General features: G+C 40.6%; 1 protein-coding gene and 4 long non-coding RNA genes across 5 annotated transcripts in view; 2 read left to right on the forward strand and 3 right to left on the reverse strand.

The window, feature by feature from the left end:
* Positions 1-11,467, reverse strand: part of LOC117509144 — a 14,327-nt gene extending 2,860 nt beyond the window's left edge. Inside the window, exon 1 of the long non-coding RNA XR_004560267.1 lies at positions 11,457-11,467. This is a non-coding gene — a long non-coding RNA (uncharacterized LOC117509144). The remainder of the gene's footprint in view (positions 1-11,456) is intronic.
* Positions 11,468-18,588: 7,121 nt separating this feature from the next.
* On the reverse strand, positions 18,589-67,779 carry si:ch211-136a13.1 (HHIP-like protein 1). Its single transcript, XM_034169392.1, has 14 exons — positions 66,591-67,779; positions 48,888-49,152; positions 44,912-45,191; positions 43,418-43,543; positions 40,019-40,162; positions 36,951-37,063; positions 36,690-36,830; positions 33,583-33,657; positions 33,202-33,328; positions 30,449-30,594; positions 28,003-28,084; positions 26,495-26,577; positions 22,505-22,768; positions 18,589-19,692 (listed from the first exon to the last, which is right to left on the reverse strand). Exons 1-14 carry the CDS (start codon positions 66,900-66,902, stop codon positions 18,935-18,937), a joined length of 2,916 nt encoding a protein of 971 aa, XP_034025283.1. The 5' UTR covers positions 66,903-67,779; the 3' UTR covers positions 18,589-18,934.
* A 21,392-nt stretch (positions 67,780-89,171) lies between these two features.
* Positions 89,172-102,515, forward strand: LOC117509649. Its single transcript, XR_004560462.1, has 3 exons — positions 89,172-89,182; positions 90,494-90,504; positions 102,350-102,515. It is a non-coding gene; the product is annotated as an uncharacterized LOC117509649 (long non-coding RNA).
* On the reverse strand, positions 99,080-103,128 carry LOC117509647. The gene is made up of 2 exons (XR_004560460.1): positions 102,567-103,128; positions 99,080-99,231 (listed from the first exon to the last, which is right to left on the reverse strand). It is a non-coding gene; the product is annotated as an uncharacterized LOC117509647 (long non-coding RNA).
* On the forward strand, positions 102,736-116,968 carry LOC117509648. Its single transcript, XR_004560461.1, has 3 exons — positions 102,736-102,866; positions 110,658-110,668; positions 116,958-116,968. It is a non-coding gene; the product is annotated as an uncharacterized LOC117509648 (long non-coding RNA).
* Positions 116,969-121,935: the final 4,967 nt, after the last annotated feature.

Consider the following 121,935-nt stretch of genomic DNA (forward strand, 5'->3'; position numbering starts at 1 on the left):
CACACACACACACACACACACACACACACACACACACACACACACACACACACACACACACACACACACACACATTCTCTCTCTCACACACACACATTTTCTCTCTCTTCTCTCTCTCTCTCTCTCTCTCTGAAGGTGGTGTGAACATTGTTGTATGTACATAATGTTCTTTTGTCAATTGAAGAATTTTTCCACATTTTTAAAGAGTGTAAATTTGGTGATATTTTCTATTCTGTTAAGGTCGGTGTCACTGTGAACCCCAGGATCTGTTTGTCTGAAGATAATGACAGTTCAGTATAGTTTGGTGTACTATGTGTGTAATTGGTGTCAAATGGTGAAATGTTCTTTGCTCAAGAACTTGAGTGTTGTATTTGATACTGTTCCTTTCCAAAGTAGAAATGGGGCCTAATATAGCTGTAAATGGTTAACTTGATCTGTAAAACTGCTGATTTTGAGAAGGACATGAAATGATTATTGTGGAATTGTAGTAATTTTCCAACTGTTCACTTGAATGCCTGTACTGGACAAGGCAAGGAAATCTATTGGCACAGCAGCCCCACCAAGACTGTTTTTCACCAGCCGCCACTGGCGTCAGCACAAGACTGAAAACATTAAAATTAACATCTGTGTGCAGTTTTTGTCCCTTTAAATACATGCACGGACACAGCTGCAGTTGTTCTTTTCCAGTATGAGTCTGGCCTATGGAGCTTCAGTCAGACCTGATGGCTCCCTCTTGTGTTGATGTTTGAGTCTGCAGCATGCTACAGCAAAAACAGATTGTAATTAACAAATTCACATTAATGTTCACATGTTTAATTTTGACCTTGGAAGTTGGACTGTGGGACTTCAGGCCTTTTCAGTTTAAACTGATGGCACAAAGATGACAAATACATTTTACATTTTTTAGTAAAATTCATCTGAGGCATGTGCTTAACTTGATGCATTTTTTTAATAGTGCAAGGTTTGTATCCCAAAAGAAATGAAATAAGTGGGTTAGTGCATTACAGGCAACTTGTGTAGGCAGTAACTCAAAAACAATAAATAGCAGCATCCTGCAACTCAGCACATGAAAAGAGTACATAATAAGGAATGGTGATCAAACCTACAGTGCCCTCCAAAAAAAGTGCAACACTTGATATGTCACACATTTGAAGTTGTTTATGCCATTAAAAAAATACAAAAATAAATAAATAAATAAATAAATTAAAATGATCTTCCTTAAACTCAAACTCAACGCAAATCTCGACAACTTGATATAAATTAATTAAAAACATAAAAGCCAAGATGATGGGTTGCATAAGTAATGGAACACTTTGGTATAATACCTGTAAATAATTAGTTTTATTGCCAGTTTTCTTCAGACATATTCAGTGACTTGGAAATGTTCATGTATCCTTCTCCTGACTTGTCTGAATAACATTTATATCAAGTTGCAGGGCCGTATATAGGAATGTGAAAGGGGGGGTTCAAATCCTTGAGTTGGGGGTCCAGTGGACTGCAGGGCCCCCGGTGGGGTCGAGGGGTAACGCCCTCGTGGGGGGCTCAGGGGGGCGAAGCCCCCCGAAGCAGAAGCTTTTTGAGGATTTCGAGGGGTAAAAAGCTACATAAATGTCATTTGAAACCCAAAATGTATCATTTTAGGAAATACATTTTTATATACAAATAGTCCTTGCTTCGGATTGGATCAGTTGCCATAAGAGCCACCCAGGAAGAACCAAGATAACATTAATGCAAACTTTATACCTGCCTGTCGGTATAAAACTCACGCATGGGCATGAAGGTTCAAGTTTAGCTGATGCAAGCGCACATGATTCAAATCCATATAGTTTTTGCAAAAAATAAAAAGGTCGGATAGTTTTCTAACAGACCTCATATTTAGCAGTATTAATATTCGTGTTTACATTATGAATATGTACGTATATGTACGTTATGTATTAAAATAGCAGTATTTAATTTGGTGACCTTGTTTAACTTGCGAAATTCGCATAATAAATCCCACGCGAATATTAGCACCTTTACAGTATTTGCAACAGGAAGGAGACGCTCCCTTTATTTCTCAGCTTATACATACAAACAAGTTTTTACAAACCAGACAAGTGTAATTGTGTGTCTACATGGGTATTTACAAGCCTACTAATCTGTTTGATATCAGACGAGGATAGGGACCACGGAGCAAAAATTCTCAACCCCCATGGGAAAAGTTTATCTAGCAGTTTCCCCTTTCATCACTTAAGGGATTACTCTGGCAGAGGAAATTGAAACTTGAGGGTGTGTGATAATAGCTGTGTAACAGTTAGTGCTTGTTGCTTATTATCAATGAAAAGAAAATACATAACGTTGATATCCAGATCAGAAAAAAATCAGCAGAATTCTCGGGGAGGGGGTTCGGTTGAACCCCCTGAACCCCCTCTATATACAGGCATGAGTTGTAGAGATTTGCTTTCAGTTTAAGGAAGATCATTTTAGATTTCTTTTCTTTTTTTTTGTATTTTTTTTGTTGTTTGTTTGTTTTGTAGTTGAAATGGCATAAACAAATTAAAATGTGTGAAATGCCAAGTTTTCCAATATTTTTTGAGGGAACTGTAATAAGGAAGACGTGATTAGATCATGGTTAATTGCACCAGATCAACTGTAAAAGCCACTTTGTTTTGCCTGTGTAATGGCCCAGAGATGTGACTGCCACCTGCTGGATGGTTGATGGATGCTGGATAGATTTAGCTGGTGTGTTTTTTTTTGTTTTTTTTTATGCCACCAGCTGAATACTAAGCAGCAAGCTGTGTGCCCACAGACACTAGTCTTCACATGAGAGTCATCTTAAGCCAGCAACCGCAGCGTGAAATTATACAATGCAACAGAAGAGTAACACTGGAATTAAACAATGGTTAAAGCATGTGGTTGGCAGCTGCACCACAATTTTCAATCACTATTTCAAATTACTGATGTCATACTCAAAGCACTGTTTGAGAAAGTTTCGAAACCTTTTCAGCACAAGTACTTCAGCACATTGTTCCATGCTGTTGCATATCAGGGCCTAATTAAGGTTACCAACCGTTTTAAAACAAACATTTAGAAAAAGGTCTCCTTGATTTGCCTCCTCTGGTGCTTAAAAACATCTAATAAAAAGCCTTCCAGGATTTCCAGGAAGCGCCATCATTGAATTTCAGAGCTGTTTTTGACAACTGTTTCTGTAAAAAGATTATTAAAATACAACGACCTGGGATCGCAGTGTTTGGATTTGGAAAACAATACTTAAGTAACAATGAAAAACACAAGTAAAAATTGCTTTATTTAAAGCTTCCTTGTTCATCTTCTTTTGAACCTCTGCAGTTTTGCTGAATTTGTTTTTGGTGATGGTGATTACCTTAAATGCAGCAGGTGAATTGGAAAAGTCTGCCACCCACTGAACACTGCCACTTGCTGGACAGTTCAGGAATGTGCACCCATTTCAAATTTTGAATTTCATATTTAAAGACTCCATTTAGCACAGACTCTCCACATGCACTATAGCATGTGTGGTTGTCACCCAGGACTCAAGGCAGTTAGTTCTGTGATATGGTGAACTGTGATGCGCAGCGCCAAGCGCATGCTCCCAGATTTGACTTGATATGCTGATTAAATAAGAAGTTTTTTGTAAAATGAAGCTGAACCAAAAATGCTGATGAACTGAGCTCATTGCATAATATTTTTTGTTTTAAGTGAAAACTGTAATCTTTAATGACCGTGGTTTTTATAACGGCTGTGAAACATCAGCTGACGTCGGTTTAATCAAATCGTGGTGAGTGGAACAAACGATAAACCATCTTAAACATAATTAATTAAAACTACAGTGGGTTGGATTTTGTGTAAACAGCAACAAATATACAGGTGGGCTGATAATAATTGCTGATATGAGCCTTTCAGCAACGTACTAGTAGTGGTATCATTTTCGATTAAATGAAAATTTTTATTTTATCAAATGCAGAAAAAGACTTTGGCTGTTGGAAGTCAATCAATCAATCAATTTTATTTATATAGCGCCAAATCACAACAAACAGTTGCCCCAAGGCGCTTTATATTGTAAGGCAAGGCCATACAATAATTATGTAAAAACCCCAACGGTCAAAACGACCCCCTGTGAGCAAGCACTTGGCGACAGTGGGAAGGAAAAACTCCCTTTTAACAGGAAGAAACTTCCAGCAGAACCAGGCTCAGGGAGGGGCAGTCTTCTGCTGGGACTGGTTGGGGCTGAGGGAGAGAACCAGGAAAAGACATGCTGTGGAGGGGAGCAGAGATCGATCACTAATGATTAAATGCAGAGTGGTGCATACAGAGCAAAAAGAGAAAGAAACACTCAGTGCATCATGGGAACCCCCAGCAGTCTAAGTCTATAGCAGCATAACTAAGGGATGGTTCAGGGTCACCTGATCCAGCCCTAACTATAAGCTTTAGCAAAAAGGAAAGTTTTAAGCCTAATCTTAAAAGTAGAGAGGGTGTCTGTCTCCCTGATCTGAATTGGGAGCTGGTTCCACAGGAGAGGAGCCTGAAAGCTGAAGGCTCTGCCTCCCATTCTACTCTTACAAACCCTAGGAACTACAAGTAAGCCTACAGTCAGAGAGCGAAGCACTCTATTGGGGTGATATGGCACTATGAGGTCCCTAAGATAAGATGGGACCTGATTATTCAAAACCTTATAAGTAAGAAGAAGAATTTTAAATTCTATTCTAGAATTAACAGGAAGCCAATGAAGAGAGGCCAATATGGGTGAGATATGCTCTCTCCTTCTAGTCCCCGTTAGTACTCTAGCTGCAACATTTTGAATTAACTGAAGGCTTTTCAGGGAACTTTTAAGATAACCTGATAATAATGAATTACAATAGTCCAGCCTAGAGGAAATAAATGCATGAATTAGTTTTTCAGCATCACTCTGAGACAAGACCTTTCTGATTTTAGAGATATTGCGTAAATGCAAAAAAGCAGTCCTACATATTTGTTTAATATGCGCATTGAATGACATATCCTGATCAAAAATGACTCCAAGATTTCTCACAGTATTACTAGAGGTCAGGGTAATGCCATCCAGAGTAAGGATCTGGTTAGACACCATGTTTCTAAGATTTGTGGGGCCAAGTACAATAACTTCAGTTTTATCTGAGTTTAAAAGCAGGAAATTAGAGGTCATCCATGTCTTTATGTCTGTAAGACAATCCTGCAGTTTAGCTAATTGGTGTGTGTCCTCTGGCTTCATGGATAGATAAAGCTGGGTATCATCTGCGTAACAATGAAAATTTAAGCAATGCCGTCTAATAATTCTGCCTAATGGAAGCATGTATAAAGTGAATAAAATTGGTCCTAGCACAGAACCTTGTGGAACTCCATAATTAACCTTAGTCTGTGATGAAGATTCCCCATTTACATGAACAAATTGTAATCTATTAGATAAATATGATTCAAACCACTGCAGCGCAGTGCCTTTAATACCTATGGCATGCTCTAATCTCTGTAATAAAATTTTATGGTCAACAGTATCAAAAGCAGCACTGAGGTCCAACAGAACAAGCACAGAGATGAGTCCACTGTCTGAGGCCATAAGAAGATCATTTGTAACCTTCACTAATGCTGTTTCTGTACTATGATGAATTCTAAAACCTGACTGAAACTCTTCAAATAGACCATTCCTCTGCAGATGATCAGTTAGCTGTTTTACAACTACCCTTTCAAGAATTTTTGAGAGAAAAGGAAGGTTGGAGATTGGCCTATAATTAGCTAAGATAGCTGGGTCAAGTGATGGCTTTTTAAGTAATGGTTTAATTACTGCCACCTTAAAAGCCTGTGGTACATAGCCAACTAATAAAGATAGATTGATCATATTTAAGATCGAAGCATTAAATAATGGTAGGGCTTCCTTGAGCAGCCTGGTAGGAATGGGGTCTAATAGACATGTTGATGGTTTGGATGAAGTAACTAATGAAAATAACTCAGAACAATCTGAGAGAAAGAGTCTAACCAAATACCGGCATCACTGAAAGCAGCCAAAGATAATGATATGTCTTTGGGATGGTTATGAGTAATTTTTTCTCTAATAGTTAAAATTTTATTAGCAAAGAAAGTCATGAAGTCATTACTAGTTAAAGTTAAAGGAATACTTGGCTCAATAGAGCTCTGACTCTTTGTCAGCCTGGCTACAGTGCTGAAAAGAAACCTGGGGTTGTTCTTATTTTCTTCAATTAGTGATGAGTAGAAAGATGTCCTAGCTTTACGGAGGGCTTTTTTATAGAGCAACAGACTCTTTTTCCAGGCTAAGTGAAGATCTTCTAAATTAGTGAGACGCCATTTCCTCTCCAGCTTACGGGTTATCTACTTTAAGCTGCGAGTTTGTGAGTTATACCACAGAGTCAGGCACTTCTGATTTAAAGCTCTCTTTTTCAGAGGAGCTACAGCATCCAAAGTTGTCTTCAATGAGGATGTAAAACTACTGACGAGATACTCTATCTCACTTACAGAGTTTAGGTAGCTACTCTGCACTGTGTTGGTATATGGCATTAGAGAACATAAAGAAGGAATCATATCCTTAAACCTAGTTACAGCGCTTTCTGAAAGACTTCTAGTGTAATGAAACTTATTCCCCACTGCTGGGTAGTCCATCAGAGTAAATGTAAATGTTATTAAGAAATGATCAGACAGAAGGGAGTTTTCAGGGAATACTGTTAAGTCTTCAATTTCCATACCATAAGTCAGAACAAGATCTAAGATATGATTAAAGTGGTGGGTGGACTCATTTACATTTTGAGCAAAGCCAATTGAGTCTAATAATAGATTAAATGCAGTGTTGAGGCTGTCATTCTCAGCATCTGTGTGGATGTTAAAATCGCCCACTATAATTATCTTATCTGAGCTAAGCACTAAGTCAGACAAAAGGTCTGAAAATTCACAGAGAAACTCACAGTAACGACCAGGTGGACGATAGATAATAACAAATAAAACTGGTTTTTGGGACTTCCAATTTGGATGGACAAGACTAAGAGTCAAGCTTTCAAATGAATTAAAGCTCTGTCTGGGTTTTTGATTAAGTAATAAGCTGGAATGGAAGATTGCTGCTAATCCTCCGCCTCGGCCCGTGCTACGAGCATTCTGACAGTTAGTGTGACTCGGGGGTGTTGACTCATTTAAACTAACATATTCATCCTGCTGTAACCAGGTTTCTGTAAGGCAGAATAAATCAATATGTTGATCAATTATTATATCATTTACTAACAGGGACTTAGAGGAGAGAGACCTAATGTTTAATAGACCACATTTAACTGTTTTAGTCTGTGGTGCAGTTGAAGGTGCTATATTATTTTTTCTTTTTGAATTTTTATGCTTAAATAGATTTTTACTGGTTGTTGGTGGTCTGGGAGCAGGCACCGCCTCTACGGGGATGGGGTAATGAGGGGATGGCAGGGGGAGAGAAGCTGCAGAGAGGTGTGTAAGACTACAACTCTGCTTCCTGGTCCCAACCCTGGATAGTCACGGTTTGGAGGATTTAAGAAAATTGGCCAGATTTCTAGAAATGAGAGCTGCTCCATCCAAAGTGGGATGGATGCTGTCTCTCCTAACAAGACCAGATTTTCCCCAGAAGCTTTGCCAATTATCTATGAAGCCCACCTCATTTTTTGGACACCACTCAGACAGCCAGCAATTCAAGGAGAACATGCGGCTAAACATGTCACTCCCGGTCCAATTGGGGAGGGGCCCAGAGAAAACTACAGAGTCCAACATTGTTTTTGCAAAGTTATACACCGATTCAATGTTAATTTTAGTGACCTCCGATTGGCATAACCGGGTGTCATTACTGCCGACGTGAATTACAATCTTACCAAATTTACGCTTAGCCTTAGCCAGCAGTTTCAAATTTCCTTCAATGTCGCCTGCTCTGGCCCCCGGAAGACAATTGACTATGGTTGCTGGTGTCGCTAACTTCACATTTCTCAAAACAGAGTTGCCAATAACCAGAGTTTGATCCTCGGCGGGTGTGTCGTCGAGTGGGGAAAAAACGGTTAGAAATGTGAACGGGTTGGCGGTGTACACGGGGCTTCTGTTTAGGACTATGCTTCCTCCTCACAGTCACCCAGTCGGCCTGCTTTCCCGGCTGCTCGGGATCTGCCAGAGGGAAACTAACGTCGGCTAAGCTACCTTGGTCCGCACCGACTACAGGGGCCTGGCTAGCTGTAGAATTTTCCACGGTGCGGAACCGAGTCTCGAATTTCGCCCAGTCTGGCCTCCAAAGCTACGAATAAGCTACACTTATTACAAGTACCGTTACTGCTAAAGGAGGCCGAGGAATAACTAAACATTTCACACCCAGAGCAGAAAAGTGCGGGAGAGACAGGAGAAGCCGCCATGCTAAATCGGCTAAGAGCTAGTAGCTGCGTTAAGCTAGCGGATTCCTAAAAACACACAAAGTGAATAATGTGTAAATAATTTAGAGGTGATTCAGCAGAGGGAGTGCTTTAGTTAAGGCATGTGAAGATTACACTGTGAAACAAATCGTTATCTAGTTAACTAGATCAATTTGTGCAGATTAAACAGCTAACAGATACAGCAAAACACCGCTGTGCTCCGGAACAGGAAGTGATACAATACCACAGTGAGAGCCAACCACCAGTAGAGGCAAGCAAGAAAGCAAAGAGTACTCGAGGGGTGTTGTTTATAGTGTAGTCAATTATGGCTGAGGCCCTCATCATCCCTTGGTCACATTATAATGATTGGTTGCCATTCATTTTCAGTCAGAGACAAGAAACAAGGGACCAGCTAGGCAGGCCAATATACAGTAGTGTTCAGAATAATAGTAGTGCTATATGACTAAAAAGATTAATCCATGTTTTGAGTATATTTCTTATTGTTACATGGGAAACAAGGTGCCAGTAGGTTCAGTAGATTCTCTAGTAGAGAAGCTTGAATCTTCGACTGGATTGGGTTGCTCAGTAGATTCTCACAAATCCAAGAAGACCAAGCATTCATGATATGCACACTCTTAAGGCTATGAAATTAGGCTATTAGTAAAAAAAAAGTAGAAAAGGGGGTAACAATAAGAAATATACTCAAAATCTTGATTAATCTTTTTAGTCACATAGCACTACTGTTATTCTGAACACTACTGTAGGTACTTTGGTTGGTTATTGGTTATATTTCTACTTGTTTATAATAAAGTTCCTGTTTAAAATTAAACCATCAAGCCTCAACTTTTGTCATAAGAGTTTGATCATGAAACGTTAGGAATCACTGCCATTTTTTATGTATATATATCTCCAGATATGTCTGCATCGTAATTTGTTATTTCCTAATATCGATATCGTATTGGCCCACAAAAAAATCCAGATGGCTCAGGCTCTAACCTAGCATCATTTGCTGTAGTGAAGCTACAGGTTAAGGCCTCGCCGGTCACGACGTAAAAACAGTAAACAGTTTTTATTTAATTTTAATTTATTTTCATTTATATAGCACCAAATCACAACAAAGTTGCCTCAAGGCGCGTCACACAAGTAAGGTCTAACCTTACCAACCCCCAGAGCAAGCACACAGCCAATCAGAGGTAAGGAAAAACTCCCTGTGATGATATTGAGGAAGAAATCTCAAGCAGACCAGACTCAAAGGGGTGGCCCTCTGCTTGGGCCATGCTAGTGACACAATTGACAAAACAATTTACAAAATGAATATACAGGAAATTTTGCTGGTGCACAGGACTGGAGGGTTGCAGAAGTAGACACCACACCTATCTCTGGGTGGAGTTGCACCTCAAACAGAGGGAGAGAAAAAAAAAAAAGCAGAATCAGGCATCAGAAAGACAACAAATGGGTTATTCTTAGACTACGGGCACTTATTATGTCCTTTGATCATATTGTATGAAAAACAGAAAAAAGGGGAAATTTCACACTTTTATAGTTATCTTTACAATAAAAGTGTGTTAAGAAATTTGTTCTAGTAGTCTATGATGACTTTTTCACCTTTTTTCAGCATCATTATATGCAAATATTGCCGTTTTGTACTTGTCCCACACCCAGACTTTTGATCTTCAATAATAAAAATGAATGGTAAAAAAAACCTTTTTTTTCTAATGTTTTAAAATATCTCTGAATAAAATATCAGTAAAATAATCAAAACATAATTGGGGTATTCAATGTCATACAACTGTTGTGATTTTTTTAAACAAAATGTAGTTGTCCCACACTATTGCCATAATTTCCACCACAACACTGTAATGTCCCTTTAAACAGTTTGTATGAAAGATTGTTTGGGTAGTTTCTATGGAGATAAACAGTGACATCAGAGCACATGTATATAGCACCAAATCATAACAAACAGTTGGCCCAAGTCGCTTTATATTGTAAGGCAATGGTGTGGTGGAAATTACATTTACAAGGCCAATAGTGCCCGTAGTTAAAGAATCACCCAAATACAGTATAATTTTTCAGCATTAAGCAACAAGAAAAATAGAAGAAATACTAAGGTGATTGCCGGCCACTAGCCCTAAGTTTCACTAAAAGACCCAGAATTTAGATAAAGTTGAGGCTGTGGCCCGCTCCGTTTTCTAATAAAATGAATTAAAAGAGTAAAAAGCATAGTAACATACTATGCCAGTATGCTAATCATATGAAAGGGAAAATAAGTGCATCTTTAGTCAGGACTTGAAAGTCTCTACAGAATCTGACTGTTTTATTGAAACAGGGAGATCATTCCACAGAACAGGGGCACTATAAGAGAAAGCTCTGTGACCCACAGACTTTTTATTCACTGACACAAAGTAGTCCTGCACTCTGAGAACGCGAATCCCGGGCCGGTACGTAGGGTTTAATTAGGTCAGCTTAAGTATGGAGGTGCCAGTCCATGAATCATTTTATAGGTTAGTAACAGAACCTTAAAATCTGATCAAATCTGATCTCATGGAGACAGGAAGCCAGTAAAGGGATGCCAAAATGGGTGTAATGTGGTCAAAATTTCTGCTTCCTGTCAAAAGTGTAAACAGTGTAGAGGAAAGCAACCTCTGATTCCCCTTCTTTTTTCTTCAGTCTTCATCCTCGCAAAATGCAAAAGACAGAATACGTATGTCCCTTTTGGGTCCTTGTATCAACACAGCGGTGCCTCCTCCACGATGGGGGCTTGTAGATATGAAGGTCTCATTTTGAGGTTATTAAAACATATTGATTCATTGTTGCAGGTACACAACACCACAATACACTAATGAACAGGTGGTTAGAAATGCTGTATTCCTTTTCTGGAATTCAGCCCTAAATCCAACACACTGTAGCTTTAAATATAATGCAAAGCTAAAATACCCTATAAGCATGTAATGTAATGTAATGTAATGTAATCCCATCTTTGAACATGTCAAAGGTCTGTGTCTCAACTTCCAAGAATGCTTCCTGTGAATTTTGAATACCCTGGCAGTAACAGGACTGACGGTAACGGACAGACAGACAGATGCAAAGTCTCCACAATACAATGGCCATATTTTGGCCTCGGGTAAAAATGTGATAACTTCCATGATGACTGATGTTGTATTACAGTGGATGTTGTTTGCACACAACATTGTCCGTTATGAGTTTCACACTGAGAAAAATCGACATGGATCAATATGAGATGTCCTTCTTCAGCTCGTAACAAATGCAGTGAGACTGAGGCTCAATTCATGATTCAGCAGTAGAGTTTATTCATGTCAAAGGCACGCTGTGCTCTCAAAACGCCTTATATACAGCACAAGACATTTGTTTTAGCGGTATACAAAATGTCCAGCATTTTCTTGCCACAAAATGGAAATAAAACATATTTCTATTAGATGTGCTAAAATTCTAAAAGAGAACATGGTGATCACTGAAGTACATTTGTGTTGCTCTGACAATTTCAATAGTACAACAATCTGAATGTTTTCACCAGAATTGAGTTCCACTCTTTAAAAAAAAGACACTATATATATTTACTGAATTATGTCATCCAGTTACACAAATGGGAAACACAATATACAGTTCACTGTAACAATTTGACACAATTTCCTTTTCCCATTTCATTTGAACAGAAATGTTTTGTAGTTGACATAACTAGATTAAATAAATGTGGTGTTTAATTTCTTATAGTGGCCTATACTGAAAAAAACAACAATCCATTGAATTAATTTAATCCAATTTTGGGTAATGATTTGCATCCCTTAGATTTGAATAGCTCCAAATTATTCATTCACTTTTTCTTTCTTTCAATTTCAGAATCTTTTATTTAAGGGTTCCAAACAAATTAAAAAAAAAAAAGTATTGTGTGGATATACTTTGTTTGAGTTGGGGCTACATATATTTATTGGATCCCACCAACAATTGAACTGAATTCATCAAATGGGTCAATTTTTTGACTGTTGGAATTTGTTACTTCTGCAACTCGGGAAATTTTTTTTAACACATGCTTCTTTTTGCTTACAATTTTAAAGGCTGCAACAGGATGTTCTCTAGAATTGTTTTCCATCAAATGTTTAACACTCACACTGCACATAATAACAGTGGAGATTTAATCTATTTTGAACAGTTTGCTTTAATTTGATATGCAGTGAGGTTATTACATGCTTGCATTTTGGTCACCGTGGACAATAATCTCCATAAAGTACTGTCTCTGTGTGCAGTAACCTATGCAGTAATGTGATTAGTATTATCTATATATAATACTCAAAGCAAATGCCAAAGAAGTAGAAGTTACATTCAAGTAAAGATCTGAATATTTTGTACAGACTGGAGAGTCTCACAGTTACCAAACAGCTACATACAAATGTACTTTATGTACATAATACTGATGTAACTATTAAGTTGTTACTATTAAGCTCTTTTTAAAATAAGAAAAATGGCATTTTAAATGTTGTGACTGATTTCATTTCTATGTAACTATGTTTGTATGTATGTTTGTATATTAGTGAGATATTGTAAAATCTTAATCTGATTACAATCAAATTTGACAGCTACATCGGGTGTGTAGATGGGAAAATGTAAGTTATTTGGATTAGGAACAGCCAACAATAAAAGTCAGCGGTCAAGGTCAAATTTCTTTTTTCATTATAATTTATAGGAAAATAGCTAAAGAAATAAAATAAAATAAAATATTTTATTGATAGTGAACTTGACTGTTTTAAAACCCTTGTAACATCTTCTCAAAATGCCTGATACTCTGAATTATGGATGCTGTTGCAGATGTAGTTTGATGCAGTTGGATACGTTGTTTGGTTTGATTTTGGGTAACTGAACAGTCTACAGTATTTAAATCAGGTTTTCAATTAAACAGGTATGTTTTTAAGTCAATGCACTTTTTGTTTTTTAAAGTGTCTGGAACATTTGAGAAACAAACATTCATTCTGCTGTGTCTATATTTTATGGTGAAATTACATTGAAATGACACTGGGCTATGTTCACATAACCGGCTGAAGTGTTCTATTTTTTTTTCCTATTCACATTTACGTGTGTACGTGTACACTCATTGGGACATTATGTACTTTGGCCACGTACATGAACCACAACTGGTTCACCAGCACATCCACATTCTTGTGAAGTTAAAAAAAACAACAACAACAACAACAAAAACACAGCCGTTAGAAGTTACTTTTAATGATAACCTATTATACAAGGAGCAATTTTGGGAATAAGGATTTTTCTCAAGGGCATCTTTGGGAACTTCCTGTCTGGTGGGGGATGGAACTGTGACTCTCTCCTCCCTGCCTCTCTAACCACCAGGCCACCACAGTCACTCACAGTTTGTACTGTTTCAACTTAACCTCTTAACTACCAGGAATGTAGTCAGGAGGTTATGACTGTGACTTGCAAAGATATAAAACCATATAAATGTGGCTCAAATCTGTTCATAATGTTAATAATGACAATTCTGCATGTTCACATTACTCAGAAATAAATTATATCTGCTTTATGCACGCATGTAAAAAAAAAAAAAAAAAAAAAAATTGTCATAACTGTCTTCCGGTCACATGAGACAGTAATGTGAATGTATATTCATCCTCCACCTAAATCATTTGGGCCCATATCCATGAAGCAGCTTAAGGCTAAAAATACTGTAGCTCCTAGTGACGATATGCTAAGAAAATCTTAGAAATGCTTGAATTCTTTGAATTTACCTTGGAAAAATGAAAGTTGTCCGCAAAACACCTTAGGCCTTAAGAGAACTCCTACGGTGCCAAACTGGTAAGAGGAGTGAGAAGGACTTGTAAGAAGCCTAAGAGTGTCTTAAACAGAGAAGATGGCGAAAAGACAGAGAAGAAGCAGAGATATTCAACGTAGGTAGGATGACAGTGAGTCAGTAACACGCTACCTGCTTGATCTACATAATTATTTTATGTTAATTTACTGTCTTAGTGTATTCATAAATTGTTAGGTTCATGTTATATACATACTATTAATATGAACATTATTTTTATTATTATCAGTAGTAGTTGTAGTAGTAGTAGTATCTTTATTATTAATATTATTTTCTTTTATTATTACATCTATTTTGTCATTTGATTTTTAAATGGACCACAACAAAAATGTGTTTTCACTTTCTTGTGTCATGTATGTATTTTTAATGTATTTACAATTACACTCAACAAAAATATAAACGCAACACTTTTGGTTTTGCTCCCATTTTGTATGAGATGAACTCAAAGATCTAAAACTTTTTCCACATACACAATATCACCATTTCCCTCAAATATTGTTCACAAACCAGTCTAAATCTCAGACAGTGGACTCATCTCTGTGCTTGACCAATTTTATTCACTTTATACATGCTTCCCTTAGGCAGTATTATTAGACAGCATTGCTTAAATTTTCATTGTTATGCAGATGATACCCAGCTTTATCTATCCATGAAGCCAGAGGACACACACCAATTAGCTAAACTGCAGGATTGTCTTACAGACATAAAGACATGGATGACCTCTAATTTCCTGCTTTTAAACTCAGATAAAACTGAAGTTATTGTACTTGGCCCCACAAATCTTAGAAACATGGTGTCTAACCAGATCCTTACTCTGGATGGCATTACCCTGACCTCTAGTAATACTGTGAGAAATCTTGGAGTCATTTTGATCAGGATATGTCATTCAATGTGCATATTAAACAAATATGTAGGACTGCTTTTTTGCATTTGCGCAATATCTCTAAAATCAGAAAGGTCTTGTCTCAGAGTGATGCTGAAAAACTAATTCATGCATTTATTTCCTCTAGGCTGGACTATTGTAATTCATTATTATCAGGTTGTCCTAAAAGTTCCCTGAAAAGCCTTCAGTTAATTCAAAATGCTGCAGCTAGAGTACTAACGGACTAGAAGGAGAGAGCATATCTCACCCATATTGGCCTCTCTTCATTGGCGTCCTGTTAATTCTAGAATAGAATTTAAAATTCTTCTTCTTACTTATAAGGTTTTGAATAATCAGGTCCCATCTTATCTTAAGGACCTCATAGTAGAACCATCCCTTAGTTATGCTGCTATAGACGTAGACTGCTGGGGGGTTCCCATGATGCACTGTTTCTTTCTCTTTTTGCTCTGTATGCACCACTCTGCATTTAATCATTAGTGATTGATCTCTGCTCCCCTCCACAGCATGTCTTTTTCCTGGTTATCTCCCTCAGCCCCAACCAGTCCCAGCAGAAGACTGCCCCTCCCTGAGCCTGGTTCTGCTGGAGGTTTCTTCCTGTTAAAATGGAGTTTTTCCTTCCCACTGTTGCCAAGTGCTTGCTCACAGGGGGTCGTTTTGACCATTGGGGTTTTTCCGTAATTATTGTATGGCCTTGCCTTACAATATAAAGCGCCTTGGGGCAACTGTTTGTTGTGATTTGGCGCTATATAAAAAAATTGATTTGATTTGATTTGATTTCTCCTTTGCTGAGATAATCCATCCCACCTCACAGGTGTGCCATACCAAGATGCTGATTAGACACCATGATTAGTGCACAGGTGTGCCTTAGACTGCCCACAATAAAAGGCCACTCTGAAAGGTGCAGTTTTATCACACAGCACAATGCCACAGATGTTGCAAGATTTGAGGGAGCGTGAAATTGGCATGCTGACAGCAGGAATGTCAACCAGAGCTGTTGCTCGTGTATTGAATGTTCATTTCTCTACCATAAGCCGTCTCCAAAGGCGTTTCAGAGAATTTGGCAGTACATCCAACCAGCCTCACAACCGCAGACCACGTGTAACCACACCAGCCCAGGACCTCCACATCCAGCATGTTCACCTCCAAGATCGTCTGAGACCAGCCACTCTGACAGCTGCTGAAACAATCGGTTTGCATAACCAAAGAATTTCTGCACAAACTGTCAGAAACCGTCTCAGGGAAGCTCATCTGCATGCTCGTCGTCCTCATCGGGGTCTCGACCTGACTCCAGTTCGTCATCGTAACCGACTTGAGTGGGCAAATGCTCACATTCGCTGGTGTTTGGCACGTTGGAGAGGTGTTCTCTTCACGGATGAATCCCGGTTCACACTGTTCAGGGCAGATGGCAGACAGCGTGTGTGGTGTCGTGTGGGTGAGCGGTTTTCTGATGTCAATGTTGTGGATCGAGTGGCCCATGGTGGCGGTGGGGTTATGGTATGGGCAGGCATCTGTTATGGACGAAGAACACAGGTGCATTTTATTGATGGCATTTTGAATGCACAGAGATACCGTGACGAGATCCTGAGGCCCATTGTTGTGCCAGTCAAAGAACATCACCTCATGTTGCAGCAGGATAATGCACGGCCCCATGTTGCAAGGATCTGTACACAATTCTTGGAAGCTGAAAATGTCCCAGTTCTTGCATGGTCGGCATACTCACCGGACATGTCACCCATTGAGCATGTTTGGGATGCTCTGGACCGGCGTATACGACAGCGTGTACCAGTTCCTGCCAATATCCAGCAACTTCGCACAGCCATTGAAGAGGAGTGGACCAACATTCCACAGGCCACAGTTGACAACCTGATCAACTCTATGTGAAGGCGATGTGTTGCACTGCATGAGGCAAATGGTGGTCACACCAGATACTGACTGGTATCCCCCCCAATAAAACAAAACTGCACCTTTCAGAGTGGCCTTTTATTGTGGGCAGTCTAAGGCACACCTGTGCACTAATCATGGTGTCTAATCAGCATCTTGGTATGGCACACCTGTGAGGTGGGATGGATTATCTCAGCAAAGGAGAAGTGCTCACTATCACAGATTTAGACTGGTTTGTGAACAATATTTGAGGGAAATGGTGATATTGTGTATGTGGAAAAAAGTTTTAGATCTTTGAGTTCATCTCATACAAAATGGGAGCAAAACCAAAAGTGTTGCATTTATATTTTTGTTGAGTGTATATTATGATCTCACAAAGAACGTACTAAATAAACTCACGCACGCTTTTAATATGTAGATATTCGGCATGTGAATGAGGTACGTTCAAACATTTTCAAGTTGTATAACAATTCATTTAATTTTGCTGAGTTTCATCATCATAACATTACGTTATCCTCACGATTACACGTCTTAATGAAGTTCAGGTTATATGATCGGTTGATTTCACTGTCCATTCATGACTAGGAGGGCTGAGCGCATTTGTTTTTATTTCTCCTCCCCTTTCTGTGACAACCAATCACAGCTCTTAGAGGACTTCGTCATACCTAGCAACCGGGTCAACCCTGCCTACTCACAAAGAGAGGAGTTTCTGTCCCCTCCTTGCTCAGACTTGCTCTTAGACACCTTCTGGCTCACTCGTAGGTTATGATTCCTTGCCAGGAAATTTTAGGCTAAGTTAGGAGCTCATTGAGAGCACTTTGAGTTGCTTTGTGGATACGAGCCCAGGACTATTATTTCAAATAACACCTACACAGCATTTTACTTTGTGGCAGTTGTACAATTTCATGTTTAGCCCTGAATGGGAATTTGAAGAATGAAACAAAAATATCCAGAACCCCAAGCATGGATTTGAAACTTCTAACAATTCTAATGTAGTGGAGGAAGAAGCTAATCCTCTTCTTCCTCCAGTAGCTGGTCTCCCATTGCCAATTTGTGGATCCAAATGCCATCCTGATTCCAAAAATTTTTTATTAAACCGCAACTCAATTTCATGTCTCACTGTTATACACTGATGATGGCAGTTAGTGCAGAAAACCCCCAAATACAGACGCAGCCCATGACATGCGATGGAACAAAATGCACACAAGTACTATACAGCCTCTGCACTAAACTGGTGGTTACTACCACGCTATTACGCAAAAATAAAATGTTAACACACTGTTTTCTGTTGAAGAGCACAACGTGTATTGTGTAGGATTTATGTTGCAGAGGAGAATCAAAAGTAGGTTTTGCTCAGAGAATGGTTGGCCCCTATCACTGCATGTTCTACCCACAATCCACCGTCAGCTACTTCTGCCACACGACAGTGCAATAAGCAGAGCTGTGAGAATTGCAGAGAGCTACTGTGTGCCTCACAGAGCTGTGCTAAGCTCCCCTCACTCCCACGTGCACAGCCACTGCACACTGCTACACATGATCGCTCCCTTTTCTGGTCAATGAAATCACTCATCGCTTGCTACAATCTGCACTGTATTTTAATTTTGGTCTTTAATTACAGCCTGGCATCAAAACAACTGAGCAGTCAAATCCATATTTAAGCAGCAATGATTTATTTCAAGATGCACTAATGAAATAAAAACCAAACCCTTCAGAAAAAAATATAGTAAAATATGCATAGTACCTCCTATCTGCACAAATTAAATTATTTTGTGGATCATCATGTGTTCTGACATCACAAAGTTTTTGAACATGTTCAAAACTTTCACAATTGGTTACAACATTCTATAATGCCATGATTACCACAGAATACGCCTGTTTTCATATGCTAGTTGGGTATCCAGTTGTTTTTGTGCCAAAAGAAGTACACAATCAGTTGTCAAAAATCAGCAATGGGAGACCGGCTTTACTCACATCACCTCACTGTTAACCGCAGATCACCCCTACATCCTCTTTGTGTGTGCAGTTGTGTTTCCCAACCTTGGCTCGCTTACACTGTAGCAGCGATCTCTCCCCACCCTCACACTGCACATCATCCAACAGGATCCGGGTGCTGCTATCTGCCTCCCCCAGCGCTGCCCTTTTCATCACCTCCACCACTGTGGTGAAGCCAAGCTGTCGACACACAACAGTACCTGCTTTACTGGTGAAAAGGTCATCGCACACCGTCCCCCACTCCCCAAGAATGAAGATCTCAACTCTTCCTCGATCTGGTAAACCATCAGCGCTCACCAGCCGCACCAAGCCAGCCCGCAACCTTCTACCTCCTCTTCCCCACTTGGAAGCTTGACCTCGTCCTCTGGGCCGCTTGTGTATTTGGTTAATTTCTCTGGTGTTTTCCAGTTTCTCACCAAGCCGCAGCTTCTCTTCCTGGGTTTTTGGCAGTGTGGTGTTGAATGTGGGTCTGTGGGGTTTGTAGGATGATACCGGTGGCTTCTGACTCCAATATGGCTGCCAGGTTGTGGTCAGCACTCCATGAAACTGGGGGTATCGCACAGAGGTCATCGGGAGCTCTTTCAGGGGTGCTGTCGTAGTAGAAACAGGGCGCTGTGGTGAGGTTAAGGGTTGGGAGGTGGTACTTATTGGATATTGTGCAGGTTTTCTCTGTTGGAGGATTGGGGTCGGACGATGGCTTTCGTGGGTAATTCGAGAGGAAGCTGTAGTCATGGCAATGGAGCGGTAACCTGAGGGAGACACAGAACCACCCTAAATATACATATAGTTCATTAAGTTACCTACAGTATTGTGGAAAATGTTTAAACAGCCAACAAAGGACAACAAAGCAAGACAGACACAAAGACGAATGTCCAAACTGAGACTGAAGCACAGGAGTTTATTCCAAATAAATAAAGCCAATGGACCTGATTTTAAATAAACACATAGTGCAAAGCGCCAACACATAAATAAGCACCATTTATCCTGCTTGAAACTCTTGTACCAGCCAAAGAATTACACATTTGCAGGTAATAAATAGCACCTGACCTGATTCCACCACACCTGAGTTTGACAGTCTTGTGTATATGTGTCATCTCCAATTTCTCCCCTATGCTGCCAAACCTTTCCCTTTTTTAATTTGTCATTAATCGCAGCACTACTATGTTTTGCAATATATTATATTTCCAGCAAGTGAATTGTATGTACGGGTTTGTCATTTAAAGCTACAGTATATAGGATTTATGGGTGTGTATTTGCAATTTTCTCTTTATTTATCCTTAAAAAGAAAATTTAGAGTGCAGCAGGATGTCGAAACACAAGTACCGCAGCGCACCATCACCAGACACCCACAGCAACTGTACACACAACAAAAGGCACTCAATAAAACACTCCTTCCCCCAAAAAACAATGACAAAAGCCAATGAACAATACACAACTAAAAACTGTCATCATAAACATGGACAGAAATTAAAAAAATAAATAGTTCAATATTTAAAAGTCCTGTAAAAAATTTTAAAAAGTCAGTTTAATGCATTCAAATTTCTAATGGCCACAGGAATAAACAAATCCCTGGCACGACTAGTCCCTCAGCTTAGGTAGCTTAGAACGGCGACCAGAGGGGGGAGCAAATTAAACTCCCCAAAGAATGGGTGCTCAGGGCACTTCAAAATTTGGTTCATCTTTCCTCTGACCCGTTTATCATAAATACGTTGTAGATGTGGTGGCGGTACCCCAACCGCTTTAGATGCCACGTTTACCAGCTTTATTAGCTTACGCTTGCTGATCATTGGAAGACCACCGTACCACACCACCATACAAAATGTCACAACAGATTCAATAAAACACTGATAGAACAAAGTCATCAGAGTCCTGTACACTATGACTGATTTCATCTTCCTCAAAAAAGAAAAGTCTCTGTTGGGCCTTTTTGCAAACAGCATCTGTGTTGCTCTCAAAGGACAATTTGCTGTCAATGATGGATCCTAAATATTTGTACTAGTCCACCAACTCAACTTTACTGTTCTGAGTAACAGTTTGTGAGACATTTTGTTTTGATCTACGGAATCTACCATCCCTGGTTCTCAAGACCAGGCACCTAAGTGGCTCTACTCTACTCTTTTCTACTCTCCTATTTTACTCTTCCTTTTTAGATATTTAGATATACCTTTGTATACTGACATAGTTCCACCTTAGAATTGGAATATAATATATAAGATATACCTTACTGAATTTTCACGTTCTTTGTCTTACAAATAATTTGCAAAAAATGGACTATAACATTCATAACCATCTGTTCATTAGTGTATAAATTACCTGTAACAATTAATCGACGTGTTTTCATAAGCGTAGAATTATTTTGCAGGGTGGTTGGAAGACTTAAGAAAAAGAAGAGGAAAGAGTGAACAACAACAACTTCTAACAACTCTAATGTAGTGTTTTTCAGACTGGGGATGGTATTACGCAACCTCACCAGGAGATGACATGAGTTCCTAGACATTGTAGCTTTAAAGTGAGGAATGGTATATAATCTGTTATTTCTTCAAAGATTTAGCACTTTTTCAGATAGATTTTTTTTTTTTAAATGCAAAAATAACAGTATGGTAAACTTTGTATGTGCAAAGCAAAAAGAACTACTGAAAAGGGTAAAAGCACAGGGTTTTAAAAAGTTGCTAAACAGTTTGTGTTGCAGAAGTGACAAATGCCTGACCAATCAGTGAGTTTTGACTGCAGCACTCTAAAAAAAAAAAAATCACTGTATGACCTTTGACGCAAAGCAGCGAGAGGAAATGTTGCATTTGCATTAAGATGTGTTTTAACAAACAGGTTGTAAATCTTATATTGCGTAGGGAATAATAACAGCACCAGTTACTATGTAAAGGAAAACGGAAATGAATTTATTAGATACTGAAAACAAGTGTTCCAATAGAAGAAAAAATACACAGAATTACAGCATTTCTTAATTTTTTCATTAAACTGAAAATTAGGCTGTCAATTTGCATAAAATCATATTACATCTAAATTTCTATTTAAATGTGGTTTGGATTTCATGTTCAACATGATCAAAGTCCCAGGATTTTCTATGTGTGTGGAGAAACTACAAACTCCAGCCTTGAAACAGCTTGCTTGACATTTTTCTAACGTATGTCACAGACATCCGTATTTCCAGATTGATATCCCTGTGCTCTGTGCGACGTGCTCACACTTTGTGTGGTGAAAAACACTTTCTGTTATTGGTCCTGTTCTGTTTAACTCTTGATTACTGACTGTGATTAATATTTTTCTTAAATAGAAGTTTTGGAAAATCTGAAAAGGTACACTGACCATTTTCATGACAGACAGACACAGACAATTGACATATTTGAAAAATATGTCTGGAAGGTTAAAAATGGCAACAGAAAGATAAAACGGGAAGCAAAAACAGAGTGTAGAAGAAGAAAGAAGCTGGTATGATGTTGGTGGCTCGTCCTGGTACCCGACCGTGTGCTGGTCTACTGGTGGGTTTAACGTTAGGTCTAACAGTGGATTTAAAGGTGGGGTAAGCTGGAGCACCAGTAAGCCTACCAGCGGGTGTGGTCGCGGCAGGAGTTGTCTTGGCCATGGGCACAGTTGTTGCCATTGCTGCTTTTATTTTTGTGGTTGTTTTCGTTGTTGGTGTTTTTTCTGTTGGTGCGGTTCTTGATGACTTTCTTGTGGTCGCTGGTATTACTGACTTTCTTCGTGGTGGCGCGTTCGTTGTTGTTGTTGGCAGTGGTGTCTTTCGAGTTGTTGTTTTTCGTGTTGTTGTTGGAACGGGTGTGGTGGTTGGTTTCTTGTTGATCACAAACTCTGCAAAAAATTAACACAAGCAGTAAAGGTAACTAGCATAAATTGCTTTCTGAGTATATGGAAGAAATTATACACAACATCATCACAAAACATCATTTAACCATCCAGATTTTGATATGTATGTGACACTACGACGGAGCTGAAGTGTTATAGCACCAAAATTCTAATGGCAGCTGAAACTGTGTTCCGTTTTAAGAAAGCACTTGATGTAGCTACAGTACACAATGGGTTCTGTTCATTTAGCACACGGCTTAAGATCTTGGGCTCCATGCTGAAGATCTGTGGTGCAAACTCTGAATCACACAGTGCAAATTTGTATTGGGCGTGCCATACGCCACATGTAGTTGCACATAACATAATCTGACTGCAAAGCTGGATGCAGGGTGCATTTAATTAGTCCCTTAATTTGTGTCTGTGGTCATAACATGAAATAAACCAGTCAGGTTCTCATTGGTTAGTCCCTTTAAGATGCAAGTGCACCAGGAACAGATACATTGCTATTCAGATAGCAAACTCAGAAATGAGAGGTTTTCTGGCAAGGAAAGGATTTTGCATGTAGTGGCAAAGCATGTGAGCAGATCATTTACAGAAGCAGCAGTCATCCACCACAGCTCACTGAGGGAACCATTTAAGTGTCTTGTTCTCCAACCACACAATCTTCTCCATATCTCATTACACGTATGCAGAACCCCACTGTACCTGTGAACTGTGGCTAACCACATGATGGTTGTTGTCATGGGAGAAAGAAAAGCACAGTAAATTTTGCTACAATTCAAATTTCTTCAAGCTTTGAAGGGTCCATTAATTTTTATGTACTTTTTTCTTTGATTTTTTTTTTCAGTTTAGTTTCACAGTAGTATGATGCGCTAATGTGCATCCCTGTGTGTACCAGCAGAGTGTCTGTGTATGTTGAACCTGCTTATGTGAGGCATATTTTCCAGACTATAAGTTGCTCTTTTTTCCTGTTTTGTTTTATTTATTTCTTTATTTATTTTACTTGTTTGGCTGGTCCAGAAACTTAGATATGAAAGTAACTTATATGTCAAAAATATGGCATTATCAACTATGACCACATGATGGCAATGTTTCCACATGTGACAAGCTACTCCTGTATATTGATCAAAGTGAGGAAGTATTTGTGCCACACTCTGAAGCAGAAGATGATGATAATGCACCATTAACATGGTTACCAACTACCATAAAACAAAACAAAAAAAAAGAAAAAAGAAGAAGCAGTAGAAGTAAAAGAAGTGCAAAATAAGAAGAAGATCTACATGAGGAACATGTCTTGCTCTCAAACTGAAAGACCACACTCTTTAATAAAGAAAGGGAATAACCTTGACACTATTCAGAACTTGTTCGCACTTGATTGCACTTTGTGGGACAGCTGGACCTACAGTGAGGAGGATGGCTAGGCTAACATAAGGCTAACTGTATAAAAGTTTTAAAATGCAGTCATTTTTAAAAATGAGCATTTTGTGAGGTAAACGTGCACACTTTTAGCTCTAAACAAGTCTCATCTGTTCAGTGGTGAAAAGAAGCAAGTCTTCACTTCTTTGTGCCTCATACAGTAGCATTAATTAGTCCGTTAGCTTCTGTTTGGGAATGTGGTGTTTGTGTTGCAAATAAATAATGTGCCAATTAAAAAAATGTTATTGTTGTTGCATAAAACAGTAGCACCATGTTTCAAAAATAACTTGGACTGATAGACTAAGGCAACTTACATACATTTTTTCCTATTCACAATGGATTTTCAGATAGATGCAACCATATATATATATATATACGAGGTCTGTCCATAAAGTATCGTACCTTTTTATTTTTTTTAAAAACTATATGGATTTCATTCATATGTTTTTACGTCAGACATGCTTGAACCCTCGTGCGCATGCGTGAGTTTTTCCACGCCTGTCGGTGACGTCATTCGCCTGTGAGCACGCCTTGTGGAAGGAGTGGTCCCGCCCCCTCGTCGGATTTTCATTGTCTGGAAATGGCGGAATGAAAAGGACTTTTTTTCCATCAGAATTTTTTCAGAAGCTGTTAGAGACTGGCACCTAGAAACCATTCGAAAAATTTATCTGGCTTTTAGTGAAAATTTTACAGGCTTCACAGAGAATAAGGACTTTAACTACAGGTTTAAGGACCCCTTTAAGGACGGTCGGTGCGCCGCGCTGCGAGCTGCGACGATGCGGCACAAACCACTGGATCATTTCTAAGCTGATGGCTCTGTGGATACGAGACCGTCGTGTGCTCTTTCTCTGGTTATCACAAGACCTGGACATCAGCCATTTTCCGGCAGATTTCACTTTTAACAAGAGATTTTGTCATGGAAAGCCACGCGGAGGCTTCGCGCCTCACGACCGATTCGCTGATGAAGCGAGACAAAGGAACACCTCCGTTTCGGAGTGTTAGAGGACAAGTTGGGACATGTCCAGCTCTCCACAAGTTCTTTTATACTCACTCGACTGGTAAGCACTGAAAGCCGAGATAGACATGTCCCAACTTGTCCTCTAACACTCCGAAACGGAGGTGTTCCTTTGTCTCGCTTCATCAGCGAATCGGTCGTGACGCGCGAAGCCTCCGCGCGGCTTTCCATGACAAAATCTCTTGTTAAAAGTGAAATCTGCCGGAAAATGGCTGATGTCCAGGTCTTGTGATAACCAGAGAAAGAGCACACGACGGTCTCGTATCCACAGAGCCATCAGCTTAGAAATGATCCAGTGGTTTGTGCCGCATCGTCGCAGCTCGCAGCGCGGCGCACCGACCGTCCTTAAAGGGGTCCTTAAACCTGTAGTTAAAGTCCTTATTCTCTGTGAAGCCCGTAAAATTTTCACTAAAAGCCAGATAAATTTTTCGAATGGTTTCTAGGTGCCAGTCTCTAACAGCTTCTGGAAAAAATTCTGATGGAAAAAAAGTCCTTTTCATTCCGCCATTTCCAGACAATGAAAATCCGACGAGGGGGCGGGACCACTCCTTCCACAAGGCGTGCTCACAGGCGAATGACGTCACCGACAGGCGTGGAAAAACTCATGCATGCGCACGAGGGTTCAAGCATGTCTGACGTAAAAACATATGAATGAAATCCATATAGTTTTTAAAAAAAATAAAAAGGACCATTAATTTATGGACAGACCACGTATATATATATATATATATATATATATATATATATATATATATATATATATATATATATATATATATATATATATATATATACACTCGTATATATGGTAAAGGGACTGCATTTATATAGCGCTTTTTCATTTGCATGAGTTGCTCAAAATGCTTTACAAAGAATGCCTCGCATTCACCCCGATGTGAGGGTGCTGCTCACTACACACCGGGAGCAATTTGCACAAGCACTCTGTGCAAACGTTGAAGGGGAATAAACCTCAGTGTGTATATATGTGGAATATGACAGCTCATCCCATCGGATGAAACTATAACTGTCACATTTGCTGAGATTTGCATGGTTGACCCAAGTGATCAATAAAAAGTGTTTATCTATCATTGCTTCCATGACTACATGAAACCTATTGATTTTGTATGTCCACAAATGACCATCTTTCTGGGACATCTAATCTCACTGACACTACTAAGACTTTTTGTTGTTGTTGTTGTTGTTTTTGTTGTTGTTGTTTACCAAAATGGCAACAGCATCACACTAAACATTGGCTCCAGAGAAAACAAAACAGAAAAATAATTTAAAAAAATTTTTCTTACCTTGTTTAGGGTAGAAGTGAATCAACTTTCCTTTTATCTGAACTGGAGAAGGCTTGACGGTGCATTTTCCTGGTGGTGCTCTCCTGTGAAGTCAAGGGACACAAAGTTGTCCACAATGTATTTAGGGAAATAAATACATTGCACATCTGGAAAGTCCACAGTTTTGAATCCCAGTTTTAATGGATATCAGAATGGATTTTGTTCAGGATTTTATTTTGTGTTTCCATCCAGTGCAAAACACTGAATGGAAATACATCAAATTTGACAGATTCCTTACTTGTATAACAGCTTCAAATGAATGTGAAGAAGAGCTTTATGCGCACATTATGTTTAAGGGCATTATGACACTTTGAAGCTTTGTTTTACAGTCTTCAGCCATATGACAGATGCTAAATATACCTTCAGACACTGCCATGAGAAATTATTATCAGACGAACGCACTCATGTTGTATTTTACAGGACCCCCTGGCCCGTTCTCCAAAATTGTAGATAAATTTAGCGACTATGATCCCTGTGGTGCAGATGCTTTGGGAGCGTGTCTGCCTGCAAATTGCTGAAACTCCTCTGTAAATTTTATATAACATTTATGACATACAGGGTTGTCTGTTTAAAAAAAAAAAAAAAAAAAAAAAAAAAAAAGATTAATTCCACTCCCATGAGTGTGCATTGAGATATACACTGAAATAAAACCCTTGTTTTTATGGAAAAATTCTGGCAGCTGTGGTTACCAGGAGAGTTCTGTACAAATTACAGTGAATATGTAAATGATTTCACATAAAATATGTACATTTTACAGTGTAAACCTGTTGTAATTTTATTGTCTATTTAGAAGATAAAATCTCTGGAAAATGGTCACCTTCATCTGTAAAATCTAACTGTATTGTACAGTTTTTGGTATTGTTTTTTTTTTTTTTTTTCTGTGTTTAAACTACATTTATTTGTAAATTCCACAATGGTATATGATTATTTTAAGATATTTGTACTGTTAAATTCACAGTTCAGTTTCATTCCACATTTTACACATTATTTCTGTAAATTAAGCATTACTCCATTGTTTTTCTTTTTACAGTTTTTTATGCCATGATTACACAGGATTTCACCATTAATTTCACAGACTTTTTTACAGTGTAAAAATGCTGAAAAACACAGAACTTCATGTTTTAACTGACTTGAGCGCCATCTATAGTCTCACGCCTTAATTATCCCACATTTTATTGGGCTTGTTGATGGAACTGTATTGTGCACACTGCTGATTGTCATCAATGAAGATGAAGCTGGGACACTGAAAAAAAAACATATTTGGTTTAATAATGTAGAAATTTAGGATTTTTCTATCTACACTTGAGCCTATTAATACAAATAATGTACAGTATAAAATAATAAAATAAAATTCAGGCAAATCTAAGGGCCCACATATCACTCTCTAACAGGAATCTGCCTATATATAATATAGGCAGATTGAACCCTGGTCTACATATTGATATTTCCAATGTGTAATAATTTGATACCTCGAAGGATCTACAATCTTGTAGATGACTCCTGCTCTGGCAGTCGCACTTGGAGCCCCGGTGGAGAGGAAATACAACTCACCTAGAAAAAGAGATGGACAGAGGAAGAAAGACAAAGTGAAACAAAGATTGTGATGAATGTGTGATCAACAAATTCCCAAATTGAGGGGGGGTATAATGATTGTGAAAAGGACAGAAATTAAAGTTGGGAAATGGAGGGAGTGAGAATGAGCAGACAACATAGAAGAAAAATACCAACTGAGTGATGTAACTCACCACATTAAAAGAACATATAAGGAGCACAAATCATATCACATCTGGAGAACTTTTGTTCACCAGACTGATTGAAAGCTGTTTTGTTTTGCCTGTCTAATATCCCATAGCTGTGTCTGCCACCTGCTGGATGGTTAGTAGAGGCTCTTGCCTTCATGACTGTCACTTAACAAATTATGGATGACTACTGGATGCTGCTATAATTTCCCAGCTCACAACCCAGCAACTGCAGGAAGATACATGATGCCCGCCTACATGAGCAAGTTCTACAATAGATAGAAAGTGTGACTAGGGATAGTGCCAAAACCTTTCGTTAGTTCTACAAATTAGTGACACCAATTCAAAACAGCGCTGCCTCAAGGCACTTCACCCATGTAAGGTTTGAACATTGTTGTACAGTCCATATCAAAAGGAAGACATAACTACATAAGAAAATACTAAATTAAAAAATCAACCGCATAGAAAGCTAAAACTGGACTGCACTTGAGCACCTGTAAAAGAAAAGCTGTTAGGATGTCAGGGCTGCAAAATACCATGGGACCCATAGAGATATGTATTATTATACATGTGCAATTTCAGACTCATACAATAACTGGAAGTTGGACAGGGGGCATCTTTAATGAACAGCATTCGTAAGTCAAACTGAAGTACAAGTCGTACCATTTTTCTTTGTCAGCTCTTTAATATAGGGGTTTTGTATATTGTTGAAATATACTTTTGATTAGTGGCATTTATTCTTTTATTTTGTTTTGTGTTTTTTTTTTTTCCTGAGAAAGGCGCATATAAATAGTCCTTATAATTATTATTAATAACGAATGTGTGATTTTTCTGTATATATGCCCCTCCCTGAGCCTTGTTCTGCTGGAGGTTTCTTCCTGTTAAAAGGGAGTTTTTCCTTCCCACTGTAGCCAAGTGCTTGCTCACAGGGGGTCGTTTTGACCGTTGGGGTTTTACATAATTATTGTATGGCCTTGCCTTACAATATAAAGCGCCTTGGGGCAACTGTTTGTTGTGATTTGGCGCTATATAAAAAAAAAATTGATTGATTGATGTCAAACAAGAGTGTAAGTCGCAGGGCCCCCCCCAAACTAATAAAAAAAGAAACAAAAGAAAAACTGTGATTATATTTCAGAAAATATATGTTTGATATTTCACACAATTTTCAACTCAATCAGACTAAAGCCCCCGTCACACATAGCAAGAATGTGGAGGAACCATTCCAACACGGCAAATACTGCCATAATCCGACGCAGTCGGGAGGTAAAGAGGCGTGGTCAGGCGTGGTCAGTCGTGATCTGAATGCATCCGGACTGCATCATGCACACCTGCAGGATGCCGTCCAAACATATTTCAGACAACAGTCAGATGACACAGACTGCTGTCAGACGGCACCAACATTGGAGCTGTCACTCACCCACTCACCCACCCACGCAATCAAATCTCTACTTGTCCTCACATTCCCAGCACTAAACTGACCTCTCATCAGTGTGTGTCTCACATGATGGAGTGTGCATGTGTACGTGCGTAAACAGGTGATCCGAGTGATGAGTGATGAGCAATTCGGCCTCAATCGGCGTATGTGTGATGGGGTATAAGGCTATTATCTCACGGAGCAGTGAATGCTGACGAACGTTGCGACTTTTGGATTCAACAATTTTGTTGACAAAAATGAAGACTATATCTCTTGCTTTTTCTGGCTGCTGCTGCAGCTATCTTGCTGCAGAAGAGAGGGAAAGAATAGGAAGAAAAACAAAAAAATGAAGACGAAAAGGTACACTGTTTTTGGGTCATAGAGTGGTTTACGAACCAAAAACAACTTTAGCGACAAACATTACAGCCATTTACAAATGCTTAAAACTGTTTTATAAACATTTGCAGCTGTTTGTGGAAAAATAAATTTGCTAAAAAATTTTGAACATGTTCAAAATTTATTTGCGACAAGAAATACTGTTTGCGACCCTAAAAACCCTGAAGAAACTCGAAATTCATTACGTTTGTCAACATTTGCCACTCAGTGAGATATGTTAATAATGTAATAGTTTGAGACAAATTTGACAATAAAACATAACATTTTAATATAACCTACACCAGCCTATATATAAATCAAATTAAATAGCATCAGTAAAGAAAACATATATGAACAGCCTCTCACACACACACATCCAAGTTTTACCTGCTTCATCCTCAGCAAAGGAGATGATGTATCTGTAGTAACTGTTGATGAGTTTAGGGAATCTGCAGGTTTGGTCTCCGCCCATACAGATCTCATTGTACTTCCACCGACCTGTAGTGACATTCTCCTTCAAAGACATCAGACGCCTAAACAGAAGAACATATTTATTTATGTTGTTTATTTTTGTGTTAAATTGATTGGCTGAGGATTTATAACCAAACTATTTGGAGTTTTGACATTCCACAAGTATGTTGTTACAATTATTTTGGTCCATAAAAAGAACAATCCAAAGAAAACATGGATTATGATTTTTGTCACAATATTCATGACCAGTGTATGTAAATATTCACAGCTGCAATCATAATTAAACCAGTTGGAAAGTCCAACTGCACCGATCACAATATAGTATCATATCCATACCAATTTATCATCCCATCAGCAGGAAGTACAAAAACAATGTTCTGGCAGGAGAGTCTGCACAAAGAACAACAACCGCGACAACAACAACAACAACAAAAATATGAATCATGGCAAATTAAACTGTATTCAATATTTAAATATTACTCTTCCTATGAGGTAATGTTTTCATCATCCTTTGCTTGACTATTAGCAGGATAACTCAAAAAGTTATGGCAGGATTTCACTGGAATTTGGTGAGCATGTTCCAGGAAATAAGGGATTCCATTTCAGAGGTTATCCAAAAAATACATTCTGGAACTAAAGTGTTTGGAACATAGCAACATACACCTCAAAAGGTTGTGAGAGCATGTAGATGAAATTTGTTGATCTGATGGATAATGACATAGAAAACAAGAGCAATCCTAGATTTCTGACAGCTGCCAATACGGATCCGGATCACCTCCAAAATTCAGTGGCATCTTCCATGCCCCAGTATCTATCTGTGGTGCAAATTTAGTAAGAATTTCAATTTCAGTTTATTTTCATTTATATAACACCAAATCACAACAAAGTTGCCTCAAGGTGCTTCACACAAGTAAGGTCTAACTTTACCAGCCCCCAGAGCAATCCGTGAAATAGGTCTGTTGATGATTCATTACGTCCTTGGCGGACGTAATGAGGGATTTTATTTTCAGTTTGATCTGGTACATATTTTGGGTCCAGGATCCAGAAGACCTTTTAAGCATTAAGGAACATTTAATTCAAAAATGGATTATTAGTAATAATGAACTTCGACATTTTGTCAGCAGATAAATAATATCCTACAAAGTAATTTATGCAGTTCCTGAGTCAATCCACAATATATTCTGGTTCTGCGATCCAAAAGAATGTTAGAGATAAGGCAACGTTGAACTCAAAAACACATCAGTTGATCTTGATGAAATTTTATGAGCACACTGATAAGCTATAAGGAAACGAGGCTTGATGATTGATGCAAAATGCCAGTGAAAGTGGATATTTTGGCAGTGGGGAACATGTAGTCCGGCGGCTAAGGGACAAATTTTAGGGGAATCATGCACTTTTATACAAAAGCGCCAAAACGTTATCAGAGGTACTTTATAGTGTCCTGAAGTATATAAGATTGGGAGACAATGAATCCATAAACGTCTACATTCTAAAAACTTGGGTTTAAGAGAATAACCATTTTCAGCCTTCTACAGCATATAATTCATGACAAACTCTTATCCAAATGTCTTTTTAAGTTCATAATATAAACTTGAAGGTTATGAAAAATGTATTAAGGCTACGTAGGGATGTTTCAAATGTACTTCAGTGTGCTTACAATCTTAGAAAAAGTGTTAATCTAGGGAAAGTGACTAAATATTGTCTAACTCATTGTGAATATCAATATACCTATGCAATATAGCTGTTTGCGAGCATAGGGCAAAGGAAAGATGCTACTCATGCACTCTAACATATTTACACTCTAAAATAACAACAGTGTTTGAACAGAAAGAAATGCTTTTTTATTAATTACAAGAAATCAGTTTTGTTTTTATGGCCATAACCATTATTATTATTATTATTATTATTATTGTTGTTGTTGTTATCATTATTATTTTATGTTATTGGTATTAAGACGATTATCACCATATTTTTTAACTGAAAACATTGTAAATACCTGGTTGGCAAACTTCCTAGATATGCACAAATGTTTCATAAATATTTTTAATGAACTTCTCTCTACAGCTTTCATGCTAGGAGGATCACAGTGACCTAATTTTATGTCTCAGAGGTAGAGGCCTGTTAAAGATCCCTACAGGCCTGAAATGAGTCCTGTACCTCTTTCCATTTGGAAACATACCACCCTGCTAATGTATAAGGATGTACGACGACGTATGACGCCGCACGACGGATGATACATGATCACATAAGCTCAGTATAGCTTTGCACTAGTTGCAGTAGCCATTCTCTAGCTCAGGTTAACAATGTCCAATCTTTATCACTGGCCCCCTACATAATAACCATATGATCGTATTGTCATATGAATAGCAAAATATACACTGTATTATAACCATGCAAACACCCTTTTAGAAAAAGCAGGATACAGGGCTAAAATCACATGATAATATAACCTAAAACGTCCCTGGACAAAGTTTGGCGCTTTTGTAAAAAAGTGCACGATTCTATCCCTTAACTGCTGGACTAATGTGGCCCCATGGTGAGTTGCAAATTTAGGTTTACTGTCAGGAATATATCACCAGCTATCTCTGGTGTATTAAGAGAATTTAACTTTTGTGTCAGAACAGAAGACATGTATGTTGATAAGTTTGTAATAATGGAAAAACACCAACCCACTCATGAAGTCCCCAAAAATGTAGAGTCCATTAAGGTTGGGCATCTGACAGCCTCTGTAGATGTATCCTCCCGTCACTGACTTACCCAACTTGTGGGGGTACGCATAAATTGGCGAAATATCATCTGGAGAGACACAGTCACAGATCACCAAAAAGTTTACACAATCCATCAATGACAAGATGACAACAGCGTAGTGCAATGCAACTGTGTAGGATGTGGTCATGGATCACATTTGAATTTCTGTAGGTAACAGTAATTGTTAAAGTCAAAATCCCAATTTGTCGATGATCACATCTGTAATATTTTGTTTACATTTGTGTAAATGTCATATTTGTTTCATGAATCATAAAGACTGAAAACAGCCGACGTCGACTCACCGAGAGAAGAGTTTTGACAGAGTTTGCGATCGTAGCAGCTGAAGCCTTCTTTGGCTCTCCAGCCATAGTTTCCCCCTTTAAACATGGAGTCATATGATCAGTATAACAGCTCACACACACACACAAGGAAAAAAAACCCAAACCAGTCATTTTGTATAGAATCATAGTGTGGTGTGGACAGGGGCACTGTTTGGTCTGAAAGCGAAACATCATGGATAAGCTGCAATTTGATGCTCATTAAACCTTTTTTGTCTTTCCACACAACCAAACCCCAGCCCCTATAAACGGAGACTTATGGTAACTTGCGGAGTGAGTAGAAGATGACAGACATGAATTTTGGAATGAACGATTTCTGTAGGAGTTGTGAAAAACAAAAAAAAATCTTTCTTACGGTTGGTGAGAGCAATAAAAATTGACTTCTGCTTAGATTTCATAAAAGAAAAAAACATATTTTTTGGAGTAAAAGTCACACCTGCTAAAAAAATGCATTGTGAAGTGGAAAAAATACATATAAAGGTTTTCTATATGTAAAACTCACTTTGTAAGGGCCCTGTCCCACTGGGGAGAGGATTAATTGTGCATGAATTGAGTATACAAATCGTGGGCGTTTGTTGTCGTCCGCAGCAAAAATGGCTAAAAATGACAAATGTCCCAATATGAATTATGGATATATTAATAATATATAGCGAATATATGATGAACAATCACGGTTATATAACGCATGTAGTGAAGAAACGGATCCGACACATTGCGATTATCACGGCAGTATTACGGGTGTATTATGAATGCATCGCGCACGTGTTGCACGTGCACGGCATCTGCATTGTGGTCATAAAAGAAGCGCACTCGCTCCTTTCAGCATCACTATTCACACCAACAATACAGCCTCTGGAGCATTTGCTGGACTTGGACAAGTTGACTGGAGTAAAGAAGCAATGAACAGGGCGAGTGGTGACGTCAGCGGATCGCACCAGAGTGCAGCTCGTCTGAACGATTATAACAAGAAGTTAAATCTGTTATGAACATAGGATTGAATACTGTAACAGCAGCAGACAAGAAGGAAAAAACACGCAACTGTTTTATCAAGCCTTGACAACATGAACAAGTCAATTAATTACCTTTTTAGACCTGCAGCTGGACCGTTGCACGTGTGAACGGCCCAGCTGCAGCTTTGATTCAGGAGGTGATTAGAGCCGTTTTCACCAGGACATTTGCAGAATAAAATGATTAATCCACCACAAAATAATTATTTTATATACGCAGCATCCAGCGCAGAGCACGTGGCAGCTGGTAGAACAAAGAACGGCATCCAGCTGTGAACACAGCGCATCTGATTTGCATCCGCCGCAAATCAGACGTAATAAAAATGCTTTATTCGTGGCCAATCTGTATGCAGTCTCTACAACTTATTTTAGTCCGTGATGTGGACATGATGGGCACGCAAAATATCCGTTTTACACACTGTCCCAGTCCGCTGCCAAGCCGCAAATCCCTGTCAGTTGCGGATATCAGCAGATGACGGCGAATATACAGCGCATAGATTGAGTATGTATATGTATGTATGGAGTATGTAAGGCGGATGTCATCCGCAGCCAAAATTTTGTGCAGCTCAAAAATCCTGGTAACGGGAAAACGTGCCTCTGCAGATCATTGCGGATGTGTGCGGGTGTCGGCCGACTCATACAAGCATGTTTCATGCATATTGCGGATGTTAAGCGAATATGAGCCAATTTTGTGCGCAATCCATACGCAAATCCTCCTAAATGTCAGTGGGACAGGGCCCTAACACAGAATTTCCCTGAGAACAAGTTTAACAAAGTCAGTGCAGAACATGTGCACACCACAGCCTGTGCTGCTACTTAATATAAGGACTTCGAAATTCCAAAAATAAGCAAGATGGAGAAATAAACGTGTTGGTCAATATATTCGATCTTATTTGACGCAGCTTGGACAAAAGAAATCATCAGATGGACACGGACTGCTGGTGAAGTGAACAAGTGTTCTGTGCATTTATTTTGGAAATAGAAGGTTCCTAGTTCCCATTCCTACCAGGTTGCTCAAGGAAGCCCTACCATTATTTAATGCTTCGATCTTAAATATGATCAATCTATCTTTATTAGTTGGCTATGTACCACAGGCTTTTAAGGTGGCAGTAATTAAACCATTACTTAAAAAGCCATCACTTGACCCAGCTATCTTAGCTAATTATAGGCCAATCTCCAACCTTCCTTTTCTCTCAAAAATTCTTGAAAGGGTAGTTGTAAAACAGCTAACTGATCATCTGCAGAGGAATGGTCTATTTGAAGAGTTTCAGTCAGGTTTTAGAATTCATCATAGTACAGAAACAGCATTAGTGAAGGTTACAAATGATCTTCTTATGGCCTCAGACAGTGGACTCATCTCTGTGCTTGTTCTGTTAGACCTCAGTGCTGCTTTTGATACTGTTGACCATAAAATTTTATTACAGAGATTAGAGCATGGTGACCCTGAACCATCCCTTAGTTATGCTGCTATAGACTTAGACTGCTGGGGGGTTCCCATGATGCACTGAGTGTTTCTTTCTCTTTTTGCTCTGTATGCACCACTCTGCATTTAATCATTAGTGATTGATCTCTGCTCCCCTCCACAGCATGTCTTTTTCCTGATTCTCTCCCCTCAGCCCCAACCAGTCCCAGCAGAAGACTGCCCCTCCCTGAGCCTGGTTCTGCTGGAGGTTTCTTCCTGTTATAAGGGAGTTTTTCCTTCCCACTGTCGCCAAGTGCTTGCTCACAGGGGGTCGTTTTGACCATTGGGGTTTTTACGTAATTATTGTATGGCCTTGCCTTACAATATAAAGCGCCTTGGGGCAACTGTTTGTTGTGATTTGGCGCTACATAAATAAAATTGATTGATTGATTGATAGTTCAATACCACCTGTGACCAATTCTCTGTCTATGTCTGAGGTTGCATCACGAATGGTATCCAGTATAAAACTTGTGCCAAATCAACATCCAGATCCATCAGTTCCACTTCAACAACTACGACCACAAACAAATCAGCCAGAAGAAGTTATTTGATTTTGTCGTGCTAAAAACAAACGAAACGAGGTTCCAAACTAAATATTGTACCTTTAACAATAAGGTCCACCTCTTCATATTTGTTCTGACCCACGTCCCCACAGAACATCCGCCCACGACCCTGGCTTGTGAAAGCATCACCACGGTCGATGGAACAACGCCACATGTTGCGGACTCCGTAGGTGTAGATCTCTGAAAGAAAAGAAGACCCAGTGATGTGAAAACCACTAAAATAATGTCTCAGTCTTCAATGTCACCTGACATAATTAAATAACAGGATGTGATAAAGGCACGAAGTTATTAGAGCCTTACCTGGTCGAGCATCCTTCTCCCACAGAAATGGGTTGTCTGATGGAATGCTGTAGGGGGCGCCATCATCATTGTTGTCAACATCAATGCGCAGCACCTTTCCAAGAAGGGTTGATCTGCAAAATATACAATAAAGGGGGGTGGGGGCACAACCCCCATAACACCCATAGATTAAAGTTCCACTTTTGAAGACATTTTGTTCATACTGCTCAGTACTACTAATCTAACCTTCTTGGTTGTTGACTTATTTTTTTTAAAAAAAAGGTGATTTTCAAACCATGTAAATGGTAAAGGGACTGCATTTATATAGCAATTTTTCATCTTTACATTGACGCCTCACATACACCCATGCACCCATGCCAGAGAGTGTCCAAGTGACCCTGCCCGAGTGCACTCAGTGATTTTTACAGTCTGGCGGGGTTTGAATCGATGATCCTCTGGTCAGAAGCTCATTGCTTAACCACAAGACCATCACCTCCCCATGTGTTTCCTGACCTTTGCCCAACCTACTCCAAAACCTGCATATATGAAAGCTCAAGGCAAAATTCTACTGTACCTGCATTAATGGTAAATATCCACCAGGTGGCGATATTGCTTTATTTAAAGAACCTTGAGTGTAGGCTGCTGTGAGACACAATATGAACCTGTTGCTTTGGTCAATTCCTACTATGACGTGAAGTGGCTGATGCTAGCCAACATAGCAGATTCAAAAAAATCTCTGTGAAACGCTGGCAAAGGTGCATTCCAGGGGCCAACACAGACTGATGCAGTCCAGCAGAGGGCATCGCTGTACTGGCGGAACTCTTTGTTGAATGAACATCCACACAGTAAAATCGCCAGTCATCCACAACTCTCTTTTTCTCTGAAGTTTCTCATTTGCCTTAACTTCAATCACATTCCTTTACCATTACACATTCACACCTCTCTCCCAAATGTCACCCACACTCTCTGCATATCTCTCTCTCTCTCTCTCTCTCCCCAACTCTCCGTCCTTTCCTCTGAATTATTTCACTCCTTTCCACAGACCAGCGTGTGGCGGTCGGCAATGTGTCGTGTCAATATTGGACTTGGCAGAGTAGCAGAGTGCGTCATACCCAGAAAAGCTACTACAACACATCAACAAAAGCCTCCAGAAAGATCCAAACTGCTCGACCATAACAGGTTTAAGAAAACGTCTCAACATGCAAACTCATGTGATCTTTGATAAAAGATTTGTAAGCAAATCTTTTTGCTCTTATACAGTCTAATGTAACAGGGTCAATTATACAGCAGCAATGTGTGTATGTAAAATATGTTTTACATTAGTTATTGGTATAATTACACAAAATCTGTGTAACCTCTATTTTATTTTTATTCATTTATTTTCGTTAATACCTGACAGTTTAGGCCTCCAGGTCAGTATGTGGAACTTTAATGTGTGCCTGTCGCCTTATGTTCACATTTTAATGTGACACTGCCGTCTATAAGTAGCGTTTTCGCACCTTTCCTCTCCCCTTTTGTTACTGATCTCCGTGGGAGAGTCAGGAGGGAATTTCTGTTTTAGTCTTGGCTAATTGCATTTTTAAGTTTATTGGCTAGTTTAGGCTTCTACGATATGCTGAAACGTGTTTGTGTCATTTAATTTGGGTAGGGGCATGTCGTGTAGAAGCCACTGACCGGAGGATTTTTATATTAATTTTATTGTTTCGTCATAAAATAAATGGAGACGACCTCCAAAGAGACCCACGTCAGAGACTGTTCTTCTACAACGCAATGCAGAGTCAGTCACAACTGGTTACACTAATGCTGCCTTCATGTACCATTGGAATTATGTTAAATACAAATTGCTGCACATCAAACACCCCTCAAGTTGTAATTTCCAGTAGGAAACTCTGACATAATTCTCAAACATGACCTTCAACTTTTCAACTTGGCAGAGAAGAAGACAGTTTGTTATAGAACGTATGTAATTCGTTATGTTTAACAGTATAACTATTGTTAATTGCTGCTTGTGTACAGGATTTTACTTAACCTGCACACTTCTATTTCTCTCTACATTTACAGTAAATTCAAGGAATCAAAGCAAGATTTGCTCATAACACAGGTGAGAACCACAGACTGTACAGATTGTGGACAAACCCGCTCAGAATGGGTTTGAAATGGGGCAGCTCCAAATGTCACCACTTTGGCAATCAATGCCTGAGTCTGCCTACATCCTGGCAAACCCATAAATGAGTAAAGATATAGAGTGTGACTACGACCGGCATGTCGAATGAAGCCTGAACCTGCCACCCATCTCCGAGTTAGCTAACAAGCTAAATCTGACAGACTAAGATCCGTCCTGCTGTTTGATTAACACATATTTTTTAAGGTCTGGACAATGGTTTTCATAACAGGTGGCTTGGGTGCGAATATTAAAAATTATGACATATTTCCTCAGTGACCGTGGAGTAACAGTCACCAAGTTCTTGATACCTGCTTATTGATGCTAACAGTGCTAATATAAAAATTAAACAATACTAAAATTCCATTTAATGGAAGGGAACACAGACTTCTTACATGATCCATTTGTACACTTAGTCACACAGCAAGCTACAATATGATCTCAGATATTTGTAATAAAATGCTTAGAAAGGACAAACACCTTCAAGTCAATAGCAGCTGGCACTAGCAGCCACTGCCAGCGTATTCCACAAACCGCTTGCACATTAGCCACTTTACCCTTAATTATTACTAACTTTATGCTTTAAAAAAGCCTAAACTGATTAATTATACAAAATCTCACATACAGTTGTCATGAACAAAGACACTAATTATAGAGACCAAACTGTTTTGTTTTTGTTTTGTTTTTTGTTTTTTTTGTACCAGGTGGTCATCACATTTATTTGTGGTGTAACGTTTGAGATTTTAACATAGGATTCGAAGGGGAGTGACTCACTTGTTGAGCCAGCCTCAAGTGGACACTCAAGGAACTGCAAGATTTGGTAATTTTGCATTAGCTTTATTTTTCCTAAAGGCTTTTACATAAAGGCTTTTATAAGTCAAAATACCAACTCCAAAAAATGCCAAAGTGTTTATTTAATTATACTGACTTGTTCTGTGCATTTCCAAACTCTCCAAAGGGGTCGCCAGCACGTCCGCCATCACCAATAAAGATGTATAGATAACCGTCAAGGCCAAACAAAAGCTGTCCACCATTATGATTGGACGCTGGCTCCACCACCTCTAAAATGGTTCTAAAGTGTGTGTGTGAGAGAGAGAGAGAGAGAGACAGAAATGGATGAATATTAATGTCACCAACTACATACAAAATACTTACTTTGATTAAATATACAGTACAATGTTAACAGTGATGCCGGTAACGCGTTTCTCTAATCTTTTTCAGTAACAAGTAATCTAACTGACAGCGTTTTTTTTATATATATTATCAATATTATTATCAAATATTAATGTCTTTACTTTGATTGTTAATGTCTTCACTTTGATGTACTTTCTGTGATCTTGTCTTTGATTCTGTTCTCTATTTTTCATATATACATATATGCATGTGTGAGAGTTCTTGTACCATTATTCTTTTAAATAATTCCTCATTGTCAAAGCAATCATATACACTGAACTGTTCAAGTAATCATTAAAACTGTCACATGAGAAAGTGAGCAGATGACCTTTGGCTTAGTAGAATGTGCAGACTGTTTTGCTAGAGTTATGTTTTTGCTAAGCGCAGATGTGCATCTTTAATTAACGGTTCAGCCTTGAGGGAAGAGCAGTGTGACCAGCACACTGGTTCGGGGCTGGACATTATTATGGGAAGCCTAGGAGACTGAGGGCTCAAAGCCATAACATATATAATATATAATAAAGCAGACGACAGTTCTTGACGAAGGGACTCACTCGTTTGTTCTCTCCTGATCAGGAAAAGAAATTCAGTCTCTTGCGTGATCATTCTTTTGTGCTAACTGAGTTGCTCAACTCTGAGTTGATTTCAACTCTGACACTAACGCGTGATAATTTCCAAGTCAGTAATCAGATTAAAGTGACTTCACCAAGTCTGTGCGTTACTGTTATTTTTGTATATTTATACAGTATAAATTAGAGGTGCCCAATACATTAATCCTGATCATCCGGTCGATCACAGAGATAGTGTGTCTCGATCGGGGTTCGGCTGAAATGAAAAACAGTTTCTACCCAACTGCTGTTAGAGTTTTGAATGCCACACTTGAAATGAGTGCAATTTGTTTATGCGCAATATCCACTGCCACTGAAATATCCACAGTTTTGTACATACTTTTTTCTCTCTCTTTTTATATATGTAATCTCTTTTTGGTTACTTCGTTCTTATTTTTTTTTCTTCTTGACATACCTTTTTCCTTCTGTTAAATTTTAGGTTTTTTTGTTTTCTTCCCTTGAGCTTTCAAGTCTGCGTGTGGTTTACTCAGGTTTATATCTGCACTGAAAGGCTTCTACCTTACCTTTCATTGTACTTGTTACAATGACAATAAAGAATCTGTATTTGCAAAAAAAAAAAAAAAGGGAGTAAAAGTTTAAAAGTGTTTTTATTACAAATTTGTCCATACACACTAAAATCACCAGTGTTAAATTGCGGGTCACAGAGCTCTCTCTTATCGTGCCCCTGTTCTGTGGAATGATCTCCCTGTGTCAATAAAACAGTCAGATTCTGTAGAGAATTTCAACTCCAGACTTAATACTTATTTTCTCTTTCGTATGGCTAGCATACTGGCATAGTATAGTTCTACGCTTTTTACTCTTTTAATTCATTTTATTAGTAAACGGAGCGTGCCGCTGCCTCAACTTTACCTAAATTCTGTGTCTTTTAGTGAAGCTTAGGGCTAGTGGCCGGCGATCACCTTAGTATTTCTTCTGTTTTTCTTGTTGTTTAATGCTGACAAATTATACTGTATTTCTTGTCTTTCTGATGCAGAGAAGGTGCAGCTCCATCCAGAGATGGGTGTGGTATTTGTGCTGGAGACCCTCCTGTCCTGTGCACCAACAGCATTTCCTGTATATCCATTTTGTGAATTGTTCTGTAATTTATGTCTGTAGCATGGCCCAAGCAGAGGGTCACCCCTTTGAGTCTGGTCTGCTTGAGGTTTCTTCCTCAGAGGGAGTTTTTCCTTACCACTGCTGCTCTGGGGGTTAGTAAAGTTAGACTTTACTTGTGTGAAGCGCCTTGAGGCAACTCTGTTGTGATTTGGCGCTATACTGTATAAATGAAAATAAATTGAAATTGAAGTTAAATTAACACTGACAGTGAACATATGGTCCCACTCTGACTAGAGTAGGACTATATGTACACTGGCAGTGTTAATGTAACACTGTCAGTGTTAGTTTTAAACTGATGAATTTAATCAATCAATCAATTTTATTTATATAGCGCCAAATCACAACAGTTGCCCCAAGGCGCTTTATATTGTAAGGCAAGGCCATACAATAATTACGTAAAAACCCCAACGGTCAAACCGTCAGACCCCCTGTGAGCAAGCACTTGGCGACAGTGGGAAGGAAAAACTCCCTTTTAACAGGAAGAAACCTCCAGCAGAACCAGGCTCAGGGAGGGGCAGTCTTCTGCTGGGACTGGTTGGGGCTGATTTACTGTGTAATTTTTTTTTTGTGAAACTTCATGAAATAGGCTATTTTATTTTCATTCATCACTCAACTTCAATTGCTTACTCCAGTTAAGGGTCATGGGGGCCTGGAGCCTATCTCAGCAGCCATAGGGTGTGAGGAGGGTTACACCCTGGGCAGGACGCCAGTCTGTTGCAGGGCTATTTGTTGTATTTATTTATTTACTTATTTTTATCCAATTACTCATTTGAGTGGTGCTTATCCCAGTGATCATTGGATGAGGGGCAGGGTACACTCCTTGACAGCCCACCAGTCTATTGCATGGCCTTATTTTTAATTTTAAGGATTTGTATGAATGGCCAGAGGTAGGTCACTTTCAAAAAATATTTTTTTTTTTTTTTTTTACATTGCAAGATACACCATTTTATTTAAAAAACCATTTTCCTCTATTTAATTATTATTCATGAGAATGTTGGATCTTGCCTGTAAAATATAGATTTTCATGCAGTGGTGGAATGTTAGAATAATTTATTTTATAAACTGCTAAAGACTGAACTTTTACTAATGATCTGATTTTAAGTTCAATTTCTTCCAAACCATCATATTGAATGAGATCATAAATTTTATATGCAAAAATTTAATGCACAAATTAGCTGTAATAAAAACTGTACTGACTGAAGGTAAAGTGCTTCATGAAATGTACTTTGTGTCTGAGCTTATTCAGACATTAATGAACATAATGCAAGCACTTGCGCAATGTGAGTGTAGTGCATGCATGCACACACACACACACACACACACACACACACACACACACACACACACACACACACACACACACACACACAACTTCATGTAATATGAAATATAACAATTTCCAGGTGTTTCTGTGACCCTAAACGTCTCACCTCTCAGAGGAATGGTTGAGCTGGTTATCATCATAGGCTGACAGTGTGAACTCACTGATACGTATCCTCTCCTCCTTCTTCACAGAGACTGAGTAGTAAACATAGGCTTTTCTCACCATAGAGAACCTAAAAAAATTACAGAATTAGAACTACTATATACGCGCCCAGTGTATATAAATTTTTTTAATGAGGATTGTTAAATCATGACGTCAACTACTGCATGAAAAAACAAAAAATGATCTCTTGCAGAAGAATCATAAATGATTTATAAAATATACAAATAGGAAACAGACAATTTATACTTCAGAATGATGTTTCTTTAAAGTTAAACGTTCACCACAGATTATTTTGTATGAAGTAAATTTGAACAGTGATGAAATTCTGTATTCTCTTATGTATGTTTGTATGTATGGATGCATTATGTACTCTTCTGTTTGTAAAGAAAGTCTTGTAAAATTAAAAAAAAAAAAAACTTTTAACTGTTAGAATGGCCAAAGCAGTGGGTCACCCCTCTGAGTCTGGTCTGCTTGAGGTTGTTTCCTCATTATCACCAGATGGAGTTTTTCCTTACCACTGTCACCTGTGTGCTTGCTCAGGGTGGTGGTTAGGTTAGACCATACTTGCTATATGTGAAATGCCTTGTGATTTGGTGCTATATAAATAAAATAAATTACAGTGGATCAAGAAAGTATTCACAGTACTTCACTTTTTCCACATTTTGCAATGTTACAGCCTTATTCCAAAATGGTCAAAATTCTTTTGTTTTCTTAAAAATTTGACACACAATACCCCATAATAACAATATGAAAAAGGTTTTTTTGTCCCCAGTGTTTTGCAAATTTATTAAAAATGAAAAAAAACTAACAAATCACCTGTATACAAGTATTCACAGCCTTTGCCCTGAAACTCAAACTTTTATTTATGTTTTTAAATATTTAGGAGTACCTTAGTATACACTAGTAGCGTTCCACCTTAGATTTGGAATGTATAATAGAAGATATACCTTACTGAATTTTCATGATCAACGATCAATTTAAAATCAACAATTATTTGTACAGCCAAAACATGACCAATGTGCTTTACAGTAATCATATGATAGAATAAAAAAGGCAAATAATAGCAATTTATGTATCCTGGCTTGTGTATTGTTCCACCACTACTTAACAATGTGTAAGTAAAAAATGACACACTTTTATGAGAGTCACTGTAGCCTCCATCTTCTTTATCACAAGCCACGGTTCGGGTCCTGGTACTAACCAGGTCTGATTTGATGAAAGAGGAAACTGTAGGCAATAGATCAGTTCTGGTACTGAATGTTGACGAATGTGGGTTTTCAAAACTGGACTTGTGCAGGACTCTGGACCCTCTATCATTCAAGTTTAGTCCAAAGTCGATCAGAACTCTGAGATCATTTGTTCACACGTGGACAGGACCAAAAACAATACCCCCAAATGCACTACAGTGTGAAGCTGTACAAATGAAAAGACCATGAACCTTGGGTGCAGGGCAATGCACAGGAAACCCCTCTCATCTCCAGCCCACGGTGATGTGAGAACTGCCTGCGTGAGGTTTAGGAAAGGACGGTCCACTCTGGAGCCATTGGCCAGATACACCCACACATAACCCAACTGCTCTGCGACAAAGGACCGATGAGTTCCATCATTCGCATGGACCATAGCAACAGGGTTACGGAGCCCATTGGCGACCTCTTGTAAGCATATCTCTAGGCAGCCTTTGGGATCCGCACGTACCAAACCCAAGTTAGCATTTAGCTCTGGAGACAGAAAAGAATATGAGAAAGGTTAAAATATTATGGAATGAAAACAGAATTTGACCACTACACTTTATCTATATACATAAATGGCTACTTTTGTCTTTCTGTCTGTCCGGAATAGGCTCTAAAACTACAAAAGGTGAACTCCCCAAAGTTACATATTCTGAACCACCATGACATGGGCTACAACCCAGTACTATTTTCAAACAAAAAAAAAATTAATATTAAGACAACGATATTAACAATGATCTGATACATACAGTTGAACCCCAAAGTTACATATTCTGAACCACCATGACATAGGCTACAACCCAGTACTATTTTCAAACAAAAAAAAAATTAATATTAAGACAACAATATTAACAATAATCTGATACATACAGTTGAACCATATGTACCTCAGTGGCAGTCGTACTCCAGCACAAATGTCTCAGCTTTAATAGCTGGCCGCTGGCCTTATGCATATATGCAGGAGCTCAGTAGCCTGCCTACTGCTATAAACAGAGCCCAGACTCCTGGGCTATCTGCTGCTGGCTGCTGGCTAGCACACATAGCGTGGGTGTGCATGCCACCTTGGTTGTATAACCAAGCAGATTCAAATATCCCCCTTGATATGAATGCATCCTTTCTCTGCACATGCTGCACGTGGGTGCTACAAACCTGTTTGACTCTCCTTGAAAAGATTTGAACAACTCTACAAACTTTAGTGTTTTCAGACCTGTTTATAGCAAAAACAAATGTGAGTATTCTGTCATTTACTGACTAATCATATACTGAACATTTTGATTGTAAGAATATAAATACACAATTCAATACAAAGTAACGTTCTTCCATGTGCTTTGTTATCCCCATACTTCCCTCTACCAATATTACACCCATGATATTTGACACCATGTTGAATGAGTAGATATGCCATCCTACGTAAAAATAGTCCTTAAATCTGGTTTAATCATTATGGCAATATGAACCCTCAAATTGAGATTTTTCTGTACCTAATGGCCAATACCGCGTTATGTTTATCAACTTCAAAATAAATACAGGGTAAACTCTTCATAATGCTGTCCCCAGGAACAAGGATTTAGACCTGCAGATAAGGTGCCAGCTCAGAGATGCAGATGGGTTCTCCCCATGCCAGGCATTGGTGGCTGAGAGGGGGGAGTTCAATCCACATGAATTTTGATAAAACATACACAATCACTATGATATAATACTTATCAGAATACAGCCTATTCCTTCTTGGAATGAAGGTTTTCACTCTTAGCAGAGAGCTTTCAACCTCTGGCTGTAAATTAAACTTTAAAAGTTTACTGGATAAAATATCAAGCATTGTCTTTTCTTGCAATTTCTACATGTATTTCTAAACATTTGCACATTTTCTAAAAATAAAGGTGTCGAGTGTACATGATGTGTATCACTTGCCTAGCGTTGATCATAATGTATCAGGCAAACGCATGTTTTCTGTATCACAATGGCACTCTGCAGATCATCTGAAAAAGTGATGTAGTTCTAACTGCTGATGGGGCAGCACCCTTTCAATCAGCCAGTAAGCGGGCATAGAGCCTGTGTTCTCCAATGGCGCGTTGTATATAGGCTGCTCATTATGATGTAAATATCATAAATTAAATTTTGTTATTTATCAACTCTTCACAACCTGCTGTCCTGTTATAATAGTGCACTAGCTTTGGGGTTGATCTAATAGTTTTGGTATTTCATGGCTCAAACTGTTTTTAGTGGTCAAACCTCTTTTTTTTTTACAATTTAAAAGATTGTTCTCTAAATATACCAATGAATGCATAACTTTAAGAAATATGCAAGGCAACATTTACACCATTTAAAGATGGAATGCCTCACAGTGTGCAAAAAGAAACCACTACTTTTGCTGATAATGTGGCTGGCCTGAATATGGCAGAACCTGCGATCTTCCACAGTTAGTCAGATGCTCCAGAGTTGGTAACTCCAATCAGCTGTATATCCACTTTCCTGACAGAAGGACAGGGAACATCTTCAGAATTAATGGTCAGTAAAAGCTACATTTAAATATATATTCAACATCTCAAATCCAAAATTAACATTTGCTTAAAAGCCATTTTATTTTTGTAGCATTCTTATAAACTAGATTTGCAATGTATCAACAATTATAACGGTCATAACATCAATTCTGATTAATGATTATGAGCATACTTGATCTGCAATATAAAGTCTGAAGAACTTCATTGTTGTTTCTTGCATGCGGCAAAATTCAGTTTTCTCTCTTGGTTTGGGGATTCCACCTATTTTGGGTTTTTAGTTCAAACCTTTGCCTATTCGGACTACATATATACTTATAAGATATCTACAATTATGACAAAATATAAACTTTGGAATATTTTGTAGATTATATCTTAAACAGGTTAACCTGGGCAATGCCGGGTACCCCAGCTGGAAAGTGCTTCATACACTTTATCGCCACATTATCCTGTTCTAAGTTTTCTAATTTCTTAGCATTTAAAAATACTCACTGTGTGTAAGATATTGCTGCTGCAGTCGCAACCAAAACATAAAAAAATTACTATACCGTATCTTTGCTGTTTTGCTGAAAATGGCTTATAATTCATAGAAAATAATTTATTAACAAAACTTGTATATGGTCATGTTTAGCACCACTGATGTATCAGTTCTATTTATGTGATAAATCCTCAAACTTTGTTGTGATTTGGAGCTATATAAATGAAAATAAATTGAAATTGAAATATCAACAATTGCACTTTATTTTTGATGTTGCTTTGATTTCCTGTTTTCTGTTTCTTCACCTTTGTAAATTTTTTGCAAAAACCTTGTAATTGTTAGAATGGCCTAAGCAGAGGGTCGCCCCTTTGAGTCTGGTCTGCTTGAGGTTTCTCCCTCAATATGATCAGAGGGAGTTTTTTCTTACCACTGTCGCCTGTGTGCTTGCTGTAGTTGTTGGTAAGGTTAGACCTTACTCGTGCGAAATGCCTTGTGGCACCTTTGTTGTGATTTGACCTCCTCCCCTCTCACTCAGGGGGTGAAGAAGTAACAGGAAGAGGGAAGTTGGGAATGAGAGGAACAGTAGTAGCCAGTACCCAGTTGCAATCAGTATGTCTGGTATCTATATTGTGTATTCATATTTATTTGCAAACTGTTTTTCTTTTTTTACTTTCACTTTTAGTACTCTGTGTGCTTCTTACCCTGCATGCTGCTATACAGTGCTGCTGGAACCTCAATTTTTCTGAGGGAGTCTTCCCAAGGGATCAATAAAGTTCTATCTAATTTAATCTAATCTAATCTAATAAATGAAATAAATTGAATTCTCTGTTAAAAAACAACTCCAAAGTCTAATAGATCATAATATACTGATGGAGTAGTCCTATTGTTGTAGGATATTTAAGGAGTTAGATGGTCTGCAAGATCTTTTTTTTTTTTTTTTTTTTTTTTTGCTTAAGAAGTCCTTGGTCTGAGAAACACTGGTGTGAAAAAACCAACAGTCTTGAAGGAATTTAAAATGTGTAATCTTTAAGGCTGAATTACAGAATTACACCTCCGACATCAACGTTTTTGCTTTACTTGAGCTAAAGTCACCACTAACATGTATTACAACTGAAAAGCCTCCTTCTATGTCTGAAATCTAACTTTGCCAATCCCAAAACAATAAGGGTATGTGTGGTGTTGAAGCATCCGTTTAAGTGTGTGTGACTATACCTGCATCTGTCAGTACATTAGGATAGCAGTACTGTTTGTCGTTCAGCACCAGGAAGTCACAAAACCGCCTACGATCCTCTTCTATCACAGCAGTAAGGTTTGCAAACTGATGCGCGTTCCCATTCTCCTCCAGCAGGAGGCTCAGTGTGTACCGGCACTGGAGCCAGTAGTAGGAACAGTAACTGTCGCACAGTCCAGGCAGTATTCGCATTGGTGTGTTAGCATCCTCAGCATCGTATAGGTGGGCAGCATATGGAGAACATTCCTGTACCGGAAAACGAACAAGGATTTGACTCTTAGAATGCTGAAAATTCTGGAATTATTTAGATTTTATATAAATCACTACCCTTGCTCTATTCTTTAGAAGTTGAGATGACATCATCTTAGAATTTTTACATTTAATAAACTTCTTAATTTTAGCATTCAACACAGAGGTCGATTTGTATTCAATTGTATCACGTACCGTAAGTAAAGAGTATGAACTTGTCCCACCACAGCTCCTGACCGCCCCACAATGCCATGGTCAGGCTTATGCATGGCCTATTTCTGAACACACTCTGGTATAAATGGATCTCAAGAAGGTCCAGTCAGTTATTAAGTCACAACCACTATGTCCACACCCAGCAGTCTGCTGCAGGCACACGGAAGCACAGCGCTCAGACTGCCATTCCCCCGACGGTTCTCTTGGTGCCATATCACCTTATATTATAGTCACCAGGGAGCAGAACCCAAAAACACAAACTACATAACATCTCTAATTTATTCATAATATTACGAAAGAACACCAGAGCAATGTGAGTAACCAGCAGTACTCTTATAGTGAAAGTGTTTAAGTGAAATTATGCTCAAATACAAACAGTGCAGTGTTTTTCCTGTTGCTATATTTACTAAACTAATTGGATTTCCTTTGAAACGCTGCTGAGTTTGAAGTGTGCACAGAAGCATTGGATCCAGACTCATCGCCTTCAGGAATAAATATGTTATGGTATGTTTAATGTACACTAAGATCAATAATGAATGTGACTTTAAATATTATAAAATTGACATTTTGGCATTGACATCAACTAACTGTGCTGCAATGCAAAATATCCAGTATCATGTATTCCACAAGTCTTTTCTTATTCTTTTTTATATACGAGGGCTGTCAATAAAGTATAGGTCCTTTTTATTTTTTTTCGAAAACTATATGGATTTCATTCATATGTTTTTATGTCAGACATGCTTGAACCCTCGTGCGCATGCGTGAGTTTTTCCACACCTGTCGGTGACGTCATTCGCCTGTGAGCACTCCTTGTGGGAGGAGTCGTCCAGCCCCTCGTCGGAATTCCTTTGTCTGAGAAGTTGCTGAGAGACTGGCGCTTTGTTTGATCAAAATTTTTTCTAAACCTGTGAGACACATCGAAGTGGACACGGTTCGAAAAATTAAGCTGGTTTTCAGTGAAAATTTTAACGGCTGATGAGAGATTTTGAGGTGATACTGTTGCTTTAAGGACTTCCCACGGAGCGAGACGTCGCGCAGCGCTCCGAGACGCCATCGTCAGCCTGTTTCAAGCTGAAAACCTCCACATTTCAGGCTCTATTGATCCAGGATGTCGTGAGAGAACAGAGAAGTTTCAGAAGAAGTCGGTTTCAGCATTTTATCCGGATATTCCACTGAAAGACGTGCGGACGGGTCCGCGCGTCGGGACGCAGCCGGCGCGGTGCGGCGGCACAGGAAAAACACCTCCGTGTTGATAACCATTTGTAAAATCCAGGCGACTTTTGATGGCTTTCAGTGGAGTGAGTATATGAGAAATTGTTTAACAGCTGGACATGTTCCAACTTGTCCTTAAGGCTTCCAACAGAGGTGTTTTTTTGAACCGTGTCCACTTCGATGTGTCTCACAGGTTTAGAAAAAATTTTGATCAAACAAAGCGCCAGTCTCTCAGCAACTTCTCAGACAAAGGAATTCCAACGAGGGGCTGGATGACTCCTCCCACAAGGAGTGCTCACAGGCGAATGACGTCACCGACAGGCGTGGAAAAACTCACGCATGCGCACGAGGGTTCAAGCATGTCTGACGTAAAAACATATGAATGAAATCCATATAGTTTTTGAAAAAAATAAAAAGGACCTATACTTTATTGACAGCCCTCGTATATTGGCCTCTGTTCTCTGAGGTCAACATCAAATACAACAAGAAGTCCTAAATATACTGTAATGTTAAAATACCGTCAGCCGTATGAGCATTGTGCATGTGTGTGTGTGTGTATAATTATTATTTATATTAATTATTAAGATCTTATTGTCTTACTTACAACTTGTACATGTTCAATGAAGCCCATCTATCAATCCATCATAAACATTTACACCTTTTGAAGTGCTGAAATTAGCTTTGAGTTAGCAGAAGTTAGCGTGCATGCTGACGTCTGCAAAATGTCTTGTAACTGTCGAGGTGTTATCAGGTTATAAAAACAGCATTTTCAGTTTTAGAAGTGTTTATTTCTCGCTACCTTTTACATAATATATGACAAAGAGGTTATATTTACACAGAAATGAAAAGGTTTGCAGCTAGCCTGTGATATCACCACGCTAACGCCCGCAAAATGTCTTGTAAAGCCCTTCAAAGGTGTTATTAGGTTCCAAAAGCAGCCTTTTCAGTTTTGGAAGTGTTTATTTTTCAGTAGCATTTACAGAATATATGAGAAGCATGTTACATAAACACATAAAAGAAGCGTTTTTAGAAAGACCTGCCGCTGATGTCAAGGTGCCTCTCTACTCTGATTGGCTGTAACCTCCACCACTCAAAAAAAAAGGAACAGATCAAAACAGAATGTGACTTTTTAACCTCTTAAAATAGGTCAAGGTTAGCCATTAGCCATCTTTGAACTTCTCCAAGATCTGTGTCCCAAGAATGTTCCATTTGAATTTGAACACGCTGGCAGTAATAGGACTGGATTTATGCTGAGCACAGACAGACAGACAGACGCAAAGTCTTTGCAATACCTGGTGGCCATATTTGATGGCCTTGGTTAAAATCAGTCATAAATAAGCTCCTAATCGAACTACAGCTGCCAACCAAGTTGATGGTCAACTACTCAGGGTTGGTGTGCTTTTGACCTTGCCAAACTCTAGTTCATGGACCAGAAGACAAACAAATTTGTCTCCATGTTTGCCTGTTGTTTGTTTGCATGTGCATTCATTTGTCTAATAACCTCACGTTATTCAGCTGTATCATTAATGTCTTTGCTCAGTTAGTTGTCCAGAAAATCGTCTTGGAGTATGCACTGGTGCCTTGTGTTGCTACATCCATCACAATACAGAACCACCTTGGGTCCTTGATGGCAACCACCCAGGCTTACAACTGGCACCTCTCAAAAGTAGCCATCTACGTATCTGCTGCAGCCAGATAAAAAGTGGGCATCCTCTTGAGTTTTTCCAGTTGCTGGGTTATTCAAAGCTGATTCACCTGTGTACAGGATCATGCCCACAGAATTACATCACATAGCCAAAATGTCATAGCTGATGTTGCCTTATGATGTGTTTCCAGCATTACCCAAGATTCTTCCAAGGAGACCTTATACCAAAGGCATCCAGCTGTCACCTTAGATCACTAGTTGGCATCCAAGTCTCACAATCATACAGTAAACAGAAGGACACTAAAGTCTTGGATCTTCATTTCAATTTCAATTCATTTATATAGCGCCAAATCACAACAAAGTTGCCTGAAGGCGCTTCACACCAATAAAGTCCAACCTTACCAACCCCAAGAGCAAGCACATGGGTGACAGTGGTAAGGAAAAACTCCCTCTGATGATACTGAGGAAGAAACCTCAAGCAGACCAGACTCATAGGGGTGTCCCACTGCTTAGGTCATTCATTCTCCTGCAAAAATAACAGAAGGACAATAGCACTTCTGTAGCGCTTTTCCATCTAACAAATACTCAAAGCACTTTACAGTGATGCCTCACATGTACTTCCCCCGGGCAAGGCCAGTACCCATTTTTACACCTGAGTGTAGTGAGACAAAGCACATTAAGTGTCTTGTCCAAGGACAAAGGCAGGTAGCAGGAGTGAGATTTAAACCCAAGTCCTTATCCACTGAGTTACCTGGTCTATTTAAATGCATTGGTTACAGTGCAGTTCTATGGAAAACAACTTTGCCAAACATCTCTGTCTAGTGAACTCATGACTCCATAAACTCTTCCCAAGTGTCTCTCGAACTTAAAGACCAAAGACCCAGAGACATAAACATTACTGCCCAGATAATTTCTCTATGAGTTTGACGCATTCATTCCAAACATTATTATAAGCTTCTGGTGGCCAAAGCCAGAAAGTCGTTAAAAGCCTTTGAATCTCAGTCTTAATCTAGGACTTTCACAAAAACCCAGATACGCTCAGCTTCTCAAGTGCTGTAATCAGGATTTGATCAGTGAAACCTTCCTTGATCTGTCATTACTTTAGTTATTGATTCCTTTTCCCCCCTATTCCACCTTTGCACCCACATCCCATGGTGGAGGCTGTGTGATCAAGGAAGAGTTCAACAAATTTTTCTTTTATGTCATTCTTCATCTTCCTCTCTTTGTTACATCATGAAGAGTTAAGAAGGCTAAAAGAATTGTGACTGAATTGTCAGTTGTCAAAGGTATGTGCTCTCAAACTGCATTTTCTAGTTAGAGCATTTTCTAGTTGATTTTCTCTTATTTTCTGCAGAAATCTTGACTCCATAATGAAACTGCTGCAGTTTCATTATGGAGTCAAGATTTCTGCAGAGTGCCCAAGTGTCCCCGTATATGAAAGTTGAAAATGGATTCCACGGGGACACTTGGGCACTCTCGTGAACATGACACCAGCAATTCTGCAAGACCCACTGGACCGAGAGCTCCCCATCGCCACCAACAACACATCGCTATGGTTTGAAAAAAGACGAGCCACAATTACCGGTGACACTGGACTATTCTGTCCCAACGCTGAGAAGTGAACTCAAACAGAGAATCTTTGTCACATGGAAATAAGTGCATTATTGGGATGAGATCAAAGCCAGCCTGGCAAGCAGTTTTAGCTCCACAGGCCAAAACAAAAGCTGTGTTCTTTCTGAGCTGCTGGAGCTGTTGATCAAAGCGGTGCAGCGCACACTGGGACTGGAAGCAGATGGGCGCTTGTTTAATTTAATTTTAGTGCTTCCTGATTTATCTTCTTGACTATGTCAATTTTTTTAACAGGGAAAATGGTAGATATAGAAGGACTGAAAAGTACAGTACAGCTTCAGCTTTCAGGCTCCTCTCCTGTGGAACCAGCTCCCAATTCAGATCAGGGAGACAGACACCCTCTCTACTTTTAAGATTAGGCTTAAAACTTTCCTTTTTGCTAAAGCTTATAGTTAGGGCTGGATCAGGTGACCCTGAACCATCCCTTAGTTATGCTGCTATAGACGTAGACTGCTGGGGGGTTCCCATGATGCACTGTTTCTTTCTCTTTTTGCTCTGTATGCACCACTCTGCATTTAATCATTAGTGATCGATCTCTGCTCCCCTCCACAGCATGTCTTTTTCCTGGTTCTCTCCCTCAGCCCCAACCAGTCCCAGCAGAAGACTGCCCCTCCCTGAGCCTGGTTCTGCTGGAGGTTTCTTCCTGTTAAAAGGGAGTTTTTCCTTCCCACTGTAGCCAAGTGCTTGCTCACAGGGGGTCGTTTTGACCGTTGGGGTTTTACATAATTATTGTATGGCCTTGCCTTACAATATAAAGCGCCTTGGGGCAACTGTTGTGATTTGGCGCTATATAAAAAAATTGATTGATTGATTGATTGATAAGTATTTGGACAGTGACACAATTTTTGTCATGTTGTCTCTGTGACTGCAAGAGATAAAATGAAACATTCAAAATGTGTGTGGTGAAAACTTTACACTTTAAGAACTTTAAACCGTAAAAAGGAATCATTTAATTTTGACTGCAGAAGACGATGGCAATGAAAATGCAAAAAAAAAAAAAAAAAAATTTACAACTGGGACCAACATTCCAGTTTTTTAAATTTTAAAAGAAACAGGTTGCCACCTAGTGCAGATGAACAGGAGTAATACCCACTCACTCACTCACTCACTCACTCACTCACTCACTCACTCACTCACTCACTCACTCACTCACTCACTCACTCACTCACTCACTCACTCACTCACTCACTCACTCACTCACTCACTCACCCACATCTTCAACCACTACTCCAGTTAAGGGGTGTGGGGGTGAGTGGTGAATCCTATCACAGCAGTCATAGGGTGTGAGGCGGGGTACACACACACAGATAAACATACACATTCACAGCCCCACGTACATGTACAGAAAATGTAAAGTTTCCAATCTACCTAACCTGCATGTCTTTGGATGTGAGAGGAAGCCGGAGCACCCGGAGGGAACCCACACTAACACGAGGAGAACATGCAAACTCCACAACAAATGGCCACAGGTGGGAATTGATCCCATGACCGTCTTGCCATGAGGCAACATTTTTAACCACTAAGCCACTGTGCTACCCCGGGAGTAATATGAGTACATTTATGTGAACTTCAAAAGAAAAGATTATCAAAGCCTAATTAATAGTTGTATTATCTTCAGAATAGCGAGAGAATGAATGGCAGACGAAAACATATTTTTCATCATCTCCATTAGCTGCAGGAATATTCAAATTTCTCTTTTTACCAGCAAAATCGATGTCAGATTGAAAGTTAACTTGTCATGTTATTGCAAGCTGGACTCTCTGGTGACGGTGGCAGAGAAGAGAACACTGGACAAACTGCTGGACATTATGGACAACACCAGTCACCCTCTGCACACCGTCAGCAGCAACCAGAGGAGCCTCTTCAGCCACAGACTGCGCCTTCCCAAGTGCAGGACCAACAGACTGAAAATCTCCTTTGTCCCTCAGGCCATCAGACTCAGGGGGAGGAGGAGTAACAGGAAGACAGAGGACAGGAAAGAGAGTAGCCAGTAAACCAGTAGCAAGCAGTTTTTCCTGGAATTTATATTTGAAAATTGCTTTTTTACTTCTTTTGATACTCTGTGTGCTTCTTACCCTGTGTGCTGCTATACAATGCTGCTGGAACCTCAGTTTCCCACAGGGAGTCTTCCCAAGGGATCAACAAAGTTCTATCTAATCTAATCTGCCAGTGTTACTTATGGCCCCTGAAAATTTTTTCACTGTGTATACAAATAGGTGTAATTCCAAAATGGTTAATGCGATATTTTTGTTGAACCCTTTGCATTAAAGCTGAAAGTCTAGACTTCAGTCACATCTTGAGAGTTTCATTTAAATTCCATTGTGGTGGTGTGGTGGTGCCAAATTGCAAAACGTGTGTAATTGTCCAAATGATGATTTAAAAAAAAAAACGTAATTTCATGCTTGGAGTTGTGTCCATTGTCTTCGTGGCTGTTGTTTGACCCACTAAAATTAGAGTCTTATTTTGCTTCTAAGTACCATGGAGTAGCATAAATGGATAACTACAAGCAGATGTTCTCTAACAATGCAGCCACATCAAAATCATGTAATTTGGTGTTTATTCTTTATAGTCCTGAATAGTCTGAGAGATTCAGAGCTGTTTTTTTTTCCCCATAATTTTGTCTACACTGATTAGTCCACATGATGGCGCTTCATTAAACTGCAGTGAGAAACATCATCACAAACAGTATTAAATTGTATTAATCTGGTGCAGATCTGCAGGTTGAAAGAGTGAAATTAGGACAAAAAAGAGCCACAGCTTTCTTGTTAATAACTCAGCCTGAGCTAAATGGTGTACTTTGTATTTTATACATGCTCACAGCAGGAAACCAAAGGCATCGTGCAGGAAGCCGCGACTTTGTCACCACGTGGCACATTTGCGAAGATTGCGAAGAACATTCTGCAAAGTAACAACCAACCAAAAAAGATAAGCAAACATAGAAAGAAAAATACTGAATTTCTTCTCTTTCTTTTTGTCATTCAGTCGGTTCTCAAACATCAAAGCAAACTAAAGCATGCTTTAGTTTGATGTTTTAAATTTGGTGTAATAAGCAGCAGTCCTCAGTATGAAGCTGCTAAAAGAAGGAAGAAACCTTCTGATGTGTTTCCACAGAGATCACATGGTTTTCAAAGAGCCTCGTCATGAGCTGCATCTCAGGTTATTTATGAATTACTTGTTGAAAATGCACATAACAGCTGAGCACTGATTTATTCCCAGCAGACACACGGATTTATGTTACTGTGGAACCAAACTGTTGAACTTTTCCACTCTGGTTGCCCTCCAGATGGGTTTTTCTTCCTCGCTGTTTCTCTCTTCATCTCGTTTTTTTCCTCAAACACACACATATTTATCACTTCTACTATTTCTAGAGGGTTCTTTGTCTCTGCCTCGTTCAGTAATGTGAGACATCCTGTCGCCTGGATACATCAGGAAATGGATGGTTATGTGGTCACATCCCCTCCAAGATGATGATCATCTCTGTTTCTAATAGACACAATTTCTTACTGTCTGTCTGTCTGTCTACCTGTCTCTGTCTGCCTGTGTGCCTGTCTCACTGTCTGCTTCTGTGTCTGCCTGTCTGTCTATCTAAGTCTCTGTTTGTCTGTCTGTTTGCCTGTGTGACTGACCATCTGTCTGTCTGCCTGTCTGTCTGCCTGTCTTACTGTCCATCTGTTGGTCCACCTGTGTGTGTGTGTGTGTGCGTGTGTCTGTCTGCCTGCCGTTCTGTCTGGTTGCTTGTGTGATTGTCTGTCTGTCTGTCTGACTAACTTACAGCAGGAGTTGGTTGGTTTACACTGGCAGATGCTACCAACCAATTCTTGAGAACATCATCTGTCTGTCTGTCTGTCAGTTTGACTGTCTAATAAATTCAGAATTGAGAATTGAGAATAGGAAATATTACTAGGGGGGGTGGGTGGGATATACTGTTACACTGGCAATAAAAGTGATGATTTTCTTTAAAAACAAACCTGATGTTTCGTTTGTCCAGTTACTTATGGGCACTGAAAACTGAGGCACTATTTACATGAATGGCCATCATTCCTAAATGGTTAATACAATGTTAGCATATCTTTTCATGTCCACTGTGGTGGTGTACAGAGGCAAAATCACACACAAAAAAGTGTCACTGTCCAAATATTTATGGACTTGACTATACATACAGGCAAACACTTCCTCTTGAAGACATCTAAAGGTCGAATTCTTTAATTTATTTATAAATAAGCTTGCAAAATCAATCCCTCTCCAACATTTCTTATTGAACGTGTTCTTCAGGCCATAACTGACTTACGAGGTGCGATTGAAGTTTTGAGGTTGACCCAGAAAAAGCAGGGCGAGGTTCTCCAGCTTTTGCATTCTGAGAAACCAACATTTCTTCAGAATGTGTTGGGCCAGGCTCAAAACTTCTCATTCGCCCCTCATACAGTAAATTAGACCTGGTACAGTATTCTAAGCGTGTGTTGCTGTACTGTCATTATACTCACGATACAGCCGGCACTGTTTGCAGAGAACTGTTCTGGGCTATAATTGCTACAGTGATAGAAACCTATATTTTTGAACTCTAGGGATTTGCGGCTGTCTTAACATAGTGTATGATGTCAGCTGTTACATGGTCTGGAAGTATTTTGTTTTTCCACTTTGATCATGTTGTTATCAGGTATTATTAGAGGACCAACCCTCAGCTGGCCTGTTTGATCCAGAGCTTGTGTGGAATTAAGGTTGGACTCAGTAGGGTTTTTATCTGAAGTACGCGAACCATAGATTTATGATGCACTTATTCACTTTGCACCCACAATATGCTTCTAATTATCATGCTGCCAAGTCAGCACCTCATCATAAAATGACTGTTGGACTGATTCTTTCTGCAGCTAAAGCAATTCTGGCAGTTGAGCAGTGTGATGTGTCTTCAAGGCAGCCTCCAGTCACATGTATGCAATGTTGACAGTCATGTGACCAGTCTTCAGTGGATGCACAGGATTTAACATGTCCACTGGATGGCGCTGTCAGCATTTATTATACAAGAATCCTGCAGAAGAAGTCTGCAAAATGAGCTTCCATTTATTTCTCCTGCAGTGAAGGAAAACAATAATAAGGCTGCTTCCAGATTCAAATATCTGTGAAATAAATGTGAAAGAAAATGTATAATTTCTGTGTCTGATTCTTCAGTTGTAGCAGCGATTTCATGTGGACTAATCATGAAGTCTGGGGATCTATGTTCTGTTGCATTCATTCTTAGTCTACTACCTAACCAGATGTCTTGAAAGCATATACACTGAGGTTATGCACCTTAAGAATAAATAAATAACAAATAATATAATTTTTTTTTTTGTAATCTGGTCTGTAATGGTGGTCTCCCATTGCCAGTTTTTGGCCCCAGTTTCTGTTCCGAATTGAGGAAATTGAGCCACATTTTTAAAATACCAGTAGTTGACAAAGTTTGTATTCCATACTATTTTCTATCAACCAATTATTTTCAAATACACCTAATTATTATGGCTACGATGCTACGTGCATTCTGATTGGCTGATTTCTGGTCTGATATTTTCCCATATCAGCCCATTACATGACAGTTGGTCCAGATCTTGTATCAGATTTGCGACTTTGTTTACAATTTTCACAATGCAAAATAAAACAAAACAAAAAGCGAACAAAGAAATTATCAGCGACGAAGTTCTCCAAATGAATTTTATTTCACTGATGAATATGAAATGGAATTAACAGCAAACAAGCTCGAAGTGGACATGCAAAATGAAGACCAACAAGATGAAAACACAGCTCTGACCAGCCATATAATAAACAAATTATTCACCTCTTTTACTCAGTTAGTGTTCCCATACTTTTACAAAAAGCTAGAAATATCTCTGTTAATGTATCAAAAACCATCTTCTGTAGAAGAACTAAATGTTTTCATGGGTCTCAAGTTGCAGAGGAGGATCATAAAGAAGCTTCTGCTCAGAAAACAGCAGGTCCCAATTACTGCAATTTTAGCAGATTGTCCACTTTCACATCTTTTTACACATGATTACCTTTGATTTGCACCAGTTATATCTGGTTAGTCACATTTTGCTGGTTACAATTTATCCTGACCTGAAATTTTTAAAAATATGTTTAAAAGTTTTGTGATTGCTCACAATGTTCTACAATGCTACTTTTACGTCTGATTACAATTTCAGCGCTGATTGTGTTTATTTCCCACCAAAAACATAGACAATTGGCAGTAGGATATTACCCAAAGACTATACTTGGTTCTGGTACCTGTTGACCCCTCAGGGTCTCAGAAATCAAGCAGGGCGTTTGTGATCTATGTCAAGTAAGTCTAATATGAGTTCATTCAGATCTATATTCTTCTCATAGTGGAGGATTTCTACATAGATGGAGAACTGTGCAACTTTAGGGCCCCTTCACCCGTAGTGCGAATATGTACAACTCAGGGCGACTCAAGTCGGAACAACTCGTTTGAGCAGACCACAAAACATCGCGCCAACTGGCAGGTGTGCACAATGCCGCTGCGACATTCATGCACGCAGGAACCAGCAGCTGCTGTGAAAATAAAAAAAATAAAAATTACATGCCACCCACGGGAATCGAACCCGCACTTTCCAAAAGCTCTGATTACTAGTGAGAAACTTTACCATTGAGCTACCATCACTGTCTTGTGAAAGGTGCGGGAAACTGGCTGATATCAGGAAGGACATGGATGTACTTTTTAAAAAATTAAACCACACACAATATAAAAACACCACATTTTATTGAATCTCTATTATCAAGCGGACAATACAAGTATGATCCATCTGTTTTTCTGTAGCTGATTCATGGGCACAGACGCACAATCATGAAGTAACATGAATGGAGCAGTGCGCTTGTCTCATCATGTCCACATCTGCTGGCATGTGTCCAGCCGGCACCCCCACGCGCGTGTCCTGCCCAACACGCATGTCTTGTGGATGGCGTGCCACAGGACAGACACTGTGTCATGTGGAACAGAGCTCACGTGGGTGGTGTGACAGTCAGATCACCCACTGTATGTTATGAACTGACAGTCTGTTTCAACCTGTGGGGCAGCCTGTCAATGTGCACGCTATGTGCGTGCTCGCTGCAGCCCGTCACCACAGTGATGTATGTTTTCATTTATGTCCACGTGATGACAGCAAGCAAACATGCGCGTCACAGTTGTTAGTCCATGTCTATCCAAACACAGGACGTGTTGTCCAGCCATGACATCCAGATCCACAGATCCCCACAGCTGCTTCTGTCGGCGGCCACACGTCCTGTCAGTTCAGTGCACACACCAACGTGTCACTGTGTCTGTTTGCAAAGCCACTCTTGTGGGGAACTTAGACAAATTTCACATCCAGCTCGACTGATTGTCTGCTGACTGTTGTCATGTTAACAGAGCGAATGACCACACATTTTCTAAGTGCCAAGTGAGCAGTGTTAGATGTTTGTGTGTGTCAGCTGGAATTTGGCCAACACCCGCTGTGAGAGGGTTTGATGGGCTCGCACAGCACACAATCTGTCTTTCAGCCACTGGTGTGTGCAAATAATTGTAACAACAGGTGTACGAGGTGTTGGAAGCAGCTATGAATTTACACGTTTTGCATACAATTCCTGCTTCATACACACTTTATGCGCAATTCAACCAAATTCGCACTATGTTTGAAGTGGCTCTTAATGATGTTTATCGTGAAACCCCTTTTGTTGAAATCATATTTCCTGAAGTTTGCATCAGAAAATATGGTGTTTAAGAGGGTTAGGTGTTGTCCCCACCCTTAACCCCCAACCAGATGGACCAGAGGATCATTCTTTGTCTTTGTTGATCTCTTTGTGAAAACAAATTGCAACACTGTAGTACTTGAGATCAAACATCAGTTCTTGTGACATCTTGGCTTCATCCTTGGAACAAGATTGAATCTCCAAAGTCATGCACCAGTGGACACCACCCAGTAAGAGGAAATGATGGTTCCTAAAATCAGTCTATTATGGGGTGACACACAGTTGGTGGCAATAGGTGGACTGTGTTGAACATTGTTGAGGACTTACGCCTTTGCAGGTCCTCTGTAGACTATGTGGAACAGTGTACCAGCAGGCATCAGAAGGTCCACTATCATTAAATCTTTTAAGGTTAAGATAAGATAAGATAATCCTTTAATCGTTCCACACGGGACAGCCACAAAAACAACAGTGCAAGTACGCAAAAATAAGGTAAAGAAAGATAAATACCAAAATATGAGTCAAGTTGTGTTCAGAATAACAATAGACAGTAACAGTAGAATAGAATACAATATATTCAAGCAGAAAAAGAATGTTTCATAATATTGCATATAAGTGTACAAGTAGGACTGTACAGAATGTGTAGTATTATTGCATTTGGCTAAAAATTGTTACTACTGTATGATTTGAGTGATCTGAGTGGTCTACTACTAATCTTAAAAATGTTTATTTTGCCTATAGTTAGGGAATGATCTTATCTAGCGCTATTTGCTGTTTTGAAGAATCCGTTTTTAATTTGTGTGAATTTTGATGTGCAGTTTATGCTGTTTCTTTTTCTTTTTGAGATATTTAGATTTTTACTATGGAGAGCACATTGACATTTCCAACTGAAAGTGCTATATAAATAAATCATTATTATTATTATTATTATTATTACAATGCAGTCTTATGATTTTTTTTCATACTGCACCACTTTTCATTTTGTGCTCCCGCCACGGAATGTATTCAAATTAATTTGTGCTCCTATTACAAAAATGTGGCACTTTTCATGACAATATCACGAACCAATAGATTAATGTATATTTCGTGATGCAGAATCACAAAATGGCGTGAGATATGGTATTATTATCATTATCATTATTATTATGGTAGTGAAATCTCAATGATATTTCAACATGTTATTAAACATTTTTAATAATATTAAAAATGTCCCTGGGGCCTCCTCCCGATGGGACGTGCCCATAACACCTCTCCAGCGAGGCGTCCAGGGGGCATCCGGAAAAGATGCCCGAGCCACCTCAGCTGGCTCCTTTCGACATGGAGGAGCAGCGGCTCGACTCCGAGCTCCTCCCGAGTGACCGAGCTCCTCACCCTATCTCTAAGGGAGCACCCAGCTACCCTGCGGAGGAAACTCATTTCAGCCGCTTGTACTCGTGATCTTGTTCTTCCGGTCATGAGCCAAATCTAATGACCATAGGTGAGGGTCGGAACGTAGATCAATCAGTAAATCGAGAGCTTTGCCCCCCTGCTCAGCTCTCTCTTCACCACGACGGTCCGATACAGTGACTGCATCACTGCAGATCACTGCACCGATCTGTCTGTCAATCTCACGCTTCATCCGTCCCTCTCTCGTGAACAAGACCCCGAGATACTTAAACTCATCCACTTGAGGCAAGGACACTCCACTGACCTGAAGAGGGCAATGCACCTTTTTCCGGACGAGACCCATGGCCTCAGATATGAAGGTGCTGATCTTCATCCCGGACGCTTTACACTCAGCTGCAAACCTCTTCAGTGCACACTGAAGGTCCTGATTTGACGAAGCCAACAGGACCACATTGTCCGCAAACAGCAGAGATGAGATTCTGTGGTTCCCAAACCGGACCCCCTCTACACCCTGATCATCATCACCATCGGGAGGAGGCCCCGGGGAAGACCCAGGACACGCTGGAGGGACTACGTCTCACAGCTGGCTTGGGAACACCTCAGGGTTCCCCCGGAGGAGCTGGGGGAGGTGTGTGTGGATCAGGAGGTCTGGGCGGCTTTGCTTGAGCTGCTGCCCACGTGACCTGACCTCAGATGAAGCGGAAGAAAATGGATGGATGGATTAAAAGTGTCCACACTATGATCAGGTGTTGTGCTAAACTTGTGAATTCAATTTAGTGTAGTTCAGGTTTTTTTTTGGGGGGGGGGGTTGCTTCTAAAAAAGTAAAACTAAATGAATCCACGGTTCTTGTACATTTTTTATGTCATGCATTCAACCCTGCATGTCTGTATAATAGCGTTTAAACTAGTTTTCCCATCTGTATATTAGGAAACAGTCCTGACAAGTTTGTGTCTAAAATATTGGCTTTCATCTTTCAAAGTGCATTTTGCTCATTATACTCAAAAGTCAGACTTGAATTTGTTTATGGAATTTTTAGCAATTGCTTCAGGATTTTGGCATTCAGCTAACTTACACATGTGTCTCTTCTGAGAAAAGGCACAATCATTTTGAGGACATCTGGCTCAAATACAGTTTGTGGATTTACTGTAAACATAACACACATCAGCAAGTCATCTTTTTTCTAAAGTCATTGTTTGACAATTCCAAACTAATAACTTGGTTTTCTATGATACTTTATTATTTCACAAATTAACCTGTGACAAAAATTCTCTTTCACTGTTCTGGTCTGTGTTAACGCGGTGGACACCACACTCCAAAACTATGACAGGGTCATGTGTTCTCTCCATTTGAAGACACCAGGTTTGGACGTCATTCTGTTTTTTACTCGCACATTGAACAGACTCTGAATCGTTCATTAACAGTTAATGGGGGGGCGCATGTTGTTCTAAACAGTTTGTTGTAGTATTTTCATGTATGTTTCGGCTGCATTGCTTCTTATGATCCACTACACAACTGGGACAGCTAAAATATTTATTAATGCTTAGTTAAAATATGAAACATATAATATTCAAATGTTAAATAATTAATATTTTTTATTGTTGTATAGCTTTTTTTGGTGGATTTTTTTTAACAGTTTTTGGGCTGGAAACCATCAACTGTATCTGGCAACACTGATGATGATCATGCTTGAGCATTGCCCCACAACATGGACAGGTATGTGAGAATAAATTAACAAATAAATAAGATACATAATAATTCCACTGTAAAGGTGATTTGTCACTTTATTTGTTTTGTTCAGTAAAAGACGTAGTAGTTTTGTGAAAATTACAAGGTTTAAAATAAATTACATGAGTGGTGTTTAGAAGGAAAAGATGTGTACGTGTGTGTCAGAGTGGAGTGTCAGAAACACACAGTGAAACACACTTCTAAATCTCACTCAGACATTTATAAAATCTATATTTAAATGTGTCCATTGATTTACAATGTTGAGTTTGATCAAGTATTTAGTTTGCAAATTGTTCACTTTACAAGAAAATAATTTTGTCCCTGGAAAGTTCTGTTTTCAGTGCAGCATAAGCTTAATTCAAACAAAAATACCAAAAGCTTACTTTTTTCTTATTTCAGTAAAACTCCCACATTTTTTGCACCACTCCTTTCACTACTACAAGTATGCCATGCACCACATGCACTACCATAAAAATACTAGACTCACAACGTTCATTTTAAGACCATGAAAGCACCAGCATTGTCATTGTGTTGACTGACTGGCTACTCGGGATAGAGGGACGCACTGTCCGGAGTATAAACTGGGTATAATTGATATTGACTGTCATAAGTCAGACTTTCCATGGAATACTAAGTGATGCAGTAAAAAATAAACACCATTTTTTCTTCAACTCAACAAGCACGTTGAGAAAACTAATTACAAGAACTTACACTGGTAATTATGGCTCCAAGAGCCACTGCGAAAATGTCTGGTGTTCCTTGGCTCTGCAAAAACTCAGTCGCTGTTACTTGATAGAGCCTAGTTCTGGTGTCACGGACCGAACGGTCCCCACTAAAAATCAGACCGCCCTATCATTTCTGTGCATCAGCCGCGGTTCCCCGATTATCACCTCGTTTCTGTTTAAAACTGCACTCCACTCATCATCTGTCTCAGCGACAGATAACTGAAGCTGTTGTGCAACAATCATTTCCACATAAATTCAGCATTATTTCATAATAAAAGACGGAGGAAGCGATCGGAGCGCAACAGCTCGTCTGGCTGCTGCTGCGTTCACTGTGCCTCCGTCATTTCAAAGCATCAGTAGTGACTCACCGATTATCACCTCATTTATGCTTAAACGGCCTTGTTTCTGCTTAAAACTGAATTTAGAATTATTTAAGAGGTTTTACCTTGTCATCTGAACGTTAATAAGCACATTATTCCCTTTGATCACTTTGGGTGAAGCATCTCAGATGAGCGGCTGGTCCCAAATGACACATACGCAGTGAAGGCAGCGTGGACCCATTTTTAGGGGGGGACCTTTCAGTCTGTAACACCAGCACCCATTGTGTGCCTGGGTGATTTCCATCCAGGATCCAAGGTGGTCTCATAGTTTGGTAGATGTGGCAATGCACGGCACCAGTGTGTGCACCCAGACCTGACCTCACTTGGTTTCAGTGCCCTGAACTGCACCACTGGACATTGTACTCTAAAGCCAGTGGAGTATCAAAGGACGTTTTCCAAAAAATGATGGATCTCAAACTTGTTAGCCTGCACTGGCAACCAGTAGACCATGTATTGGAGAGCAATCACTGATTCCACTGGGCTACTGTATCAACATGGCAGTAGAACATGATGGCCTCCACAAGGGGTCCACTGCTGTGTAGATATGAAGAGCTCATTCAAACCTCACGAAAACATATAGAGTTGTTGTTGCAGGTAGTTATGCACAAATAAAGAAATGATTATGAATGCTATCTTCAATTTCTGCTTATAACCGCCCCTAAATCCTGCACACTGTAGCTTTATTTGCAGTTTTTACAAGTGTTTTCTCCCAGAGAGACAGCAACTATAGTTTGCTTTATAAAACCCACAGAACATACTATGAATATCACCAAATGTATTAAAAGTTTTAATAAATAATTTGATGGTCTTACCTGACAGAGAATGCTGCGGATGTATTTGCCACACGTTATAAACCCTGACTGGTCAAAGTTGTCCATGATGTTGTAAAACCTGGTTGCTATTTCCTCATCCTTTTCCAGATCACAGCATCCAAACTTCGAATACTCCTTACAGAACATCAATGGTTGCCGGGGCTCAAACGGAGGCTTGTAGTCCAGACACTGGGGGTGACAGTTCCCCCACCAGGTCTGAAGGAGTAACAGCAGGATGTGCAGGAGGAGTCGATGAAGGTAGGTGCATTCTAGAATCCTTCGGCGTATCAAGGTACATGTTTGTAGGCTCATGTTTTCTGTCAGATTTAATTTCTTAGAAGTGAAGATAGTTTTGCACCACACAAAATAGTAGAGTAAATCAATGCAGTTTGAACGATATACGCCAATTTAGGTGGCAGTGGAAACCACAAATGTATGAGAAAAGGAAAGCATGACAATATGCACATGTTATACTTCCAGTGCCATTTAGCAAGCATGGGTGAGCGCACAAACGTTAGAAAGTTTAGAGGATTAGGTGTCCATGTTTGATGACCTGCATTACAACCACATGAGGCTCGGCCTCGCATCTGCCTGCAAGCTGACCTATGGTTAACTTATCAAACAGTCTGGTCTTTTACAAATAATGCTAAATATCAGCTCCAGAGTCAGTGAAATCTTCTGACCGTGAGGAGAAAAGACGCAACACAAATCTGTCCCAGAGTCCTAAATCAGAGAACGTGTCCAAATCTTCCAAAAACTCATCAGTACATCACAAAAGTCCCTCAAAAACAAGTTATTTTTCTGCATGCCTGTCCATCAGAGGGAAGAAAAAAAAAAAAACCATTTCAAAGAAGTAATCCAGCTTCTAAAAAAGAGGCACAAACCTCAGCTTCAGGTGGAGTTTCTGGTCAATATTTAGAGCTGTGTTTGCCCTGGACATGTGCTCACTTGCAGCAAAGAGCAGGAGAGAGTGAAAGACGGAGAGAGAGGTTCTTTCATTCAGACAGAGCCACGCTGCAACCTAAGATTATAGCCCTCCCTCCATGCTTCTTTCCTCCTGCTGTTCCTCGCTCCCTTCATTTGCCCCTTCACTATGAAGACGCCACGTGCATTCCTTCCCATTGCATGTGGTCTGTAGTGCCCTCAAGCTGCAGCTTTCCACCTCTCCCCTCTTCAGCATTCCCAGACCTCTGCCATTTCCAGACAGACACCCTCGCACTGGTTTGGCTGAATGAATCAGGAGACGTTTGGGACGTGCAAACGTGCATACTGTCCAGGCGTAGTGCCAAACCTTACTACAACAAGCAACCAGCCAAAGTTTGCAGCTAGAAATATATAGCTAACCTATTTGTAGCTGAATTCTATTTCCCTAAATCTGGTACAAAGGCAGGTCTGACACTCATAGCATAAAAACGTGAATAATAAAGGCATAAACAATTTGCAAATACAGCAAGTGATCAGTGTATGAGGAGTAAAAAGATACTGCTGCACTCAGGTCATGTTCATAGCACAATACAGAGAGTATTATTGCAGAAATTCACCATTTAAATCTCTATTGATGATGTTGGAATCTTATGTCTCGTGTGGATGTGCAACCATCTGTCTCATTATTGCTCAGCCACATTTCAGATTACAGTGACTCCCATCTGTCTGGCTGATATTCAGACATTTTTTCAGTCTGCAATCGCAGATAAAAACAAAGTCTGCAGCCCTGACTCCCCCTGGATCAAACAGATAGACAGGTCCTCTATCATCTTATGTAATGTCATTAGCCATCACTGTTTAACTGATTAATATGGCAATGGAACTGTTATTTCTACCCAGTTCTTTTATGTAAGATTCTGCCCCTTCCTCATTTTGAGTTTATTCAAGGTCACGTTAGAAACCAGGCCTGGGACCCTCACAGACAGTGTCCATCTTGTGAAAGGCCCCTAAAATGAGCCATACAGCACTTTTTATACCTTGTGGGTGTTAACAATCAGTGTGGTTTCGTATCATATTTCTAATGTTACTGGCTCTCACCAACAGGGGAAGATCTCCCTCTGTCTGAAACTTGGACACATGATAAAGTAAACTTAACTTATATTTCTCAGAACTTCCAAACAACACAAATACTTGATAGCTAACATAAAACAAAGAATTAGCACAGATATTATCGAACAGAACTCATGCTCATGGATAGCTTCCCATTCGCCCTATTGACGTTTCAAATCCTGCAAAACTTCAGAGAGTTCGCCGCGCTGCGAGATCTCAGTAACATTGAGAACAGCATTGAGACGCTCTGATCGGGCTGCACTTTAACCGCTGCACACGGACAACACCATTAACATCACAACATAAAACTATTACATAACTCTCATGAATATATTCTCTGGGTTTATAGACGTTGTTATTGCGCATGTTTTATGTAAACATGCGAGAATCACAGGCTGTCTTTCCATTATTTTCAATGGGAGCTGCTGTGAGCTACGCTCGCTTCCTGATTATGTCGTTCTGGGAGAAAGTGAAGTTTGCTCTTTAACATCTTGATTGTTGTTCTTTACAACACTTTGTTGTCTTTGTTCCAGACTAATATATATATATATATATATATATATATATATATATATATATATATATATATATATATATATATATATATATATATATAAACTATGTCTGAAATTCGGTTTGCGTTTATTAAATTCCACACAGATTAAACGTAGCAGACACGGATTATTTGTTATAATCGTTTTAGCAAGTTTTCAGGGTATCATGCATGCAGTCTCTTATTAACGTGACGAAAAGCATAACAAAAAAAAAATTTACATTTTGTAGTATAATATTCATTTACAATTGTCATCATGTGGATTCTCTATGTTGTTTGACTGCAGCGACTCTCTGGCGTGCAAGGGATTATGGGATACGTCAATAGGGTGAATTGAAAATACTGTTATTTGTTTCCACACAACTGATATTAATTTTTTTGTTACTTTAATTTCTTGTTTTTAATTTATTACTGCTTAAATAGAAACTCAAAACTTGGGGTTACAATTATTTTTCCTTCTTTTTGCAAGCTACATTAAACATGAATGCTATGTTTTGTTTTGTTTTTTTGTCCTATTGTCACATTAATTAGGTTACTAACTTAATGATAAACACAATACTAACTTTATTCACTGTTCCCTCAAACTGTGCAGTTAAAACATATGAGGACAGCTAACAATAGCAGCCACATTTGTAGAAACTGGCTTGTTAACCAAATACCGGTAGCTAGCTAGATTAGCTACGAAGCTACTCACTGCTACCGGTCATATTGTCACATTAATTAGGTTACTAACTTAATGATAAACGTAGTACTAACTTTATTCACTGTTCTCTCAAACTGCATAGTTAAAACATATGAGGACAGCTAACAATAGCAGTTGTGTTTGTAGAAACTGGCTTGTTAACCAAATACCGGTAGCTAGCTAGATTAGCTACGAAGCTACTCACTGCTACCGGTCATATTGTCACATTAATTAGGTTACTAACTTAATGATAAACACAATACTAACTTTATTCACTGTTCCCTCAAACTGCATAGTTAAAACATATGAGGACAGCTAACAATAGCAGCCATGTTTGTAGAAACTGGCTTTTCCAGAACCTCTGTGGCATTGGAGGAGATATCTGAGGGCCTTCTAGTTCATCAAATATGTTCCCCTCAATGAAAAGATTTGTGTGTGCATACGTGACAATGAGAAACAAAAAGTGAGGATCAGAGACAGCTCTCTCGGAAAATATGTGGCGCTTCCCCCACTGCAGTGGAGATAGTATGTTGTCATCCTAATACAAACAGTATGGTACTGCCGGGTAAATCTGCACGAAGAAAGCAATTCTCTATCAAGATCATCCTGCACCACATAACAGCAAAAAAAAAAAAAAATGTATTAATCTTTAAAGTAGTTGGTGAGTCATTCTTTACTGGAAAACACAGAGAGAACAGATTTTCTTCAGATTTGCAGGATTTTCTGTGGGGGTTTTTGAAAGAATGCAACCCACGTCATTTACTGAACTACATCTGTGTGTGTGTGTGTGTGTGTGTGTGTGTGTGTGTGTGTGTGTGTGTGTGTGTGTGTGTGTGTGTGTGTGTGTGTGTGTGTGTGTGTGTGTGTGTGTGTGTGTGCATGCGTGCATGCGTGCGTGCATGTCAGGATAAATGGAATATTCACTATAATCCTTCCGGTGGCGTTCTGCCAAGCCACGTCAAATTAATTTGCTGTTATAAAGCATTAACCTCTTTTGAGGTATACTGTGTAATTATCAGTTAACGCTAAGATGAATAATGTCCAGTACTACCAGCTGTTGCAAAGGGATATGTTATTTTTTAATGGAAAAGTGTCCACTTAAAACCGTTTGAAGATTATATGTTGTGTCTGACAGTCATCCAGACAGCTGGATGTTTTTATCATGTTTTTTGAAGTTGTTACTTGAAACAGTACCTGGTGCGAGATAGTACAAGTGGAGTTACAGGCTTCTTTGTAATAAAAGCAACTTAACAGCAGGTTTTTGGCTTCATTCATATAACAGCCACTGATTTGTCTAAATTAAACTGGCTATAAAAGTGAGGATTTATTTGTGTTATAATAATGGATACCCATGCACATCCATTACTTAGGTCTTGATATGTTTTTAATTTATATAATTTTGTAGACATTATTTTACTCTAATTTTAAAGCACGTGATTTTAGCAATTATTGTAGAATTTTTTTCTTCTAAATGAATAAAAGCTCAAACCTGTAGCAGAGTCCTTAATATTTGAAGATGCATAATCTTCAAAAATTAGGACAGAAACAGAAGTGCAGGGTGTTAAATAGCAGTTTCAGGGTCAACCTTGATTGTCATAACGGTTTTGGTAGAAATAACTGACCTTTGGCAAATTCGACCTTGCTGAACAATTTCAAAATCCTCCTCCATATGCGTATCCATTTTGGTGCACATTGGAGTGAAAACGTGACATCAGGGAATGACCTTTGGCAACAATGACATCTTCTGGGTAATTTCACAACCTCTCTCCACACGTGTGCCAATGTAGGTGCAAAATGGAGTAAAGAAATAAAAATTTGACCTTTGATCCCAATTACCTCGATCCCCATGATTGACATGGCAAATTTGAGCTCATTTTGGGCAATTCCAGAACTCACTTCTATATGTGTAATAAATTTGCTGGACATTGGAAGGAAAAAAGGGGAAAAAAATTGCTTTGACCACAATGAATTTGAACTTTGCCAGCACGAACTCTTTAAGGGAAATTTGGGGTTGACTGCATATCAAGTTTGGTAGAATATGGTGAAAGGATGTGGGAATAGTAGAAGAACAAACAGAGAGATGTTAAATGCTTGGTCATGTTGATTATCAAGAGTTTAACAACAAACATATCAGCACTGACTCGAGAAATGTTACTGATATATGAAGGTTTGATATCTCTGCAGTGTTGTTGTAATGGAAAAGAAAGCATTTAATGTCAGGAAATCTATGAATTAAATTGAAAATGAAATGACATGAATGAAAAGCAGGGCTCTCTTATCATGTCAAGATCTGCTGGTGACGCATCCAGCCGGTCCTGCATGCGTGTCCTGCCCGACATGCATGTCTTGTGCAGTGGTGGGCACAGAAAACCAAAAAATTTACTTTGATAACAGATAATCAGATAACTGAAAAGTTATCTTTGATAAAGATAAACCAATAAACCACCAAAAAATGTATCGGAAGTTACAGATAACCAATAACCGATAAATCCCAGTATTGTCTCTGGTACATTTGCAACTACTAACAAACTGAATTTGAGTTTTAACACCACGATCGCTTCTAGTAACATCAAAAGCGACAACAGACCCAAACAGTGAGCCCACACTTCTGTCTTTGAACATCTCACCCCCTGCTGGACGCTCTTGTTTACTACATGGCTTCAAGCACAAGCTGAGAGCTGAGAGCTGAGAGCTGAGAGCTGAGAGCTGAGAGCTGAGAGCTGAGAGCTGAGAGCTGAGAGCTGAGAGCTGAGAGCTGAGAGCTGAGAGCTGAGAGCTGAGAGCTGAGAGCTGAGAGCTGAGAGCTGAGAGCTGAGAGCTGAGAGCTGAGAGCTGAGAGCTGAGAGCTGCCACAAAACCCAGCTCTCTACCCAATCACAGCGTTCCGATAAGGCGGAGGTCTTGGAAAATAAAGCCTTGCTGAGTTATGGTTTGGTGTATAAATAAAATGAATACTGATAGAATAACTGCATTAATGTCAATTCTGTCATTTGTACAAAGTTAAAATATAACATATATCTTTTAATGTTGAATAATTCACTAATTCTGAAGTTTTGTAAAAAACACAGACAGATTGCAAAGGATTCTGGGTAAAATGTGCCTCTTCTGCTAAACACTGATTGGTTGAGTCATTCATTATGTAAACCAACACGTTACTGTGACGTGTGTCGTGTTGGTGTGTACAGATAAATGTGCCTTTTTAAAATATTCCATTTTTTTATTTGTAAAAACAGGCATTTTTACAGAGTCCTGGAAGTGTCAACACCAAATGTTTTGCATGTGGAGAGAATGTGCGCTCATTTTATTATATTGTGGGCTCATTTTATTATATTGTGCACACGTTTTTGTTGTGTGGGCCGCTGAAGAGGAGGTACTGCTGGCCCACCACCACTAGAGGGCGCCCTGCCTGGAGTGCGGGCTCCAGGCACCGGAGGGCGCTGCCGCCTTACGGGAGCAGCCAGGACGACAGCTGTCATCCATCACTGGAGACAGCTGATCCCAATCAATACGGAGGTATATCAGCAGGACGGCATCTCCACCTCATTTGCCGAGATATCGCCTGACCAAAGAGGTAACAATCTCTGCCCATACATATAACTAACCATTGTTGTATTTCTTGTGGAGCATTTGTAGGACAGCTAACTACTGAACAACTTTTGGATAAGTACTCACCTTCCTACACTCCTGTATCATTGTTAACGAGAGGTGGAGGTGGACTCTCCACCCTCCGTGTTACTGGGTGCAGCCGCATCCACACCTGACTGTTTTTGTTCCTCGCCAGCAGTACCGGATCCGACGAGCGGAGGCAGTGGCCACCTGGGGATTCGGGACTTGGCGGCTCCAGTATTCCCGGGGTTCGGTGGCAGAGGAAATCGGTTTGGTTCCGGTTCGACTTGGACAGACGTCTCCTATCGTCGAGCCTGCCCACACGACACCGTTGTTATTGGACTCAGTCTCAATATTGTAATCGGCTGTGTTGTTGTGCCTGTTTTCACAACAGTAAAAACAGTGTTATTTGATTCCTCCATTGTCCGTTCATTTGCGCCCCCTGTTGTGGGTCCGTGTTCCTACACTTTCACAACAGGATATCTCGGCCAGCGTCATGGATCCCGAGGGGCGTCAACCGGCTGTTGAACGGCCAATGGAAGAACAGGACGCGCAGGCGTCCTCGGGAGGGGTGATCGGTGAGTTGCAGCGGATCCTCACCGCTTTCACGACTCGGATGGATTTAATGACCGAGCAGAACGTCCTCCTGAACCGCAGGGTGGAGGCTCTCGCCGCACAAGTGGAAGCGCGCCCCCCGGGCGCCGCTGCGGCTCTCCCTCCCGTCGACCCTGTGCGTAACAGCGATGTTCCACTGGTCGTTCAACGACCCCACCCACCTTCCCCTGAAGCTAACATAAGCCCCCCAGAACCGTACGGAGGCTGTGTGGAGACGTGCGCAGATTTTCTTATGCAGTGCTCGCTCGTCTTCGCACAGCGTCCCGTCATGTACGCGACTGATGCTAGCAAAGTAGCTTATGTAATAAACCTGCTTCGCGGTGAGGCACGCGCTTGGGCTACAGCGCTCTGGGAGCAGAATTCACGGCTCCTTCTGACATATGATGGGTTTGTAAGGGAGCTCAGAACCGTGTTCGATCACCCTAATAGAGGAGAAACCGCTTCAACTGTGCTACTGTCAATGAGACAGGGGCGTCGGAGCGCAGCTGCCTATGCAGTCGACTTCCGCATTGCGGCTGCGAGGTCCGGCTGGAATAGCACTGCCCTCTGTGCCGCCTTTGTAAACGGACTGTCTTTGGTTCTTAAGGAGCACCTGGTGGCTAAGGACGAACCGCGGGATTTAGATGAGCTCATCAATCTTGTCATACGGTTAGACAACCGGTTAGAAGAACGTCGGCGGGAACGAGACGAAGGGCGTGGCCGGGCACGCGCCGTCCCTCTCCCTTCCGGTTCCGACCGCGCTCCGCCTTCCCCACGCTCCACGGCCCCTGCGCTCCGTGGGGCCACAGCTCCCCCTGCTGACGAAGCTATGGACACGAGTAGGGCAACATTTAGGGCACCAGATGCACAGAGGAGACGGGCCCACGGAGCTTGTTTTGTTTGTGGTGCAATAGAGCACCATATGAGAGACTGCCCCGAGCGGTTAAACTCCAACGCCCGCCCCCTAGAAACTGGGCTAGGGATGGGCCGAGACATTCACGTGGGACACACCCACATTGCCACACGACTCCCAGTTACGATCCTTTATGAGGACTCAACCCTGAAGGCCCCAGCACTGGTGGACACGGGCTCTGAGGGGAATCTGTTGGACAGCAGATGGGCCAGGGAGATAGGGCTCCCTCTGGTGGCGCTTACCTCGCCTGTACAGGTTCGGGCACTAGATGGCTCCCTACTCCCTCCGATCACGCATAAGACACCACCTGTAACTCTGGTGGTGTCAGGAAATCACCGGGAGGTGATCGAGTTTTTTGTGACTCAGGCCACCTCCCGTGTGGTTTTAGGATTTCCCTGGATGTTGAAGCACAATCCTCGGATCGATTGGCCGTCCGGGGTAGTGATTCAGTGGAGTGAGACCTGCCATCGGGTGTGTCTAGGTTCCTCGGTTCCTCCCGGCTCCCAAGCTAAGGAGGAGGTCAGAGTCCCGCCCAATCTGGGGACGGTGCCGGTGGAGTACCACGACCTTGTCGACGTGTTCAGCAAGGATCTGGCTCTCACACTTCCCCCCCACCGTCCGTATGATTGTGCCATTGATTTGGTTCCGGGCAGTGAGTTCCCGTCCAGTAGGCTGTACAACCTCTCACGGCCTGAGCGCGAATCAATGGAGACCTACATCCGGGACTCATTAGCTGCCGGGTTGATCCGGAATTCCACCTCCCCGATGGGCGCAGGTTTCTTTTTTGTGGGTAAAAAAGACGGCGGATTTCGTCCATGCATTGATTATAGGGGGCTGAACGAAATCACGGTTCGCAACCGATACCCGTTGCCCCTGTTGGATTCGGTGTTCACACCCCTGCATGGAGCCCAAATCTTCACCAAGCTCGATCTTAGAAATGCGTATCATCTGGTTCGGATCCGGAAGGGAGACGAGTGGAAAACGGCATTTAACACCCCCTTAGGTCACTTTGAGTACCTGGTCATGCCGTTCTGCCTCACAAACGCCCCCGCGACGTTCCAAGCATTAGTTAATGATGTCTTGCGGGATTTCCTGCACCGGTTCGTCTTCGTATATCTAGACGATATACTCATCTTTTCTCCGGATCCTGAGACTCATGTCCGGCATGTACGTCAGGTCCTACAGCGGTTGTTGGAGAACCGGCTGTTTGTGAAGGGCGAGAAGTGTGAGTTCCACCGCACGTCTTTGTCCTTCCTGGGGTTCATCATCTCCTCCAACTCCGTCGCTCCTGATCCGGCCAAGGTTGCGGCGGTGAGAGACTGGCCCCAACCCACAAGCCGTAGGAAGTTGCAACAGTTCCTAGGCTTTGCTAATTTCTACAGGAGGTTCATTAAGGGCTACAGTCAGGTAGTTAGCCCCCTGACAGCCCTGACCTCACCAAAAGTCCCCTTCACCTGGTCGGATCGGTGCGATGCCGCATTCAAGGAGTTGAAACGGTGCTTCTCGTCTGCACCTGTTCTGGTGCAGCCCGATGCTAGTCGCCAGTTAGTGGTTGAAGTGGACGCCTCGGACTCAGGGATAGGAGCCGTGCTGTCCCAGAGCGGGAAGACCGATAAGGTCCTTCACCCGTGTGCCTATTTTTCCCGCAGGTTGACCCCAGCCGAACGGAACTATGACGTCGGCAATCGAGAGCTCCTTGCGGTGAAAGAGGCTCTTGAGGAGTGGAGACATCTGTTGGAGGGAACGTCTGTGCCATTCACGGTTTTCACTGACCACCGGAACCTGGAGTATATCAGGACCGCCAAGCGGCTGAATCCCAGGCAAGCCCGCTGGTCACTGTTCTTCGGCCGTTTTGACTTCCGGATCACCTACCGTCCCGGGACCAAAAACCAAAGATTGGATGCTTTGTCCCGGGTACATGAAGATGAGGTCAAAACGGAGTCGTCGGATCCCCCGGATCCCATCATCCCGGAGTCCGCTATCGTGGCCGCCCTCACCTGGGACGTGGAGAAGACCGTCCGGGAGGCCCTGACACGAGACCCGGACCCCGGAACCGGACCGAAGAACAAACTCTACATCCCACCAGAAGCCAGGGCTGCAGTTCTGGACTTCTGTCACGGTTCTAAGCTCTCCTGTCATCCTGGGGTGCGAAGAACCGTGCCAGTCGTCCGGCAGCGCTTCTGGTGGGCGTCCCTGGAGGCCGATGTCCGGGGTTACATCCAGGCCTGTACCACCTGCACCAGGGGCAAGGCCGACCACCGCAAGACATCGGGATTGCTACAGCCGCTGCCCGTGCCTCATCGCCCCTGGTCTCACATCGGCCTGGATTTTGTCACGGGTCTCCCGCCGTCCCAGGGAAACACCGTCATTCTCACGATAGTGGACCGATTCTCCAAGGCGGCCCACTTCGTGGCCCTCCCGAAGCTACCAACGGCCCAGGAGACAGCGGACCTCCTAGTCCACCACGTCGTCCGTCTGCATGGGATACCATCAAACATCGTCTCCGATCGCGGTCCCCAGTTCTCCTCGCATGTTTGGAGGAGCTTTTGCCGGGAACTGGGGGCCACGGTCAGTCTCTCGTCCGGGTATCACCCCCAGACCAACAGACAAGCAGAACGGGCCAACCAGGAGATGGAGCAGACCCTACGCTGTGTGACAGCCGCGCACCCAAAGGCCTGGAGTACCCACCTGGCCTGGATCGAGTACGCCCACAACAGTCAAGTGTCGTCACCACCGGCCTCTCCCCTTTCGAGGTGTGCTTGGGGTATCAACCCCCGTTGTTTCCGGTGGTTGAGGGGGAGGTCGGTGTGCCCTCGGTCCAGGCCCACCTATGGAAGTGCCGTCGGGTGTGGCGTGCCACCCGTTCTGCTTTGTTAAAGGCCCGGACGAGGGCGAAGAACCATGCAGACCGGCGGCGGGCCCCGGCTCCCACGTATCGTCCTGGGCAGGAAGTGTGGTTGTCCACCAAGGACATTCCCCTTCAAGTGGACTCCCCAAAACTGCAAGAACGATACATCGGCCCTTACAAGATACTCAAGGTCATCAATCCCGCCGCAGTGAGGCTCCAGCTTCCGGCCTCACTGCGGATTCATCCAGTTTTCCACGTCTCCAGGATTAAACCCCATCACACCTCACCCCTCTGCACTCCGGGTCCGGTACCACCTCCTGCCCGGATCATCGACGGTGAGCCGGCTTGGACCGTGCGCCGGCTCCTCGACGTCCGACGAATGGGCCGGGGTTTTCAGTATCTGGTGGACTGGGAGGGGTACGGCCCCGAAGAACGCTCCTGGGTGAAGAAGGGCTTCATCCTGGACCCGGCCCTCCTGGCCGACTTCTACCGTCGCCACCCTGACAAACCCGGTCGTGCGCCAGGAGGCGCCCGTTGAGGGGGGGGGTCCTGTTGTGTGGGCCGCTGAAGAGGAGGTACTGCTGGCCCACCACCACTAGAGGGCGCCCTGCCTGGAGTGCGGGCTCCAGGCACCAGAGGGCGCTGCCGCCTTACGGGAGCAGCCAGGACGACAGCTGTCATCCATCACTGGAGACAGCTGATCCCAATCAATACGGAGGTATATCAGCAGGACGGCATCTCCACCTCATTTGCCGAGATATCGCCTGACCAAAGAGGTAACAATCTCTGCCCATACATATAACTAACCATTGTTGTATTTCTTGTGGAGCATTTGTAGGACAGCTGACTACTGAACAACTTTTGGATAAGTACTCACCTTCCTACACTCCTGTATCATAGTTAACGAGAGGTGGAGGTGGACTCTCCACCCTCCGTGTTACTGGGTGCAGCCGCATCCACACCTGACTGTTTTTGTTCCTCGCCAGCAGTACCGGATCCGACGAGCGGAGACAGTGGCCACCTGGGGATTCGGGACTTGGCGGCTCCAGTATTCCCGGGGTTCGGTGGCAGAGGAAATCGGTTTGGTTCCGGTTCGACTTGGACAGACGTCTCCTATCGTCGAGCCTGCCCACACGACACCGTTGTTATTGGACTCAGTCTCAATATTGTAATCGGCTGTGTTGTTGTGCCTGTTTTCATAACAGTAAAAACAGTGTTATTTGATTCCTCCATTGTCCGTTCATTTGCGCCCCCTGTTGTGGGTCCGTGTTCCTACACTTTCACAACAGTTTTATTATATTGTGCGCACGTTTTATGATGTTGTGTGCACGTTTTTTGATGTTGTGCGCACGTTTTATTATATTGCGCACACATTTTATTATACAGTGGTCCCTCGCTATAACGCGGTTCACCTTTCGTGGCCCCGCAGTTTCGCAGATTTTTTTAGTCCAGTTTTACATGCTTTTTTTTTTTTTTACAGCGAATTGTGTTCTGCATCCTCATCAAGCAGGCCGGTCGCGGCATCGGTTGGCACGTGCATTGTGTTCTGCATGTCTGTTTATAAGAATCTTCTCGCCCAGAAGAAAAAAGAGCGCCAACAACTACCCATACCTGTGTACTTCACTCGGAAGAAGACACCTGCACTGAGGTGTTACTCAGTGTAAAAAAGACGCAACAGCGGAGCGGCGCCAGGACGCAGAGGCACGGTCAGAGGAACTGTGAAATACTGGTGAGTTACTATTAATAATTTCAGATGTGTCCAACCTCGTAGGTTGATCATTAAAATTAAATTTGTTAGGTCTAAAAGCTATCATAATTATTTATAGGAAAATGTTTTATTTTTTTCTACTAAGGTTTCAACTTTCAGTGTTTACACAGGAGAGAAAAGTGAGAAAATGCCTGTTTGATAAAATGTATAAAGTGTGTAATGAGGGGTTTTACAGCCTTAAAACATCTATAATAATTGTAAAAAATAATGCTGACTACTTCACGGATTTCGCCTATTTCAGGTTATTTTTAGAAGATAACTCCCACGATAAACGAGGGACCACTGTATTGTAAAACGTGCACTCAATATTGTCTTGACACATAAATGTTGGCTATTTGCCCTATTGACGTTTCAAATCCCGCAAAACCTCGGAGAGTTCGCCACACTGCAAGATCTCAGTAGCATTGAGAACTGCATTGAGACGCTCTGATCACGCTGCACTTTAACCGCTGCACACGGACAACACCATTAACATCGCATCATAAAATTATTTTTATATTGTGCCTAACACTCTCGTGAATATATTTTCTGGGTTTTTAGACATTGTTATTGGGTTTGTTTTATGTAAACATGGGAGAATCACAGGCTGTCTCTCCGTTATTTTCAGTGGGAGCTGCTGTGAGCTACGCTCGCTTCCAGATCATGTCATTCTGGGGGAAAGTGAAGTTTGCTCTTTAACGTCTTGATTATTGTTCTTTACAACACTGTTTGTCCTCTTTGTTCGAGACTAATAATATATATAATATGTCTGAAATTCGGTTTGCGTTTATTAAATTCCACGCAGATTAAATGTAACAGACACGGATTATTTGTTATAATTGTTTTAGCAACTTTTCAGGGTATCATGCAGCAGTCTCTTATTAACGTGACGAAAAGCATAAAAAAATTACATTTTTGTAGTATAATATTCATTTACAACTGTCATCGTGTTGATTCTCTATATAGTAGTGTTCAGAATAATAGTAGTGCTATGTGACTGAAAAGATTAATCCAGGTTTTGAGTATATTTCTTATTGTTACATGGGAAACAAGGTACCAGTAGATTCAGTAGATTCTCACAAATCCAACAAGACCAAGCATTCATGATATGCACACTCTTAAGGCTATGAAATTGGGCTATTAGTAAAAAAAAAGTAGAACAGGGGGTGTTCACAATAATAGTAGCATCTGCTGTTGACGCTACAAACTCAAAACTATTATGTTCAAGCTGCTTTTTTAGCAATCCTGTGAATCACTAAACTAGTATTTAGTTGTATAACCACCGTTTTTCATGATTTCTTCACATCTGTGAGGCATTAATTTTGTTGGTTTGGAACCAAGATTTTGCTCGTTTACTAGTGTGCTTGGGGTCATTGTTTTGTTGAAACACCCATTTCAAGGGCATGTCTTCTTCAGCATAAGGCAACATGACCTCTTCAAGTATTTTGACATATCCAAACTGATCCATGATACCTGGTATGTGATATACAGTGAGGAAAATAAATATTTGAACACCCTGTGATTTTGCAAGTTCTCCCACTTAGAAATCATGGAGGGGTCTGAAATTTTCATCTTAGGTGCATGTCCACTGTGAGAGACATAATCTAAAAAAAAAAAATCCGGAAATCACAATGTATGATTTTTTAAATAATTTATTTGTATGTTACTGCTGCAAATAAGTATTTGAACACCTGTGAAAATCAATGTTAATATTTGGTACAGTAGCCTTTGTTTGCAATTACAGAGGTTAAACGTTTCCTGTAGTTTTTCACCAGGTTTGCACACACTGCAGCAGTGATTTTGGTCCACTCATCCTTACAGATCTTCTCCAAATCTTTCAGGTTTGGAGTTTCAGCTCCCTCCAAAGATTTTCTATTGAGTTCAGGTCTGGAGACTGGCCAGGCCACTCCAGGACCTTGAAATGCTTCTTACGGAGCTCCTCCTTAGTTGCCCTGGCTGTGTGTTTGGGGTCATTGTCATGCTGGAAGACCCAGCCATGACCCATCTTCAATGCTCTTACTGAGGGAAGGAGGTTGTTTGCCAAAATCTCGCAATACATGACCCCATCCATCCTCCCTTCAATACGGTGCAGTCATCCTGTCCCCTTTGCAGAAGAGCACCCCCAGAGTATGATGTTTCCACCCCCATGCTTCACGTTTGGGATGGTTTTCTTGGGGTTGTTCTCATCCTCTAAACATGGTAAGTGGAGTTGATTCCAAAAAGCTCTATTCTGGTCTCGTCTGACCACATGACCTTCTCCCATGCCTCCTCTGGATCATCCAGATGGTCACTGGTGAACTTCAAACGGGCCTGGACATGTGCTGGCTTGAGTAGGGGGGCCTTGCTGCCCTGCAGGATTTTAAACCATGACAGCATCATGTTACTAATGTAATCTTTGTGACTGTGGTCCCAGCTCTCTTCAGGTCATTGACCAGGTCCTCCTGTGTAGTTCTGAGCTTTCTCAGAATCATCCTTACTCCACAAACTAAGATTTTGCATGGAATCCCAGACTGAGGGAGATTGACAGTCATCTTGTGTTTCTTCCACTTTCTAATAAATAATCATAACAGTTGTTGTCTTCTACCAAGCTGCTTGCCTGTTGTTCTGTAGTCCATCCCAGTCTTGTGCAGGTCTACAGTTTTGTCCCTGGTGTCCTTAGACAGCTCTTTGGTCTTGGCTATGGTGGACAGGTTGGAGTGTGATTGATTGAGTGTGTGAACAGGTGTCTTTTATACAGGTAACAAGTTCAAACAGGTGCAGTTCATACAGGTAAAGAGTGCAGGATAAGAGGGCTTCTTAAAGAAAAATTAACAGGTCTGTGAGAGCCAGAATTCTTGCTAGTTGGTATGTGTTCAAATACTTATTTGCAGCAGTAACATACAAATAAATTACTAAAAAAATCATACATTGTGATTTCTGGATTTTTTTTTTTTTTTTAGATTATGTCTCTCACAGTGGGCGTGCACCTAAGATGAAAATTTCAGACCCCTCCATGATTTCTAAGTGGGAGAACTTGCAAAATCGCAGGGTGTTGAAATACTTATTTTCCTCACTGTATAGGCCCAACACCATAGTAGGAGAAACATGCCCATATCATGATGCTTGCACCACCATGCTTCACTGTCTTCACTGTGAACTGTGGCTTGAATTCAGAGTTTGGGGGTCGTCTCACAAACTGTCTGCGGCCCTTGGACCCAAAAAGAACAGTTTTACTTTCATCAGTCCACAAAATATTCCTCCATTTCTCTTTAGGCCAGTTGATGTGTTCTTTGGCAAATTGTAACCTCTTCTGCACGTCTTTTATTTAACAGAGGGACTTTGCAGGGGATTCTTGCAAATAAATTAGCTTCACACAGGCGTCTTCTAACTGTCACAGCACTTACATGTAACTCCAGACTGTGTTTGATCATCCTGGAGCTGATCAATTGGTGAGCCTTTGCCATTCTGGTTATTCTTCTATCCATTTTGATGGTTGTTTTCCATTTTCTTCCACGCATCTCTGTTTTTTTTTTGTTTTTTTTTTTGTCCATTTTAAAGCATTGGAGATCATTGTAGATGAACAGCCTATAGTTTTTTGCACCTGCGTATAAGTTTTCCCCTCTCCAGTCAACTTTTTAATCAAACTACGCTGTTCTTCTGAACAATGTCTTGAACGTCCCATTTTCCTCAGGCTTTCAAAGAGAAAAGCATGTTCAACAGGTGCTGGCTTCATCCTTAAATAGGTGACATCTGATTCACACCTGTTTGTTCCACAAAATTGACGAACTCACTGACCGAATGCTACACTACTATTATTGTGAACACCCCCTTTTCTACTTTTTTACTAATAGCCCAATTTCATAGCCTTAAGAGTGTGCATATCATGAATGCTTGGTCTTGTTGGATTTGTGAGAATCTACTGAATCTACTGGTACCTTGTTTCCCATGTAACAATAAGAAATGTACTCAAAACCTGGATTAATCTTTTTAGTCACATAGCACTACTATTATTCTGAACACTACTGTATGTTGTTTGACTGCAGCGTATCTCTGGCATGCAAGGGATTATGGGATACGTCAATAGGGCGAATGAACTCTACTGGCCAGTAGATGGCAGTAGAGACCTTGAAAACTTGCCAAAACAAAATTCCAGATAATCCGTGTCTCCTACATTTAAGATGCATGGAATTTAATAAATGCAGACTTAATAACAACGTCTATAAACCCAGAGAATATATTCACGAGAGTTTTAGGCACTAGAGTTTAATGCTGTTGTCCGTAGAGCCTGATCAGAGTGTTTCAAATGCATTTCTCATGTCGTGAATGTACTGAGATTACCCTATCCTACCCATTATGCACTGCTGGGCACAGCATATATCTACACTAAAACCTTAAAAATTAGTACATTACTTTAAAACTAAAACATATATCTGATATTTTCACTTTATAAAACTTCAGACATGACATTAATTTAAATAACTTGTCCGAAATTAGCTTGGTTAAAAGTTGAACCATAAGTTAAAAATGTATGCCTCTGGATGACTTGGGTGATATTGCCCGTGTTTCAGTATGGGATTAAGAGAAATGATTTTTTTGTGTGGGACCAGTTCTCCTTTGTATGCAGAGGATAGAGTGGTTTCTTCTTAAAGCAGCTCTTCTCTGTTTTGCAGTGGATAGAACTACACAGGGGAGGGGAGGTGATGGTCTAGTGGTTAAGGTGTTGGGCTTGAGTCCAGAAGATCATGGGTTCAAATCCCCGCCTGACTGGAAAATTACTAAGGGCCCTTGGGCAAGGCCTTTAATCCCCTATTGCTCCCGGTGTGTAGTGAGCGCCTTGTATGGCAGCACCCTGACATCGGGGTGAATGTGAGGCATAATTGTAAAGCGCTTTGAGCATCTGATGCAGATGGAAAAGCGCTATATAAATGCAGTCCATTTACCATTTACACATCAGCTATAAAACATTTAGCAGGTAGGTACTCAACTGATTTTGTTTTATAAATATTTGTAGCTGTTCAGCTTTATTTACCCCATTATCAGTCTAAAAATTATCAGACAAAAATGTATCGCAAGATAATTAGTCCGATAATGGTTTTTAAAGTTATCTAAAAAGATAGTCCGACAATAAAAACATTATCTTCGATAATTATCGGTTATCAGATTATCGGAACTGTGCCCACCACTGCTCTTGTGGACGGCATACCACAGGACAGACACCGTGTCATGTGGAATAGAGCTCACGTGGATGACGTGACATTCAGATCGCCTGCTGCGTGTTATGATCTGACGGTCTGTTTCACCTGGAGTAGCCTGTCAATGTGCGCAGCGTGCGCACCCATGCTGCAGCCCATGCTGCAGCTCATTGGAACAACGATATATGTTGTTATGTATGTCCACATGAGGACAGCAAGCAGACACACGTGCATCACAGTGGACAGTTGTTAGTTCATGTCCATCCAAACATGGTATGTGTTCCCCAGCTACGATGTCCAGATCCACAGATCTCCACAGCTGCTTCTGTTGGGGGACACACCCCGTCAGTTCAGCGCACACACTAACGTGTCAGTATGTGTGTTTGAAAAGCCACACTCGTGGGGCACTTAGCCAAATTTCACATCCAGCTCAACAGTGATTGTTTGCTGACTGTTGTCATGTTAATAGTGCGAATGTCCACACGATTTTTTAGTGCAAAGCAAAAGGTGTTAGATGTTCGTGTGTGTCAGCTGGAATTTAGCCAACACCTGCCACCAGAGGGTTCGATGGGCTCTCACAGCGCAAACTCTGTCATTCAGTCACTGGTGTGCACAAACAGTTGTAGCAACAGGTGTACGAGGCGTTGGACGCGGCTACGATTTTACAAGCATTGCATATGATTTCTGCTTCATGCGCACTTCATGCACAATTTGACCACATTTGTGTGTGACGGGGCCCTTATTTTCAGCAGATAATGGACTTTCTACCAGCTCACAGATGTGCATGAGCAACACACACAGAGCTCCATACAGAAGAGACAACACACTTCACCCCCAACTCTTTTAATTGTTTTTTCCACGACTACATGAAAAATAACACAGATATCACTTTAAAAACGAGTCACCATGACACGACATCATACTTATGTAAACTTTGCAATTAATTGCAGCTCTGTTCTTAATGTTCGCAGCAGTTAATATACATTCCATTCAACAGCGCACTGGGACGTTTGCTCAGAGTGACATAAGCGCTGTCGGAAACACTCGGAAAAACGAATATGAACAAGTACTTTGTTTTCAGCAGTCTCTGTAACTGTTTGTTTTGATTGAAGTATGCTTACAGACTCTTCACAGCAGTGCACAAATTAATACACTTATATCATCACATGACCTCCAACAGCCAAAATCTGAGTTGTTATGAATTCTGATCGACTTTCCTTTAATCATTGGCCCACTATGAGCTCTAATCATGTCCTTCAAGACTTTGAGTAAAATGAAATGACAGGTCATTTTAAAAACACTGTGGGATATTCCTCGTCTGTGTGTTTTCCATACATGAGTTCATATGTGTGTGTTTGAAGAGCTTTCATCTCTCCAGAGACGGCCGTGCCTGACAGAACTACAGATGGAGCTCATCCGACCGCCTGAGGTGACAACTTTCAAACATGTCCACAAATAAACTGTGCATGACTTACAGCACAGTGATAATGAAGCTCACGGGCAGAAAAAAGTTAGCCTTTTAAAACATTGGCGTCTGTTATTCTGAGTAGGAAAAGAATGAGTTAAAAAACAAATGCAGCAAAGAAAGAAACAGTGGAGGTACAGTAGTGTGACACACTGAAGACAACTAAATAAAGGAGAGACATGCTGATGTAGTGGATCAATATCAGTGCAGATACCAGCTCCTTAATTCTTAATTAATCACCTCTACACCAACATAATTTAAATGATCACTGCTTTACTCAAAATACATGTTTTTGTTAACAACTATGAGAGACAAAATGAGAAAAAAAAATCCAGGAAATCACATTGTAGGATTTTTAAAGAATTTATTTGTAAATTATGGTGTAAAATAAGTATTTGGTCAATAACAAAAGTTCAGCTCAATACTTTGTAACATAATATTTGTTGGCAATGACAGAGATCAGACATTTCCTGTAAGTCTTCACCAGGTTTCCACACACTGTAGCTGGTATTTTGGCCCATTCCTCCATGCAGATCTCCTCTAGAGCAGTGATGTTTTGGGGCTGTCGCTGGGCAACATGGACTTTCAACTCCCTCAATAAATTTTCTATGGGGTTGAGGTCTGGAGACGGGCTCGGCCACTCCAGGACCTTGAAATGCTTTTTACGGAGCCACTCCTTTGTTGCTTGAGCGGTGTGTTTGGGATCATTGTCATGCTGGAAGACCCAATCAATCAATCAATCAACATTTATTTATAAAGCGCTTTACAGCACCGACTGGTGTCCAAAGTGCTTAACATTAAAAACACAAATTTACAAAAATAAAACACATATAAAATAAAATTTTAAAACAACACATAAAAAAGAACATAAAAATAACAGAACATGTCACCTCCCCACTAAGTGTTAAAAGCCAGTTTAAATAAATAAGTCTTTAACTTAGATTTAAAAAGTGCTAGGTCAGGAAGAGGAAGGAGATAATCCATCCCACCTCACAGGTGTGCCATTCACTGGGAATGTTCTTGCATGGATGGCGATCTGTAGGGAACGTGGACTTTGCTGACTTGGTCTTCGGAGTGAGATTGCATCAGAATTTTGGCTCTCTGTTGGGACTGTTTACACAGAGACTGCTACCTGCTGCTTTGGACTTGAACTAACAGTCTTTTTCAAGACTTTTTTACTTTTTTACCTTTTACTTTTTTAAACTTTTTTACTGTGCTCCAACGCCTAAGGAAGACATCTAACGGTCGAAACATCGCGACGGAGCACTTTTATCAGCTAACTTTCATTAGCGTTGGCAAGCTAACTAGCTTGCTAACGCTTTCGTTTTTATTTTTTTATTTTTTTTTATTTTTATTTTATTTTAGCGCTGTTGTCGTGCGTTGCCTGTGCTGCTTCATGGCCTGTTTGGTGCCTTGATTGGGGCACTCCTTCTGCTGAATCACCTCTGGATTATTTGCACATTATTCACTTTGTGTGTTTTTAGGAATCCGCTAGCTTAGCGCAGCTACTAGCTCTTAGCTGGTTTAGCATGGCGGCTTCTCCTGTCTCTCCCGCACTTTTCTGCTCTGGGTGTGAAATGTTTAGTTATTCCTCGGCCTCCTTTAGCAGTAACGGTACTTGTAATAAGTGCAGCTTATTCGTAGCTTTGGAGGCCAGGCTGGGCGAATTGGAGGCTCGGCTCCGCACCGTGGAAAATTCTACAGCTAGCCAGGCCCCTGTAGTCGGTGCGGACCAAGGTAGCTTAGCCGCCATTAGTTACCCTCTGGCAGATCCTGTGCAGTCGGGAAAGCAGGCTGACTGGGTGACTGTGAGGAGGAAGCGTAGCCCTAAACAGAAGCCCCGTGTACACCGTCAACCCGTTCACATCTCTAACCGTTTTTCCCCACTCGACGATACACTCGCCGAGGATCAAACTCTGGTTATTGGCGACTCTGTTTTGAGAAATGTGAAGTTAGCGACACCAGCAACCATTGTCAATTGTCTTCCGGGGGCCAGAGCAGGCGACATCGAAGGACATTTGAAATTGCTGGCTAAGGCTAAGCGTAAATTTGGTAAGATTGTAATTCACGTCGGCAGTAATGACACTCGGTTACGCCAATCGGAGGTCACTAAAATTAACATTAAATCGGTGTGTATCTTTGCAAAAACAATGTCGGACTCTGTTGTTTTCTCTGGGCCCCTCCCCAATCAGACCGGGAGTGACATGTTTAGCCGCATGTTCTCCTTGAATTGCTGGCTGTCTGAGTGGTGTCCAAAAAATGAGGTGGGCTTCATTGATAATTGGCAAAGCTTCTGGGGAAAACCTGGTCTTGTTAGGAGAGACGGCATCCATCCCACTTTAGAGGGAGCAGCTCTCATTTCTAGAAATCTGGCCAATTTTCTTAAATCCTCCAAACTGTGACTGTCTAGCGTTGGGACCAGGAGGCAGAGCTGTGGTCTTATACACCTCTCTGCAGCTTCTCTCCCCCTGCCATCCCCTCATTACCCCATTCCCGTAGAGACGGTGCCTGCTCCCAGACCACCAATAACCAGCAAAAATCTATTTAAGCATAAAAATTCAAAAAGAAAAAATAATATAGCACCTTCAATTGCACCACAGACTAAAACAGTTAAATGTGGTCTATTAAACATTAGGTCTCTCTCTTCTAAGTCCCTGTTGGTAAATGATATAATAATTGATCAACGTATTGATTTATTCTGCCTAACAGAAACCTGGTTACAGCAGGATGAATATGTTAGTTTAAATGAGTCAACACCCCCGAGTCACACTAACTGTCAGAATGCTCGTAGCACGGGCCGGGGCGGAGGATTAGCAGCAATCTTCCATTCCAGCTTATTAATTAATCAAAAACCTAGACAGAGCTTTAATTCATTTGAAAGCTTGTCTCTTAGTCTTGTCCATCCAAATTGGAAGTCCCAAAAACCAGTTTTATTTGTTATTATCTATCGTCCACCTGGTCGTTACTGTGAGTTTCTCTGTGAATTTTCAGACCTTTTGTCTGACTTAGTGCTTAGCTCAGATAAGATAATTATAGTGGGCGATTTTAACATCCACACAGATGCTGAGAATGACAGCCTCAACACTGCATTTAATCTATTATTAGACTCTATCGGCTTTGCTCAAAAAGTAAATGAGTCCACCCACCACTTTAATCATATTTTAGATCTTGTTCTGACTTATGGTATGGAAATAGAAGACTTAACAGTATTCCCTGAAAACTCCCTTCTGTCTGATCATTTTTTAATAACATTTACATTTACCCTGATGGACTACCCTGCAGTGGGGAATAAGTTTCATTACACTAGAAGTCTTTCAGAAAGCGCTGTAACTAGGTTTAAGGATATGATTCCTTCTTTATGTTCTCTAATGTCATATACCAACACAGAGCAGAGTAGCTACCTAAACTCTGTAAGGGAGTTAGAGTATCTCGTCAATAGTTTTACATCCTCATTGAAGACAACTTTGGATGCTGTAGCTCCTCTGAAAAAGAGAGCTTTAAATCAGAAGTGTCTGACTCCGTGGTATAACTCACAAACTCGTAGCTTAAAGCAGATAACCCGTAAGTTGGAGAGGAAATGGCGTCTCACTAATTTAGAAGATCTTCACTTAGCCTGGAAAAAGAGTTTGTTGCTCTATAAAAAAGCCCTCCGTAAAGCTAGGACATCTTTCTACTCATCACTAATTGAAGAAAATAAGAACAACCCCAGGTTTCTTTTCAGCACTGTAGCCAGGCTGACAAAGAGTCAGAGCTCTATTGAGCTGAGTATTCCATTAACTTTAACTAGTAATGACTTCATGACTTTCTTTGCTAACAAAATTTTGACTATTAGAGAAAAAATTACTCATAACCATCCCAAAGATGTATCGTTATCTTTGGCTGCTTTCAGTGATGCCGGTATTTGGTTAGACTCTTTCTCTCCGATTGTTCTGTCTGAGTTATTTTCATTAGTTACTTCATCCAAACCATCAACATGTTTATTAGACCCCATTCCTGCCAGGCTGCTCAAGGAAGTCCTTCCATTATTTAATGCTTCAATCTTAAATATGATCAATCTATCTTTGTTAGTTGGTTATGTACCACAGGCCTTTAAGGTGGCAGTAATTAAACCATTACTTAAAAAGCCATCACTTGACCCAGCTATCTTAGCTAATTATAGGCCAATCTCCAACCTTCCTTTTCTCTCAAAGATTCTTGAGAGGGTAGTTGTAAAACAGCTAACTGATCACCTGCAGAGGAATGGTCTATTTGAAGAGTTTCAGTCAGGTTTTAGAATTCATCATAGTACAGAAACAGCATTAGTGAAGGTTACAAATGATCTTCTTATGGCTTCGGACAGTGGACTTATCTCTGTGCTTGTTCTGTTGGACCTCAGTGCTGCTTTTGATACTGTTGACCATAAAATTTTATTACAGAGATTAGAGCATGTCATAGGTATTAAAGGCACTGCGCTGCGGTGGTTTGAATCATATTTGTCTAATAGATTACAGTTTGTTCATGTAAATGGGGAATCTTCTTCACAGACTAAAGTTAATTATGGAGTTCCACAAGGTTCTGTGCTAGGACCAATTTTATTCACTTTATACATGCTTCCCTTAGGCAGTATTATTAGACGGTATTGCTTAAATTTTCATTGTTACGCAGATGATACCCAGCTTTATCTATCCATGAAGCCAGAGGATACACACCAATTAGCTAAACTGCAGGATTGTCTTACAGACATAAAGACATGGATGACCTCTAATTTCCTGCTTTTAAACTCAGATAAAACTGAAGTTATTGTACTTGGCCCCACAAATCTTAGAAGCATGGTGTCTAACCAGATCGTTACTCTGGATGGCATTTCCCTGATCTCTAGTAATACTGTGAGAAATCTTGGAGTCATTTTTGATCAGGATATGTCATTCAAAGCGCATATTAAACAAATATGTAGGACTGCCTTTTTGCATTTATGCAATATCTCTAAAATCAGAAAAGTCTTGTCTCAGAGTGATGCTGAAAAACTAATTCATGCATTTATTTCCTCTAGGCTGGACTATTGTAATTCATTATTATCAGGTTGTCCTAAAAGTTCCCTGAAAAGCCTTCAGTTGGTTCAGAATGCTGCAGCTAGAGTACTGACGGGGACTAGCAGGAGAGAGCATATCTCACCCGTGTTGGCCTCTCTTCATTGGCTTCCTGTTAATTCTAGAATAGAATTTAAAATTCTTCTTCTTACTTATAAGGTTTTGAATAATCAGGTCCCATCTTATCTTAGGGACCTCGTAGTACCATATTACCCCATTAGAGCGCTTCGCTCTCAGACTGCGGGCTTACTTGTAGTTCCTAGGGTTTGTAAGAGTAGAATGGGAGGCAGAGCCTTCAGCTTTCAGGCTCCTCTCCTGTGGAACCAGCTCCCAATTCAGATCAGGGAGACAGATACCCTCTCTACTTTTAAGATTAGGCTTAAAACTTTCCTTTTCGCTAAGGCTTATAGTTAGGGCTGGATCGGGTGACCCTGGACCATCCCTTGGTTATGTTGCTTTAGACGTAGACTGTGGGGGGGTTCCCATGATGCACTGTTTCTTTCTCTTTTTGCTCCGTATGCATCACTCTGCATTTAATCATTAGTGATCGATCTCTGCCCCCCTTCTCGGCATGTCTTTTTCCTGGTTCTTTCCCTCAGCCCCAACCAGTCTCAGCAGAAGACTGCCCCTCCCTGAGCCTGGTTCTACTGGAGGTTTCTTCCTGTTAAAAGGGAGTTTTTCCTTCCCACTGTGGCCAAGTGCTTGCTCATAGGGGGTCGTTTTGACCGTTGGGGTTTTTCATAATTATTGTATGGCCTTGCCTTACAATATGGAGCGCCTTGGGGCAACTGTTTGTTGTGATTTGGCGCTATATAAGAAAAAAGTTGATTGATTGAGTTGAATAGTACGTAACTCAAGAGGTAGCTCATTCCACAGTCTGGGGCCAGCTACCGCGAAAGCATGATCACCCCAGCGTTTATATCTTGACCTTGGAACATCTAAGTAAAGCTGGCCAGACGCCCTTAATGTCCTACTGTAGGTGCGCAAAGTTAAAATTTCAGACAAGTAGGGAGGTGCAAGGCCATAAATAACTTTAAAAACAAACATTAAAATTTTAAAATCATTTCTAAAACGAACTGGAAGCCAGTGGATGTTGCATCGTCAGTGCTCTCACTGATGGAAGATTTTGGCTTAAAATCCCATGATACATGGCCACGTTCATTCTTCCCTTAACACGGATCAGTCATCTTGTCCAGTTTGCAGAAAAACAGCCCCAAAGCATGATGTTTCCACCCCCCATGCTTCACAGTAGATATGGTGTTCTTGGAATGCAACTCGACGTTCGTCTTCCTCCAAACATGACAAGTTGAGTTTTTACCAAAAAGTTCTATTTTGGTTTCATCTGACCACATGATATTCTCCCAATCCTCTTCTGGATCATCCATATGGTCTCTGGCTAACTTCAGACGGGCCTGGACATGTACTGGCTTAAGCAGGGGGACACGCCTGGCACTGCAGGATTTGAGTCCCTCTGTGTGTAGCCTTAAATTGTTACTGTTTGGCTTATCCATTGCCTGTTCATTTAACGCCCCCTGTTGTGGGTCCGTGTTCCTACACTTTCACAACACCGGCATCAGGAGTTTACCCGGACATTCCACTGTTAAAGGAGATTTTGTAATGAAAGAACGTGCGGACGAATTTGCCGAGTCAGATCCGTGACGACATGGCAAATCCGTCTGCGCCGCAACATGAAAACACGTCCATGTTGAAAATCATTTGTAAAATTCAGGCGGCTTTTGATGGCTTTCAACAAGTGAGTATCTGAGAAATTGTTTAACAGCTTGGGCATGTTCCAACTTGTCTGTTAAGGTTTCCAACAGAGGTGTTTTTCCTGTGGCGACCCCCCGCGGTCGGGTCCGGCCCGACATGCGAATCTGCCCGCACGTTCTTTCATTACAAAATCTCCTTTAACAGTGGAATGTCTGGATAAACTCCTGATCCCGAATTCTTCTGAAAGTTCTCTGTTATCTCACGACGTCTTGGGTCCACAGAGCCTGAAATTCGGAAGTTTTCAGCTTGAAACAGCGAGACGACGCCGCCTCGGAGCGCAGATCGCCGTCAGGCGCCGTGGGCCGTCCTTACGGTGACAGTAAAACTCCAAAATCTCTCATCAGCCGTTAAAATTTTCACCGAAAACCAGCTGAATTTATCAAATGGTGTCCACTCAGTTGTGCCTTACAGGTTTTGAAAAAATTTTGATCAAACAAAGCAGCAGTCTCTGAGCCATTCCTAAACAATGAAAAAATTGACGAGAGGGTGGGCCACTCCTCACTCAAAGACTGCCCACAGGCGAATGACGTAACCGACAGGCATGAAAAAACTCTCGCATGCCCACGAGGGTTCAAGCATGTCTGATGTAATCACACGTGATTATATATATATATATATATATATAACTGACTGAATTTAAGAATTTTAATGAAAGTGATGTTGGGTCTGATCAACTAAAAATTGTGAATAAAATCAACTCAGTGACAAGTTTAATTTACTTAAAATAACTAATTTGCTGACAAAGGTGAAAATAAACTTTTACAATTTTAAAGGATTATTAACCGAGCGAGAGGTTTGTACGGGGAAATATCAGACCTGAATATACTGCTGACGGTGTTGAGCTTGTTCACTTTCTTCACCTCCACTAGTTTAACAGATGATCTGGTCGTTAGCTGGTAAACTTTCAATCCGTGTGTTTTTTCCGGTGCTGTTTAGATATTTATGGAGTATGTTCATGTCCGACTTGGTTTTTCTAATCGTGTTTTTAGCTTCCTGGTTTGCAATGAAAGTATGCGTTGTGGACTGATTGTCATGGTAACCGGTCCCATATTGGAAAATATCCGTCTGATAATCAGCCAATCAGAGCGCATTTAGTATCGCAGCCTTATAATAATGCTTATTATTCCCCTCCTTGCATTAACTCTGTACAATATTTATTTGTTTCTGTTGCATTCGTTAATTATGGATGACTGCCATGTTCTTTATCAATCAAGGAAATTTATTAAAAACGTATATGATAAAACACAGATACTGAGTACATTGTTAGAGCGCTCTTTCTTCCTGCTGCAGCTGGGATCTCTCTCTCTCCTCTCCTCCTTTTCTTTCCAAAAAAAACCCCTTTTCAGGAAAAAAAAAAATGCTCTCAGAGATGATGAGGCCTCCTTTACCTCCAAGTATGCCAAGGTCGGTTGGATCTCCTCTGCAAAATTTATTCTTGATATGGACATCTCATTTAAGGGCATAACATGGCACTACTGAAAATAGCTTTATACCAGACAGTGCAGCTTTAAGAAAGGTTGCATGACAATTCTTTCAAACTAACATACCTATGACACTTCTAACTGGAAAAATGTGGGTTTCCATGCTTTGCTCTGTAATATTTTAAAGACAACACAACATACTCTAATGGAGCAATCGTGTCATTCTGATTTCATTAAGGCTGGAATGTAGAGTTGGAATGAATAATTTCTACTCTTTTTTATTGTTATAGTAGGCTGAATAATGACATATATTCATATGCTGGTGTTCCATAAAGGATGCATTTTGGGAACACCAATTCACTTCTTTTTTTTTTTTTTTTTTGTCTTTTGATGCTAATTCAGAAAACTTTACTGACTCAGAGGTAGCTCCCGTGGAAGTAGATTCATTCTTCTGTATGTCATTCATTTTGACAGCAACTTCCACAAAACTGCAAGATTAACTGTAAGCAAAATTATTAAGTTCCGCTAACTACATGAACTTGTACTACTGAAAAAAATTGTACCTGTGATGAAAATTACACACCTCTCTCAGAAGTAGGAGAACTTGCACAATCAAGGGCTGACTAAATACTTTTTTACCCCACTGTATGTATAAATGTATATATAAATTAATTTATTTAAATGTAATTTCCCTTTTAAAATGAAAAAATTTGACTCATAACACATAAAAATGTAGAAAGATGTTGTGCTGGATGACGAATCAGACTGGTGGTTGATGTCCTGCAGGTAGTAATATTAAAGACAGGAATTTAAGCATGTTGTGTTAATAACCAAAACAAACTTATGAAAAGAAAAGCTCACTTTATTGGACAGTTAAGGGAAATCATTTGGTCACAACGTGCTGATGTTGTATAATGAGCTGCAGTCCCGTGACTGCCATATCCTATGAATATGCATGCACATGACACAGGGTGTCCCAAAAATAATTTTATTTCTGCTGTTCATTTCTAATTTCACCTCAGTTTGTAAGAGTTTTGGCATTCACAAGATGTGCTCAATAAGTGCATCGTCCTCTGGTTCGGCCAGATCTCCCTTTGTTAATGACATTGTGAACAGTTCTATCAGTTTGAAACGTCTTTACAATCGTCCATATTGTCTTTCTGTCTCAAGCCTCTCTAACTGCAAAATGACGATATTGTCGTTGAGTTTGCACGATCGATTTGGTCTCAAAGTAGAATTCCACCAGTTTCCCTTTTTGCTCGACTGCAACTGATCCTCAGTGGATCAGCCGCAAACCACTTCAGAAGAAATGATGTCTGATTAGCCGTTAATTAGATTCAAATCATTTTGTTTCACTTTTTTGGGACATCCTGTATGTGTGGTTGTGTTATTAACATTTTTTAAAATTGTCTGTAAAATGTATCATCTCCAACTACTTTAAATCACTGTGAGCTGTATTTGTCCTTCTCAGCAGCCCGAGTGCAGCCAAGAAAAGAAATACAGATTTATTGCTCTATCTGAAGTTGTGACACAATAATAGACAATTGTTAAAACAGAATGAAAGTTACAGTTTCAGTGGCTTTGCTGCATCCTTTTGGAGACCAACTAATATGCTGTTTTTATACATCAATCATAAACTGAGTTGTTATCTTCCATATATATTTCACAGTTAGAAATTGGTGACGACTCACGTTTAAAACATGTTTATTACAGCAACAGTACAAATTTTGACTTTGGCATCTAAGCTCCGGCCTCATCACTCCCCGCAAACGCTTTCTTGTTTGGGAGTGAAGATTAGGTGTACATTTTCCCAGTCGGAGCCCACAGGTGGATGCTGGGGTGGAGGTGAGGCTGAGCAGTAGTTGTGATGTGGATGCAGTGGTGGCAGCATTTATCAGATAGAGGGGGAGCTGGGAAATTTGTGTCTTAAGGTGCCTTGACATTTGCACGAATTTAATCCTCACACTGGTACGCAATCTGCCATGCCAGAGAGTAAACGCTTTGTAAACTCGTAAACTGTTGTAAACTGTGCACGGCTTCATGCAAGTGCACAAAGTGCACAAGAAAATCTTTGGCATGCATTAATTATGTGAACTTCATGTGAACATTGCACAAACAATTAAAAAACACTGTCAGCGCATCACAGCGCAGCTCATCTGAACGATTATGACGAGATGTTAAATGTATTGTTTAATATATTTGTGTGTTCATTTGTGTTTTTCTTTATTTGTTTTCTCTACCTATACTGGTATTAAAGTAGTTGTTTTAGTTAGGATTCTAGTCTTAGTTTCCACCCTTATTCTTACTTTTCTTTGTTCTATGTTGGTATGTGCAGGTAGAACCGGACTTAACCAGTTTCTACCATTTAGAACAAAGAGAGTTAGGTGACAATTATAAATCATACGAGGTCTGTCAATAAAGTATAGGTCTTTTTTATTTTTTTCAAAAACTATATGGATTTTATTCATATGTTTCATACGTCGGTGACATCATTCGCCTGTGAGCACTCCTTGTGGGAGGAGTCGTCCAGCCCCTCGTCGGAATTCCTTTGTCTGAGAAGTTGCTGAGAGACTGGCGCTTTGTTTGATCAAAATTTTTTCTAAACCTGTGAGACACATCGAAGTGGACACGGTTCGAAAAATTCAGCTGGATTTCCGTGAAAATTTTAACGGCTGATGAGAGATTTTGAGGTGATACTGTCGCTTTAAGGACTTCCCACAGAGCGAGATGTCGTGCAGCGCTCTCAGGTGCCGTCGTCAGCCTGTTTCAAGCTGAAAACCTCCACATTTCAGGCTCTATTGATCCAGGACGTCGTGAGAGAACAGAGAAGTTTCAGAAGAAGTCGGTTTCAGCATTTTATCCGGATATTCCACTGTTAAAGGAGATTTTTTTAATGAAAGACGTGCGGGCGGATTGCAGTGTCGGCTCGCAGCCGCCGCGACGCTCCGCCACAGGCAAAACACCTCCATTGGAAGCCTTAAGGACAAGTTGGAACATGTCCAGCTGTTAAACAATTTCTCATATACTCACTCCACTGAAAGCCATCAAAAGCCGCCTGGATTTTACAAATGGTTATCAACACGGAGGTGTTTCTCCTGTGCCGCCGCACCGCGCCGGCTGCGTCCCAACGCGTGGACCCGTCCGCACGTCTTTCATTAAAAAAATCTCCTTTAACAGTGGAATATCCGGATAAAATGTTGAAACCGACTTCTTCTGAAACTTCTCTGTTCTCTCACGACGTCCTGAATAAATAGAGCCTGAAATGTGGAGGTTTTCAGCTTGAAACAGGCTGACAACGGCGCCTGAGAGCGCTGCATGACGTCTCGCTCCGTGGGAAGTCCTTAAAGCGACAGTATCACCTCAAAATCTCTCATCAGCCGTTAAAATTTTCACGGAAAACCAGCTGAATTTTTCGAACCGTGTCCACTTCGATGTGTCTCACAGGTTTAGAAAAAATTTTGATCAAACAAAGCGCCAGTCTCTCAGCAACTTCTCAGACAAAGGAATTCCGACGAGGGGCTGGACGACTCCTCCCACAAGGAGTGCTCACAGGCGAATGACGTCACCGACAGGCGTGGAAAAACTCACGCATGCCCACGAGGGTTCAAGCATGTCTGACGTAAAAACATATGAATGAAATCCATATAGTTTTTGAAAAAAAATAAAAAGACCTATACTTTATTGACAGCCCTCGTATGTCTTCCGTTATTGCACGCGTTTCAGGCAGGGGATGGGACCTCCCTCGAATGCTCACGGTGGCCAATAATCCTGTATAAAAACTGTTTAGGTCCATTTTCAGGGTTCTGTAGGGGCGGATCTCGTTTGTGAGAGAAGTTCCTGCAGAATCCAGGCCTGAGATTTCTCATCGTGACTTTGAATAAATTTAAAAATGCGGAATGGTTTGAGTTTGTACTTTGTGAGGGGGCAGTGTTACAGAAAGAACCAGGGTGAAATAACAGTATCATAAACATGATTTTACAGATACTCATGAGAAGGAATGAAAATGCAACTGTTTTACCAAGCCATTACGGTATAAACATTACAAATAATAACCTTTTAGACAATTCCAAATGTGTTCTCCGTGTAATGAAGCGCACGAGAGAGAGAGAGTGAGAGAGAGAACTACAGCTGTAGAAAATTTCTCTATGATTCCAGAAGCCATAAAAGTTGGTTTCATCAGTCAAACTCTGAGAGCAAATGCTTAATCTACTACAAAGTAATTATTTTTAACACAGTGTCCAGCGGGCCAAAGCGCGGCATCCAGTGGAACACACTGGGTCACACTGGCACAAAGAATTGCACTGCAGTGTGGGGGTTAAATGCCTGTAAGTGTCAAGGTGCCTTTAGACAGCCCACCTGATTTGGATGGAGTGTTTAGTGTTTTCTGTAGACTGTATGTTTCAGAAGGAAGTATCTGGTAATTATGTGAAGTGGGGTATGGTTGTCTATATGGAGTAAGAAGTTTGAGTTGTCTGCCTGAACTCGTTGCTCATTAGTCTAGTTTTGTTCTGACATTAAATCACTTTGGCAGCATGTGATGTTTTTATAGTTTTCTGTTCCATCCAAGATGTATCCTGATGCCTTCTTCCCCAACTCCACAGGTTAGTCCTTCTTGTTGCCACTTTGTTTGTTGTGTGAGTTTGTAGTAAACATCTGTGTGTCCAAGTCCTCTGTTTTTTTAATGCAAGACTTTTCACCGTGCAGTTTCTCAGCATACTTGTAGAAGACAGGCCAGTTTTTTCGACATCACTCCAAACAACAAAGTGGGTATCTACAAAGGCAGAAAACATGGAAGGTTACAGCTTGACAGTTTGACAATGAAAGATTGTCAATCTTGTTGAGAAAAAAATATCCAGGAGTCCACCAGCATGAGCCACCTCAAGTTTGACCTGGTTGAAGCAATGTATTGGAACATCCTTCAACACTGCACTAACCGCTACTCTCCAGAGACAGAACTCTTAGTATTCGCCAATGTTTTTTTTCTTCTTCTTTCCCAGGGATGAGGACCCAAACCATCCAAAAAATGAGTTGAGTTTTATCATTCATAATGCATAATGCACCACGGGGTGCAGAAACAGGGGGTTTAATTTTCTGGCGTTTAGCTTTATAAGCCCTTTTTCAGGAGCTAGAATGCCATCCCACCACCAACCCCTAAAAAGGAGTTATCTGCAGGCTAGAGGACCACCTACAGTTCTGGTCATAGTTTAATATGCTGACTAGGATGTAAAGCACTGACTGCATTGTGAGTTCACACCATAAATCCAGCTGTGACTCAGAGAATGCTGGGAAGTGAAGCTCACATTTCTGTCTGGGACTTTAGAACAGTATACTGTAAGTCCGTAAGGCCTGTGCTGATGTGAACACACCACACTGACTGCTGAAATTATCATCTTGTACAGCAGCTGCGTAAGTGCATTAGCTGTCATTAGATGATAAATTAACCGTTGCTGTAGTGTTGATTATTTTGCATAAAATGAGATGAGATGGTGTATTATAGTTCATCAAATTGTAATTAGTTTGTCTTGATTTTTTGCCCTTTTAATATGGTGATATAATGCAGAATATCATTTATTACTCTGCATGTCAGTGAAGCATTGAAGCAGGGCATAATAATTGGCCCAGTGTGTTTGTCTGGGAACAAGATAAGTAAAAAAATAAAATAAAAATGGTTGGACAATTTTCACCAATCTTGGTGAGAATATTACTTGGGCAGATAGATATCTCAAGTTGATTACATTTTGGAAAGGATTGGACAAACGTCAAGATCAACAAAAATGGTGCAAAAAACATATTTTCTGCTATAGCTCTGCAACCAATGAGGCTAGAAAGATGATGTAAAGTTTAAATTGATCACAAAAGTATTTGAGACTGATTGATACATGTCATGCCATGATGAAGTCACAAAAGGAAGTCATACTTGTTCAAAAACAAAATACGTTCTTTGGCTGTAAGGTTAAAATGTTCCCTGCTTATGAATGAGTTGGGTTTGGGAGTGAGAGAATAGAAAGCTGTGTTACCTTTCAACAAAAACTAAGGAACAGATGATCACCACAGGTTTTTGGAATTGTTGGGCAGAATGTTCCATGACGCTTGGCCTCGGACCACTTGATAAAACTGAAGGGCTTCATATCTCCGTCTGAGGCAGACAGGCATCATGAAATATTCTGTTCTTTGCTTATCACGCTGACACAAGACACAGGCAGTACAAGGTTTTGAACACATACCACTCAGAGAAACAACACGAGCATGTCACTCACATACAAATGTCAAATGCAACACTCTCATCCATATCACATACAACCCCAATTCCAATGAAGTTGGGACGTTGTGTAAAACGTAAATTAAAAACAGAATACAATGATTTGCGAATCCTCTTCAACCTATATTCAATTGAATACACCACAAAGACAAGATATTTAATGTTCAAACTGATAAACGTTATTGTTTTTGTGCAAATATTTGATCATTTTGAAATGGATGCCTGCAACATGTTTCAAAAAAGCTGGGACAGTGGTATGTTTACCACTGTGTTACATCACCACTGCTCAAAGAACACCTGTTTGGAACATTCCACAGGTGAATACGTTAAGTGGAAACAGGTGAGTGTCATGATTGGGTATAAAAGGAGCATCCCCAAAAGGCTCAGCCATTCACAAGCAAAGATGGGGTGAGGATCACCACTTTGTGAACAACTGCGTGAAAAAAAATTGTCCACCAGTTTAAGAACAATGTTCGATTGCAAGGAATTTAGGGATTCCATCATCTACAGTCCATAATATAATCACAAGATTCAGAGAATCTGGAGAACTTTATACATGTAAGCGACAAGGTCAAAAACCAACACTGAATGCCTGTGACCTTCGATCCCTCAGCCAGCACTGCATTAAAACCCGACATTGTGTAAAGAATCTTACTGCGTGGACTCAGGAACACTTCAGAAAACCATTGTCAGTTAACACAGTTTGTCGCTACATCTACAACTGCAAGTTAAAACTCTACCATGCAAAGCGAAAGTCATACATCAACAACATCCAGAAACGCCACCACCTTCTCTGGACCTGAGCTCATTTGAAATGGACAGACACAAAGTGGAAAAGTGTGCTGTGGTCTGATGAGTCCACATTTCAAATTGTCTTTGTAATCATGGATGTGCTGTCCTCTGGACAAAAGAGGAAAAAGACCATCCAGATTGTTACCAGCGCAATGTTCAAAACCGAGCATCTGTGATGGTATGGGGGGTGTGTTAGTGCCCATGGCATGGGTAACTTACACATCTGTGATGGCACCATCAATGTTGAAAGGTACATCCAGGTTTTGGAGCAACACATTACTGCCATCCAAGCAACGTCTTTTTCAGGGACATCCCTGCTTATTTCATCAAGACAATGCCAAGCCACATTCTGCATGTGTTACAACAGTGTGGCTTCATAGTAAAAGAGTGCGGGTACTAGACTGACCTGCCTGCAGTCCAGACCTGTCACCCATTGAAAATGTGTGGCGCATTATGAAATACAAAATATGACAACTGAGACCCCGGACTGTTGAACAACTGAAGTCGTACATCAAGCAAGAATGGGAAAGAATTCCACCTACAAAGCTTCAGCAATTAGTGTCCTCGGTTCCCAAATGCTTATTGAGTGTTGTTAGAAGGAAAGGTGATGTAACACAGTGGTAAACATACCCCTGCCCCAGTTTTTTTGAAATGTGTTGCAGGCATCCATTTCAAAATGAGCAAATATTTGCACAGAAACAATAAAGTTTATCAGTTTGAACATTAAATATCTTGTCTTTATGGTGTATTCAATTGAATATAAGTTGAGGATTTTGCCTACCTACCTACCTACCTACCTTCTGGTACATCCCTCAGCTTTTCCAATACCTAGGAATAGTGTGTAGCTCCATAGTAGACCAGGACAGATGTAGATTTTTGTGACTGACACCTCACTTAAGGAAAACACTCACGTACCGTAACCTGTGTCACCGAACTCAATGGCAAACTTGTCTGACGTGTTGGTGAAGTGACCTTATGTACCAAGTTTGACCTTGATACACAAAGTCTTTCTGTGACACAAATAAAAAGGTACGCTGACTGGTATTATGTCTCACCTTTGACCTGGGTAGCTAAACAGCTGGGTTGCTCACTTGGTCACATGTCCATGGAGTAGGATGGCAGGACGGAAGAATTTGAATGACTCCAAAACTTGTTGGTTGGATGATGTTGTCATTGTGTCCATGAAAACAGCTTTATACAACTTCATCATTGTTGAATCTGTTGACTTAGTTCCAAAGTTGTTGAGATCACCGGATGAAAAAACAATGAAGGTCAATGGACTGAGGTGTCCACACTTCAGTCGGTACAGGCAGCTGAGTGGACATCAAGAAATGAAGAGGCACAAACTTTAGTGGGTCAACAGTTCGCACCTGAGCCTAGACTGACCAAACAACAGCTATAGTTAGGGATATTATACATGTATTCATGGATGGTTTTTCCTATTTGTTCTTTATTAACTATCTACCGAATCGCAATAACGTGTTTGTATTCTGACATTTTGATTCTTATTGCAAACTGATCAATACAAAAAAGGTTTAATTTTGTTCACCCCTATTTCTTGTGGCAGAATTTAAGATATTAAGTATTAAATTAACCATTTAAGTACTAAATTTTGTTTATAGGATGCTTGTTTCTTTGTACACAGTTATGTGACTATGGAGAAATTACAAACATGCTCTTACTTTCCTCACTCTCATGTGCATCTTTTACTGTTTTAATTCCATCATTATTTTTTATGTGACCTAACAACTTTTATTATCCTTTGCTTCACACTGTTTCAGTCATTTTTACTTACGACACATTGTGTCATTAGAATTTGATGATGACAGGAATTAATTTAATTTCCTCATTCTATTCTTCTGTCTCAGCTTCTCAGTCCATTAGTTCCACAAAGATCACAGCATCATCTGCAAAATCTTGAATTCAGTGAACCCTTCCCGACTGACAAAAGCACCCAAGTCAGACTCAACTCCATGACCTCATTATTACCCAGAGGGCTAACAGACTAATGATTCTGGTCACAGACGCACTCATAAATATCCGTGTGCAGAGAAGATGGTTTGTGATCTCACAAACAGATCAGTTATGATGCTGACCTCTATAGTGCATGTGGTGGTGTAAGCAGGAAAGTTCTTACATAACTCTAGCTCGTGTTGCATAATCCACTCATCATGATGTTAAGGTCACATCAGCTCTTACTTTCTTCACCAGTATTCATTAAATGGTGATATTTTGTGCACAAGGCTTAAAAAACCTTCATGACCCTTTTTATTTTGGGGCAAAAAGGGTCATTACTTGAGGTGGGATTTTATTTTTAGGGCGTGATTTGCAACAATTCTTTGCATACATCCATTTATATCTGTGAAGTTGTCCAGAGCGTGATAACTGACAACGAATAAAATCAACAGCACCTACCAGACTGTTGTAGGGTTTCCTCAAACAGCCTTCTCATTCCAAGAAATCTTTTTAGTTTTCTCTTGCTTATTGCATAACTGTGCTTTTCATTCAGCAGTAATGCTATGTCTGCATATTTAATGCCAAACTCAAAATACAGCTCTATGATTGCATCCACTCCATAGCCACGGGCATTAAGAGTGGCTAATTGAGAAAAGATGTAGCTAATGCAAAATATATTGTAAAGATATGCAAAAGTATTGTGAGGGATTGTTATCGCTGTAGTTGATTTTACTGAATTGTGAGCAAAATGTGATTTTGCATGATGTGTTGGCATGGCAGAGTGTGTTGTTGTTGTGGATGAGTGGTTAAAGCAGTGGGCTACAACTCCTTTGGGCATTCCCAAAACAGGTTTAAATTCTGCCAAAAATGAGATACATTGCATCCGGAATGTATTCACAGTGCTCCACATTTTGTTATGTTACAGCCTTATTTCAAAATTGACGAAATTCTTTTTTTTTCCTCAAAATTCTATAAACAATACCCCATAATGACAATGTGAAAAATGTTTTTTTTCAAGTTTATTAAAAATGTAAAAACTATCATGTGCATCCTGTTTCCACTGATCATCCTTGTTTCTACAGCTTAATTGAAGTCTACCTGGGGAAAATTCAGTTGATTGGATATGATTTGGAAAGACACACACCTGTCTACATATAAGGTCCCACAGTTGACAGTGCATGTCAGAGCACAAACCAAGCATGAAGTCAAAGGAATTGTCTGTAGACCTCCGAGACAAGATTGTCTCAAGGCACAAATCTGGGGATGAGTACAGAAACACTGCTTTTTTTGAAGGTCCCAATGAGCACAGTGGCCTCCATCATCCATAAATGGAAGAAATTCTAAACTGAGCAATGGGGCAGAAGGGCCTTAGTCAGATAGAGTGACCATCAGTTTCTTGGTTACCTATCTAGTCCAGCGGATATGCGTCAATTTTCGATAGAATTGTTCACTTCCGGATAGAAGCATGAAATTTGGCACAAATGTATCTATCTAATGTCCTCTTTCATATAAAAGCAAGACCCGCCTCAGATCTTGCACGGTTCTTGCGTTATTCAAGATGGCGTCCAAGATGGCTGCCAAAAATCACTTTTTTGCAAATAACTCAAAACTATGACTAGTTAGAGCAAAATATTGTATTACTAGTGAATAGAAATATGGCTATTCTGCACATTTTAAGCATAGTTACATGTCTGTATGATGCACAGTTCCTGAAGTGAGGCATGATATGCTGGCCATGACACGTTGTCTCTGTCATCTAAGCTGTCTTTTTGAAGCAAACTGTGGGCATTCTCCAACCAGCTTTTACCATAATGCTGATTGCTGCTGTCCAGTGGTTGCCACACTAGACCATGAATAACTGGCACAAGAATGTCTTTAGCTTGTAATGTCTTAGGCATAATATCAGTATATGATTTTGGCAGATCTGTCACACCTTTCAGTACTGTTCCTAAGGATTCAACTTGGCAGGAACGCTCATATCCTGTATGGCCTGCTAGAGAGTGCTGGGTTAGTGTTATGGCTGTACCATGAAAAGATCCTGCAGCATCCCTTGAGGTGAGGTTATGATCTATAGTGTCCATTTGTCCAATGGTAAATAAATCTTTTCTCAGTATCATTGGACATAGTAAGCCCGCTTTCTACTGGGCCACTGCCTTGTTGCCCAAATCTTCAGATATTTGCAGAACCCTATCGTATGATATGCAAAGACCCATTTGATGAAACTTGTCAATTAGGTCTCTTTTACGAGTTTCTGCATGAATCACTAATGCTATATAGATAGCAAGGGGAGTCTCCTTGTCAGCATTATGTTTCAATGACACTGCATTGGGTGATCTTCTTTTTTTTTTCACAAAATTGTACATAAGCAATTCAGAAATTGCAGATGAAACAGTGGACACAGATTCAGCTTGACTTTGCTGGGTGATATCTGGGCCTTCAAGAATCATGCTCACCATGGCTTTCAAAGATTCAGGCACACATTTTTTGTGACAATCAGTGCTGAAAGAGCCATTGAAGTCTTGCTTGCAGTTAAGCATTTCATGGCGAATGATCTTTGCTGCATTTGCTAAAGTTTTGCTCTTGCTGTCATAGCTGTTGTCTTTGGCAAATTTCAGAACTTCCCCAATATTCTCTTCAAAAGCTAACAGTATGTCTCGTCCTGATTTGAATGCCTGCAAACCTGACACTTGTGAGAGCAGACGTTCTTTAAGCCGTGTTGAGTTTACTTTGTCAGGTGTATGAACCCCGAGCTGTCTAATGCGAGCTTCATAAAGCTTGACCAAATCAGACAGTTTGAAACTGAACACCATATCGTCAGCCTGTTCCTCAACATAGGATGCTAACTCAGCTAGTGCAATACTCTCGGCCCAACTTTGATCATTGTTACCTTTGTTAATCTTTCTGCTGTGAGAACGAGCTTTGTTATATAAATTAACCAAGCAACCATTGTGATAAACGATATCTAAGGCATGCATATCTGATCCAGCTAACTTGGCAAGGAGCTTAGTGTCATTCATTTCTTGTGCACACTGTTTGAACTTTTCATCAATTTCCATTGTCCTTGCTTTATGCAATGTTCCTTCATTCTTTTCACAAAAAAGACAGCTATCACAGGATGTACTGAGAGCAATCTTAGCTCGAGTTTTGACTGGGCTTACAATAGTTTAAGTGCTTTTTCTCTTTATGGCTCTCTCAAGTTTCATGTTGCTAACTTTCCCATAGCAAGACTTATACCAAACAGCTTTTTTAGACTTTAGTGTGTCTTCAATCCCTTGTCCTTCATCTAATAGGTGTAAATCTACATTTATAGGGAATTCACCTATCTCTTTGAATTTGATCAGATTGTTTGCAAAAGTAGTATAAGCTGAGCCAAATGAGCTTCTGGTACTGTTTGCTGGACATATTAGTTTTTCATCTATGTCGGCCTGGCATATCACACACTTTGTCCAGTCAAGTTTACAAGTTGAACTTTCTCTTGCACAGTTTGAAGCCATATTCAGCTTTTCTTCACATATACATCTACGGACAACTACCACCAAAAGTCCAGAATCTAACCATCACCACCAGCTAGCTAGACAGTACATAGACAATTAGACATAGCCCAATGCATTGTTACCAGTCATTCTGAGTGTTGGACAAGTGTGTGCACATGTGACTGCTGACTACACAGCTTGGTAGAGGGCAGCAGTGTGGAGGCCTGGAGGTATGTGCTGGCCTACAGGGACAGTGCATATTCATTCCAATAGTGAGTCTGACAAGGCTCTGTGTGATCTGAATAGAACAGATTGTTGCAGTATAGTGGTAAGTGGATCCTTAGTATTTATTAAATGCCTAAACTTTATTGATTGCATTCATAATAATATTATTTAATTGTTTTAACAGTTGTAGATGTTGAATCCTGTGCAGCCTATATTTTTAATGGTGACTGCTGGATTTAGGCCATACATAAGTTAGGTAACAATGCATTTTGTATGAAGTTGATACTTATTATTAATTGATCAAATGTCTGAACACATTGTCACAAACTTGAAAAAATATTTTGTATAATATGGAAATGTATGTGTGATTGTGTTTATTGTCTGTTTACAGGTATAATTTTTAATAAAGATGTATACAAAATCACCCAGCTATTAGTGTTACATTGAATATACAAAGATCCGCTACTGTTAATTGATTAAAAAAAATTGTATCTTTAAAACTATTCATGCTACAAGCTTGTAATTAGGCTCAAAATGTGCAGAATAGCCATATTTCTATACAATGGTAATACAATATTTTGCTCTAACTAGTCATAGTTTTGAGTTATTTGCCAAAAACAGATTTTTGGCGGCCATCTTGGACAGCATCTTGAATAACGCAAGAACCATGCAAGAGCTGAGGTGGGTCTTGCTTTTATATGAAAAAGGACATAATTAGCTACATTTGTGCCAAATTTCATGCTTCTATCCGGAAGTGAACGATTCTTCTACATATCCGCTGGACTAATCAGAGCTCCAGCATTCATCTGTGGGGAGAGGAGAACCTTCCAGAAGGACAACCATCTCTGCAGCAATCTACCAATTAGACTTGTATGGCAGAGTGGCCAGATGTAAGTCACTCCTTAGTAAAAGGCACATAAGGCAAACTCCAGACCTCTCAGACCATGAAAAACAAAATTCTCTGGTCTGATGAGACAAAGATTGAACTCTTTGGTGTGAATGCCAGGCCCCATATTTGGAGGAAACCAGGCACCATCCCTACAGTGAAGCATGGTGGTGGTAGCATCATGCTGTGGGGATGTTTTTTATGTGGCAGGAACTGGAAGACTAGTCAGGATTGAGGGAAAGATTAATGCAGCAATATACAGAAACATCCTGGGGAAAAAACCTGCTCCAGAGCACTCTTGACCTCAGACTGGGGTGACGGTTCATCTTTCAGTAGGACGATGACCCTAAGCACACAGCCAAGATATTAAAGGAGTGGCTTCAGGACAACTCTGTGAATGTCCTTGAGTGGCCCAGCCAGAGCCCAGAACTGAATCTGATTGAACATCTCTGGAGAGATCTAAAAATGGCTGTACACTGACGCTCCCCATCCAACCTGATGGAACTTGAGAGGTGCTGCAAAAAGGAATGAGCAAAACTGGCCAAAGATAGGTGCAATAAAGGCCATTATTATTATACCAAAATATTCCTAATTGTATTGAATGGTTGCAGTGTAATTTTATATGAATTCTAGTCAATTATTCTAGTTAGAATTAGCTTGTTTTGACTTCTGGACTGGTGCTCTTGTGGGTTCCCTTTGGGTGCTCTGGCTTCCTTCCACATCCAAAGACATGCAGTTTAGATGGATTGGGTCACGGGGGACTGGAGCCCATGACCACTGGGATAGGCTCCAGTCCACCGTGACCCTTAATTAGAATTATTGGGTATAGAAAATGAATGGACAGATGGACCTCTGGACCGGTTGAGTGAGCCTGCTTACAGTGTGGAAGGTTCTCAGTTCCAGGCCACCCCTGCCCATGTAATGTGGAGTTGTGTCAGGAAGGGCATTTGGATTAAATCTTGTGCCAAACCAACATGTAGATCCACCTTGGATCTGCTGTGATGACCCTGAGTGAAATAAGGCAGAAACTGAAGGGACTGACTTTCTTTTATTTGGCATTTGGACTGGAACCATTTTCTTGTCTATATGTCTGGTTTGCAGGTATTTAAATGTGTCGGGTTGATAGTTGTACTAGTGGGCATCACTAATTGAAATTTTGAGGCTGAGAAACTCAAAGCTAAATAAAAAATGAATAACTGATGGTCTTCTTGAACAGTTAATGTACTGTAAGTCAAAGTGAGATCAGAAATGAAGCCCAGCAAAAGCACGATTGTCACAAATAGTTTTTTAAAAATGATCTCGATGTCTAATGTGGATTTGTTCTTACTGGTTAGTCAGGCCTACATGTGTGGTGTGGGACTGTATGCTGTTTGAGTTTGGTCATTCTGTGTTTTTACAGTATTTTATGTAGTTTGTTATTTACTATCCATCTCAAAATGTTATATTTGCAGTGTATCCAGACATAATTCCAATTTTGGTGCTTTATTTTTAAGAACAAGTTCAGTATTTACAGTTTTAACTTTTCACACTTCAAAAATCTGTGTCTGTTGAGCTAACAAATATGTAAAGCTGAAGAAAAATATATATTTTTTAAAAATGTACAAGATTTGTTATCTGACAGCAGAGGTGTTGTCTTGTCAGAAGGCACAGGCACAAACCACAGCCACCACCACTATGTTGCCAATCGTTGCCAGTACAGCGATCCACAGCCAGATGGTGTCACTGGACACTTTCCCATCATCCTCTGCTTCCGATGGTCGACAGTATGCAGTGTTGAGGTTAGACGTGGACGTCTGCAAGGACGTGTTGCCATTATAAGGAGAATCCATCAAAGCCCCACTTACAGCCGGAAAATGCTGCCAAGACAAAGAGAAAGGTTAAATCAGTATCAGTTGTGTCATTACTATTACTGAAGGTGGAGCAGGTAGCTCAGCTGATCAGGAGTTGAGCTACCAATGGAGACCTGAGTTTGAATCTTAGTCTTGCTGCCTGTCTGTGTCTTTGAGTAGGTTACTTTATTTGCATTGTTCCAGCCCACCCAGCCATAAATGGGTGCTGGCCTTAGCCAGTGAAGTAACCGGTGTCAGACTGGTATCCTGTCTTTATGCTGTGTAATCTGGGAATAATGCTGTGTTCACATCAGCATCTGAAAAACTATCAAAGCAGTTGTTATAGCAGAATTTCTGCTGTCTACAGTGGCAGATTGCAGGTGACGATGTGAGACATTTTTCAATGATAACACAAACAATAATTTACTTAATTGAAAGATACAATATCTTTGCACAGTGTAATATTAAAACAGGAAACCCCGGCTGTGATGGCAGTTTAAAAAGTTAACTTTTTGTGAGGTTATAAATTAATTCCTTTCTGAAATATCACACAAATTATTTATGTTAACCTGTTTAAAACCAGGTGATTCTCTGCACTTAAATTATCCATCTGTCACTGTCTGTTTGTCCTCCTTAGAGATAAAACATCTGATTTGTCCTTGTTGATGTGGCAAAGCAGCAAATGTTGGTGGAATTTTTCCATCAACCCCTCTTTAAAAATAATGGGACATCCGGTTTTCCATCTGTCACTTACTGCCAATGTGAACGCAGTATAAGCACCAGCACCAGTGGGCCTCAGGATGATGGTTCAAATTACAGGGGGTGCTGTGATGTCTCATGACTGTTGATGAGATTACTTTCCGAGTGCAGTTGTTGACATGGAATGATTGTCGCGACATTTCCTGCTGAAGCCTGGTTCACACGGCATGATCTTAAAATTATCTTTAGGTTTCCAAAACCTGAGAGACAACACACGTGAAGATAAAAATCATGGATCTAACAGATTTGGTCATACAGTGTGTGGTGTTCAGCCACACGGTAAGGACAACAACACCACACACAAACAGATTTCACACACGAACATTCCCAGGTCAGACAGGAAATCTCGCAAAATCTCTTGAGATTAAATGTGACTTCAGAGTAAACAAACGGAGGTACTTTGTGGACTATTTAAAACAGAGGGGGAAAAAATGATACAAAAAGAAAAAGAAAAGGCGTTCTTTAAAGGAGTGGAGACAGCACAACCACCGGACTTTTTGGTAAGTCAGAACAGCTATTTTGATTTTATTTTCCACTCCGTGTGTCCGTCACCTCACTTTCTGATTGGCTGCACGTCACATTCAGCAGGCTGCATGCTTGTTTGTGATCGGAGGACACAACACGCTGTGATATCGGGCCAAAAAAATCTAACATGTTGAATATCCCCGATTTGTGATTGGAGCGCTCCTGATGCCTTTCTGGAGCACTCTTACTGCACCACACACGGCAGGAATATCTGATAAGATTATCTTTAGCATCATCACAATTGTCTTGGCGTCCTTAAGATTGTCAGAAGGGGAAGATCGGGTCCGATATTGGCCTAATTATCCTGCCGTGTGAACCCGGCCTTAGATGACTGACATCTTCTCAAAGTACATTTGGACTACACTGGAGATTTGTTGAACTGAGGAGGTCACTTTAATGAGTGGCAGACAACACGTGGTGTATGTGATGTTCAGCTGGTGTGGAGTGCCTTCCTGGATATCTCTTATCTGAATGACAGTGGTCTTGCACTGAAATTTACAAGGACTATATCAGAATTTTTGAGACCTGAAGAAGTCACTTCAGAATGTCTTGAAAACAAATAGGAAGCTACATACATGTAAATAAATGGACTGCATTTATTTCATCTGCATCAGACACTCAAATTGCTTTACACATCAATGCCTCACATTCACCGCGATGTCAAGCTGCTGCCATACAAGGCTCCCACTACACACCTGGAGCAACTAGGGGATTAAGGACCTTGCCAAAGGGCCCTTAGTGATTTTCCAGTCAGGCTGAGATTTGAACCAAGGATCTTCTGGTCTTCAAGCCCAACGCTTAACAACTAGACCATCATCTCCCCAAAATGTGGGGTGAACTGCTAAATATTTTGTATCTGAAGGAGTGAAACCCTGCATCAACACACAGTCACTATAGAAACTGTTTAAACCAGAAAAGTAACTTTGCTGAGTGGCAATATAACTTGAAGATAAATCAGAGGTCTGGCTGGTTCAGATTGGGCTCTGAGAAATCTTCTACCTCACTGACTGATCTGGTTTCAACACACGGCTCACTAACACAGTGTGTTGGCCTGGGACTCTGATCTGCCTCTAGTTGTTTTCTACTCAGTCACTGGGAACAGCGGATTATTATTGGTTGTTCCGCTGCAACATTTCAGTTAGGTAACTGCATGTTCATACAGTTGGGTTGGTTGGGTGTTATGCTTTCTGTTCTGTGTTGTTAGTATGGCCAGAGCAGATAGTCACCCCACATTATTTGGTCTGTTTGAGGTTTCTTCCTGTATTGTAAAAAAATAAATAAATTAATTAATTAATTATTTTTTCCCTTTGGCACCATTGTGGCTGCTGATGAGGTAGAGGTAAAGTCCAGACTTTACATGCATACAGTACTTTGAGGTGACTTCTGATTTGTGCTGTATGAATAACTGAATAGCATAAAATCATCAGTACAGAACAGTAGGTGAATGAAGTGAACAACATACAGATATAAAATTGTGTTAATTAAACACTATAAAAGCTCTAATTATTTTGCTCAAATTATTGCTCTATATCCTTGCTCAGATTTGAAGTTACGGGCCATTCCTGCCATTTAAAAAAAAATCATGACACTGTTATAATTGGGATCCAAACAAACATACAAAAATACAGGCATTAATATACTCAACAAAAATATAAACGCAACACTTTTGGTTTTGCTCCCATTTTGTATGAGATGGACTCAAAGATCTAAAACTTTTTCCACATACACAATATCACCATTTCGCTCAAATATTGTTCACAAACCAGTCTAAATCTGTGATAGTGAGCACTTCTCCTTTGCTGAGATAATCCATCCCACCTCACAGGTGTGCAATATCAAGATGCTGATTAGACACCATGATTAGTGCACAGGTGTGCCTTAGACTGTCCACAATAAAAGGCCACTCTGAAAGGTGCAGTTTTGTTTTATTGGGGGGGGGGGGGATACCAGTCAGTATCTGGGACCAGGAGGCAGAGCTGTGGTCTTATACACCTCTCTGCAGCTTCTCTCCCCCTGCCATCCCCTCATTACCCCATCCCCGTAGAGACGGTGCCTGCTCCCAGACCACCAATAACCAGTAAAAATCTATTTAAGCATAAAAATTCAAAAAGAAAAAATAATATAGCACCTTCAATTGCACCACAGACTAAAACAGTTAAATGTGGTCTATTAAACATTAGGTCTCTCTCTTCTAAGTCCCTGTTGGTAAATGATATAATAATTGATCAACGTATTGATTTATTCTGCCTAACAGAAACCTGGTTACAGCAGGATGAATATGTTAGTTTAAATGAGTCAACACCCCCGAGTCACACTAACTGTCAGAATGCTCGTAGCACGGGCCGGGGCGGAGGATTAGCAGCAATCTTCCATTCCAGCTTATTAATTAATCAAAAACCTAGACAGAGCTTTAATTCATTTGAAAGCTTGTCTCTTAGTCTTGTCCATCCAAATTGGAAGTCCCAAAAAACAGTTTTATTTGTTATTATCTATCGTCCACCTGGTCGTTACTGTGAGTTTCTCTGTGAATTTTCAGACCTTTTGTCTGACTTAGTGCTTAGCTCAGATAAGATAATTATAGTGGGCGATTTTAATATCCACACAGATGCTGAGAATGACAGCCTCAGCACTGCATTTGGTCTATTATTGGACTCTATCGGCTTTGCTCAAAAAGTAAATGAGTCCACCCACCACTTTAATCATATCTTAGATCTTGTTCTGACTTATGGTATGGGAATAGAAGATTTAACAGTATTCCCTGAAAACTCCCTTCTGTCTGATCATTTTTTAATAACATTTACATTTACCCTGATGGACTACCCTGCAGTGGGGAATAAGTTTCATTACACTAGAAGTCTTTCAGAAAGCGCTGTAACTAGGTTTAAGGATATGATTCCTTCGTTATGTTCTCTAATATCATATACCAACACAGAGCAGAGTAGCTACCTAAACTCTGTAAGGGAGTTAGAGTATCTTGTCAATAGTTTTACATCCTCTTTGAAGACAACTTTGGATGCTGTAGCTCCTCTGAAAAAGAGAGCTTTAAATCAGAAGTGTCTGACTCCGTGGTATAACTCACAAACTCGTAGCTTAAAGCAGATAACCCGTAAGTTGGAGAGGAAATGGCGTCTCACTAACTTAGAAGATCTTCACTTAGCCTGGAAAAAGAGTTTGTTGCTCTATAAAAAAGCCCTCCGTAAAGCTAGGACATCTTTCTACTCATCACTAATTGAAGAAAATAAGAATAACCTCAGGTTTCTTTTCAGCACTGTAGCTAGGCTGACAAAGAGTCAGAGCTCTATTGAGCTGAGTATTCCATTAACTTTAACTAGTAATGACTTCATGACTTTCTTTGCTAACAAAATTTTGACTATTAGAGAAAAAATTACTCATAACCATCCCAAAGATGTATCGTTATCTTTGGCTGCTTTCAGTGATGCCGGTATTTGGTTAGACTCTTTCTCTCCGGTTGTTCTGTCTGAGTTATTTTCATTGGTTGCTTCGTCCAAACCATCGGCATGTTTATTGGACCCCATTCCTGCCAGGCTGCTCAAGGAAGTCCTACCATTATTTAATGCTTCAATCTTAAATATGATCAATCTATCTTTGTTAGTTGGTTATGTACCACAGGCCTTTAAGGTGGCAGTAGTTAAACCATTACTTAAAAAGCCATCACTTGATCCAGCTATCTTAGCTAATTATAGGCCAATTTCCAACCTTCCTTTTCTCTCGAAGATTCTTGAGAGGGTAGTTGTAAAACAGTTAACTGATCACCTGCAGAGGAATGGTCTATTTGAAGAGTTTCAGTCAGGTTTTAGAATTCATCATAGTACAGAAACAGCATTAGTGAAGGTTACAAATGATCTTCTTATGGCTTCGGACAGTGGACTTATCTCTGTGCTTGTTCTGTTGGACCTCAGTGCTGCTTTTGATACTGTTGACCATAAAATTTTATTACAGAGATTAGAGCATGTCATAGGTATTAAAGGCACTGCGCTGCGGTGGTTTGAATCATATTTGTCTAATAGATTACAGTTTGTTCATGTAAATGGGGAATCTTCTTGACAGACTAAAGTTAATTATGGAGTTCCACAAGGTTCTGTGCTAGGACCAATTTTATTCACTTTATACATGCTTCCCTTAGGCAGTATTATTAGACGGTATTGCTTAAATTTTCATTGTTACGCAGATGATACCCAGCTTTATCTATCCATGAAGCCTGAGGATACACACCAATTAGCTAAACTGCAGGATTGTCTTACAGACATAAAGACATGGATGACCTCTAATTTCCTGCTTTTAAACTCAGATAAAACTGAAGTTATTGTACTTGGCCCCACAAATCTTAGAAGCATGGTGTCTAACCAGATCGTTACTCTGGATGGCATTTCCCTGATCTCTAGTAATACTGTGAGAAATCTTGGAGTCATTTTTGATCAGGATATGTCATTCAAAGCGCATATTAAACAAATATGTAGGACTGCCTTTTTGCATTTACTGCAATATCTCTAAAATCAGAAAGGTCTTGTCTCAGAGTGATGCTGAAAAACTAATTCATGCATTTATTTCCTCTAGGCTGGACTATTGTAATTCATTATTATCAGGTTGTCCTAAAAGTTCCCTAAAAAGCCTTCAGTTGGTTCAGAATGCTGCAGCTAGAGTACTGACGGGGACTAGCAGGAGAGAGCATATCTCACCCGTGTTGGCCTCTCTTCATTGGCTTCCTGTTAATTCTAGAATAGAATTTAAAATTCTTCTTCTTACTTATAAGGTTTTGAATAATCAGGTCCCATCTTATCTTAGGGACCTCGTAGTACCATATTACCCCATTAGAGCGCTTCGCTCTCAGACTGCGGGCTTACTTGTAGTTCCTAGGGTTTGTAAGAGTAGAATGGGAGGCAGAGCCTTCAGCTTTCAGGCTCCTCTCCTGTGGAACCAGCTCCCAATTCAGATCAGGGAGACAGATACCCGCTCTACTTTTAAGATTAGGCTTAAAACTTTCCTTTTCGCTAAGGCTTATAGTTAGGGCTGGATCGGGTGACCCTGGACCATCCCTTGGTTATGCTGCTTTAGACGTAGATTGTGGGGGGTTCCCATGATGCACTGTTTCTTTCTCTTTTTGCATCACTCTGCATTTAATCATTAGTGATCGATCTCTGCCCCCCTTCACGGCATGTCTTTTTCCTGGTTTTTTCCCTCAGCCCCAACCAGTCTCAGCAGAAGACTACCCCTCCCTGAGCCTGGTTCTGCTGGAGGTTTCTTCCTGTTAAAAGGGAGTTTTTCCTTCCCACTGTTGCCAAGTGCTTGCTCATAGGGGGTCGTTTTGACTGTTGGGGTTTTTCATAATTATTGTATGGCCTTGCCTTACAATATGGAGCGCCTTGGGGCAACTGTTTGTTGTGATTTGGCGCTATATAAGAAAAAAGTTGATTGATTGATTGAGTATCTGGTGTGACCACCATTTGCCTCATGCAGTGCAACACATCTCCTTCGCATAGAGTTGATCAGGTTGTCAATTGTGGCCTGTGGAATGTTGGTCCACTCCTCTTCAATGGCTGTGCGAAGTTGCTGGATATTGGCAGGAACTGGTACACGCTGTCGTATACGCCGGTCCAGAGCATCCCAAACATGCTCAATGGGTGACATGTCCGGTGAGTATGCCGGCCATGCAAGAACTGGGACATTTTCAGCTTCCAAGAATTGTGTACAGATCCTTGCAACATGGGGCCGTGCATTATCCTGCTGCAACATGAGGTGATGTTCTTGGATGTATGGCACAACAATGGGCCTCAGGATCTCGTCACGGTATCTCTGTGCATTCAAAATGCCATCAATAAAATGCACCTGTGTTCTTCATCCATAACAGACGCCTGCCCATACCATAACCCCACCGCCACCATGGGCCACTCGATCCACAATATTGACATCAGAAAACCGCTCACCCACACGACGCCACACACGCTGTCTGCCATCTGCCCTGGACAGTGTGAACCGGGATTCATCCGTGAAGAGAACACCTCTCCAATGTGCCAAACGCCAGCGAATGTGAGCATTTGCCCACTCAAGTCAGTTACGACGACGAACTGGAGTCAGGTCGAGACCCCGATGAGGACGACGAGCATGCAGATGAGCTTCCCTGAGACGGTTTCTGGCAGTTTGTGCAGAAATTCTTTGGTTATGCAAACTGATTGTTTCAGCAGCTGTCCGAGTGGCTGGTCTCAGACGATCTTGGAGGTGAACATCCTGGATGTGGAGGTCCTGGGCTGGTGTGGTTACACGTGGTCTGCGGTTGTGAGGCTGGTTGGATGTACTGCCAAATTCTCTGAAACGCCTTTGGAGACGGCTTATGGTAGAGAAATGAACATTCAATACACGAGCAACAGCTCTGGTTGACATTTCTGCTGTCAGCATGCCAATTGCACGCTCCCTCAAATCTTGCAACATCTGTGGCATTGTGCTGTGTGATAAAACTGCACCTTTCAGAGTGGCCTTTTATTGTGGGCAGTCTAAGGCACACCTGTGCACTAATCATGGTGTCTAATCAGCATCTTGATATGGCACACCTGTGAGGTGGGATGGATTGTCTCAGCAAAGGAGAAGTGCTCACTATCACAGAGTTAGACTGGTTTGTGAACAATATTTGAGGGAAATGGTGATATTGTGTATGTGGCAAAAGTTTTAGATCTTTGAGTTCATCTCATACAAAATGGGAGCAAAACCAAAAGTGTTGCATTTATATTTTTGTTGAGTGTATATCGAGTGTAGGTAGGGTAACTTCACAGGAAGAAGGTCGTGGAATCACTTCCCACCCTTTGTGTGTGGAGTTTGCATGTTCTCCCCATGTCTATGTGGGTTCCCTTTGGGTGCTCCAGCTTTCTCCCACATCCAAAGATATGCAGGGTAGATGAATTGTAAAATTTAAATGGACTGTAGGTGTGTGTGCGAGTGTGTTAGTCTGTCTATATGTGGCCCAGCGACAGACTGTTTAGGGTGTACCCTGCTTCACGCCCTATGATGGCTGGGATATGCCCCCCCACCGTGACCCTTAATTGGAGTAAGCAGGTATAGAAAATGGATGGATGGATGGATGGATGGATGGAGGTGGGGTAACTTGTTTTGCGTGATACCGCTGGGGTAACCCCCAAGGATAACAGAATAAAAGTTAAGTAAGTGGATGAATTGAGCAGAAAAAAAAAACAGATTGCCAAATGTACACATCAGTCAGATGAGATCTTTGTTTCTGATTAAAAGATCCTTAATCTTTAATTTGTTGCAAAAGCCCAAAATGTGATTTCTTCAGCCTTGAATAAATTGTACATGGCTGAACAATAACATGTTCAGCTGCGCCCACCGTCAGGACATCTGTACTGTACAGCGGCGAGAAGTCAGCCTCTCAAAGGTATTAACTGTCAGATGGATTAACAGTCTAATCCCATGAAAAGCACACGTGAGGGACAGAATGAAATAGAGAAGTACAGGATTGAAGAGGAAAAAAATGAGGCATAAAACCTTCTCCAGTTTTTGTCTAAAAGATTTTATCAAAGTTGATCATGAGTACTGATGGGCTCTGTTACATTGTAATTACAAACAAGGGCAACATCTAGTCTGTGTCACCAAGAACAATCTCCATCTTGTACAAGGTGTTAGTCAGGTGTACACTGTTAAAAAAATTCCCTTCCTGACAGCTGTGGTTACCAGGAGAATTCTGTAAAAATTACGGTAAATGTGTAAATTATTTTACATAAAATATGTAAATTTTACAGAGTAAACCTGTTGTAATTTTATTGTCTATTTAGAAGCTAAAATCTCTGCAAAACAGGCACCTCGTGTTTTATTTTCCTCTAAATGTAGTTTAAACAGACACTTCACCTCTTGTTTCAAACCCGTAATTATCAGTATTTTACTGTATTCGTGAAAATTCTCATCTGTAAAATCTAACTGATTTGTACAGTTTTTGGTATTACCGTTTTTCTGTTTTTAAACTACAGTCATTTGTAAATTCTACAATGGTATATGATTATTTTGACATATTTGTACTGTTAAATTCACAGTACAGTTTAGTTCCACATTATACACATTATTGCTGTAAAGTAAACACCATTCCATTGTTTTTCATTTAACAGTTTCTTTATGTTGTGGATTCACAGGATTTCACCATTAATTTCACAGACTTTTTTTACAGTGTATAATCACAAACTATGAAGACCTTTTGGAGTTCTCAGACTGATTCTCACTAGTTTTCAGATACTCAGCCCCCTAGTAGTCAAACTTAAACTTAAGCGTGCCCAACAATGGAAATAGGTAAAGTATGAAAGGTTTCCGAGACTGAACCCACTGGTGGCCACATTTAGAATCAAAACATACCTAATTTCAAGCATGTGTTAGGTCTCACTGATGTGACTTTGTGTACAAGTTTCACCTTAATATGCAAAGCCTTTGTCAGAACATAGCGTGTTCATTGTTTTTGAGATTTGCCCTACGAGTGCAAAGATTACAGTCAAATCCACCAAACACTTAACTTACCCAAGGTCTCAGTGTGGTGATTTTGTGTTCCAAGTTTTACTTTCATATATAACATCTTTGCCAAGATATTGCGTACACAAATTTTCTGAGGCTCTGTCCTCAAGTGTCCACAATTAGAATCAAACTGCATCCAACCTAAAATTTTTCCAAGGCCTTAGTGATGTGACCTTGTGCACCAAGTTCCATCTTGATAGAGAAAGTCTTCCTCAGTATATCATGATGGCATTGGCCACAAGGACACATGTGGTACACGCTTTGAGTTCAGCAGTTGCTGCACCTTCTCTGCCTTCAGCAGGGCACATAAAAAGCACTGTCTTGAAGCTGTGTCTCATTCTTTTATGCTTAAATAGCACCAAAAGGTCATCAACAAAAAGACTAGGGAATAGAAACATGAGTGTCATCTACACGTTTTTTTCAACTGGACATTAAAATGAAAGTTAAATATCTGCTGTGAGCTGCAATACTCCATTAACTATAATAACAGCCCAGTCTCACGTTTTTTTCGTCCTCCCATCACGAAATGAGTCAAATTTTTGTGACTTTTTTTTAACTCACTATTACAGTACTAACCCTACTCCTACCCCAAACCCTAACCTTAACGACCACCCCGCTTCACTTTTAATTTTGTGCAGCCATCACGGAATGAGTGAGAATGAATTTGTGCTGCCGTGACGAAAATGAGGCGCTTTCGTCACAATATCACGAACCAATAGATTAATGTATATTTCATGCTGCTGAATCACGACTTGCCTTGAGACTGGGTTGATGATAAGAATCATCTTGAGCTGCATTTCACCATAGTTGTACTTCTGATAACTTGACAGGTCCACAATTACAAAAAAATATTTATTAAATATCTCAGCATTCACAGAGGGAATTTATGAATGCTTGACTTGAGAATCGCCAAATTACTCATGCTGGGGTGTGACTACCTCAAAAATCATGAAATTTTGTATTTCATTAAACAAAAAGGCAGGAAATGTGGGGATTTGCATGATCCATGCTGGACTTCTTCAGGTAGGTGGAAATTGTAGCTGAACTTTCAGGTCTTCTTTTTTAAGAAAATCCTCCTCTGTACCACTTCATCATGAAGCTGTATAACTGGACATACAAAATGAAAAACATGCACTATGCACAATTACTCCAATCACAGCCACAGAAGCCTATAACTTCTTCTGGGTTGTCTGGTTGTCTTGTTGGCTTTCCTTAGGGCCCCTTCACACATAGTGCAAAGTTTGGATGAAGTGCACACTTAGTGCGCATGATGCAGGAATTGTGTGCAAATCGTGTGTAATGTCGTCCCTGTCGCCAACGCCTCGTACACCTGTTGCTGCAACTATTTGCGCACACAAGCGCCTGGAAGACAAAGTGTGCACTGTGCGAACCCATCGCACCCTCTCCCGGCAGGTGCCGGCCAAATTCCAGGTGACAGGCACGAACACCTAACACCGCTCAGATGGCACTTAGAAAATGTGTGGCCAGTCGCACTCTTGGCACAACAACAGACTGCAGACAATCACTGTCGTACTGCTGTGAAATTTGTCTAATTTCCCCCTGAGTGTGACCTTTCAAACACACACACTGACACGTGGGTGTGTGCGCTCCACTCACGGGAGGCGTGGCTTCCAACAGAAGCAGCTGTGGTGATCTGTCATTCTGAACATTCCAGCTACACAACACCTACTGTGTTTGGACAGTTATGGACTAACAACTGTCCACTGTGAGGCGCATGTGTCTGATTGCTGTATTTACGTGGACATAAATAAAACCATATATCGCTGTGGTGGCGACAAGATGCAGCAAGCGAGTGTGTGCACGGAGTGGACACTGACAGCTCCCTCAGGTTGAAACGAACCATCAGATCAGAACACGCAGCAGGCGATCTGACTGTCACGTTACCCTGATTGAGCTCTGTTCCACATGACGCGGTGTCTGTGCTGCGGCACACCGTCCAAAGACACGCGTCGGACAAAACACACGTGCAGGGTGACTGGACGCACCAGACCAGTAGATGTGGACATCAGAACACACTGCTTCTCATTCATGTCATTTCATGTTCATGTATTCCAGTCCTAGACTGAGTCAAGTTCGAGCTATGGAGCTGCTATTTGAAAGCTGCAGGGATCAGTGACCATGGATAATCACCAGAGGAACAGACGGATCATATTTGTACTGCTCACTTCAATCAATCAATCAATCAATTTTTTTATATAGCGCCAAATCACAACAAACAGTTGCCCCAAGGCGC

Source organism: Thalassophryne amazonica, chromosome 4 (genome assembly GCF_902500255.1).
Source record: "Thalassophryne amazonica chromosome 4, fThaAma1.1, whole genome shotgun sequence".
Taxonomy (NCBI): domain Eukaryota; kingdom Metazoa; phylum Chordata; class Actinopteri; order Batrachoidiformes; family Batrachoididae; genus Thalassophryne; species Thalassophryne amazonica.

What these genes read in the sequence shown, in the direction of transcription:
- si:ch211-136a13.1 (XM_034169392.1), bottom strand. Translation starts at nt 66,902, where the DNA reads ATGAGCCTACAAACATGTACCTTGATACGCCGAAGGATTCTAGAATGC. An exon ending in GGTGGACCTTATTGTTAAAG is followed by an intron (nt 33,658 to 36,689) that starts GTACAATATTTA and finishes CCATGTTTAAAG; the next exon opens with GGGGAAACTATGGCTGGAGA. An exon ending in TTTGGGGACTTCATGAGTGG is followed by an intron (nt 30,595 to 33,201) that starts GTTGGTGTTTTT and finishes TCTTCTGTTTAG; the next exon opens with GCGTCTGATGTCTTTGAAGG.